Source organism: Phaseolus vulgaris, chromosome 7, assembly GCF_051622355.1.
Source record: "Phaseolus vulgaris cultivar YP4 chromosome 7, ASM5162235v1, whole genome shotgun sequence".
Lineage (NCBI taxonomy): Eukaryota > Viridiplantae > Streptophyta > Magnoliopsida > Fabales > Fabaceae > Phaseolus > Phaseolus vulgaris.
Window position 1 is genome coordinate 45,704,304 of NC_143504.1, and position 143,827 is coordinate 45,848,130.

A 143,827-nucleotide genomic window follows, 5' to 3' on the forward strand; every position below is an offset into this window, starting at 1 on the left:
ACCCCTATCATTTATGACGAAAAGACTATTTTACCCCTCTTAAAAATGACTTTCGAATTACTCTTTCTGGAATATTTCTAGGACATACTTTCCAAAACATATTTTATGAATTTTAGGTTTACCATTTTCAAGTACCTTGTATTTACTAGTAGACAGACAAAGAAAACAATAGAGAAAGGGTACATGGATTTCTACAACACTACAAGAAACACACGTCTTATCCTTAAAAAAAACACCACCGGAAAGGGTGTGGCAGCTACTGCCCTTCTACTCCCCCCAAATCAAATCCCTAGAAAAAAAATATACATGAAGCAACCTATATATAATGAGGGCAGGGTAGGGTTTTGAGGTGCTAAGGAAATGGACAACGCAACGTAATTTGTTGGGTATGAAGTCAAGACCAATTGGATTGGGCTGACAAGACACCATGTACACAGTTGAAGTGCAGGTAAACATTGTTCTGTGACTTCAAGTGGGAGATTGTTAGGTATGAAGTCAAGACCAATTGGGTTGGGCTGAGTAGACACCATGTTTTAGTGAGTGGGCTTAATCATTGTGTCCCTTTATTATCTCTATTTATCTTTATTTAAAGAGATCATTGTACTTGTAATTGGTGTGCAACAGGATATAATGTAAACCTAATAGTTGCCCGTGTGGATGTAGGTTGTAGTTGGCGACCGAACCACATTAAATTTTGTGTCGTTTATTTTTCTGCAGTTGATTTGTGATTGTGTGTGTTGTTTCCGCGTGCGTTTTTTCCATCAAGTGGTATCAAGAGCTTTGGTTCGTTTACATACTAGAGATTCGATCAGCAGAAATTAATCGACGAGACATGAAAATTGCGTTTGCAGTAGCGTCCCAAAGTTAGGGTTTCGCAGAGGCGGCAGCAGTGTTCCAAAGCTAGGGTTTCGTAGAGGCGACAACAGCATCCCAAAGCTAGGGTTTCGCAGGGGCTGCAGCAGAGTCCTGAGGCTTAGGGTTTCACAGCGGTGCAAGGAGAGGCTCACAGATCTGTTTCACAACAGCGGTGACCAGCGACGGTGGTGGTGCGGAGCGCCAGTGCAGTGGGGAATGTGACCAGGTCTGTTGGTGAGTGATTTTGGGTGGTGCAATTTTTTTATTCTTGATTTAAAAAAAAAAAAGATTGTCAAGATCTGAAATCAGTTGTACCGAGTATCTCGTCTAGTCATTTGAGATGACAGAAGAAGGGAGATTCCAAATTGAAAAATTCGATGGTATAGATTTCAGTTGGTGGAAAATGCAAATTGAGGATTTGCTAGTTTAGAAAGATTTGGACGTGGCTTTGGATGACAAGCCAGAAAAGATGTTTGATGCAGAATGGGCAGTTTTGGATCAGAAAGCTATGTCCGTTATCTAACTCTCTTTGAGAAAGAATTTTGCGTTCAACATTTTGAAGGAGAAGACAACGAAAGGTATCATGGAAGCATTGTCTAACATGTACGAGAAGCCATCTGCTGCAAACAAGGTATTTCTAATTAGAGAATTGGTAAACACAAGGATGAAGGAAGACAGTTCAGTTACTGAGCACATTAATAAAGCGAATTCGATCTTAGCCAGACTTATGTCAGTGGGCATTAAGTTCGATGATGAAGTTCAAGCTTTACTACTGTTATCGTCTTTGCCTGACAGTTTGTCCGGAACGGTTACAACAGTTACCAGTTCAACGGGATCCGATGGATTCACTTTTGAGAAGATTCGTGATCTCATTCTTGGTGAGGATGTCCGAAGAAGGAGTTCTGGGGAATCATCTAGTGAATCGCTATATGTCATCAAAGGTAAGAAAAATATCAGAGATAGTGGGAGCAAGAACAAAGGAAGGAGTCAGTCAAAGACTTGGGATTGCTCAAGTGTAACATGTTGGAACTGCAAGGAGGTGGGGCATTTCAGGAATCAATGCCCATATGATAAACAAGTCAGCATTGCAGAAGATTCCGCGGACGAGGACCTCTTAGTCTGTTGCGCGGAAAGCAGTGTGGATTCCTGGGTCATGGATTCTGGTGCTTCATTTCATGCTACCCACAACAGTGAAGCATTGCAGAATCTAGTTATTGGGGACTTTGGAAAGGTAAGACTAGCGGACAATAGAACTCTTAAGGTTACGAGCATGGGTGACATAGTGTTGAAGACACCAGTTGGTTTTTGGACTTTGAAGAATGTCAGAGTTGTTCCAAGCTTAACGAAAACTGTGATTTCTGTTAGGCAATTGGACGAACAGGGACATGAAGTGAAGTTCGAAAACCAACAATGGAAGGTTGTCAAGGAAAATCTTGTCATGGCCTGCGGAAGAAAGAGAGGTTCGTTGTATATAGTCAAATTACCGTGTTTGAGGGAGTGACCATCCCAATTCAGAAGATAAACAAAGTCCGGTTCATAGAATCTCGTGGGCAGAAGAGGGTTGTCTTTACAAGAGAGAAACCCAGAGCCACAGGTCAGATTCAGGATGAACGAGCATGGAAAGGCTCAGGTAGACCAGTCAGAGGTACTTGTGGCAGTGGGAGCACGGGTTGTGCTTCAGCTAAGATTCCTAGACGACAGTGGGTTAGGAGAACCAGTATTCCAGTGGTTGAAACTTCTCCAGAAAATTTCTTGTTGAATATAGAGAGTGTTTGTTCTCAGGTTGTTCCAGGATCTGGCAGTTCCTGTAAGTGGGAGTCGGTAGGAACAGAGAACGGGTATATGGAGAGTGTTTGTTCTCAGGTTGTTTCAGGATCCGGCAGTTCCTGTAAGTGGGAGTCGGTAGGAATAGAGAACGGGTCAGTGACTGACGTGTTGAAACTCAAGGGAGTTTTAACGAAGTCTTCAAAATGATTAAGAAGGCTGATGGCAACTAGTGGTGGAACATTGAGTTTCGTAGACAGATTACAGAAGTACATGTACACAGTTGAAGCGCAGGTGAACATTGTTCCGTGACTTCAAGTGGGAGATTGTTGGGTATGCAGTCAAGACCAATTGGGTTGGGTTGACAAGACACCATGTACACAGTTGAAGCGCAAGTAAACATTGTTCTGTGACTTCAAGTGGGAGATTGTTGGGTATGAAGTCAGGACCAATTGGGTTGGGCTGAGTAGACACCATGTTTTAGTGAGTGGGCTTAATCATTGTGTCCCTTTATTATCTCTATTTATCTTTATTTAAAGAGATCATTGTACTTGTAATTGGTGTGCAACAGGATATAATGTAAACCTAATAGTTGCCCGTGTGGATGTAGGTTGCAGTTGGCAACAGAACCACGTTAAATTTTGTGTCGTTTATTTTTCTGCAGTTGATTTGTGATTGTGTGTGTTGTTTCCGAGTGCGTTTTTCCCATCAAGTGGTATCAATAGCTTTGGTTCGTTTACATACTAGAGATCCGATCAGCAGAAATTAATCGACGAGACGTGAAAATTGCGTTTGTAGTAGCGTCCCAAAGTTAGGGTTTCGCAGAGGCGGCAACAGTGTTCCAAAGCTAGGGTTTCGTAGAGGCGACAACAACATCCCAAAGCTAGGGTTTCGCAGGGGCTGCAGCGGCGTCCCAAAGCTAGGGTTTTTCCCATCATGATTATGGTGCTAGGTGCAACCCATTTTGTATGTGCCAGCTGGAGATCTTATGATATCCCGAGTTGGTGGAACTACATGTTTTCTCTGCGATGTGGTATCATTTTTAGGTGTGGTAGCTGCAGTTTTTTGTATGAGAGTAGATTGAGTGTGTGGAAAAGAGAGAGGTGAATAGGATGAGAGTTCTGTAGAGAGTGAATGTGAGAGAGTGAGAGTGTCAAATGAGTAAAGTTTGGTGGTGTAAATGTGTAGATGAGTGCTCTTTGTACCATTTACTCAAAAAATATTTTTTTTTTGTTTCTTTCACTCATTGCAACTATCTTTTTTCTCTTTGCCCCATAACATAACAAATGTTTCTTCCTCCCTCCAAAACAATTTTGACAATTTCTCCCTTCACCATATCATTTAAGACATACACCCAACATAAATTTAAAAATTCAACATTGCCCTTCGCTTCATGTTTTCTTATGGATTTAGAAATTCAGAAGTGGTTGTTATATACTTTGGATTTAGATATCTGGAAAGTCATTTCCGTGCTTCATTTAAGCTTCCGGATGGCCATATCCAGAAGTGAGTTACAAGTTCTAGATTTCCATGTCTAAAATGATGTTAAGGATTGAGATCCAAAACTCATTTATGTTTGCTTACGGATCTTGACATCTGAAAGGTCATTTATGCTGTCCAGGTAAGCTTTCAGATGACCAAATCCATAAGTGACATATTAGTTCCGGTCTTGTATATTCAAAACTTTGTGATTTGACTTACGGATATGAATATCCAGAAGGCAAAATCTTTTAAATGATTAAGAGAAAACGAACATTTCACGTTAGTGTGTTGGGTGCATATTTGATTTGATCTGATGCAGGGAGAATCAGGCAACAATGTTGTCCTTGTACCCCATCATTTATGAAGAAAAGACTATTTTACCCCTTTTAAAAATGACTTTTTGAAGTACTATTTCTAAAATATTTCTAGAACATACTTTTCATAACACATTTTATGAATTTTAGATTTAGCATTTTCAGGTACCTTGTATTTACTAGTAGAGAGAAAAAGAAAACAATAGAGAAAAGGCACATGAATTTCTACAACACTACAAGAAAGACACATCTTATCCTTAAAAAAAAAAAAACACCGAAAAAGGGTGTGACTGCCCTTCTACTCCTCCCAAATCAAATGCCTAAAAAAGAAAAATATACATGAAGCAACCTAGAAAAAGATGAGTCTTTTTTTTTCATTACGAAAATAGTAATCCGATTTTATTTATTAATATTTTAATTACAAAATTTAATCAGATGGTGAATTTTCTTTTTAAATTAAACGAAATCTCATCATTTTAGTTTTATTTTTATAAATATAAATTTAGTCTTAATCGTATTTACAATTGGTCTGACATTTGTCTTAGCATAATGTAGTGGTAGATTATGCCATAACTCCAAAAATGAATAAGGGGTGAAATATAATGGTAGATGAATTATGATAACACTTATAGATTAATGATAAAACTTAATAGAGTTGGTACATTATTTATCTGATATAAAAATCCTAATAATAGCATATGTTAAAAATGTAATTAAGCCAAACAAAAATTAACAACATTTTTAACACATAAAAGTTCCTTAATACCCTTAATATATTAATATATCTGAGCAAATATTCTAATAACATATGAATAATGATACATTAATCACCCATATTTTTTTATACAATCCATTACAACTTTTAAATTATTATTTTAATATTTTTTTATATTATTTAATTTTAAAAATTATTCTTTATTATATATATTTATTTTTAAACCAACTCATAATAAGTCACCAGAATTGTTAGATACAACTTTTTAAGGTTTTTCAAACTATATTTTCCTCTAACAATACAGGCAAACTCGTCCACACTGTAGAATTCGTCTTCAACAGAGAAATTGCAGAAAGAGTGGAACTTTAAGCTTTGTGTGTGAGTGGTGAGAGGCAGTAACCGAAGAAAGTGAAGATGGCGCTGTGGATGGAAAAGGGTTCGGAGCCCTTAACAGAAAGCGAGAAGGCTGACCTTGAAGCCATTGCTGCACTCAAAGAGTCTGCTGCTTTTGAATTCAAGGTATATTAATGTTTTGGGAATACTAAAAAAAAAATCTTTTTCACTTTTTGGCTTTTGATTTCACTTCACCCTTCAAATTCAGGAAAAGGGTAACCAATATGTGAAGATGGGTAAGAAGCATTACACTGATGCCATTGATTGCTACACAAGGGCAATTGATCAGAAGGCCTTGAGTGACTCTGAGACCTCTATTCTTTTTTCAAATCGAGCCCATGTGAATTTGCTGCTAGGAAATCTTAGACGTGCTCTCATAGATTCTCAAGATGCCCTCAAGTTGTGCCCTTCAAATATAAAGGTATTTGTGTTGAATGTTTGTGGTTGGTTGGTTGTTTCTTTGTAATTGTAATTGCTTGGTTTGATGTCTCTAAGTGCTGCTAACTGTGATTAGGCAATTTATAGAGCTGCCAAAGCTTCCCTTTCACTAAATATGTTGGCTGAAGCAAGAGAGTACTGCCTGAAGGGTCTTCAGTTTGACCCCAATAATGAGGATTTGAAGAAGCTTGACAGACAGATTGGTCTGAAGATATCAGAGAAGGAAAAGCATGAGGCTCAAGTCTCGAAGGCTGCTGCAGAGACAAAGGTATCGAATTTGAACTTTGAACTGTTTTCTTATGTGTTTGATATCTGTTTTGGATGTATGGAGGTCACTGTCTTTGTTTATTAAACAAAAAACATGCAGGAACTTGTGTCTGCAATAGAATATAGAGGCTTGAAGATCGGAAAGGCAATGTATCGAGAACTTACTGGATTAAGGAAACCTGTGTTGGATAAAAGCAATATCCTTCATTGGCCTGTTGTTCTTCTGTATGCAGAGGTTATGTCTAGTGACTTCATTGAGGATTTCTGCGAGACTGACATGTTTTCTGTTCACCTTGATATGATATCCTTTTCTGAGAATTATTTTATAACAAGCAATTTTTATGAATATGAATGTGTTGCATGCACCCTTAGCTATCAAACATATTTGCAGAAGATCAGCCTTTGTCATGGGATGTTGAAAACAACTACAAACGTGAATTTATTGAATTATACTATGAGGTAAGCTGTTGTTTAAATTATTTTGTTGTTTGACTTTTTCTGTTTTCGTGAATGTAAATCGTAATGTTGAATTTCACACGGGGCAAGGACATATCAGTATATAGTATACATCAACTGGAAACAGTTCATCTGTATCTTATCTTACTTGAGGATGGGGTATTGCAGGGCATGCAATGATTTATGGAGTCAGCAGTTGGGGACTTTGGGCATACAAAATTTGTGGTTATTTACATAAATACTCAAGTTTGTATTCTTGATCTAAACGGAACAAATGTGGCTTCAGTTTGCACATATAGATCTCAAAATTTATCAACTGGTTTGAACGGTGATAAAAATTGAATGGGAAATTGTAAATGAAAGTAAAACTTGGCTTTGGATACCACTTAAGTAGATAACTGTAGTTGTCATAATCATAAGCCCAATCTTCAAATCATTTTTCGTGTTACTAACTTGGACTACTAAGATTATATTTACAACTTATTGATGTATTTTGTATCAGATGTTTGACAATTTCAAAGCATCTTTTTTCTCACCTTTATCTTTGTTTCATCAGGCTGGTTCTGGACTTTGTCTATCAAAGGAAAAACTTCTCGGTTGTCTATTAGAAGGAACTGCAGCTTTTCACAGTGATGGTGTTGGTGATGAAGAGAAAGACGCAGATGAGGATTATAAGCAACAAAAGGGTATGTTACTTCTAAAGTACTTTTCCACCGTTGCTATTGATTTTTGGGTCTGACTCGTTTCTCCTTCTCAAGTGATTTATAATGTGTGAAGTATTGCAATCTAAATATGAAGAAAGCATGTATTGCTCTAATTTATGGTGAACCATTTTTCTGATGTATGATTCGAACTTGTCTAATCCTTATAATTAGCCTCAGAAGGTGTTTGGTTTGGATAATAAAGAAGTATCTCGGAACTTTCTCAGTTCAAACTGGTTTTGTAATATTTGATACTTGGCTTGTCTTAAATTTGGTTAATCCCTTTCTCTAAAATACACATAAATTATAGAAAAAAAGCAAAAATGAAGAAACTTTCATTTAAAATAAATTTAGTTTAATACCAATGTTATAATGGATATTTTTTAAATAGTCTCTGAAAAATTGATCAAATAAGAACAGATTTCAAATCTCAAGTGATTGCAATACAGCCGCATCACACATAGCAAGGCAAAATGTCTACATACGATACAAGCCCTTTAGGATTGAAGTGTGGATAATGCACGGACCTATCTACCTTGTGCTAAAATTCAACCTTTTGTTAGAAGAATGAGGAATGAGGACAACAAAAATCATCAGAGTGATTGGTCATGAAGGCTTATATGTTTTCTAAAATGGATATCTCAAACCATATTAATGTTAAGTAATTATTAATAGCATTTTTCTGAAAAATGAAGCTGTGCTTGTACAAGTATAAGAAAGTTTTAACCATTTGATTACATGGTTTTTGTTTGTTTTTTTCAAAATGTAACATGCGAGACAAACATCAGGAACAATTGAAATTTTGATGTGATCTTGTATGTTCACAGGTTCCCCAAAATGGATCAAAGTGAATGAAAGGAGGACACTCCACGATGTTCTCAAAGAGCCTAATTTCATCATTCCTGGGATCCCAGGTAAAATGCAGTGCACCAAAATGTAGTGGCTTATTTATCATTGGTTTTGTTTACACTTTCCTGACTGTGATGTATTTGCAGTCTTCTATGTTCTTTCGAAGCGATCCAGCTTTTACAGCAAGTTTAAAGCTGGAAAGTGGGCTCCTCCAAGTGCATGAAGGAAGAGGAAAGAAGCATGGTTTAAAGTTAAATGCCTCAAATTGCAAGTCTTGAAGATTGCTTGTAGTTCTTCCAACTGTTTTGACTTCCTTTTAAACTAGAGTTACCTTCTAATTATTGCAGTTTTTTTGGTGAGTGAAAGATGTTAGCAAGGTCTAGTGTAGTGACCAATGATATATAGTACTAGAATACGAGGAACCTCCCTTGAATGAGTCCAATTCTTTTCTCTTGTAACCTAGTCAACAAAGTATAATGTTATGTAGGTTGTATTTTTTTGGTACACATGTATAATTTGATAAGTTTTGTTATAGACTTTGATCAAGTTCTTGGTGCATAATAGTTTTCAATATGCAGAATTGACTTTTTTCACTTTTTCACACCATGACTGGCTATAATTGGCTTGTTCTTGGTTTCCACTTGATTTCTTAATATACCTCATTGGTACAATCATTTGCACTTTAGATCTTCCTTATGATTCTTCTTTGTGCAGTGAATAAATTTATAGCAAGGGAAAATGAGTATACTAGGGACTAATTTAGCAGCAAAGAGATGATGGATTATATGTAGTAGTTATTCAGGTCAGAATAATTTATTATTGTAAAATATAAACTATTAGATTTTATTCGCATAACTAAAAATTGAAAAATAAGAGTACATAAATAATGTGATCACTGAGTTTTTATTTTAACCATTATATATATTATATATGTAATTAATCAAATTTGTTTATAGGCTAGGTTTCAGAAAAGATTTAATGCACTTCTTGTGCGCATGATTGGGAAAGAAGCAAAAAAGTATAACAGGAGTAGACTTTCTTTGTTAATTTATCTTTTGGAATTTAAAAATTTCGAAACTTTGTAAATATTTGGCTTTCGGAAGTAAACTTTTAAATTTTTATTTATAAATTTTGTACTTTAGGGCCTTCTAAACTAAGAAGGCTTAGACAATGACACTGTAAAGGATGTTTCTTCCTGCACCCCCAACAAATTTTACCATGCACTTCATTAATTTTGGAAAAAACTGTTTTATCCATTTTAAAAATGATTTATGGGTCATTTTTTTTTGGAATGTTTCTGAAAAATATATTTTCTGGAATTTATAAAATATGTTTCCTAAATACGTTTCCCATAGTAAACTTTTCATGACATATTATATACATTTCAGAATGTGTTGTCCAAAATAAATTTTCTTTTAAAAAAAACCATTCCTGAATGAGACGAATTAAATGAACTTTTTGATTATTTTACCTTATTGATAGGATACATTTGTTGTCCAGAATAAATTTTCTTTAGCAAAAAGATTTCCAAAATAAGACGAATTAAATAAGACATTTGGTCATTTCACCTAATTGATAGGATACATTGGAAAAAGAAAGAAACATCCCATTATAAATCGAGATGTATATATCTTGACACAATCATATAGATTTATGGAATAAATCAAAAAATAATAAATATTTAAAACTAATAATTGTACCTAAACAACAACTAAACTAAAATTAAGAATGGGATGAATTATTCCCAACAATGTATTAAGAATAATGTATAAATAGACGATTAGCCCAAAAGTATTTATTACTAATATTATTGTTCATTTTTAGTGTATTAGTTGTGATCTTTAAGACTTTCAGACACACTTTATTTGAGACTGAGCTGGTGAAGAAAACCAAAGACTTTCAGGGTTTTTTTACCACCATGGATTTTATTTTTCTTTTCATCAAAATGGGGGGTTTTTTTTAAAAATTTATAAATTTGGGTAAGTTCATATGAAGAAGTCGTGTCAACTTGACACTATTTTGACCACGTCAACCTGAAGTCGTGTTAAGTTGATACGATTTCTGTCACGTCATAAATTTTTTTCTTTTTAAAAAAAAAATATTATTTTTAAATAAATAAATAAATAAATTATTAATTATTTAATTATAGTTGAAATTAATTAAAATTGAATAATATTTAAAATTAATTTGATAAATATTTTTTTAAGGGTGTTAGTTTTAAGCGACAAAATATTGGTAATCGTGTATGGATCATGTTTGACGGTAATGTAATATATTAATTTGGTTATTTGATTAATAAAAAATATGAAGAAAATTGTTATTGCATTTGGAAATAAATAGAGAAATGAGAATTGTTATTGTATTTGGAAAATAAATAGAGAATTGTTGTTGTGGATTTGGAAAATAAATACCTTAATAAGTAATGGTTTTATAAAACACATAATGATGAGAAGAGATTAATTATAACTAGACAAATTAGTAAAATTCATTACAAGATATTAAAAATAAAAAGTTGAACTATTGGAAGTAAATTATTTATGGGAAGACGTGCCACAATGTGGTCTTCGTATTTGTCGCCGAGGTTTTCATGGAAGGTGATGATCAGACGGAGGTAGAGGTGGAAGAGGATCATCAGCGGTATGTTGTCATCATCCTTATTGGCTTCATTATGAGATCCTGGTGAAAGCATTATGGGTCGATACTGCATGAATGGTGTTTTATTTCCCTTCACTGCACATGAATGAAGACTGAAGGAAGAATCTGCCAACACGTGACCCTTTGCATGTGAAAGGAATGAATTAGTGCATTGATTAAAGTTGGTGAGACTCCATACATTTTCTTTCAATACATGTATTAATTGGTGCGGTTGATGCAGAGAAATTGTGAAATTTTACAAAATTATAGTAATAAAATATGTTGTTTTCAATTCCATTCATGCACAAATATTTAGGTACATAAATCATGTTATTTTTCAATTAATTTTTTATTTTCCAAAGATATTAAAAGTTTAAAAAAAAAAAATAAAGTTTTTGGAACATCATGTTGGCTTGTGCACGTCAACTATTTATTTTCTTTCAATACATGTCAATAATTGGTCCAGAGAAATTTGTTACAAATTTTACAAAATTATAGTAAGAAAATATTTTGTTTTCGGTTTCATCCATGCTCTTCCCAATTAATTTTTTATTTTCTAAAGATATTAAAAGTTAAAAAATAGTTTTTGGCACATCATGATAGGTTGTGCAATTCAACTCTTGATTTTGAAATGACATAAATGTATATTCAATTCAACATTGCACACCTATTCTAGAAAATCATATAGGAAAAATGAATTCCAAACTAAGCATAGTTTGAAATATATACATTGCACTACTAGGTAACATTCTATACATTCTTCCATACACTGCTACTAGAGTGTCTCCAGATGTATTACATATGTCATATAGCATCCAATTTCAACAAATAGAGGAACAACAATATTATCAACATTACAATCTCCAGATGTTGCTTCGGAAAAAGATGGTTTAACCTCAGTGTATTACATACGCCATATAGCATCCAATTTCAACAAGAGGTTTAAAAATGTTGAGTTAAAGCGAAAACTAATCAACATGGGTAAACATTTTTTAACTTCAATCACACACTTCAAACAAATTCACAACCTTTTCCATTAATACGTTTTTTAAATTGTCACAGGTTATGAAATGAAGCAACCAACTCTACAAGCAAAGTTATCGGTTATGCGAGCAAAATTTCCACAAACATTCTCTTAGAATGATCAAATACCATAGGAAAAATGGACACATGCCTATGATGGGGCAAGAGGTACGGGCACATGACAACAAATCTTGTTGAAAATATCAACTCCATTTTGAGAGGGGTTCGATCCTTACCGATTTAATTCCTAGAAAATATAGTCGCTCTGCAACAAAAGAATGAAGCGTAATCTGTTGTGTCATGTGCAAAGATATGGCTGAAAAAGACGTGGAAGACATGCTGACAACCAAACTTCAACGCTACCCAATGACATAGTTAAATTAAATGAATGATGGTGTGATTGTGGGGAGTTTCAAGCTATACGTGTGCCTTGTCCACACTTAATTGTTGTTTGTTCATTTGGTCATATTTACAGCTAACGACATTTGTGGCCCCAGTGTATAGTCTCCACAATATTTTCAAAGCTTATGAGGTCCAATTTAATCCAATTCGAAATCAGGATTATTGGTTTACTTATACGAGACAAAATTTGTTACTTGACTCAATGATGCATCAACATCAATCAGGAAAACCTAGCACTCAACGTATCCGTAACGAAATGGATGATTCAATTCCAAATAAGCCAAAAAATGTTCATATTGTAGAATCGAAGGTCACAATATAAGCAATTGTTTGCACAAACAAGATTAATAATAAAATTCAATCTCAACTTTGATTATTAATTTCCTCATTTTCTTTACCTATGTATTTATGTCTCATTTATTTTATTCAACTAACAACCTAAATTAACAACAACAAATATTCCTCCATAAAAAAATTATTTATCAAATTAATTTCAAGTATTACATAACTTACTACTCAATTTTAATTATAATTAAATAATTAATAATATATATTTATTTAAAAATAAGAAATTTTGAAGTAAAAAAAAAAATTATGATGTAGACAAAGTCGTGTTAACTTGTCTCGACTTCAGGTTAAGATGACAAAGTTTGGCACAACTTACCCAAATTTATAATTTTTTAAAAAACAACTCCACTTTGATAAAAAAAAAAAAAAAACTCAGTAAAAAACCCGACTTTCAGACACTCTAAGATTAATCAAGAAGAAATAACAAACATGATAACATACATTTGAATGTTATTCCGTATCAACATTTGGCATAGTTAAAACTCAAAGCGACGGCAAAAAGAATTCTGATGATAGCTTGTTTTCATGCCATCTGACATGGGAAGATAACGTTCATGTTATTATAAAAGGCATGCACACATGCATGTACATCTTTATGAAGTCTACACAGTCACAATTGATTTTACTTCATCTCATGATCACTCATGCATTGCAAGCACACAACGAAGACATCCTCCTTCATGCATGAGGTCAAATGCCTTATTGATCTCAGCAAGAGGCAAGCTGTGGGTGACGTACTCATCAACCTTGATTTCCTGCAAAATGATCACGTGAAGCTTATATGTTTTGTCCATAAAACTAATCATGCATTTTCACTTTCATACACATTCAAGCTTAATGCAAACACTAGTTCAAAAGCTTTACCTTCTTCATGTACTTCTCCACAAGCCAAGGCACTTGTGATCGGCTCTTGAAGCCACCAAATGCTGTTCCTTTCCATACTCGCCCAGTCACCAACTGGAAAGGTCGAGTACATATTTCCTGACCTGAAGCTGCAACCCCCACAATAACTGACATCCCCCAACCCTGCAATTTTTCAACAAATATATATATATATATAAGTATGCATGCATGCATGTTTTGGTGTTCATGTGAGCAAATTGGTTAAAAGTCATGATGTAATGAAAATTCAACAGAGTGAGTTGTAATGTTGTTTCATATTTCAACTGTTAAAAGTAGAAAGAGAAACAATCTTTTTTAATTTTTGTTCCTTAAACTTAACAATTCCATGTTTTAGTAACCATATACAAACAACTTTTGTTATGTATTAGTTTCTGTTATCTATGTTTATGTAACTTTGTTAGATGTTTTAAGAGTGTCCCTAATTTGAATTTGATAATGTAAAACTGTCAGAAATTTTCTGATAGTTGTTAAATTAAAATGGTTTCACAGTGCTGACAATGCGTGTCAGAAACATCTTCACTTTTAGATTTCTGATAACAACTCTAAAACAAACTTTGATGGTTAAACAACTATCAGAAGAATCTATGAAGGTTTTACAATATCAATTTTAATTTTATACATGTTTTAATACTTTTAGTTTACTTCGTTAACTCTAGATGTTCTAACATCATATGAACTAAATACAGTTCTGACAAACGGTAAGAGCCAAAAGATAAAAAAAATGCTTGAATAAGGACTAACTGTAAATTTCTGTGATTAAAGACTATTTATTTTTACATCCATAATGGTATAATGCATGAGGAATTGAGCCAAAAAAAATGAGGTAGCACTAGCAGGCAAGCAGAAGACTGACCTTATGGCAGCATTCCAAAGCAGCTCTCATCACAGAGACATTTCCAATACACTCAAAACTATAATCAACTCCACCATCTGTGAGATCAGCTATGACCTGCTGAATTGGTTTCTCGTGTTCTTTTGGATTAAGAAATTCGGTGACTCCAAAGTTCTTTGCTGCAAGCGAAGCAAGACAAGTATGTAGAAGAAATAATGAAGGTCTTTTTGTAGAAAACTTAAAACCAACGTGAAAGCAAACAATAACTTAAAGTATCCAATTAGTATCCCACTTGTGAGTGAAATTATTCAAAAATGAAGATAATATAAACGGCTGATAATTCGAAAAGTATTAGTGAATAAATATAATAGAGATACTTGACAGCATTAAAGACACAGTCATGTCAAAATTATGTAGATAAGCTTAAGGTGTACCTCTTTCAAACTTATTGCTATCAATATCTATGCCAATGATCCGTGATGCACCAACAGCTTTTGCACCCTCTGCTACCTGCAAGTGCAAATTTTGAGTCACATTTCATAATGGTGGCCCCTAAGTCCAAGCAAAAGTTGACTACTGTTATTTTAGAAACTCACAGCAAGCCCGACAGTTCCTAGGCCAAAAATGGCAACAATTGACCCATTTTCCACCTTTGCAGTGTTCCAGACAGCTCCAAGACCTAAAATGTCATATAAAACGGACATGGTTAATTTTCAGTTCAACCAACCAAAAGCTAGGAGAGTAACATCACAATACGTATAAAGTGATATTCAAGTTTACTACAAGTATACCTAACTACATAATACAAATAGGAGAAAGTATACCTAACTTAATTAACAGTAAAGAACATAACCATCATTATGAACTTGATCTTTAGTCAAACAAATTGCATTCAAATTATCATTAATAACTTTCTTTTGTAGAAGTATCATATCAATAGTGGGACCCTTAAACTAGATTCCCTCGTTTGTTGCATAATTACTTTTCAACTTACCAACGAGCTCCAATGGTGAAAGCATAACTAGTTATATACCATTTTGCATCCAAATTACTAGCATAGTCTGAAACTAAACATCTGACAAGAGTACATTAATTATCACCCTTGTAGATGAGACCCACATCCCCTTTAAGATACCTAAGTATACATTTTACCACTAGTCAATCTAGTCAATGCTAATTTTCGGAATTAACCATGTACCTACTCTTCATACATGTTGTTTGGATAAGGTTTGATCTAGTCTACATCATTAATGATCTCCACAAAATTGCATATATCAGTCTCCACAAAATACTTAAGTATAGGCTTCACCACTCATTTCCGAAATTAACCATGTACCTACTCATCAGATTGGTTGTTTGGATAAGGTCAGATCTAGTCTACATCATTGCATATATCAGTCTCCTCAATATGCTAGCATGAAGAACACAAACCATGTTGTCAGAATATCCTCCTCTATGTTCTCATGGAGGAAGGCAGTTTCACGTCAAAATACTCCAACTCCATATCTATGGACATCGCAAACAAAAGCAGAACTCTGATGGATGTGTGTTTGACTATGTGTGAAAAGATCTCATTCATTATATTCCACACCTTCTTTATAACTATACTTTTTGGCTGCCACACAATCCTTATACTTGATGGATTCCACATTATATGTTTTAGATCGTTTGACTTCAATATTAGGCTTTTCATGTCATCTAACTTTAGCATTAGATGCTTTGGGCTCAAGTGTCCAACTTTCTTCTTGTAGACTCACTTCCATCCTATCCTTCTTACCTTTAGGTAGCTATACCAAATCCCAAATTTCATTCTTCCAAAAGGGATTGGTATTCATCATGCGTTGTCATAATCCACTTATCATTCTCTACACAAGTGATTACATTACAAAACGAGCATGGTTCAGACGTGGACGAGAGACTAGCAACATGGAGGCACTCATGGTGGAACCTTTTAGGATATACAAGTTTCCTACCTTGTTTCCTTTCATGAGCCCAATACTCATCTTCCCTATCACTCATATTACCCCATCTTCAACATTACATGTGAAACCTTTTAAATCCAATGCAAGTTACCTACCACAACACTCCTATTCCCTAGAACTCACATGAACCACCTTCAACATGTGAAACTTTTGTATCCAATGCACCTAGTGAAATATGAAGTTAGAGCAAAAGTCTCATACCCTGTGATATTGATTAAATACTTAAATCAACCAGCATGAATCAATGCATTTGCGTTTAACAGAAGCTAAAGAAAAGAACAGATCATACAAGTGTAAGTGTTGCATCTGACAAACAATAAGATCACCTTGCAGACTACCCACTTCGTCTTATAGATTATAGATGATAAAATCATAAGTAGAATCAAAGATTATAAGTTCACATGAACTCAAAGAATATTCATAAAGTCTTATAGATTATAGATGATATATAAAATCATAAGAAATCAAAGATTATAAGTTCACATGAACTCAAAGAATATTCATAAAGTTTAAGTATGTGATATAAAGAATGTTTTCACCATCCATCATAAAAAAATCCGCTGAACAAAAACAAAAACAAAAACTTTATTAGTATCTTGTGAGATTTGAGGTAAAGTTACAATAACCGCCAACTCTCCTAACACAATATATATTCAACTCTAGATCAATTGTATGGTGTTCACTTTTATCATTTTTTAGTGTAAAATGTTCTATTACCAAGGAAGATAACTATTGTCAATTATCAAAGAGATTGCATAAAGAAAAGAAGACAAAGTAATGTTACATGAAACATATTTAATGTTCTCAACGTTCAAGCTCGCTAGAAAATAAAAAAGAAAACAATAAAGTAAGTTCAAAGTTGTATAAGGATAAGAAAATATAATGCAAAGTCTACTTTCTCCAAGCCTATATAAAGACATACTTTGAAGAGGAAAAAGAAAAAAAGAATAGTCATTATTTGCAAGTGCTAAAATTTTGCTGAATTTTCTCTATGCCCTAAAAGCTTTGTAAGAATATAGTTTGTGTTCATTCCAACAAATTAGTAGAAAAAGTATAAACTTTGTATACGTCGAAAGACGCTATCCTCTCTAGTGAATATAAAACGTTATCTTTTGATCACAAATACATTATATTTGTCTTAAGTAAGAAGTGACTTGCACAAGAATGCGTGTGAGTCAGAAGTGACTTAGTAAAAGAATAGTTAGATTAGGTTAAGAGTGACATGTACAAGAATATTTAGGTTGAGCCCGAAATGACTTAGTGAAAGAATAATTGGTTGATTTCGAAGTGGCAATGTGAAATGAATACTTGAACATGATAAGCTCGAAGTGGCTAGGAGCCGAAAAAAACTACTAAATTGTACTTTGTAGTTATAGTTTGCTTAATATAACTACATTAAGAATTGGATGTAGTATGTACTATGAGATGGACCAATATAAAAATACTATGTACAACTCTTTATTTCATCTATTTGTAACTTGCATGTTATTTATGTAACTAAATTAGGATGATGTTTTTAAAACTATATATATGAAAATCTAAATTGGTTCGTCTAATCACACTAAACCTATCGTTTGACCAAGAAGTATTATACTATATTTACGAACACAATGAATTTTTTCAAACATAATTCAATCCTCTTTTCTTATCTTATAATTCAATCCTCTTTTCTTATCTAATGTTTTTTCTTGTTTTTCACATAAGGTTCTTATTTAGTTATGGAATGACAAACATTTGACAATGTCCTCATTAGTCCATAGTGATTCTAAATCCTAATAGACCTAATACCCACAAATTTACAAGAATTATCATTGTCCATCAGAACCTCATCACTAGACCCAGATAATCTTCAACAGACGTTGAATCAATCTGATTAGTATGATTAATGGTGGCCAAAAAAATCTTTGCTCCTTCTCTTGAAATAATCTTTCTTTCAATGACTTGATTCTTTGTAGTAATTACATATGTCCCTCGAATTGATTTTGCCTTTCTCTTTCTTCTTGTTCTTCTGCACCTTGGTTCATCACCATTTTCAAGAACTTTGTGTCAAGTTATCTTTCATAGACACATTATTTCACCTCCTCTAGAGTGGTGCAATCTTTACCTTTGCTAAAAGAATTATCATAATTCTCAAACGAAAGGGGGAAACTTACTAGAAGAATCACTACAAGATCATCTTCTTCCATCATTATGTCCCTATCCCTAAGTTTCACATAATTGAGTTCATCTCATTTATGTTTCTTCAATAACAAACCCTCCTTCATACTAAGTTCAAACAGAAGAGCTTCTTTAGCTTTAAAGCAAAAAGAATGGACAATGAGCCTTTTCCTCTTGAATTTTCATAACAGCCTTTTCATATTGTTTTGCCATAGAGGAGTGCCCAAGTGTCCCGTTCTTTCAATAAAGCACGCATATTCATGCACCACAAACTAAAGCTTTTTTTTTTAAACTTCTGAATCTTGATTGTGTTGTTCATCTTCTTGACTTCTCAATATTTTCGTTACTAAGAAAGTAACAAATAAAGACGATTAATTCTGATTAGGAATCAACCATCTATATCTTAAGAACGGATCAAGACCGATGGTCTGATACCAATTTATTGATCAAGAAACTCATGATACCTGTTTATTGATCAAGAAACTCACTAACAAAAACATGTTACTTACTAGATAATCTAGTGAGTATAGAAAACACTAAAAAAAAATACAAAGAGATAAGAGAATACAATAATTCTCTATATTAACGTTTTTGATGAGCACATACCAGATCGAACACAACGATTACAGAATTTTACAGACACACACTCAACCAGAAAAAAAAGAAGCAAATGATAGAAATGATTAACACGAATTAGAGCCACGAGTTAACCCGCTGAGTTTATATGGCAAGAAAGAAGCTCCTCATCATGATCATTGTCCATGGGAAAATAGAACAGCATTATTTACTCGCATTTCATGACTTCTTTACGGTCTATGAACAATGACAAATGATGCAAAGAAGGGATGAACCAACTTCTACGTAGCAAGAAAAAATTCAATACAATTTTCATATTACAAAAGGACATAACATACCAGTTGGAACACCACATCCAAGAAGACAAACTTTCTCCAAAGGAGCTTTGGGATCAATCTTAGCTACACTAACATCATGAACAACAGTGTATTGACTAAATGTGGAGGTTCCCATGAAATGATAGAGGGGTTTTCCATTAACCGAGAAACGACTCTTGCAATCGCTCAGCATGACCCCGACTCCAGTGGCAGATCGAACTTTCCCACACAGATTGGTTTTCCCTGATTTGCAAAACTTGCACTCTCCACACTCAGCCTGGTAACAAGGGATCACATGATCACCAGGCTGAACTTCAGTGACACCTTCTCCAACACTTTCCACAATACTGCACCAAAACATAGTAAACAAAACAGTAAACATCTGTATTTGGAGCAAATTTGCTCTGAAGAAGATACATGAGAAGAAAAAAAGAGACAATTTTTAGTGCTATTTTATCAATATATATTATACCCTGCAGCCTCATGACCGAGTATACATGGAAAAAGACCTTCTGGATCCTGCAAAATCAATATAAGACAAATTCATGAGAGAAAAAAAAAAAACTCCATGCAGCAATCAAACATATCATTGAATTAACCCTAGCAGCGCAAAAACTCACATACATACCGAAAAAAACCATTTCTTTTTCTACATTGCCAACCAAGTTCATACCCAGAAGCAGAAAACACCAATCAAACCAAAAGAGAAAAAAAGTGAGACAAAATGAAAAGAAGGGTACCTTGCCGCTCCACGTGTAAGCATCGGTGTGACAGAGAGCAGTGTAGAGAATTTGGATTCGGACCTCTCCATTCTGCGGCGGAGCCACCTGAACGTCCTCGATGGTCAATGGCTTGTTGGGTTCCCAGGCCACCGCGGCTTCACGATGAAATTAACGGTTTGAATCAATGATTCACGTATGAATAAACAAAATGTAGTGATATCAATAATAACGAGAGAGAGAGAAAGAGAGTGAACAATTAGGAGATGAAAGAATGGAACCTTTGCAGGTAATGACTTGTCCTTGAGTAGCCATGGAGGAGAAGAAGAGGAGTTGAGATTAATTGGATGAAAGAAACAGGCTGAGCTATCGTCACTGACGCCGCCTATGATACGAGGTATCAGATTGTTTGTACGAGGTTGATATAGTCAGATACTGACAGTGGGGCCACTCTGGAATTATTTTTTTACTATTCTTCTATTTTATATATATATATATATATATATGCTGTATTAACCAATATTAAAAAATTCAAATATTTTCAAAAGTAAATTTTAATAACTTTATTAAAAATGAGGTTAAATATTTTTTTTATCAGGTAGTATAAAGCAAAAATGATTTTTTTTTCTTAGACATTCTGGATATTGTTAAGAAAACTACAAATATCTTATAAATATCCAGAATATTTAAAATTTGTATTAGGACGAAAAGTAATTTTATGTAAAAATAAAAGATATATTTAATTTGGTATGTAAGTTCATTTATATGATTTAAAAAATATCAGTTCCGTTAATTGGTTAAATTTATCTAAATTTTAAAATTAAAGAATATAAATATTTTTACTGCTTTATATACTTTATAAAATATAATATATAAAATTTAAGAATTATGTACACTCACCAGACATTACCGAGGCTTGGTTTTATTGACGAGCTAACCGAGTTCTCCACGGTTGTGCAGGTCGACTAACACATTTAATCTCAAATCAAGGTTAGTAAAGCTAAACTGTCATTAAGAATTAGGTAATACGCTCCTAAGTGTAATCCACTTTACTAATTCGACCCAATAAGGTAAGTTTATTAAAATAATATAAATAGCGCACATTCCAATAACAATGTACGTCACTATCACTGTACATCCCCGAGTGCCGAATACTCTCTTTTTTGACCTGAGTGTCGGAGTGTCTTCTGCAAGTACCCCCCTCGTTTGGCATTCACCTGAAACGGAGAGATCGAGACCCAAAGAGTAGCATCGAGACCAGAAAGATCACAACGAAGCTCTGGCAACCTGCCCGAAGGAAAGAAGAAGATGAAGACATTCAATAGTTCTCTAGGTCCCATCTCCCTAGCAGGAACAATTGGCGCCCAACATGGGACCGAGAGAAACTAAGTGAAAAGAGAAAGTAGATGGTCTCAACCAGAAGCATGGAAAGGATGACTGAAGCCGATCAGGCAATGTTGCTGCTGTCTCTATAGAGAGAAATGACCGAGATGAGGAGGAAGACCGAAGAAGCCACCCAAGAAGAACGAATAAGAGATGTAGGCTCTCCGAAGGAAGAATGAAGAGATGAAGAAGAAACTGATGGAGGGAGGACCATCTGCTGGACCGACTAATGTTGTCGGCAGGTCCTACATCTCCCCTCCCAACCTGAGATTGGTGGAGGAGACGAGGGACAAGGTCCCCACCCATGAGATGGATAGTGAATCTTGACTCAACAAGTCGGCCAGGACGACTGTCACAGTGGACTCGGCTCGCCGACACCCCTTTACCAATGTTATCATTGAAGTTCCACTACCGGACAAGTGGAAAGGTTTCAATAGAGATCGGTACGACGAATCTACTAACTCGGGTGAGCATATGAATGTCTACACTACCCACATGAGTCTCTACACCTCAGATGACACAGTCCTATGCCGAGTGTTCCCTACATCTCTGAAGGGAGCAACCCTTAACTGGTTTACCAAGCTCCCACCCAATTCCATTGACAGCTTCGCCACACTTGTGGTGAAGTTTGAGACTCAGTTTGCTACCAGTAGGCCGCATCACCTAACCTCTATCGCCCTGATAGGCATCCTCCAGGAGAAGGAAGAGTCGCTCAAAACCTTCGTCGACAGATTCAGCAAGGTGGACATGAGCATCCAAAACCTTAGCCCGGATATGGCTATGCACCATATGTTGACAGCCCTGCGACCTGGACCATTTGCTGATAATTTGTGTATGCAGCTAGCCACCAACCTGGACGAACTCAGGAAGAGAGTTGTTAAGTTCATGCAGCTGTAGGAACTTAGGGAGTTCCGCAATCAGGCCCGTGCCGAGGCCAGCGGAGAGAAGAGCAAAGATAAAAAGATCGCCAAGGCCGATCTGACAAATGTGGTGACAGACGTAGAGATAACCGAGGAGAGCGGCGAAGCCGGTTCTTGAGATATACCCCCTGACTATAGAGAAGGGAAGAATCCTGGATGAGGCACTCAGTGCCGAGCTAATTCCTCCACCCAGGAAGGTGGCCAGTTCGAACAACGTTGGTCGAAGGAAACAACGTCGGTATCATCAGAACAACAGGCATTCCACTGAGGAATGCCAAACTTTGAAGGACAAGATTGAGGAACTCATTCAAGTTAGACATCTACATCGGTTCGTCAGAGGCGGCCGAGATACAAGGAACTCCCCTTACAGAGATGAGCCCTCTAAGAGAAGACGATCACCTCCGCGAACCAAAGACGACCGAGATCGCAGGGAAGATTGCCGGTCCCGAAGAGATGATCCTCCACGAAGAGATGATCCTCCTCGCGACGCCAATAGAAGGGGCAACCAAAAGTTCATTAATACCATAGCCAGCGGAGGAAGCACATGTGAATGTGGTGTCATTCCGACTAAGGATGACACCCATCACCTTTACAGATAATGATTTCAAGAGGGTGGACTACCAGTAGGACGACCCAATGGTGATATCAATTGATATAGACCGATTCACTATCAAAAAGACGCTCATGGATCAAGGTAACTCAGTAGATATCCTCTACTGGAAGATGTTCAAGGCCATGAGAATACCCAAGGCCGAGATGGTGCCTTACGATGACCATATAGTCGGCTTCTTAGGAGAGAGGGTGGGTACTAAGGGCTACATTGAGCTCTACACCACCTTCGATAAGGAGTAAAGCTGCAAGACTATAAAGATCCAGTATTTGGTAATCGCACCAATACCTTTTATAACATCTTCCTCGGACGACTGTTCATCAACCGGTTGATGACGACCGTATCAACACCTCACTTGGCAATAAAGTTTCCCTCACCTACGAGGGATATTCTCACGGTCCACGTTGACCAGAAGAAGGCAAGGGAATGTTATGCTGAAAGCCTCAGAGTGGAGCCTCTGAGGAACCATTGCTCTCCCAAAAAAAAGTCCTCTCGAATGGACCGCTCGCCCCGAGAGGCTCAACCGATGTCGGTTGGACCAACTGTCGCATTGGTGGATCTTGACCCTCGAGCGACCGAGGATAGGCTGGAAGCTAGGGAAGAGCTGCGAAGAGTGCCCCTTCTGGATGAGGAGCGAAATATCGCTATTGGAATGGCCATGGAGGCAGCCGAGGCCGAGATATTGCATGTCACGCTTAAGAAGAATGTAGACTTGTTTGTGTGGACACCATCTGATATGCTAGGCGTAAGCCCACATATAATTACACATAGGCTATCAGTGTTCAAAGAAGTACGACCGATCGCCCAAAAGAACAAAGATTACAGTGATGAGAAGCGCCTAGTAGCAAAAGCAGAAGCCGAGAAGCTTTTATCGGCCGGATTTATACACGAAGCCCGGTACACGACTTGGTTGGCCAATGTCTTCTTGGTTACCAAGCCGAACGATAACTAGAGGATGTGCGTCGACTACAGAAACCTCAACAGCGTCTGCCCGAAAGACTCCTACCCCCTATCTAACATCAACAGGCTAGTGGATGGGGCGACCGACCATAAGATCCTTACCTTCCTAAACGCTTACTCTAGGTATAACTAGATAAGTATGCACCCCAAGAATAAAGAGAAGACAACCTTTATGATGGTCGATGCCAACTACTATTATGAGGTCATGCCTTTCAGCCTCAAGAACGCAGAGCAACCTACCAACGCCTGATGGACAAGATCTTCCGAGGGTTGATCGGTCGGTGTGTAGAGGTGTACGTGGACGATATCGTCGTGAAGTCCGACTCCTTTGACCAATATGTGGAGGACCTCGAGGAGGTATTCAAAGCCTTAAGGGGGATTAATATGAAGCTCAACCCCGAGAAGTGAACATTCGAAGTTGAGGGAGGGAAGTTGTTAGGTTTTATGTTGACCCATAGAGGGATAGAGGCTAATCTCGACAAATGTCGAGCCATCGTCGATATGAGAAGTCCGAAGAACATCAAGGAGGTACAACAACTCCTAAGGTGCCTGACAATTCTCTCCAAGTTCGTCTCCTAGCTGGCTGAACGAACAAAGCCGATGGTGCAACTACTTCGGAAGGCAGCCAAATTCATCTTGGATGACATATGCGAGGAAATCTTTAACCAACTGAAGGATTTTCTAACATCTTCGTCGGTCAGCCAAAAGGCAAGGGCCAATGAACCCATCCTGGTATATTTGACGGTCTTGGAGGAGGCGATCAGTGTCGTGTTGGTATAGGAAGTCGAAGGCGAAGAACGACCGATATACTTCGTTAGTTGGACGCTCCATGCGGCCGAAACGAAGTACCAGATGATTGAAAAGGTGGCTCTCGCCCTAGTCCTGACAGCAAGACGAATGCGCCATTACTTCCAAAACCATTCCATCACGGTAAGGACCGACTACCCCATCTTTAAAATTTTATCTAAACCGATATTGCAGGACGAATGATAGGATGGTCGGTCGAGCTTTCCAAATTCGACATCTGGTATCAACCGAGAGGGGCCATCAAATCCAGTGCCTGGTCGACTTCTCGGCAGAGCTCACTTCGCTGCCACACTTGTCGACCGGATGGACACTCTATGTGGATGGCTCCTCCAACAAGACAACATGTGGAGCAAGAATCGTCCTAGAAGGACCGGGCGACCTCCTCCTGGAGCAAGTGCTCCAGTTCGGATTCAAGGTAACCAACAACCAGGTCGAGTACGAGGCCTTGCTCACTGGGTTAAACTTAGCCTACGACATGGAAGCACATGAGGTTATGTACAAAAGCGACTCTCGGGTTATGGTTGGTCAGATCAAGGGAGAGTTCAAGGTGAAAGAACCTCTCCTACAACGATACTATCACGCTGCCCGAAACAACATCGCCCGTTTCCACAAGGCACTTGTGGAACACATACCGAGGCAAGAAAATAAAATGGTCGACGCCTTATTTCGGCTATCGGTTACGAAGAAGAAGAGCCACCAATGATCAGTCATACAAATATGACTAAGACACCCCAGCGTGCCAGAAGCAGAATGCCTAGCAACAACCGAAACCAAAACCGATAGCTAGATGACCCCAATCACCAGTACCTCGAGCACGACATATGCAAGCCAGAAGAAGAAAATACAATGAAACAACAGTGTGCTCTGTACACCATGATAAATGAAAATCTATACTGAAGAGGCTACTCAGCCCCCTCTGCTGAAGTGCATTACCAACGACCAAGTCGAGTATGTCCTTACCGAGATACACGAGGGAGTGTGCGGTAAGCATTCGGGGGCACGAACCTTGGCTGCTAAGGTCCTCAGAGCGGGCTACTATTGGTCGACCGTCCAAGGAGACTGTGCTGAGTACGTGAAGAAATGCGCCAAATGCGAAGAGTTCGACCCCCTCCATCATGTTAAACCATAAATGTTACACAGCCTCATCTCCCCATGGTCGTTCGCTATCTGGGGAATGGACATCATCGACCCCTTCGCACCAGGAAAGGGGTAAACCAAGTTCCTCCTTCTTAGAGTCGACTACTTTACGAAATGGATCGAGGCCGAACCATTCGCATCCATCTCGGCCAAGAATGTTTAAAACTTTGTGTGGCGAAGCATCGTGTGTCGAGTATGTCCTTACCGAGATACACGAGGGAGTGTGCGGTAACCATTCGGGGGCACGAACCTTGGCTGCTAAGGTCCTCAGAGCGGGCTACTATTGGTCGACCGTCCAAGGAGACTGTGCTGAGTACGTGAAGAAATGCGCCAAATGCGAAGAGTTCGACCCCCTCCATCATGTTAAACCATAAATGTTACACAGCCTCATCTCCCCATGGTCGTTCGCTATCTGGGGAATGGACATCATCGACCCCTTCGCACCAGGAAAGGGGTAAACCAAGTTCCTCCTTCTTAGAGTCGACTACTTTACGAAATGGATCGAGGCCGAACCATTCGCATCCATCTCGGCCAAGAATGTTTAAAACTTTGTGTGGCGAAGCATCGTGTGTCGGATCGGCATACCGAACGCGATGATAACTGATAATGGTCGACAATTCATTTACCAAGGATTGCAGTCCTTCTACGCCGACCTTGGCACAAATCAATCACAGCTTCGATTGAGCATCCACAAACCAACGGACAAGTCGAGGCAGCAAACAAAGTCATTCTGAACAAGCTGAAGAAACGCCTCGGCAAGGCGAATGGTCGATGGATAAAAGAAGTGATAGAAGTCCTATGGGCATACAGATGCATCCCCCAGACAACCACACAAGAAACACCATACAACCTAACATATGGCACCGAGGCAATGATCCCGGTCGGGGTGGGCGAACCCACCATCCGAAGGCAAATGTTCAACCTCACCCTAAATGAGGAGAGCCTAGCGGTCAACCTCGATTTGGTAAGCGAGCTTCGTGACAAGAGCAAGATCCGAGAGATCGCATGCAAACTTCGAGCGTCAAGACGCTACAACACCAAAGTCCGACCAAGAAGTTTCCAGAAGGGAGACCTCGTGTAGAGGATGTGAAGCGACGCAAGAAGAAACGAAGGGAAGTTCTCATCCAACTAGGAGGGACCTTTCCAAGTCCGAGAAGTCGCAAAGAGGAGAGCTTATCATTTAGAATGACTTTCGGAAAAAATTGTACCAAGGACGTGGAATGTCACACACCTTAAATTTTATTATAGCTGAAAGAAATAAAATTACGCACTCTTTCCTCACCCAACCGGGAAGGTTTTAACGAGGCATTTCTCAAATTACTATTGCTCACTCCTTGAAGACTCAGTTCAGTCTGGATAAAGCCCTAACCGACATACCCTGCCGATACCACTCAACTTGGTTTGGTCTGGACGTACCCTTAACTGACATACCCTCCCAATACCTCACACTCGGTTTGGTTTGGATGAAGCCCTAACCGACACACCCTGTCGATGCCGCTCAACTTGGTTTGGTCTGGACGTAGCCTTAACCGGCATACCCTGTACATACCTCACACTCGGTTCGGTCTGGGTGGAGCTCTAACCGGCATACCCTATCAACGCCGCCTGAGGTCATGTCACCCCTCAGGAAGTCCAACAGTCACTCGCCAAATGAGGACTGACCGACGATCAACACTTCAAAGACTCATCGGATACATCCATCCTCGAGCCTGGGGGGCAAGTGTACTGGTATGGACCGATCGGACATTACCAAGGCTCGGTCTCCTTGACCGAGCTGACCGAGCCCTGCACGGTCGTGCAGGTCGACCGACACATTTAATCCATTAACGCTCAAACCAATGTCAGTAAAACTAAATTGTCACTAAAAACTAGGTAATATGCTCCTAAGTGTGATCCACTCCATTGATCCGGTGCAATAAGGTAAGTCCATTAAAATAACATAAATAGCGTACATTCCAAGAACAAGGTACGTAATTATCACTGTAACCCCCGAGTACCGAATACTCCTTTTTCTGACTTGAGCGTCAGAGTGTCTTCTGCAGGTACCTCCCATTTGGCATTCACCTGAAACGGAGAGACCGAGACCCGAAGGAGTAGCATTAAGACCAGAAGGATCACAATGAAGCTCTGACAACCTACCCAAAAGAAGAGAGAAGACGAAGATATTCAATAGTATTTAGGTGCATCTTTCTAACACTAACAAATTAAAATTTTCATATAATAGATAATAAAATAGAGAGTTAAAATTGTCAAATCAGGTTTTTTTAATTAGATTTCAAATTTTTAGATTTTAATATATTGTTTTCATTAGTTTTATAATTTCCAACTTTTCATATAATACACAATTAATAAAAAAATTTAATTTAATATTATATTTATAATTAAGTCGTTTTTTTTTCTCTTTTATGGTTTGTTGGTTTAATTAGCCACCACGAATTTGGTGGCTCAGGTTATATGTCGATTAAATTTAATTTTAACCCATTATAAAAAAAATAAAAATTCAATCTTAGAAAATTCTAATCTATAATAGAATAAATTGGCTCACATATTTAAATATGTTTTGATGGTTCTAATAATATGTCAATATCACCAATCAAGAGTATAATAATGTTTTTAATCTTACATAATGATTATTAACTCTAGCATTTAGATCATCAAATAGTTATAAATAAGTTAATGTTGACTATTCAGTTACGGATTAATATATAATAAATATATAAAAGTATATCATACTCTCATAACATCATCATATTTAATTATAAATTAATATATATATATATAATATTTTAAAAAAATTTAAATAATCTATCCTAAAAATCATATTTTTCGTATTTGTATTTGTAATTGTTATTTTTTTTTGCAATTTTATGGCGTATTTGTTTGATTTCTTTCAAGAAAAAATTGATAAAAAAAGAGAATGAATATTTCACAAATTGTTAAAAAAATTGTATATTATTTTTCATTCATATAATAAATTTTAATATAAAATGGGAGTTTTAAAAAATCAATAATGAAATTATAACATTTCATTGAATACTCGGAGATAAAACAGATATTTTAATATTATTTTTATCTAAGCGAAAAAAAGATAAGCATTTTCTACTTTTCTACATTTATTATAAATAAAACAATAAAATAAAAGCAAGAGAGAGAAAAATAATTAGAAAATAGGAGCATTTTTAGGAGTAAAACTTGACTACAATGCGAGAAATAAAATCAATTATAAAAGAAAGTTGCGGGATAAAAATGTCTAAAAAAACATGTTTTGGTGTGTTTATTTCTGATTTCATATTTTTTGCTTTTGATGTATTTTATGGTTTAGTGTTTTTAGTTTCTCCTAATTTGGAACCTAAATTATCATATACTTGTAGTATTTTTGAGATTGTTTTTTTTATGTGAAATCTTGCATTTGTGATTGTATGTGACCTTTTTTTAGTGAAACTAGGAGAAACAATTGCTTTTCTTTTTCTTTAAAATTGTTTGTTTTAGTATCAATGATAAGAAAATTAAGAAGACTTTTATGTTAATGGTATATTATTAATTTAATTCTTTCTCTTTAGTGTGTCTTTTTTGATAGATATAGTTTTTTTTAGTTAAATATATTTTCATATTGTATTATAATACAAAATTGATTTTCCTCTAATCCAAACATGTATAATGATGTAATATGAAATTATTGGAATGAATTATTAATAGTAAATAAACAACGTTAATTTTTGTTGGCGTGACAAACCAAATTATAACATGTATTATATTATAATATTTATGTCGGTCATGAGTTATTATTCACACCAACGCGAAGATTCACGGATTAAATCCAATTTTAACTTAATTTTTTATTTAAAATAATTTTTTTATATAATTTTAAATATTAAGTTATATTAATTATAATTGTAAATATTAGTTATAATATTTAATAGTAATTATAATATTAGTTATAGTATTAATATTATATTTAATTATATTATACCATTGTAACTCTGAGTCCAATTATAATATTTATTATAAATACTAATTGTAATTATAAAATCCCGTTTTAATATAAACAAAAAAAATATTATAATATCCATAAAGTTTGTAACAACAAGAGGCATCATGCTTATGACTTCCATGGCGAGTGCTTGTAAGTGGCTTAGTGGGATCATTAGATGCATTAGTGATGCTATAATCAAAATTATCATTATGAGTCATAAAAGAACCAATAGCCTTATGATTCACAATAGAACGAATCATAGTTTTATGAGTTCCTTTTGACTAACCATAGATAAGAGTTTTTTAATGTTAGGAAGTGGATTGTTGTTTATGATTTAGGTGATAAGACTCTCATGATAAATAACATGATCGACACTTGTAAGAAATTCAAACTACAGTCGTCACCAATAGATGATAACTAAGTGTCCATTTGAAGATTCCATTAAGGCCAACTTAACACTAATTCATCATTCATATTTAAATTGATTTAATTGAAGTATTTTAATATGAATCAAATCGACGTGAAATTTAAAATTTATTTAATTTAGTGTCGATTAATTTGATGTTAAATAAAATATATTCTTAATATTAATTTATTTTGTTTTGATTTGATCGACACTAATAACATTAACTTAAAAAAAAAGAGTTTATCGTAAAACGTCTTCATCTTTAAGAAAATAAAATAGAAAAAAAAACTTGTAGTGGATGAAGGAGATGATTGTGAGAAGATTTATTTAGAAAGTGAGAGAGAAAAATTGTAATTGAGGAGATTTGTCATATTTAAATATGAGTTTTTGGATTGGAAATAATATACGATTCTTATTCGTTGTAAAGAAGGCACACAAATTAATGAAATATAAAATAACGTTGACTATTAAAGACATTATATTAGGGTCAACTTATTCGGCTCTAACTTAAATAAATAATAAGATAAAAAAAAATTGTTGGTTTAACTTATGCTATCTTAAATAAAATCAGCATCAACTTGGTCAATATTAACTTCATTTGTTTGTAATATTTATTGATGGTGGCCTAATACTAACATAAATATTTCTACTTATTAAAAAGATTAAAATTAGTTAGTATTGTCTTAGAGTTGGTTAGGTTGAATTTATAAGAATCCAACATTAAGCGGACTCAATTACAGCTAAGTCAACATTAATACTAATATTTATTTATAAAAAGAAGTTAAAAATAATTAGCGTCGGCTTAGAGTTGGATAAGTCAACTCTATTAGCCTCCAATATTAAGTTAACTCTATTAGTGTCAATGTCAATCCAACACTAATTAATAAGTGTCTAATTTCAGTAATATTTCATATTAAAATATAGGCACTTATGAGGATTTATTGCTAATTTACATATAAAATAATCCCTAATTTATGAATTTATACCTTTTTACATTTTTTATGATCTTTATTTGAATAAGAGTATTTTATTCCCAAATTTGGTGTTAATTGCAGATTTCTAAGGAAGATTGGAGATTTGGATTAAAGATAAATGATTTGAGCTAAAAAGATAAAGATAGAAGGTCCCAGAATGGATAAGTCAACTCTATTAGCCTCCAATATTAAGTTAACTCTATTAGTGTCAATGTTAATCCAACACTAATACCAATATTTATCTATTGAAAAAATTTAAAAGTAGTTAGCATCGATTTAGAGTCGACTAAGTTGACTCTATTAACATTCAACATTAAGTTAACTCTATGTCGACACTAAAACAAATATTTGTTTATATAAAAAAGTTAAAATTAATTTTTTTATCGGTAATAAACAATAAATGAATATGAATCACTTTAGGGGTGATTCAACCCTTATACAAGAACTCATCCATAATCTTCATCACAAGACTTACTCCAAAGTCTGCCAAAACAGAACTCTCCTAGCTAACCAGAGGAAGACATCTAGGGGAAACAATCAAACAGCTTGAATGAATACGTCATGAGATCATCCTCATACAAACCAACGGATCTATGCACCAATCAGAAAAGGAAAAATTCGCAAACTGTGACTTGGAGGTAACCCATGACCAAGCCTTTAATTGAACCAAAGCAAAAGCTTCCAAAACATCCACTACTCCCCCGTTAAAAATAACCATGTTTCTATGCTTCCAAACCTCGTTAACTATTGCGATCCAAACAACACCCAAACCTCATTCACCGAATCAGGCGCATTGCTCATCCTAAACTGGGAAAAATTTAACAATGGAACGTTGTAAAACACGCTCAACACACCCAACCATGCACAACAATGGTTCCACAATAACCAAGCAAATCTGCACTCAAAGAACAAATGGGTGCTAGTCTCCTCCTCGACCCCACAAAGACTACACGTGGAGCTTGTAGCAATGATCTCGCACCTTTCCAGGCTAGCCTTAGTGGCTAACTTGTTTTCCAACACCCTCCAAGTCGTAACCAAAGCAGTAGGTACAACTTTACTCTTCCAAAACTTTTTAAACACCGTCCCATTCTCCCCTACTCCATCCTCCCTTAGACGGAGGTATGCTGAGTTAACTGTGTACCCAAACTCCTCTCCTTCCTTCCAGACCCACATGTCCTCGTTATCCAAGTCGAAATTCACACCTTGGACTTCCTGAAAAAGTCGTTCTGCTAATTGCTTCTCCCATTCAAATAGATTCCTTCTCTAGACAAAATTCCAGACCCACTTTTCGTTGTTCAATCCCCCAAATGCAGCCATCGCAGAAGCTATTGTCACAATCAGGGAATACAACCTCGGGAAAACCATCTTCAAGGCCCCTCTCCCCACCCAATTATCTTCCCAAAACAAAACTTCATTCCCAGTTCCCACCTTTTAGATTAAGGCTTCTTAGAAATTTCATTCCCAAACCTCCAAGCTTCAGACCTCATTTAAATCTTTCCACCAAAGAGAGTCTTTACTATCTTTCCCTCCCTCTCTCAGACTTCTCCACCCTTCATACTTGGAAACAATAATCTCCTTCCACAAACCACCCTTATCTAACCCCAACCGCCATACCCATTTTCCAAGTAATGCCAAATTGAAAGTCCTTAAGTCAATAATCCCAAGACCCTCGTCCTCGCGAGCTGCACACACCTTTCCTAGGAGGCCCAAGCGACCTTTCTTCCATCAGATCCGCAACCCCATAGGAAATCCCTTTGGATTTTCACGAGCTCGTTTGCCACTGATAGTTGTCGTTTTGCTGTCAAATTAATACGATTCTAGCGTAGACTTGTCTAACACTAGAGAGATGATAGTATAATTGTGGACAAATATTCCCAAGTCGTCTCCCAACGAATCCAATAGTAAAATCAGTTGATCAAGGTTTAAAATCTATCTGCAAACAATAAAAGTTAGCAATAACAATAAAGATAAAAAAAATGGGGTTTGAGATAGTTGTGCAGAAAATATAAATTAGATTAAAATAACAAATAAAAAGTTGTTGATCCCAAGTTCTTCCACCATTGAATTCTTCACAGGTTCTCTAAAGATTAAACTTTTCTCAATCCTCCAACTGAGTTAAACCAAATTGAACATGCGACAATCTAATTCAACTGAAACTCACCAGTAAAACATGCGTCTACTGGTTTAATCAATACCCACTTTGTTCCATGCGTATACTCCATGGGAATGCTTACCTCCTCTCCCTTGAATCATGCGCCCAAGAAATTAATTAGAACAATGCGAACTAACTAAGAAACCAAAGTTTAAGATAAGGAAGACACTCAATCATGCGTTCAAGTACAACCTCTCACAAAAACCAGTTTTCCAGGAGATTAGACAATAAAAACAACTGCTATAGAGAATTAAAAATCGAAACTTTTATTGAACAAAACCTCATAACTCAATGGGAAATTACAAAGGAATCAACAAAAAAGGTTTAGCCTTCCATGCAGAGGCAAAACAAAAGAATTACAAAGAAGAAAATAAACTAAGAAAACCCAATGAAGCTCTCCCTTTTCTCCTTCATGCTTGTGTCCTTTTATAGGCTTTTCTGCTCCAAGGATCTTGGGAAAATATTGCAGTTTAGATTTTGTAAACAGTTTCCACTTTCCATAATTCTTTTTATTTTGCAGAAGATTTGCTTCCAATTCTGTTTCTAGAATCTTGTAGCTTTTATTTTCTCTTTCTTCTCCTCAAAATATTTTTTTTGTTTTGGTTCAATAAGCAACTTGGACTTTTGCATATTTGGCCCATTCGCAAAGATAGATGCTTCCTCTGGATAATTTACTCTAAAAACACAAAATTAACAATAATAATAGTTAAGACCCAAATAAACCCAATTATAAGAATATTAATTAAAACAATGGATTTATTTATTATTATAGTCCAATAATCTATGATTAAGGCTATTGTATGTGAATAAATATATGCTCATCAGCCACCACCACTGGCATTTTAAATAAAGATAGGTAGAACAATGGAATGGTAGACAATACTGACTCTATCAAACAAATTCTACCTGTCAAAGACAAGAATCTGCCTTTCCACCTGCTTAATTTTTTCTTCATTCTAACAATCACTCCATCCCAAAACGCCCTTCTCTGATGGCACCCTCCTACCGACAAACCCAAGTATAGAAAAGGGGTTACCATCACTTCACAATTAAGAATCGTTGCGAAGCGCTGCATCATTATCTGCTCGACCCCCAAACCACCTATCTTGCTCTTCATAAAGTTCACCTTGAGTCCGGAAGAGACTTCAAAGCAATTCAGGGTCGCCTTTATATTGAAGACACTTTTGACATTTGCTTCACAAAAATATAAAGTATCATCAGCATACTGCAACATGTTTACCTTCACTTTCTCCCTTCCAATCTCCAAACTATCAATCAGATTCTTCTCGACCGCCATCCTAGACACTCCCGCCAAACCTTATGCCGCTATAAGAAACAAAAACAGAGCTAGTAGGTCACCCTGTCGAAGTCTTTTCTTTGGTAAGAACTCCTTAGTTGGGATATCGTTCATAAGAACAGACACAAAAGCTGACTCTAAACATCCTTTTATCCAACGAATCCATTTACCGCATAAGCCAACCTCTTCTAACATATAATAAATGAACTCCCATCTTATAGAATCATATGCCTTCTCAAAATCCACTTTGAAGAAAACACACATTTTCTTCCTTCTTTTCATCTCATCCAAAACTTCGTTAGCAACAAACACACTATCCAACAAACCTCTCCCCTCGAGAAAAGTAGACTATCTGACGTCGATCACCTTACTAATCACCTTTTTCATACATAATGACAATGTCTTTGAGATAATTTTGTACATGCATCCGACCAACGAAATAGGTATAAACTCCCCAACTCTATCAACAACTAAATAATTTGAAAGTTATTTTACGCTTTTTTAAAGTTTTTTTAAAGAAAATTAATCTTTTGTTTCGCGATAGAGTCAATTAAGTTAACTTTAGTAGGTTGCATTTTGAGTGATATTAATATTTGAAAATTAATTTGATATTTTCTTGTGGTGAACAACCCTTCCTAAGATCATCCAAGAGACCTTTTGCATTCTTAAAACACTTGATGAATGACTGCAAACGAAGATATTGAGTCCAACTACAACTACTAATCATGGAGTTGCATAAGGACCAAACATATGTTTCATCATAAGCATCATCAATGGATCTTATGATGTTGCCCAAAATAAAACCAAGTTTATTCTTAGCTTTCAATATATTACTCATTAATATGGTTCAATTTTCATAATTAGATTATCTTTATAAGAGGATTGTCATGAGAATGACAATAGGGAAATCAAAATAATAAAGAAAAAAAAGTGTTTTGAGATCGATAATTTTGAAAACCATATTTACGAAAGAAGATTGACATGGGATAGACAAACTATTGATAGTATAAAGGAAGTTGCTATTGAATGAACAACTTGCTCATATTAACTTTGCTTATATTATTCCATAATGGTCATTATACAAGCCTTTTAAATAACAAAAGAAAGAGTAATAGATTACATGAAATAATATATAGGAATAACATATAATATGCAATAGAAATATAATAAAAACAATAACTATTCTTATATTACGTATAACCAATACCAAATTATTCCTATCATGTATAAATAATAAATCTTATCCTAATAGCCTTGATATATATCAAGGGGAGAGCAAAAATCAATTTAATAAATCGATTTTGTGAGGTTAGTTAGATTTAAATTCCATTGATGACATCAAAGTTATTAAAACTTTATTCTAATTGAGTTTCTTAAATATATGTGTCATCCTCTATCAAATTTTCTTAATCTCACAATATGTTCAATTCTCGTTGTGAAAGCCTCACTGAGATGAGTTGGATATCTCATATTACAAATAACTAAATTATATTAAAGAAAAAAAATCATTCTTTAATTTGGATGCACTTTGAAAGATGAAACAAAATTCTGTCTTATGATATTTATTTAAAGAGGGGTTTATAACAAAGTGATTCTTCTTCATTGTTTAGTAATTTCCTTGTTATTTATTTTTTTACCCAATCTAAAGTGACTTAATATTGTTAGATTAATTTTCTGTTTTTACTTGTTTTAGGCTAAGCAAGAAGGTGAAGCAAACTTTGGGTGAAAATATTAATGTGCTTAATTCTTTTAGTTTTTCTTGCCCGGTTAAATAAGTCTATTTTTATAATTAAAGGGGTTAGTGTTATTTTTCTTTTTGTTATGTTCAATTGTTTTAGGTTTTTGCATTGTGTTAATTTTCTTTTTTGTTGGGTTTGGATGTTTTGTTAGTTTTTTAATATAGAAGGAGTTGCTGGTAAATCAATGGTGATCAACAACTAGATTGAAGCAATCTTTAGCTATATATTTTATTTTTTGTCGTCCATGTGTTGTTTACCAAATGATTCTTTTTTTTTTATTGATTTTGATTTATACATTATTGAACTTTTGTATTTGATAGTACCTTTGTTTTGCTTAAGTTATGTAGTTTATTAGAATTACAAATAATTTCTTACAACGTTATTACGAATATGAAATTAATAATCTATGTTGAAAATGTTGAAGTCAGCATTTAAAGAAAATGGTAAGTTATTTTTTAGTCTATTAATTTTTTTTAGAAGTTTATGAAAATGAAATAAATGAATTTATTATATATACGTTAAAATCAATATATTAAAAGAAACAGTAAGTCAGTTTTGGGTCTATTAATTTTGTGTTGAAGTTTATGAATATGAAATAAATGATTTTAGGATAAAAACATTGAATTAGTCTATTGTTTTTTTTAAAAAAAATCAAAATTTATTGCGTTAAAAATATTGACATAGTTAAAACAATTCAAACTTAACGTATATTGTTATCTTTACAATTAATTTTAAAAGAACATTAGCGTAATTTAACATTTTAGTTTCTGAAAGTAAGAATTATATTATAGAAACAATACCAAGGATTAGGGGAGTGAGACGCCTGGTCCCCAATCAACATATTGATCAGCTGTTGAAACGAGCAAAAGATTAAGATTATTTTGCTTACATAAGTGGTTATAAAATTGTCACTAAATATCATACGGAGTACCGATATTTTGACACTCCAAAAGTGATTGCTTCAAATTATACCTAGGTGACGTGGATTAAGTGATTATGTGGTATGAGCACTTTGGTAATTCTGAAAAGGGTAACGTGACAAGTGATTTGGGTGAAATGAGAAAAGTTTTCAATTTGAAATTTCTCAAACCGCAAGCATACCAACATTTGTAGAGAGAGACCAACGGCAAAGGTTTGCGAAACATTGACGGCGGAGACGTAGTTGGACGGTGATGACAAAAATGTAGTTCACAGTGACGGCGACGAGATAGTGCGAACCGCGATAGTGCGAATGGGCGGTGGTTAAGGGGACCGATGCGAAACACACTTACAAGGAAGGAGGAGAAAGTAAGTGTGTTTATTTTGATTTTTCTGACATTTTAAGGTTTAGGGTTTGATGTTTGTGGTTTAGGGTTTAGGGTTTTTCTGGCATTCAAGTTTTTCGCAGGTGTGGACGGTTGAAAAACTTGAATGCCACAAAAAAATCCTAAACCACACACATCAAACCCTAAACCTTAAAATGTCAGAAAAACCAAAATAAACACACTTACTTCCTCCTCCTTCCTTATAATTGCGTTTTGCACACCTTTCGCACACACACCCCGCAACTGGTCCCCTTAACCATCGCCCCTTCGCACTACAAACGCTGTCGTCATTCGCACTACTTCGCCGTCGTCACCGTCCAACTACGTCAAACCTTTGTTGTTGGTCTCTCTCTCTCTCTCTCTACTTTGCCCTTTTCACAATTACCAAAGTGCCCATGCCACATAATCACTTAATCCATGTCACCCAGGTGTAATTTGGAGCAACCACTTTTGGGGGTCAAAAAATCATTTTTCTATCATACGTATGATCTTCATGGTTCAACAATTAAGTCAGAGACGGATGGAGAGCGCACGGGGCTCTTCCATGGTGATAAAACCTCACTGAAATTCTTTAAAGTGTTCCTCAGCAGCAAAACTTCTACTTAGTAGAAACCGAAAGTCTGAATGGTCGTTTACCCAAACGGCCAAGTGGCCTCTCGATAAAAAGTAATGTCCATGTCACATCACAAGTTTAGAGTATTAATCCTGATTAGAGGGTTATAAAGCGTGATTGGGCTTGTATTAATCATTCTAATAGGATAAGACCCAATATAATAATATAAATAAGAAGGGACCCTCATGGTGAAATAGACTATTATTTTGAGCTATGAACTAAACCACTTAAGTTAACCTTATCTGACTTGAGTAGACAAGAACAATCGAAGTTGAAGAGAAGAGAAGAACTAGTTGATAGGGAACATCCAATCTTGAAAAAGTTGTAAAAACAAATAGTAGTTTCACAAGAATAAGTCTTGATACAAAATAATTATATTCTCAAATTAGATATTTTAGAATAATTATATTTCATAATTATGTAATTCAAAATAATCTTATTTTGATATAACTAAATTTATGAATTATATAATAAAAATTATATTTTTAGAATAATTAATTTGAAATAACCTTATAATAAAATTAATCATATCCTCATAATTCAAAATAGTAATGTACTTTGAATATATAGTAAAAAATTAATTTTAAATTACTTAATCCAAAATAATTATATTCACAGTAAATATATTTTGAAACTATTTAGTTTAAAATAATCTGAAATAGTCATAATATAAGATAAGATGCATCGAGAATAGTTATTTGAAACATTCTACAAAATCTAATATTGAATAGTTACTAAGACAGATAAAAATTTGTAAGTTATCCTTTCCATCACAGATTTAGATAGGACTTAGATTTAAAAAAATAAACTAATTATAATCAAAACATGCGGTAATTTAATAATTGTAATACGTATGGTTTTTATTTTTTAATACTTTTATTCTTTAAAAAATTATTTTGCGATCATTCTAAAGTTCACAAAATAGTAAAAATTATAATTAATTTCATTTCACATTTTTATTTTATTATTTATATATAGTTATATTTTATTATTTATATATAGTTATGTTTAATATTAAAAATTGAATAAAATAGGTTATATGTGTCTATTGTATATTTAATAAAATTTATTAAAATTAAATCCATCAATTAATATACAAATGAGAAATAATACTTTAATAACTTTAGTGTAACTAATAGTGTTACATTTTAACAAATACAAATATATATGATTGCATATTTTTTAGTTATCAACTCTTTCCTTCACATAAAAGAGTTAATGAAAATAAATAAATATATAAATAAACACTTTTCCATCTTCATCTTTGTGTTTTATCCTTTGAACTTTTTTACCCTCTCAATTAATACTTCTACACTTTCGCATGCAAGAAGCTTGACGATAAAACAGAAACATAAGCTTAATAAAACATTTTTTTTTAGTTTTAAAGGCTTAAATTTTTTTATCTTTGAAGACAAGTAGTGAATGATTAATGTTTATAAAACAATCATTTTAGTGTTCTTGACAAGAAAAAAAAAGAACATTTGAGTTTTAATAAAAAGAAAAAAAGGATTTAGGGGGAAATAGTGAAGAAATAAGCAACATATGCCATGTGGATATCTGAAACGCAACAACCCAAAATGTGGTTAGGTTTATAGCTGTTGTGTCTTATGAAAAAAGAAATTAAGATTGGAGAAGAGAGTGAGTTGGACGAAAAGTCACTTGTCTTAATTCAACAAAATAACAAAACTTCATGTGTTTGATGACAATAACTGTAAACCAATACAAAATTTTATATACAAAAACACAATGCATGTAAAGAAGATAGAACAATTGGAACAAAATAAAAAAAAATAGAAAAAAGAATGAGGATGAGTGTGTCTAAGAGTGATAAGTCACTTTAAGGACAATAAAGAGAGAGAAGTGGATTCAACCAAATGACAAAACTTCATGTGTTTGATGAGGACAAATATAAACCAATACAAAAAATTATATACAAAAATGCAATGCATGTAAAGAAGATGAAACAATTGGAACAAAACCAAAAAAAATACAAAAAAAAATATAAAAAAAAAATGAGAATGAGTGTGTCTCCAAGAGTGATAAGTCATTTCAGGACAATTAAGAGAGAGAAGTCGAAAGTTTTTTATAAAAGAAATTTTATAAAGAGAGAAGTAGAAAATTCTTAAGAAGTTATTTTTGATTTTCAGTTTATAGAATTAAAAAAATAAAATTAAATACAAAAAAATGACAATTTTTTTTTTATTATATGTTTTTAAAATAATAAAATAAAATGTTATTATAAGGATAAAATGAAAAATAAATGTGTATACCAAAATAAGTTACTAGCAAAATCCTCACAAAAAAGAAAATAAATGTGTGAAGAAAAAAATAATTACCTCACTTTATATATTGGTATAGATAATTAATTTTTAAGAAAATTTTCTTTTCTAATTCAGAAAAATGATCCCATTTAATATATGTGTTTGTGTTAACATCTTCACCACATGGATACCTTGTTAAAAATTATATGTTAACATCTTCACCCATTTAACGCGATCAGCATTGTTGAATTAAAAAAAAAGTAAAAAATAAATATTCGAGAAAAAAAATTAAAAACTAAAAGTGTAGAATTTGAAAGGATCATGAAGAACAAAAATGGTTTGAAAAATTTAGGAGAAATAGCTGCAGTGAGTGAGAGAAGATGAGAGCTGATAGGTTACAGATATCGTGAATGTCTGTTGTTAGATTACCTGAAACAGTGGGTTCAGGGTTTAATTGGCTTGGTTTTATTTAGGTTCCTCACATCACAGCGCCATTGAAAGTGGTTGGTTTCTTCATCAGAGAGTGAGCACTGAGTAGTATTACAATGGCAACTATGCGCAGAACTGGCAGAAATTTTTTGATCTCCTTTTGCCGAACCATTTCCACTTCAACTTTTCCACCTCCTCCCGTTGTTTCTTCCCGAAGAGTAGTTGTTACCGGTAACTAACTACCTATCTGTTCCTTTATTTCATCTTGTTTGATTTTCACTCCTGCGCTCAGATTTCATTTCATTCGGCGATCGTTTAGGGTTAGGTATGGTGACACCTCTTGGTTGTGGAGTGGGCACAACGTGGAAGCGCCTCATTGATGGGGAGTGTGGGGTGAAGGCACTGTCTTTGGAAGACCTCAAGATGAATTCTTTTGATAAGGAAACTCAGTTGAGTACGTTCGATCAGTTGCCATCCAAAGTTGCTGCTATTGTTCCTACTGGAACCAATCCGGGTGAATTCAATGATCAAATCTGGCTTAATTCTAAGGTTGTCTTATTATTATCATCCTTATCATTATCTCCTACACTTTAAATTCTATTATTTATGCTTATTGATGTCATTGTAGTACTGTGACATTTCCCTTAGGACCATCGATCAATAGCGAGGTTTATAGCATATGCACTGTGTGCTGCTGATGAAGCTCTCAAGGATTCTAATTGGTTTCCCACTGAGCAGGAAGATAAGGAAAGAACGGTATGCATTTTTTTAATTTGGGTAATAACAAATCATTTTTTTTAAAACTTTTGTTACTTGTGTTATAACTTAAAAAACTATTAGGGAGTGTCTATTGGAGGGGGAATCGGAAGCATTAGTGACATCCTAGATTCTGCACAACTGATCTGTGAGAAGGTCAGTTAGTTGAACTCACTGGTCTTGAAGAATTTTGATGATCTTTTCCTCTCAAAGTTTTTCAACAAGTGCTTTTAGTTATGGCAGAAAAATTTAGTAATTCAAATAAATTGTACTGTATTTGATATTTACTTCTTCTACCCTGAATACAGCGTCTTCGTCGCCTTAGTCCATTTTTTATCCCACGGATACTGATCAATATGGCATCGGGTCATGTGAGCATGAAATATGGGTTCCAGGTGAAGAGACTGCTTTCTGCTGAGTTATATTCTATACTACAAAGTGCAAATATGAATGAGCTCCTGGCCTTTTTCAGTGGCTGGATGTACACGCACCCGCGTTTTCATCTGCTAACTTATATATGCGTGTGTTGTGGATTTTTAGATGAAAATTATTTGTATATTATAGAATTATTTGCCCTTCCATAGAATCGATGTAGGAAATATATATTCTTGCTTCCATGTTTCTTCATCTTATAATCATTTCTAAGATCATTATCCAATGAAAAGTAACAGCCTTCTGAGACAAAAAAATTCCTTCATGTTAATTTGGATGAGTAATTATATGTCCATAAGCTTTAGAGTTTAAATACTCAAACAAAAATGTTATATCCCCCTGTAGAACAATTATTAGTTTATGACATATGTCAACAAAATTATCCGAAAAAGAAGACAGTAAAGCTATTGTTGTTTCAGAGCTAGTTATGCTATGACCTTTACTATCATTAATAATCCTGAGCAATGGAAGAACTTGTTTCCTATTCCTGAATTCCTGAATATAGGGACCAAATCATGCTGCAGTAACTGCATGTGCCACTGGTTCACATTCTATCGGTGATGCAATGAGAATGATTCAATTTGGGGATGCAGATGTTATGTTGGCTGGAGGCACAGAGTCCAGCATTGATGCATTATCAATTGCAGGATTCTGCAGGTAAATTATGATCAATGCCCTGTGTCCTCGGTTATTGTTGACAACTTTAGTAATCATTTGTCCTTTTTCCCTGATATTTTAAATCTGATTATGGAGACTTGCAGGTCTCGGGCTTTGACAACAAAATATAATTCAAGCCCACTGGAAGCATCACGACCATTTGATTGTGGACGAGATGGGTTTGTGTAAGTATATTATTGACAACATTTGTTTCTGATTATAATCATGTTTGTTGTCTGACTATACAAAGGATTGGTTTGTATGGTTTGTTTGCCTTGCTGCTTATATCGAAGTTATACTTTTACTCAGGATAGGTGAAGGTTCTGGAGTCTTGGTCTTGGAGGTTGGTTAAGAAATATATTGTGTATCATATTTTATTTATGATATTTGACCTTTCTTAAGTATTTGTTGTCCTATCTTTAAGGAATTTGAGCATGCAAAAAATCGAGGAGCCAAAGTCTATGCAGAGGTTCGTGGCTATGGGATGTCAGGTAGTTTGTTGCAGGATATAGGATTTTCTTCTAGCCTTAATTTTATATTTGGTTGACTTATTTCATGTGGAATTTAACTAGGTGATGCATACCATATTACTCAACCTCCTAGTGATGGGAGAGGTGCCATTTTGGCCATGACTCGTGCTTTAAGACAGGTATCCTTTATCTTCCTGTATTGTTATTCATCATTAGAGGTTTTCTGTTGGCTGAGCTGCCAACTTGTCATGTATACCTGTCCTGATGTGTGTGACCTGCTATTCTTTGTCTGTTCTTTCCCTTGTTTTTTTACATTATATTGACATATAAATGGGAAGGTATACTCCCTGTTTCACTTCTTGACACTGGGTAGGGATGACAGTCAAATAGGTGTATCCATCAAAATTACCCACAATGGGTAGGAGTGATATTCAAGTACTAGGAGCCACCCATGAAACATAAGTGTGAGGATGATTATCATAGTACACTTACCCAAACCCAATCCTGACCTTCATATTGTCATTCTTAACTGTAAGATCAATCAAATTTATGTAAGTGAAGATTCTGTTATGTCACAATGATAAGTGTAGGTTATATACTTCGGTGCTTTTAGCATTTATTATTTGAGTGCGATCTGCATGCCCATTTAGCAGAACTTGAGTCTTAATGATTATGAATTATTCTTTTGACATATTGTATTTTGGTTTGCTTTGTGAGGCTTAGACATGTCTAGATATACTCATTTTAAACGATTTTCATGAATGCAGTCAGGTTTCCATCCTTCTGAAGTGGATTACATAAATGCACATGCTACATCTACACCTTTGGGCAAGTGAAGTGAACCTATACTGATTCCAGCAATTTAAGCTTGAATATTATTATTTTTTAATACTCCATCTTTGTGTGTTTGTGCTTTTGTCGTAAGTTTTCTCACCAGAATCTTTTTATATAGGTGATACAATAGAAGGTAATGCAATCAAAACCATGTTCTCTGACCGAACAAGCTCATCTGCTTTAGCCTTCTCCTCCACAAAGGTAAAGCAACAAATTATATACTTATATTGACTGTATAATCTAAGTGTTGGTTGCTTCTTATAGATGCGAGCTCTCACCTATGCCAGATGCAATTTAGTTTTTATTTTATTTTGATGGGGATATCAATGATTAGTTGAGGCAATTTTTTCAGGGGGCTATTGGTCATCTCCTAGGTGCCGCTGGAGCTGTGGAAGCGATTTTTGCAGTTTTAGCAATACGACATGTAAGCATCTGTTTTATGCACTTGTATCAAGAAGTTGCGGGGAAGGATTTTTGCACGTACTGTTGCTTTTGCGCATAATCTAGAGCCAGACCCTGTTAATCAATTAACTGTTTCTATGATGTTCTTATGACAGGGAATTGCTCCATTAACTCTTAATTTAACTAAGCCAGATCCTGTGTTCGATGATGGTTTCATGCCATTGTCTGCTTCAGAAGAAATGCCAATTAGAGTAGCCATGTCAAACTCTTTTGGTTTCGGAGGCACAAATGCGTCCCTACTTTTTGCTCATACTGGTTCGGACTGATTAGTTACATCTCATTCCATTGGCATTAGTTGACGAGCTGATTGTTCATGCTGAGGAGAGTTTAATGGCCTAAAGTTCTTGGAAGTGTGCATGTACTTGGAGTTCATGTTGTCATGTACATTTTGATGCTTCTAGTACCTTTGCAAAATAGTTTTTGAATGCTATTAGCTCGACTATTTGGAACGCAACGTTGTTGATTGAACATTCATAAAATGTAGGATCCAATTCCAAATTTTGTTAAAAACTTGAATAAAATTTATAATAAAAGAATGAAGTTTTAATCCTATGAAAGTTAAAAAATTTCCACTTATGTTTTATCAACGAGTTCCTTAGACACTTTATTTAAAAATATTATTTTAATTCTTACATTTGATCAAATCTGCAATATTAGTACCTAATTTTTTTCTGTAATTTTATTTTGATTATTCGTAATTTTGTTTGACTTAAGAATGCCGGAATCTTTTTTTTATTTGCTAAGAAATTTGAAATATTTGTACTCTACAAGTATTTTTATTTTATCGTGCTTTATTTTTGCTTGTTTGAACAAATCAAAACCTCCCTGGTTGGATAATCCATTCCGATTGAGGCAAAAGTGCATTAAATGATTTCGTTGAAAAAAACAATTTGGCATAATTTGATTGGTAGTTGTTAAATAAGGATACCCAACTTCCACTTATCATAATAATTCAACCTCTCTCTGATCCCAAATTTTCTATTTTTCTCTTCAAAATCCAAGTCATGTAACCAAACACCACCCAACACAAACCATGTTTTTCTCAGTGTTCTTGTGGTCAACTTTGTTCTTTATATAATATTTATTCTCTTCATCAACCCCTTCCAATTCTTCCATGGCTTCCGACTCCAGTTCAAATCTTAGAATCACCATTGAAAGCAATCCTCCCGAGTCACGTCTAGCTGAATTGAATATCAAGTGCTGGCCCAAGTATGCATGCATGCTCTTTTCTTTTTTGCATCTCTCTTTGTTATGATCTTCCTTTTCTTTATTTCTTCTGTCTCCACTTAGATCCATAACATCCATGTATACTTATTTATGGTCTTTCTTTTCTTTTCTTTTGATGGGGTTAAAAAAAATGAAAAATGAAAGATGGGGTTGCTCTCCTGGGAAGTACCAATTAAAGTTTGATGCAGAAGAGACATGCTATCTGTTGAAAGGGAAGGTGAAGGTATACCCAAAAGGGTCATCAGAGTTTGTAGAATTTGGTGTTGGAGACCTTGTGACCATCCCAAAGGGACTCCATTGCACCTGGGATGTCTCAGTTGCTGTGGACAAGTACTACAAATTTGAATCAACAGCATCATCTTCTTCTTAGTGCATGCTTTGGATCACTCATCAATCAACATTGTATATTGTGATTAGTTAGTTTGATTAGCCCTATTATTTGTTCTAATTCTTTTACAGTTTAATTGTTTAGTATTTTGTGGAAGACAAATGGGGTTGTTTGGTTGTGCTGGGAATCTGTGGTTTTAGTCAAAGGAAGAACCAATCAGTCAAAGGTATATCTTTAAAGAGTTAGATATTTGATGGATACAGCTTTTAATGTTTCTTTGACTCATCCATCTGTCCATGAGATTTTTTTCTCATCCCAATTTTTGTATCTTATATAAACCTCATATTTTTTATTTATTTTTTAACGAGTATTTGTATTTTGAAATGTAAAATTTATATGGCAAATTATCCCTCCACATCCCTACCTGCTCTTGCTTTTTAATTCTAAGTATTTAATTAAAGCACAAATTAAAACTAACAAAATGTTTAATTTATATTAACTTTCTTTTAATAAAAAAAATATAAAATGTCTCAAATGTCAGGTTCAAATTCATTTCTTTTTATTTTAAAAAAATTATTTGATGTTGTTTATTTTTAAATATTAAAAAAAATTAAAGAATAGTATTAAGTTATTTGAGCTGATTTCTGTTATGAAAATATAAGTTAACGGCGGTGATTAAATTATTTCTCTTAAAATAATGAAAATATTGAATCAAATAAAATATAAAGATGTTTAAAAAATTTGTTTACTTTTATTATTAGTTTGAATAAAAGCAACACCTTATTTTTTAAAATTTATAGTAATTTTTTGGAAGCAACAAAATCTAGAAAAATGTAGTACAAAAATTAAAAATAAAATTATCTTCACACTGGGGAACGTAAAGTACAATAAAATTTCTTGTCAACTCTCTCACACACGCTCAAATGATGAAAATGCTTTCTTAAATACTACGTCTGGAGAAGAATGAAAATGTTGTGATTAGAATGGAGGTATGCGACGGGAAGAAATGTATAGAGGTACAACTAAGGTTGTTTAAACATGTGAAGTTATGTTTTATTTAGAGTTATTAAAATTTTTAAAAAGGTTAAAACTGACTTTTTCATAATTAATATGAAGGCGTAGGAGGAAGAATTTTCCAATTTATATTTTACAATCTAAAATACACATTCTAAAGTAAAAAAAAAACTAGTGAAATTTTTTGTTGGTACAAAAATGTATTGATTTTTGGGTGTTTCTTCCTTCATTCCATAGTTTCTTCGGTCAATCTCATAGGTAATGTGAAAAAATCATTTAACCCTAAAAAAATATATTATGGATTGTTGAATTTGGAAGGTATTACTGGATCCAAAAAATATCTTCTAAATTCTTTTTTAGAAATAATTATTTGAAAGCTATTATTCTTACAAATATCCAGAAAATAATTTTTTATAAAGGATGAAAGGGGTGTAGGGTTACTTAAATTTTTTCATTAAGGGTATAATGGTTATTTCACATACTATATGGAGGTGCATGGAAAAGTATGGAGGTACAAAAAGAATTTGTCTTTTTTTTTCTTTCATAATCATAAGGCCCAAAATTGGGCCTTAGTTGAAAAGTGTTTTGGCTTCTTCTTCCTGCATCCTCACTTTTTTCTTCCTGCACCCCCCATAATTTTAAATATCCCAAAATTAGCTTTGACCTATAATTTGAAAAGGGGCACCGTGCTAGACTTCCTTTGTATTGAATATCAACTGCTGGTGGAGGGTCTTTGTAATTTTTTGGAGCAAGGTGGAGGAGTATGCAACGTTGTCGAAGTGTTGTTTGGGTTGTAGAGGTAAGAGTTAAGTTTTTTTTAGGAGCATGATGGTTATGGAGATTTCGGGGTGACCGGATATCGGGATCCAGTAATGTATTACAGATTCATGAATCTGGAATTTATTAAATTGTGTTTTCCAGACGAGGGGGTGTTCTGGAAGTTAACTTTACATAAATTGTTGTTTTCTGGATTGTTGAATCCAGAAGCTTAAATTGTATTACAGATTGGTGAATCTGGAATTATTTTTTTGTGTTATGGATTCCTGAATCCGGAATGCGTAACTTGCATTATGAATTTCTGGATCTGGATTTTTTTTTTTTTTGTTATGGATTCCTGAATCCGGAATGGTCTTTTTGAATTATGGATTGTTGGATCCGGAATGATTTTATTGACTTATGGATTTATGGATCTGGAATGCAATGATTTAGTTTCACTTTTTTTTTTATTTGTAGAAGCATGGACAGTAGTGAAGGATTTGAACAAGAATTATATGATGGGGTTGATGTGTGGGATGATGATGATATTGAGAAGTCATTATGTAAATCGAAGGGATATGAATGTACAAATGTGTTTACTACAAATGAGGTAAAGTTAAGTTTGTAAAGTATGTTTAAGTTGTTTGTTAATTAGTAAATGAAATAATTTGTTATGATAACTTTTGTAGGTATTTCGTACTCGGGATGAGCTCCTAAAGTGGGTTAGAAAAGTTGCGTTTCACTTTGGTTTTGTTATTGTGATATTGAGATCGGATACTTCAACTGGCCAACAAGGAAGGAAGACATTTGTATTATTAGGTTGTGAGAGAGGAGGTAAATATAGACGATATAAGAAGGATTTACAGGTTACTGAGAGTAAAACTAGGAAATGTGGTTGTCCTTTCAGATTACGAGGGTATCCAGTAAAGAGTGGTGAAGGATGGATACTGAAATTAATTTGTGGGTCTCATAATCATGAGTTAGCAAATACATTGGTTGGTCATCCATATGCTGGTAGGTTCACATGTAATGAGAAGTCAATGCTTATGGACATGACATACAGTTCGGTGAAGCCTAGAAATATTTTGCTAACAATGAAAAAGTATAATGAGAAAAATGGGACCACAATAAAGCAAGTCTATAATGCACGATATTTGTACAAAAGATTAGTACGAGGTGATAGAACTGAAATGCAACAATTGATGATGTTACTTGAGTGAATGTTGTGCAAGATTTATTTTGGACACACCTTAATTCATTGAAGTTATTGAATGCCTTTAACACTGTATTGATGATGGACAATATACGTACAAAACTAATAGGTATAAGATGCCCTTGTTTGAAGTTGTTGGTGTTACATCAACGGGATTGACCTTCAGTGTTGCATTTATGTTACTCGCATCAGAACATCATCATAACATTGTATGGGCCCTTGAGAAACTAAAAGGTTTGTTTTTTAGAGTTGATTCATACCCAAAGGTTGTGGTTGTTGATAGAGATATTGCTTTAATGAATGCAATAAATGTTGTGTTTCCCGAAGTTGCTAATTTGTTATGTCATTTTCACATTGATAAAAATGTTAAAGCAAAATGTAAAATGACTATTCATCCAAAAGAGGCATGAGATCAAGTGATGGAATCTTGGGGAGCTATTGTTGAGTGTGAAAATGTAGAGTCCTATGAACATCATGTGGAGGCATTTAATGTTTGTTCACCATGGCTTATATTTACTAAGTATGTGATTAGTTATTGGTTAAATCCACATAAAGAAAAGTTTGTTAAGGCTTGGACAGATAAGGTCATGCACTTAGGCAACACGACAAGTAACAAGGTTGAGGCTGTACATTGGAGTTTAAAGAGGATCCTTGAGACGTCAATGGGGGACTTATGCTTTTGTTGGGATTCCATGAATAAGATGATCATCTTGCAACACAATGCAATTAAATCTTCATTTGCATGTGGTGAGTTATGTCTTTAATGTAACAAGATATAAAAAGTTGGTTGGCTTTGTATTGAAATATGCCTTGCAATATATTGTAGAAGAGAGTGATCGAATTGAATATGTTGGTTTAGATAAATCTCGTTGTGGGTGCACCATTATATCTACTCATGGCCTTCCTTGTGCTTGTGAATTGACTTCCTTTAGTGTGGGTAGCATACCATTGCAGTCAGTGCATTTCATTTGGACACGATTAAGCTTTTTAGATATTTCAAGTGGTGATACTTCAACAGAGTTGTCTATCAAACAAGAGTGGGTTGCCATCATGAATCGGTTCAATGAGGTTGACATGGCTGGTAAGATTAATATCAAAGCGAAACTGCGTGAGATTGCCTATCCAGATAAGACATCTTTGTGTCCACCAAGGGAGAAAGTGAAAACAAAAGGTGCACAAAAAGTGCATCAGAGTAAATTTGGTAGATCAACAAAGTGAATTCCTTCTTACTTTGAGCATGTTGATGCCATTCTTTCACAACATGATAGTTCATCTACTTTGAAATGTAGCAAGGGATTTATTTCGGAGACTCCTCCGACCAAATCAATAGCAATCCTTACATTGTTGATAATATTGATGTTAAGGCTAGCGGTCATTGTGGCTATCGTGCGGTTGGTGCATTGTTGGGTATGGGAGAGGAGTCATGGGCTATTGTACGCATGAACTTACATAAATAATTTTGTCAATGGCGTCAAGAATATATTGATTTGTTTGGCAGGGATGAACGATATGAATATTTGAAAAATTCACTTCTAGTTGACCACATATGGTAATTGTATTCATTCTGAATGATGTTATTAATTGTAAAATGGTGTATGAGTTTGATTAACTTGTTAAATTTTCTTCTGTTGGCCGATAAGTACAGATAAGTGGATGACAATTCCGGATATGGGATACGTTATTGCGAATCAACATAATGTGATTGTTGTGTGTTTATCTCTTAAACAATCATTAACTATTTTTCCCATTAAGATCTCAACCTCCAACAGATTTTAATCATCACTGCATCATCTGTATTGGACATATTCATGGAAATCATTTTGTTCAGGTTTGTTGAACTTCATTCTTAATGAATTTTACGAATTATTGAAAAACATAATTAATGACATTGCTTACAATTTTTAATAGGTTCAGTTGCAAGAAGGTTGTCCGATTCCACCAACAAATATTTTATGGTCTACTCATTGTTATCCAATTGCCAAAACTTGGTCTTCATATTATACTAGCTGGATGCAAATTTTTACACAAATTATGTCCATTAGGCGATATTTATAGTTGTAATTGCATTGATAAATGAATATGTTAACATTCTGACTATTATAAATGTAGAAGAAGAATTCTCTAACTTCATAACCAAAGTGTTCCTTCATCAAATTCAAAAGTAATTGTAAACTAAGTGTTTCGTCACGAAATTACAAAACATAGCAATAACTAAAATGATGGTCAACTCACCTACAGACAGATGAAAGGAATTTGTCTCTGCGTGCCACCTTTCTACAAAGGGGCACAATAATCATTTGGCAAATTCTTCCTGCACCATATCAATTTTAACCTCCACCATATCAATTTTTAAAATTTTCAAAATTACCCTTATTTCAAATTTAAAAATCCAGAATAATAATTATAATTCAGAAATAAAAAAATACATGCTAAAAAAAAAATTGGAACACAAAACTAAAAATAAATTATGGATAAAAATTTCCAGAATTCAAAAATATGTTATGGAAATTGAAATCCAAAACATTTTCAAATAAAAAGTTTCAAAAATAATTTTTATTTAACCCATTTTTGTGTTAGGTTATTTTTGTCATTTAAGAGGGGTATTTTTGTTATTTTCAAGAACTGATTGGGTGCATGTTGGAATTGATATGGTGCAGGGAGAAATTGCCCAATCATTTTTCTATCGTGTCATAGCTTGCCCCAACAAGCCCAACTAAACCTGAAAACTCCACTGCAGGTAGTATCCCAAGATGAGGAGCACCCATCTTATTCATTTTTCGACCATGAGACACCAATTTTAACTCTCCTCGATCCTAATTTAACCAACCAAAATCATATAAAATATATAATTTAATCAACGAAAATCATATCAAATTAACAATGAACAAGTATCATATTACAACATATTTACTTACCACACCATTCCATAATTGCATGGCCACATGGTCTTTATAACCTGTCAATAGTGTCTCATCCAGTGGACCTCCGGGATAACCTTCACCTTCTACTTCAGGTGCGCCTTCATCCTCCACCTCCATTTGGGGTTCAACTTCTTCAAGTTCAACATGTTCTTCATCTTCATTAGCATGTCTTCTTCTTCTTCTAATAGAGGTTGTGGGACGTAGACGATAACCTTGTGAACCTCCTCCCCTAGTCTTCACCATTTTTGTTCAATTACACCATTCAAGTTAAACCAAATTACAAACTAATGAATGAGAGCATACTAACCCAACCCCACAACTCCTCTAGTTCAACTCAATATAATTCTACTTTACTAATTTGAGCCAACACAAACATAAAATAGCAAATTAGTATTCCAGAACCATAAATCCAAAACACTCCCAGATCCACAATTCCAGAACACTCTCAGAAGCATACATCCAAAATTTTACCAGATTTCAAAAGCCAAAATTCTACCAGATTCTATAATATGGAATGTGAAAAAGGATTTACGGAAACAAAAATCCATAAAGAAAACGGATGCACAAATCCAAAAATATGAAACTTTACTTACCTTTGTCAACAACACTCTAAATCACAATAGAGATGTTTGAGATTTAGAAGGAGAATGAGCTTTTGAATGAAAGTGACGCGCCTTGCTGCTAAGAACCAAACGAAGACGCTGCCTACACGCACGAACGACACTCATCTACACTTTTTAGGGTTTTATTAGGTTAAGGGTAATTTTGGGATTTTAAAAATTAATAAAGGTAATTTTGTCTTTGCATAAGAGTGTGGGGGTGTAGGAAGAAACTGCCTAGACTTTTATATAGGATTTTTTTTTTCACATTTTTTCTTTTACACTTCCATAAATATTAAAAATTTTACTTTTTTTTTTAAGTTTTTTTTAGTTGTACCGTCTAAAATTTAAAAAAAAATATTCTGAATTAATCAATATAGAATAATAATTTGGAATTCAATTTCAACTTTTAGAAAGTTAATATCGCATTATAAATTATAGAATCTATAAACTTTTTTTTTTAATGAAAAATCGACTTTCAAAATGCATAATTTAGAATAGACTTCCAAATTTAGAAGTGACTTCTGGATTATACTATCTATAAATCATCTTTTACACATACAAAAACTTCTTGATTGTGAAATCGGAAAGGTACTTCCAGATTACATAATTTGAAGCACGTTGTTAAAGTAAAATCCAAATATTTTTTGGATAAGTTTACAACACAATAAATGAACAAAGGATGACAACGACAACAAAATAGTGATCAAAGAAATAGTGACTATATGGAATGAAAATAAGGGAAGCAACTTTATCTTTAATACATTCATAAAGATGGATGAAAAAAACATAATTGCAAAACGAAATTCCTCATTTATAATGCACACACACAAAAATATTTAAGTTTGTTTTATTAACATTCGTTAATAATTAAATGAGAGGACTTATCATTACTTTTCATTTATTCTCACCTTTCCATTTTAATTTTCAATTTTTAAAGCTTTTTTATTTATCTATTTTAAAAAATTAAGAGACTAACAATTTTTTAAATTAATAATACCCTTACTTTTTAATTAATCTTTAATTTATTTATTTATGAACTTATTTTTATGTAAAAAAGAAAAATATGAAATCTCATAACTATTAGTTTTGATATTTAATAAAGGTAATGTTATGACATCGTTTCATTCTATGCTAACCTAGGATGAAAGTTTCATTTATTGTTATGTTTTTTAATTCATGTATTACTTCATGTGACTAAGTGTGATTCATATATATTATTCTATTATTAAGTGCTTTTCTACTAGTTAAGGAATAATATAAGTTTAGAAAGAAACATTGGAATATCACATACATGCAATAATGAAAAAAATATTTATTATCCATGAAAATATATTCTAAATAAGAAGTGAAAATATGTAAAATTGTTACTATAGTAAAAGCCATGTATTCTAAAACAAGAACTAAATCACCTCTTAATAAAATACATTAAATATTGAATGAAGACCTTTACATAAAACGTTTAGATAAAATTCTAAAACACATTGATTCTTAACATTATGGAAGGCTATAAACACATATGAAAAGTTTCTTTAAAGAAATAAGAAGAGACAATGAAAAAAAAAAACAATGATTTCTTTATAAGTTAAAATTAACTATTACACTTAACTTTCATACTACATTTAATACTTATTCAAATCTACCCACAACTTTTTAATTTGACATCTTTAAGTTCTTATTTTCTCCTTCAATCTAATTTTATTATCTATAAATTAAGTTTATTAATGTTTTAGATATCAAACATAAATTTGTTTCTCAATTTCTTTGGGAAATATTATTGGGCTATTGCAATATATAAATATAATTAATGTTAATTATAATAATTACCTTTTTTCACGTAAAGATTTCACCTTATAATATTACAACAGCTTAAACACAACACACATTCTTGTAAATTCAGTATTTCATCTACAAAACACATTATTTTGGTAATTCTTAAACCCCTCTCTCCTAAATATAAATTGGCTTAATCACAAATATGTATCATCAGCCCCATAAGAATTTATAGTATTTTTAAACTTATTAAGTTTTAATTATTTTATAAATTTTAATATTTTAATTTAATATTTATTTTTTCATCAAAATTTTCTATCATTTAATTTTGTTATCAATGAGATGTTACTTTTGTCTTTTTTTTAACCTGCTAAAGAACTTATGTATTATTATTTTTTCAATTTTATTTGGTTCATAAGTCAACTTATTATTATTATTATTATTATTTATCATTATTTAATTTTATGTAATTATTATGGTATAAGATTAATAAAAGAAGAAGAATAAAATCAAATGTTAATAATTGAATTACAAACTAGCTTCTTAAAATTGTCACAAGGAAATAATAGGTAAAACATAAAAAAATCACTTTTCCGATAATTAATAACACCCTTATAGTTTTATTTTATTAAACTCATGACAAATATGTTTTTTTTAGGGCGGTTTTAGAAAAAAATAAATAGAAAAAAGGGTGAGAATTTTTTGGTCAAATGACAACTTTTATATATTGTAACTTGTTTGTTAAGATTTTCTTACACTTATTAAGACAAAAAAATATACTAAAAATCAACAAACAGATTAATGAATAAAAAATTTGTACTAAAAAGTCTTTACACTCTTATTTATTTATTCTTAATTATTGCACATTTAAATAACCAGTTATTACATTCTTTCTGCAAACACATTTGATTATACATATTTTTATGAACACATAAAATAAAATAGTTGTTCTTTTACTTGGTTTAGTGACAATACTCAAATGATAATTGAATAATATTTTCCACGTAATGGATTTGTGATCCATAATCAAATAATTTATATTAATGTAACCATTTATTGCCTTGAAAAAATAGTTAAATACAAACAATTTGAAAAATTATTAAAAAATATAAAGGAAATAAAGTGGGAATGCAAAGAAAATTAACTTTTTTTTTAAAGTACTTAAAGATATTTTTTTTAAGTAATTACCCATTTTCTCTGATCTAATTTTAGAAGTGTAGTTAAAGCTCTAGAATTTAGGAGTGTAGTTAGTACCGCTGATAAATAATTTGTATTATAGCTTAATACAAGTAATAAACAATAATAATATTCATTATTTTTTTAAGTTTTATTTAAATTTAGTTTTAAATAAATATAATAATTTTTTCTTTTAATATTTTTTTAGTTTTTAATTATTATTATTATTATTATTTTAACATAATAATAAAGGCACACATAGAAATTAGTTCTTTGATCTGTATCTTGATAATAGTCGGTTTTATTAATAAACCGTTTTTTTTATTTATATTTTTTAACTGTGAAAATGATATAATTTTTTAAATGTAAGGAGAGAGAAAATAGTCATAATAGCAGAGAGAAAAAATAATTAAAATAAAAAAAACTGAAAAAAAAATGACAATAGAGAATTCCATTAATAATGCATTAAAAATTAAATGATTTTAGTGAGAAAAAACCTTAAACAATTATTATAAAACAAATATAAAAGATGGAAGAATAAAGACAACAGCTATAAAGAGTAATTAATGTTATCTGAAAATATATTTAAAACGAGAATAAAAAACGTAAGAAAAAAAAAAGGCTCACCTTCTTCCATGATGCTGCGTCTCATTGGATCACTCCCCTCTAGGGAATTGTGTAAGAAAAGAACAAGTAGAAGTAGAACTGTTTCCGTTTTGAATGACGCCATGAATTGACTCTATTTGTCTTTTGGTGAACTCATTCTCCTCACGCGCCCCAACATAGTGTATCACTGCAACACTCACTCACTCACAAAACTCATGCTACTCCATCAACTCTCTTCAATTGCATAAATTCACTCACTCACTCACTCATTCACCATTTCAACAAAATTCTCTTCTCTTTCTCTGTAATTTCTCTCTATACATATCTTCCTCAACAATCTTCTTCTTCATGCATGCTGCGTGTTATCGATGTGGTTCGTCTTCTCTTTTCCTGCATTTCCGTGATCTAGAAGCTTCACATTAACCGTCGTCTTCTACGTTCTTCTCTCTCTTCCCTAGGTTTTCCAATTCACATGCTCATGCTCCACTCTTCATCCTCGCGCTACGCACTCCAATGCCGCTGCTGCATACACCGTAACTGCTGCACGTTAGCGACTTTTTAGGAGTTCCATTTCTGACGATGATCATGATGTCAACCTCGTGCCTCTTCATCCTTGCTCTCCTTCATTCGCTGCTTCTCTCTTTCCAAGGTATCGATCGCGTCGTTTCCTTCCTGTTCTGTTTAATCAATTCGAATTCTGCTACTGTTTTCCTCTCATGAATGATGAACAACGATTTCACTGGCCTTTTGTCTTTTTATGCCACGTGTGATTGCTCGGAGAAAGGTTCAATTGTGCAGGGTCTTTGAATGGTTATTCCAGGCAGATATATTAATTAATTAATTTGTGAAGCTAACATTTAGCACACAGGCTAAGATGTAGCAGACGATGAAATTGGTGAATTGTAACTGTACGTTACCCAGTGCATCTTCACTATAGGGCGATGGTCATTGAACTCTTGTTTGTGTGCTGATGTTGACAGTAGCTAAACTGTTGTAGAAAGTTATTCTGACTACCGATTATGTTGGGAGTTCATGATGTGTTTAACAATTAGCTGGTTTCTTCAATTTTAGTCTATTTTTTTCTGCTTGATTATTGCATCTTGAGCAGCTTTTTACTGTTTCTTACATATAGTTTTGTTAGACTGGATGTGCGGGTGTACAATTTAATTATTCCTTAGTTCTAGATAATACTTGTACTTGCTCCTCATATACGAAAACTAATTCTTTCGTGAGGCTTTGCTAGGTATATTGAATCTTCCCTATGTTTGTAAATGGAGTAGTTTGGTCTGTGTGGAACAGCTTGCATGTAGACATTATTGAGTATTTTAGTCCTATGACTGCTTCCACTACACTTGAATTTATCTATCTGGTCCTACTACTGCTCACTTTTCATCTCTCATCTACTAATCTGAGAATTTGTCACGAAGCATTTCTAGCATGGTTCTCAGAGACTATGTTAAAATGAAATCACTGTTTATGCCTACTCATTTGATTCTATTTGTTTATTAGTTATATATATTCAGTATCTGTTTTAGTAATAGTAGGACAGAGACTTGGAATTGATTTTTTCATGTTTTACTGCACAGTTATGGACTTGCAATGTTACATGGAATTGATTCTTGGGCAGTACAAATCCTACAATGTAGTAGCCATGAGATGTTAAGTTGGAAGAGTGGACATGAGATTGGATTATACATCTGTTGCTGAAAAATGGTAGCATCTCAGCTTAGGTGGTTTGGATCATTGGGTGCGTGTGCATAATACAAGTAAAGCCAAGTTAGGAGAGTATATTAGATGGAGAGTATCCCTAATTACTTATTGCTAGAGGTAGAAGAAGACCGAAAAAAATTGTAGGTTAAACCATTAAGAATGATTGGAAGGACAATGTTTTGTCCATAGGCGGGCATGATTAACAATGGAACATTATGGTTTGGGGGATAATGTAGCTGACTGCACCTAGTTGAAACCAGTTTGATGTTGCTGCATTATATATTTAGTCAAATAAATTTATTTCCAGATTCAATGCTTGCATTTGCAACTTTGGCATTCTCTCTAGAGAAAATTGATGTGAATGTATTTTTCATTACATTCTGGGGCAGGGATTCCATTTGAATTCAAATTTGGCCTAAAACATATTGAGATGGTATTTTATTATAATGAGCATGCGTTCACCTTTTTCTTTTTTTCGTTTGGGAATTTTAGGAGAAGACTTGTACATGTAAGATCTGTTGTGTACATTTGCCTTGTAAGTCTGTGTTGATGTGTCAGAATTTGCTGTACAGTTGAACATGAGATAGTGTCTGCTAGCTTTTAGTGAAGCCTAGGACACATTGTATTTCGGCTCATTTCTCTTTGTCAACATTCAGTTTCCTCCTTCTCCTGTTATGTATGTACCTATACCAACCTTTGTCAGTCAAAGAAGTATTAGTTGAACAATGCACTCGGGAACTAATGTAGGAAATCTATTGTTTTACTTAGCATTGGCATCCTTGAAATTTAAATGGGAATTAATGTAGGAAATCTATTGTTTTATATCTTGGTATTCAATAACACTACTCCTTGCAAATGTAGAGTCTTTTGTTAATCTTTTGACAATGTTTGTTTTAGTGCTTTATCTTTTGGAGTATTTAATGATTGAAGGCCCCACTACAAACAGATATTTTTCTCAGTGGCTGTTCAACATAATATATTTGAAATTATTAGATTTGCCTATGAACGAACTTTCTAATTTTCTTCTTGTATTCATATTCTTTCTCAAGTTTCTTAAAATTGGGTGGCAATTATTCTCATACTCTCATGTTTTATTCAATTTTCTTGGAGAAGACCACCTTGATCTTCCAGTTATTTATCCAATTTCCTTTCATAGGTATGTTTTGTGATCAGTTACCATCTTGTTGGGTTGTGTGACTGACAGTTGGAGATTTATACTTGATTATATTTCCATTAAAGCATTGAAAAGGATATTAGAGGATATGCCATAATGTATAGGCTCTTGATCATAAAACAATATTGGAAGCCAGATTAAATTAAATAAGATGGTTGTATAAAACCCTTCCAATATTGGATAGTTTTTCTAATTGAATCCTATGCACTACTTTTATGTTCTTGAGCTCCAGTTCATATATTTTGCCTACTAGGCAGAGTTGGCTACATGAAAAGGAGTGTGACTAATGCATATATTTTTAAATGATTTTAAGAGATTCCTTTTGAGGTTTTCTCTGCAAATTTAACTATGTTGCTAACTATAACACAGTGATAGGTTATTTTCCTGCAGTGATCTCAGTTTCTATGAATGTGCCAATTGCTTCATCTGAACGAGCTAAAACATTGTTACTTCAACCTTCTGGGCAATCTCCATCTCAAGGTATATTGTCATATTTTTCTACAAGTCATTATACTTCATGTTTACTATGAGACTAAGAATTAATGTTTTCTTATGTAGGTCCTATTGTGACTCCAAGACCAAAACTTCCTCATCATGACCGTCATCACCACAGTTGGAAACCTTATCCTGTGGCTCCTTATAAAGACCCAGGTATTTCCTGAATGTTATACACTCTTCTGCTGCTGCTACTTTTACCAGGGTCAGGACTCTTTATAAAATCTCAATGGCTTTTCTGCTCATGAAATACTGCAGTTATAGTCCTTTTTTCTTTGATACAATTCTCTACATCTGTATTTGGTAATGTATGTCGGTGAAGGGAATCAAAAATTGAGTCTTTTAATGTATGGTACTGTCAAACATGGTAAGATAGTGTAAATAGGCATGATGTCAAAACTTGGATTATTTGGAAGAATGTTTGGAATCTAATTTGTTTGATGCTTGGGTACTTTCTTTGAAAATTAATACATTCACTATATTTGACTATAAAGGTAAAAGTGTAATGTGGTAAAAGAAAAATTTGGGCTGTATTAGTTTCTCAATGTTATTTCAAGATGCCTTCGGGTTCTCATAGTCTGCTGTGTTAAGGTATGGTTGGCCTGAAAGGTTTTGTAAATATTTAATACACTGGAGTGAAACTAAATATTCTATAATGGAAAATTCGAAGTTTCAGTTGTCATTAGTGACGAGTTCTATCCTTTTCTTATTAAATTGCACAGAATTTTGTGAAATAGCATTACCCACCTCTTTGTTATCTAACATGACTATACCATAACGCCATACACCCACTTTACAAAATAATTTCTGGCAGCTTGTAGGCAAATCTGTAGTGATCCATTCACTGCAACTCCTTTTGGTTCACCTTGTGGTTGTATATTTCCCATGAAAGTCAGACTAGTACTGGGTATAGCTCCTTTGCTTGTTTTTCCAGTCATTACTGAGTTAGAGATCGAAGTTGCATCTGGAACATATTTGAAGCAGAGCCAAGTGAGGATAATAGGTGTCAGTGCTGACAATCGAAATCAGTGGAGAACCATAGTTGATATTGACTTGGTTCCACTTGGGGAAAAATTTGACAATACCACTGCACTTCTGCTGTATGAGAGGTTTTCGCACAACAAAGTTCCTCTAAATAGGAGCCTTTTTGGTCATTATGCAACTTTGTACATTGCTTATCCAGGTAGTAGTTTCATTTTTGTTAATGACATTTTACTTTATCATTATCAAGTTACTGCGTGAGACTAATGCAGTTGGTATCCAGGTATTCCATCATCACGGCCACCTGGATATATAATTGGGAGTAGTCCCCTGCCCGGTGATACCGTTGGTTTTCTCCCATTCTCTGCCTCCTTCATGAGTGAGCATGAGAAATTGACTCTTAGAACCATACTCATTATTGCTCTATGTTCTGCTGTACTCTTGTTGGTTTTGGTTGGAGCATTTTTCATTTTGCTGAAATGGTGGAAAATTAGGAGCTCATCAAGTGCTATCGGCCCTTCTCTCACATCATATCTAAACAAGAGATCTGGTATAACTTTTAACTTTACTGTGTATGTTTATATTTTTTCATAAACTGATTTTTAGATGCTTGTATAGAATCGGAAGAATTTACTGTTTGATTTCCTAGCGATTTATTGTAAATTATACTAAACTGATTTGTTGCCTAAATTATCCTTTGTTAGGTTGAGTACAGTTCCTTTTGCAACATTATTTTATCAGTTCACTAAGTTTTCCTTACTATGTGCCAAAGATTAGTCTAGTCATTTCTATTTCTTTGAAAAGTACATGTAAAATATACTTTTGTTTTACACTGGGTTTTGAAGGTTTGCCTTGCTCATTAAGTAATTAGTTTTTCACATTCAAGGCAATGAATTCCACTTTATGTTGTCGTGGACTCTTGAGTCCTCTTGATTCGTTATGTAAACTGTAACATAGTTGACGTGATAAATGGATGGATTATGCAGGCTTGGAATCTATGTTGTCAGGCAGAATTATGAGCTCAAGATCTATGTCCCTTGTGTCCACTATTGCTGCTTCTATTCTCTCTGTTAAAACATTTTCCTTTTCCGAGCTTGAGAAAGCAACAGATAGATTCAGTTCTCAGAGAGTATTAGGAGAAGGAGGATTTGGACGTGTTTATTCTGGGACATTGGATGATGGAAATGAAGTTGCAGTTAAGCTGCTAAAAAGGGATGATCAGAATGGAGACCGTGAATTTATTGCTGAAGTTGAGATGCTAAGCCGTTTGCATCATCGTAATCTTGTGAAACTCTTTGGTATATGCATAGAAGGGAGAAAGCGTTGCTTGGTGTATGAGCTTATTTACAATGGCAGTGTTGAGTCTCATTTGCATGGTAATTATTTACTTGTTTTCTTTAGTTCTGGGGGTGTGCCACTTGTTCAATTTATAATGCCTTGCTATATCAATAAAATTTAATTCTTGTTAATGATCATGCAGGTGATGACAAGAAAAGAAGCCCTCTAGATTGGGAAGCACGGAAAAAAATTGCCCTTGGATCGGCAAGAGGTTTGGCCTATCTACATGAGGATTCCAATCCTCGTGTAATTCACCGAGACTTTAAAGCTAGCAACGTGTTGTTAGAAGATGACTTTACCCCTAAGGTTTCTGATTTTGGGTTAGCAAGAGAAGCGGGTGAAGGAAATGATCATATTTCTACAAGGGTCATGGGTACTTTTGGGTAAGTTCTAAGACTTTGTCTGTGGGATTGGATATAGCATTTTTTTGTGAGTTCCACTTAAGGGCTTGGGTTTGAACCTAACTGGCATAGCATGTGCGGGTGGTCTTGCGTGTGTCTGGTACACTCATGCTGTATGGTTTTTCTATTTCTTTAACATTAGATAACATCATCAATCATCTTCATAAAGTTATGGAAAATGATAGTTTAACGAACCTTAGAATTGTATGTGATGAGTTTAGAAATAAATAGATAAATTTGGAATTAAATAATATGAAAAAATATTAAAATAATAGTATTGAGAGTTGTAATGGGATTGTATAAAAAATGTGATTTCTGATTTATTTTTTCTTGTATAATGTTTAACTCTAGATTGACGTTATATTTTTAAGACATTGTAAATTCCTAGCCTTCAACTTGCCATTTCTATCTATTCAATTTGGCAGGTATGTCGCTCCAGAATATGCTATGACAGGCCATTTACTGGTTAAAAGTGATGTCTATAGTTATGGTGTTTTCCTGCTTGAGCTCATAACAGGCAGAAAACCAGTGGACATGTCTCAACCTCATGGAGAGGAGAATCTTGTAACGTGGGCTCGACCACTGTTGAGATTCAAAGAAGGTTTAGAAAAGCTGGTGGATCCATTTTTGGCTGGAAAGTATGAGTTTGATGACATGGCAAAGGTGGCTGCTATTGCTTCCATGTGCGTACACCCGGAGGTCACTCAAAGGCCTTTTATGGGTGAAGTTGTGCAGGCTCTTAAGTTGATCTACAACGACACCAATGAGAGTGAGAAGGAGTCCTTTTGGCATGAATCGGATTTTGGAGGTGACCTTGCGTTTTCTGATAGCAGTTGGTTGGATGGTGAAGGGGTAACCCCGAGATTAACTTATGGACAAGAATCTTCCCTCATCACTATGGAGTACAGTTCTGGTCGACTTGAAATGGAAAAGGGATCATCAAGCTTGAATGCAGATGAGACATCTTTGCCCATCAGGCACGGGAACAGATCAGGCCCCTTAAGAACAGCCCGGGGTAAGCCATCCTTTAGTAAGCTCACTCGAAGTCGGAGTGATCATGTGGTATCCTTTCAAGCATGTTTGGGATGATGAATTGATGGTTACTGGCTTTAAGTTTTCATAATATTTATCAATGGTTAATGGGTTCAGCTTTGACAATTCTTGCGTTTCAGAAATGTACAGTTTCAAACAAGCGCCAAAAGGGGCTGATTTACAGTTACTGAATTCTGTAGGTTCAGCCCTCAAATTCCTACATTTTGTGTTGTTATAATCCTCAATTACAGTAGTACTGATTTATTATTATACAAGTCGGATTTTGTAAGGTGGCCTTTCAATTAGGAAACTTCAATTTCTACAGTTGAACTTTTTCCTTGGAAAAAAAACAAAAGGCACATTATTTAAACTTTATTTTAGTTTCAATTTCAACTCATAAAACAAGCATAGAATGTATATGTTTTACAACCATGTAACTATGATTGTTTTGCATATATATTTTATTTATATTTTTTAAATTATCCTTTATTATCATGTTACTTGTTACATTTCTCATTTTTTTAATCTCATTTTCTCACTTATTTTTATATTTCTTTTTTCATTCTTCACTGTACTTCATGTTGTGAAAATACTGTTATAGAAATCCATATAAACTACATAAGTGGTTATGGATGTGATATAAGGAGGGTATCTAGTCTTTTGAGGAAAAAAACCTTTCCGTCTTTTCTTTGGTTCCAAAATGGGCAAATCATTAACTCAGGTGGGACTTGCATGAATTTATTCATCCATTCCTTTGTCAGAATTGAATCTCGTGTTGTTTTTCCTTCACCCTCAACAATTTCCTTTCACTCAATCAAACCATTGCACGTATTAAGCAGCACACTCTCTAAAACAATTTACAGCTGTCTCTTTGTAAATTCTTATTGATAAAGGAAACTATGCTGGATTTTTTTTTTTTTTGAGTAATCAGTTTTTGCGTTTGTAAAGTAAATTCCTTATAGAACCTTAAAGTGGAGAAACGGGTTTGAGGTATGAGAAATTGATACTTCTCTAATCATTTAAAAATTCTTCCCATATTTATTTTAAATCATTAAATTTTCAGAATCAATCATTTAAAAAATTACTAAAAAGTTAAAATAAGATTATTTATTTTATCCCGAGACATAATCCATCTTAAATATAAGTTTTTATCCCGTAAAAAATGATTTTTTCTTTAAAAACTCATTGTAATACATTTGAGTCTAGAGACAGTGTACTACACTACTCAAACTGTAAAAATTTAAACTAAACACTAAATGAACCAATAAATTTAAAATATATTAGTCTTGTTGAGAAGTACTAGACAAGAACGAGAAGTACCAAGCAAGAACAAGAAATATCAATCTTGTTGAGAAGAATCAGGCCAGACTGAGAAATATAAGTTTTGCCGAGAGTACTTAGTATGACTTACAAGTATGTATCAGTCTTGTCGAGAAGCACCAATTAAGGGCTAAGAAATATCAATCTTGTCAAGAAGTACCAAGTAAGACGTAGAAGTATCTTCATGTACCGCATTGATCCTTTGCCTTTACACTAGTCTCCTATTTGAGTTATGCATATGTTTAATCCCGTAGTATTTAATTCCTTTGCCCTCCCAGCTGTAATACATATATGATGTTTTGTGTTGGTAAAGGCGTTTTTCCAGCAAACATGGATTCTGGTCCCTGCAGGCTGTTCTAAGGCATCTTTGATGCGAAACTCTTTGTTCTGGAGCTAAATGGTGTGGTGCTGTGGTGTTGTGGTGCTGTAAAGGGGAGTCCTGGAGACTACAGAGGGAGCTCAAGGAATGGAGTAACCACTATGGTAGACGGAGTGGTAAAGTCTCTTTAGTGATAAAAGCAACAAGTTGATTTACCTAGACCAGGGTGGTTCTTGTTATGCTGGAGTAGAGCGGATGCAGAACAAAGAAGTTCGGGTATGAAGCTGAAGCAGCCCTTGGAAGGGTGTTTGGACATCTAATCTCTTTAGTTTAGTTGGAGTCTTAGAAGGTGCTTAGGAGTTGCTGGTTTTTGGGGTTTATCTTTTTTTATGCTAGTAATAAACCATGTGCATGGCCATTTGCTCCTGGATGTGGACTCTTGTACTCCAGACTCTGTGCTGGTGATACATAGGGGAGTGTTGTTTGCTATAACTGGGATGTGGCTTGACTCCTCCTACGCCCCAGAATTATGCAAAACCGTGAAGAAGTTTGAGCCTGAAGTTGGAGCAGCTCTTAGTGGGTGGTCCGGGGTAGCAACAGTGATTTTGCAATCACGGGGTAGCATCCATTTGGTGTGCTATGCAGCTCATGCGGTACAGTTTGCTGGGATAAGTTCCCTGCTTTTAATTTCTTTTTCTGTAGCTCTCTTTGCAACTGTTTTTGGCAACCCATTCATGTAGGGGTTCTTTGTGCTGTCTTCCTTTTATCTGGTTTGGTTGGCTTAAACTACATGTGGTTTACAACATGTGTTGAATCACTCTTCTATAAGGGTTGGAACATCCCTGAAATGTCTTTCTTAATTTACTTTATTTTTTATTGATAAAAAAAAAGACTTAGAAGTACCAAGCAAGACCGAGAACTACTAGGAAAAACCGAAAACACCTCAACACAATCAAAATATTTATGTAAACAATCAAACGATAATAAGCATCTAAAATCAATTATCATGACTAAACAACGAATAAAATATTAAGAATGACATGGGTCCACCTTCAAGGTTCATTTAGATAAAAGCTCACTAAGAATAATATAAATAGACCGTTCCTCCGAAGGTATCAAACACAAATACTATTATTTATCCTATGATTGCATTAATTGTACTCGCACATACTAACTTGAGTGTCAAAGTATCTTTGCAAGTAACCCTCACCTCTGTTATCATTAAGAAGCAATTGTAAACTGAAAAACTTCTAGATATAAAGATTAATCAATAAGAAATATGTAGTCCTATAAAGATCGTATTGACTTTGTAAAAACAAGTTTAACATTGTTTTGAAAAACTTTTTTAATAAATACAACATTAATACACATATTTAATATTTTATAAGTTACATATAAAGATAACTTTAAAGAACTTATCATAAAAACTATTTTGATTTCTTAAATTACTTTTTGCAATAATTAGTCTCGTATAGCTAAAATGAGTAGTCTAATAGTTTGAAATTTCTTTTACCAAAATTAAATGTTTTCACATAACATTTATGAAAATTTAATAAGAACTTGCATGATAGAATTATTAATGTAACACTTTATGTTTTTATACTAGTACACCACAATCTAGGTTACATCTAGTTTTTCTTTATAAATTATAAAGGATTCTACTAATCAAATTGATTACAAGTATTTATATATTGTCACTTCTGACTCACTCGAAAATACAAGGTCACTTTTGGCTATTATCTTTTTATCTCCACCTGAGATAAAACATGAGTACATCACATCACTATTGGCTAAGTACACAAAGTCACTTCTAACAATACAATAAAAGTTGCTTAAAGATTACAAAGAAACTCCCACCTATGTATAAAAGACTAACATCAATGAAGGATTTACCAAAAAAGTTTTCTTTCTTAAATTCATCTAATAAACGATCTCATAATTTAATGCTTAGAAGTTTTTTTTTTTTCATGGAATGAATTTAATTCACAAAATCACACTTGGGGTATTAATATTTTATGCATTGAATAACTTCTACTTATAAATGTCTAATTAAATAGTGAAGCTTGTATGCTTATTTTTGTATCCTTTTGCTAGTGCTTTTTAGAGCATAGTTTAATTTACATTGACACATTTTATTTATAGTACTCAACATTTAAGACACAAAATAGCCTTCTCCTTGTAAGTCCCTTTGTAGTACTAACATCACCAAAAAAGAGCATGCAAACTCAAGGTTGGTATATTGTGTCAGTATCATCTTTGGGATGCGTGAGTCAACATTCATGAAGTAGCAATTCAAATTACATCTTGTGAAAATCATATGTTAACTTTGTCTACTTCACTCACTTGTTCTTGTCGTTTATGTTAAGCCATAAACAATTTTTTATGATAAGACTTAAGTCTTAACATGTATGCCATGCAAAACATATCCACGTTTTGATGATAACAAATAATAACATGTTTTAAAGTATTTAACAATTTACTTGAGTGTGGAATAGGAATTAGACAAAGTCTTACCTAGTGTAAGATGCGTGAATATATTATGAATATGATGACTTTGAAGATTGGACAAAAATAATAGAAGCATATCAAGAGTAGATGAAGTCTCCAAGCAAGACGAAGTGCATAACAAAGACTCAATTTGCTTAAACCGTTAGATGCTCATCTTTATAAAATGAAAACATATGAGATGCAAGACAAAGACAATAATAGGACGTTGTCTACATGAAGTCTTAGAAGAAGACATAAGACGCAATCAAGTTGAAGACTCAGAAGACGTAAGATGTTCTAAACCTTAGATGTATTATGCACATGTTCAACACAAGGCACATTGCAAATTGTGAGACATCTATTTTTTTCTTAAGAAGACATCCCGCAAATGTTTCAGAAATAGTGCACCTATCATTTGAGTTTGTATACTCAAATTGGTATTGTAAGAATATCAAGAAGTAACCAAAAAAATTATTGTCCTTTCTGTCATACTTTTAGTATGACAAAAAATGTCGGCTTAAAGTCAAATATATTCTAAGGAAATATTAACACAAATACAAATACTTGAATCAGGTTAAGAAAAAACGCACAAAAACTTCAACCATTGAATTTATGATGTCTATGAAGAAAAACATTTACATGTAAATACAACTCATGAAATGGGTAAATATTGCATATAAAGAGAAGTTCTACCCAGGTACTAATTGATTTAAATATTATATATTTTAAAAATTGTAAAATAAAATTTTAAAATAATTTAATGTAAACAATTTTTTTTAAAATATAAAAAAAATCATTATAAAATTTAAAAAATAAAAAATATATTTTATTTATTATTTTAATTATTTATTTAAAAATGAAATTATAATAAAACATTAAGTATTTAATTGATTTTGAGTTTACCCACAATCTAGTATATTTTAATATAAATCTATCCAACATTTGTAAGAAATATTAAAAAACAATATCACTTTTGGTCCTAATATTTTTTTTATAATTATTCAATGTAATTTTGTTAGAGTGATTCAATTTGATCTTTCTCATTAAATTGACTTAACGTAATTAAGAGATAAAAATTGACTTGGAAAATGGTGTCATTCAAATCAAAATTTTAAATAAACAATAAAAGTTGAATACCCAAAAAAGAAAGTAAGTCTATGATAAGGTGGAAAAGTAGTGTCCCCAAAGTCAGGTGTTGTGTGCTTTCTGTATTCTTTTGGGTCAGAATAAATAAACACATTCTCTTTGAAATTAAAATTAAAATTATTACTTATTTGTTGAGAATCTCTAATGAAATTAAGATGAAATATTAAAGAAGAAAGATGTAGAAATGGTGGATGGAACGTTGCAATCAATCACCACCTCATCCAAAAAATTACTGTCTCTACATGAACTCTTGTTTTATTAAATATTTCATCAAATCTTCATTTATTTTTATTTTATGTTACGTCAATTTTTAAATTTCATAACTTTTCTGTTAATACTAACTTATAATAATCATATTTTAATAATGTTATTTTATTTATTTTAATGATACAAGCTTTAATAAAAAAATTATAAAAGTCAGACTTTAAGCTTATAACATTTAAGTATGACCCTAATAAATATGTTATAATATGTGACTAATAAAAACCACAAACATCAAACAGTTTAATATATCCTAACATATAATCAATGGGAACCGTAAATATCAAATAATTTTATAATTAAATATTTTTTTAAAGTAATTTTCTTTACAGATACTTAAGTTTTTTTTTTATAGTTTAAAGTAAATTTATGTTTCGTATTTAAAAGAAAGTTTAATGAAAATACTTCCTATAAAGTCGAATGCATAAGTTTATGTGAATCATGTATAATACTTACTTTTTTTATTCTTATACAAGTATATATTTACGGTAATATATACTATATATAAGTAATAGTAAAATATATGCACTATTAATTATAAAGTTTATAATTTAATATTAAAACAATAAGACTGATACAAATATTTGGCACACTTTCAGTTAATTTTATTTCCCACTAAAAAAAGTCTCACATAACAAATTAAAAATACAAGACTTAATTATTTATTTCCTAAGTTTAGCATTTATTTAGTTTGAGCTGCATTAAGTAAGAAAAACTGAGTCAATAATATTATTAGTAGAGCCATGAATTGCAGGATTTGAAAAGAAAAATCAAAGGGATGAAATTCAGAAGATAGTAACCCATGAGAACAGCAACATTGATTTTTCAGAAGTCAAGCTTAGCAGGATCTATTACAAACCAAAACCTCTTAGTGGTGACTAAGATTTCCCACTCAAAACTTAAAACCCTTTTCCTCTTGTTTTCACTTATTGCTCTCCTAATCTTCACACACACCTTCTTCCACTTTTCTCACCACTTGCCACTTTTGTGCTACCATCATCAAAAGGTTAGTCTGATAAATTGACATACACTCATTTCTCATCTCACTTTCTTGTTCTTATAAATATAATATACAGGGTACTATGATATCTGATATGATTGCTAACTTTTCCCATGCTGAAGAACAGAAACTAAACTTTGGAACCCAAATAATGTCTTCTGATTCTGTTATTCCTCTCCTGGAAACTCCCATCATTGTGAGCATGATTACTGCCATTCTCATAATTATTCCTCTCAAGTCAGTTTATGAGTGTGTTATGTGTATTTGGCAGGTGGGTTTTGGTGGCGTTGGTGTGGATTTTCTGGCAGTAGTGCCATTTTTTCCTAGCCCTGATGCCAAGATCAGAACCACTGAATTCAAGGTTTTTCCTTCTCTAGCTTTCATTCACACTCTTTTCTTTCCTCTTTCTTCTATTATTGTTCTTATTACTATTATGGTTATTACTATTATTGATGCTATCACTGTTAGTCTGTTACTATTCTGCCTTTCCAACATCTCAGATTTGTGATAACTTTGAGCACATCAGACCGAGCATCACGATTTAAAATTGAAATGATGTGGTTTTAGTTTCTGGGTCCAGAAACTTTTTGATGTTGACTTTAACATTAAACTAAACTAATTAACCAACTCTAACCACTCACTTTCGGTAGAGTGGACCACTATTTTTTCCTTTTACAACTCAAATAGATTAAATAATTTGCCTTTGTTTATTCATAGTAATGTGATCCTGTTCTCACCTTTAATTATAAAGTGGGGCTAATTTTAATTTAATTGTTGCTGTTTACTTGAGTAGCACCCCTTCTATATATTTTTCAGAATTTTTCTGTTATAACTCAGGAAAAATCCCTGTGGATATCTTTTTTCTTTTATTTTTTAAACATGGGAAACTGTTATTTTTTATTTTTTTAAATTACTTCTCCAGAATGATCACTTCCTAACTGTAGTAATGTGATGACAAGGATGAGTAATGTTTGTTTGTGATTTTTGGTTTGGCAGGTCCAAGGTGGTGGAAACACTGGAAATACTATGACATGTGCTGCTCGTTTGGGCCTAAAGCCAAGAATAATTTCTAAGGTTTCTTGTTTGCTTGATGTTAGTTTATGACAGTGTACAGTACTTAACATCATGATTGTGGTTAATTTCTTGTGTTATGCCATTTGAAATCTCTAGATTTCAGATGATGCTCCGGGTAAGGCTATGCTGGAGGAACTAGAGGCTGAAGGGGTGGATACCTCTTTTTTGGTGGTATGTATATATGTCAATGTTTTTTTTGTTAGTCTGAAGAGCATAGAGTTACAAGCACTTGGATATTCTTCGTCCTACAAAAGGAAAAAGGAAAAAAAAGTAACAGCTTTTTTAGTAAAAACAATTAAACCTTGTATATTATATATATATAAAGCATGTCTTGTGAGAAGTAATTTTAGTTAAATCTAGTCTTTGTCCATCGATTTTGAATGTGCAATAAAGATTGACTCTTCTAATGCTTTATATATGTAGTTGTTGAGTTATAATAAAATACTCTTATTTTTGGTTGCATAACTTGCTACTTGGTCTATAATAGAAGTATGAATAAATTCATGAAAAAAGTTTTAAATGCCACTTTATCCTTTTGTCATTTGAACTTGGCTGTGGGAAGCAAAGCAGTGCTCAACCCAATCTCTATTTTGGGGTGATCTTTGATTTTTCCATTTGTTTCCAGGTCTCGAAGGAAGGGACTTCACCATTTAGCTACATCATTGTTGACAGCCAAACGTATGTGACATGCTTAAACAATTTTTAAACAAGATTTATGCTTATCTTGGCTAAGTCTATACAATTTCTCACTTGATGGGCTTTGAAAAATGAAAGTGTTGACAATGGCATTTATGTAAGCACAAAACTTCAATGCAATTTTTTAACTATTGTACATGTTGTTCTTTATCAGAATTAAAGTTTCACTTTAATCAGCATAATATTTTTTTCCCTCCAAAACATCATACATGGATCAGGTAAAATTCAAATTTTTGAGTTAATTTTGATTGGATAACAACACTAAGAGTATTTTAAAAAATTGCCTTAAAGTTTTGTTCTTTCAACTAAATATCTTTCGAAATAATGATAAAACTAGATTGAAGTTGAGAGGTTAACAGTGACTCAACATTCTTGTTTGTTTATATGTGCAAGTTAATCTCATACTTTACAGAGGACATTTGCAAGATCATGATGGAAATACTGTAGAATGAATGCTATTCATGTGATCTATCTTCATATGAAAGTTTCTTGCCTGATATATTGTCATGGATGCGTAACTTAAATGATTTAAATGACTCCTTGTACCTGAATTGTTCAGGTGTGCAAAATGATTAATCCTAGAAATTTGAACATTCAGGAAAACAAGGACATGTATATTCACTCCAGGATATCCTCCAATGGTCCCAGATGATCTTCACCAGGCAAATTTGTTGTCAGCACTGGATGGTGCAAGAGTGGTCTATTTTGATGCAAGGATGTCTGACAGTGCTCTTGTCATTGCTCAAGAGGTAATTACATCTTAGTTGCTACCTAGTTTGGGTAATGCGAACTTCCGTATAGAATTATTCTCATCAGATTCGTGCTTCGGTCAAAGTTGTGACTGCTATCAATACTTACTCTTAGAGAGGTTACTAATTCAAATGCCAGCAGTGATTGAAAATAACAGATCCTAAGCCTCGTAATTAGGATAGAAAACTTCAAATCCCTTTTTTATATAAAGTATTGTGAAAATACACCTATTTATCTGTCTGTAAATGAATCATTCCTAGACTCACAAATGTTGTCCTTTATGTGATTGCATTTGATATTTGAAGAGAAAGCATTGTGGTGAAACATAAGCTAAATTTAATTATATTTTTCCCTTTCAGGCATTTCGCCAGAATATATCTATCTTAATTGATGCTGAAAGGCCTAGAGAAGGGTTGAACGACCTCCTTGCATTGGCTGATTATGTTGTATGTTCGGAAAATTTTCCAAAGGCAAGTAACTCATAGTATACTATCATGAAGTAGAATCCTAGAATATCATAAATACTCGGGACCTGCGAGTCCTTTTTTGGCTTGCAGATATGTTGTATGATTCTTAGATTCCAACCATCTCATCATTAGATCATGGATTTTCTTTTGCAAATTCAAAATTGAGGCTCTGTCTTTTAGTCAGAAGAATGACCTAGGAAAAGAATTTACATCTTAAAATAAAATGGAAATATGAATTTGTTCCCATCTAACATGTGAATGGACATCCTTGTAGAGTGGAACTGGGGACTTGCTTTAGGACACATCATAATTCATTGCATCATAAAGCATAAAATAAGAGGATTATGTAACATGCATAGTGTATGCATCCCCCCACCCTCTTCCTAAAGGCATCCACCAGACTGTCCCATGGTGGATCTACAATTAGGAATGTGCCTTGACATCTTTCAGAACAGGTGCATAAATTTAGTGAAAATTCCTAAAGATCAGGTCCACCTAAGATGTTCAAAAGGAGCAGGTAAAGGAAAACTGGTAAATCAGTTCAAATAAGAAATAACTAATGAATCAGGGCATGTAACTTGACAATGGTTGACCAGCTGTGTGAGTGAACAACTTGTCACTAACCATTTCCTTCCAAGTCTAACATGTGAATGTGACCATTTTAGGGGCTTGTTTGCTTTGAGAGAATGCTTTATATTTCCATTTTTCTGTTTTTACTTTTAATTACAAAACTTTCACCTTTTGTTTCCTAAGTTCAAAGATTTATACAAGAAACCGTGAAATCGGCTTTCATTATTTTCAGGAATTTTTTCCTAATTCATTCTTTTCAATTTTAAGGTTGAATGTTTGAGCATTATTTTATTTCATATATGGTTCTCTCTTCTACTTGGTTGAACTGTTTGTGTGATATTTCTTTCAACATGAATTCCATTTATGATTTGTGAGTAACAATTTGACAGGCCTGGACAGAGGCATCATCTATTCCAAGAGCACTAGTTTCAATTATTTTAAGATTGCCAAGACTTAAATTTGCAATTGTAACTTTGGGAAAAGATGGCTGCATAATGCTTGAGAAATGTGTAGATGATGGTAAAAATACTTGTTTCCTTCTTGTTTGGGCCTTATCAAGTTGAATTCATATGCAAAAATAGGAAGAAAGTGTAGCATGTGGATAAATCATCTTTTTATTTTTTACATTTAATTTCTAACATAACATAAGTTGCAATTGCAATTACTTTCTGGCAGAGAGTTCTCATATAGAAGAAATGGATGCTGACAGCTGTTTGACATCATTAACAAAGAGAAAGGATGATAGCATAGCCATGCCAACCTGCATAGCCTCGGTGATAACCTGCTATTTATTGTTATAATTCTAGAGTGGGCTCTGATTGTGCAATGTCTTATCTTATTTCTTCTAAGATATGATCTTCCATATTTATTACCCACCATTGGACCCTTTAGGGACATGGACTGAACTGCTTCTAATAATCTGTCATATGAAACACTACTAGTACTAGTACAAAGTCATCACTTACACAAGATTAGTCCCTTTTATCAAATGGCCCAGGAGCTTGTCCAACTGGTAGATATGGCTTGTAATATATACATTTTTTAGGTAAAGATTGTCCAGACAAAAAAGAGTCACATTGTAAATGCCCGACATGGGAGAAATTTAATTTAAGTTAGTATTCCTGGGACAAGATAACATTGGTTAACAGAACACTGCAAAAAAAAACTGTGAGACTTTTGCCATGGATAGATGGTATTTTTTTAATGTGATTGCGCACAACTTATCTTGATTGTGGAAAGAGAGTTGATCCTTTGCCAATCAAGACAAGTATAGATCAAAACTTCTTTACATATTGATCAAATCATGGGCAACCTAAAAGTATGAGATGGGATACTTTTTTTGCAAAGACACTTTGATTCAAATGTCATGGAACTTCAAATATTTTAGCATTCTATTAATTGAGGTTAAAAATTTCTATACTTATAAGACCATTTTTCATAATTCTGATTTAGGGTAAATGTTGGCTAAACAATGTTTGGTTGCATTATATTCATGTAAAAATCCACCTGGATTGATCTTTTTGCTTAATCCTCCCAGTCAGTTACAAAATTAAGAGCCGAAGGGATAGGATCTGTTTGTGGGAGGTTGTATTATGGGACAGCTGAAAAGATTCCACCATCAGAGCTTATTGATACAACAGGTGCCGGGGATGCATTTACAGGAGCTGTTTTATATGGTACTTGCAACCTCTTCATATTATCTTTACACATGCTAGCTTGAATTTTCTGATTTTTCCTCTGTGCAGATCCTCAACCCAATTTCACAGATAGAATTACATTGTTCACCATAATTATATTGTATCCATCACTTCAACCTTCTCTAAATTTTGATCATGTTACTATTCAATGGCTTTTCAGTTTTGCTCCTTTGATGCTACAATTTCAGAATTTACGTAGTTGTTATTTTATCTGCAGCAATCTGTGCCAACTTACCTCCAGAGAAAATGTTGCCATTTGCTTCTTATGTGGTAAGCAAGAAACAGGATGGCTTAATTTTGGATTGCAATGCAATCGATGTTAGCACATACAAAAAGTTGTTACAGAAATACACAACATTAAAGAAACACACTTCTATTGTTTCTTTATACTTTTCTATAATCAACTGAATTGGAAATTTGGAGATAATCAAGGTTGCTTTTGATGCTAATTACAGGCAGCTGCCAAATGTAGAGCCCTTGGAGCTCGAGCTGGTCTTCCATACGGCACCAATCCATACCTGACATCCTTTACTGAGTATAGAGTGCTAGAAAATCCATCTAAATCCTAGATTAATCATGTTACAACAAGGCTTCAGGATAGAAATTTTTCTGCTGCATTCCAGTTTATAATTAATCTTTTAGCTCAAATGTGTGTTTTCGTGTCTTTGGTAGCTAATTGTAACAAATTGTATAGATGTTGGTAAAAATGTGTGTCAAATTCTAATTACTCAGTTTTGTTTTTTACAATAAAGTATTTTTCTTTATCATATTTATCTGGTTTGATATAATAATTGTTTTGATAAAATCATTTGTTATAATTTAATATTTGTTATCTTATTAGAGATTATGATAATGAGAATTAAGTCTTTTATAATTATAATCTAAATTGTTCTTAATCATAAGATTATTATGAAAAAAATAATAATAATAATCCAGATAGATCATTGGATGAATATTAATCAATTTTGTTAAAATCGTGAGTAAACATTGGATCGAGGGAGGTGTGAATTGTTATGGTTGTTTCTTTCTACACTTCCATAACTTTTTTAACATCCCATACTTTTTAAAATACTAAAAATAATTTGTATTGTATTGGTGTTTTTCATTTCAGAATAGGTGATTTAGAAAAACTTCGAATTATAGAATTCAGGAGATATTTCTAGATTGGAAATATTTTATGGATTCTATAATCCAGAAGGAGTTTCTTTAAAAAAAGTACATTCCTAATTATATATAGGATCTAAAAGGTGTTTTTAGATTACAAAATCTGAAAAGTATTTTCAAATTCGGAAATACCTTATGGATTTTGTAATCAAAAATGCACTTTTTTTAAGAAAAAATATTTTGGATCATATAATCAGAAGATATTTTCGAATTTCAAATTATACAATTCAGAAGATGTAAATAGAAAAAAAAATATTTTTACATTGTAGAATTCATAATGTATTTTTTAAAGACAAAATGGTCTTTTATGGAGGTGCAGGAAGAAACAACCATTGTTACAAGATCACTCTGAAACTCATTGAATCATGGGATTGTGTGTCACTTCAATCCTTATGATCTTGTGCAACTAGGGTTAGATGACCCATTATTGACTAAGGTTGTTTATCCCTGCACCATATCATTTAAAACATGTATCCAACATAAATTTTAAAACCCAAAATTGTCCTTATCTTTTTTGAAATGCTACAAATGAGTGTTGTGTTACTGTGGTGTGCGTTTTGAAGCTCTTATCTTTTTTTAAATGCTACAGAGGAGTGTTGTGTTACTGTGGTGTGCGTTTTGAAGCCTTTATCTTTTTTGAAATACTACAGAGGAGTGTTGTGTTACTGTGGTGTGTGTTTTGAATGGAAGTGGTGGTGGTGTAGTGAGTTGCAACAGTGATAATGGTGTAGTGATTTTTTTTTGCAACAGTGGCAATGGTGCTCACTGGAACTTTTCCTCCAGCTCAGTGGTTCATACAGTGTTCTTCAATGCGTATGGGTTGGGTGCAAATGCAGTGTTGTTGGGTGCCTCAATAAAAGTAGAGTTTTATATCATTAAGGGCAAATAAGTCTTTTCAAATAATATTATTGGGTGCAGTCTTAATTGATATGGTGCAGGGAGAATCTGCCATTGACTAAATGACCTGATCCAACCTAAAAACAAGACTCAACACTCATCACCCTTTTTCTCTAGGGTTCCCATTGCATTAAAAAACGAAGAAAATCCACGAGAGTTCTTACTTCTTTTTGTTGTTTAGGGTATAAGGGTTTTTTTTCTTGTTAGAGTTCTCAATTTTATTTTGATTTAAGAAAAATGACATCAAGTGGTTTAGGTAACGTTTAATTTTTTGATATAGAGCATAACCTAAGTTGATTGTCGATGACGCGTATTTATTGTATTCAATAATTAATATTCTTTCTAAACAGATTAATTTGAAGGTGGAGGTTTTTAGAATTGAAACACAAACAAAGGTTAACAATTGAATAAAATTGAAAACAAAAGTTTGTTCACATATTCAAGATTGATACAATTATTCTTATCATAAATCTCTAAATATTTATATCCATATTTAAACAATTAACCAATTCAATTAATTAATTCAATCCTCCAAACATTAAAAATTAAAATTTAATTGAAAACAAAAGGTAAATCATAGATTCAAGATTCAAACCATTCTTCTTATCATAGTTATCTGAATATTCATATTCATATTCGAACAATTAACTAGTTAAATTAATTAATTAAGTCAAAGAAATTTCATTGAAACAAATATACAAATCAAATCAAAATATCATTCAATATAATTTGTATTTAATCATCAAATAAAAATTCAATTGATTCTTAATTTCTAAAATCATAAATGTAATGTGTTCGACTTTATCAATTCAGTCACTCGTACAAAATTTAGAAGTAGTTGTTCTTTCAAGGTCGGATGTTTCTTACACGTCTTCTTCTCGACCTTCAACTTCTCGAGTTTGCAGGTCTTTGCCTTCCAATATCTTCTCAGTGTCGACAAATGTACCTTCAATTATAACATTCAAGTAAGTAGGGGTTCGAATTAAGAATGCAAGTATTAGGATCAGAGTTACATATTACCTTTAATCTTAGACAACGATATTGTTGGATCTTTAGTTGTACGGGTAGTTAAACTGGGACCAATAGAGTCCAATTGTTTCTTAATCATGATTTGTGTGTGTTTATTGTGTGGTAATTCCTAATGATGATGTTGTTAATCACTGTGTTACCAGTGAAAATAATTATAGAAAAATGTCGATATGTGAAGTACCGATACATTTATTAAAGACTCGTGACCTATTTGGCAACTCGATAGTGCATAAATGAATGACAACTCGATAGTGCATAAATGAATGAGTTAAATTTATTTCAAATGATATTTTTTGTAAATATCAATGACATGAAAATTTTGAAAGAAATAAGCAATATAATATGTCCTTTTGCAAGATAGAAGAAACTAACAGCCACTTACTTCTCTACTGCAAAATTACTTAAAGAATCTGGGAATAAGTGCTCTTCTGTCTAAATCTAAAAACTCAACAAGAACTCTATAAATCTTGTATGAACCCTACAAAAACTCAACAAGTAATTGGTTGGTTCCTTAAGAACGCAACATGGATGTTTGTAGAAACACCTCTCTTAAGAACTTAGGTTGTTCTAACCTAGATTGGCTTCTTATGAACCTTTTATCGAGGATATAGATTATTTTACTAACAAAATTTTGTCCATAAAACTTTTAATATGAGACACACAATTAAGGATGCACTTTGAATACTTTAATAATGTGAAACACCTCCTGATTTTTGAACAATTGAAAATTATTTATATAATTGATTGTCAAAAACTAAAAAATATAATTAAAGTTTATCTTTAAAGAGATTCTTCTTATAAAATGAAAAGTGAAACTAAAACGGATAACAAAATTATTAAATAGTAACTAAATTTAAAAATAAAATATAAATAATTATTATATTAAGAAAATTAGATATTATTTTAGAAATTAAAAAATTATATGAAATTAATTATGAAAATTTTAGATACTAATATTTTATATTTAAAATTATTTTTATTTAGATACTAATTTAGAATTTACTAAAATTAGTTTATTTAGATATTAATTTAAAAAAAATATTTTATAAATTTTTATTGTAAATAAAAATTATTTTAGATATTAATAATTTTTTAATCTTTAATTTAATTAAATAATAATTAATATTTTGGTCTCTATAATTAATTTTTATTTAATATAGTGTATGTTTTAGAAAAAAAAATACACCAGAATCGATGAACAACATACCTAAGTGATAAAAAATCATATTATAAAATGAAGAAATTATACAGATTTAATTTATTTTACAAAAAACTTGTTCCAAAGAGTTTTACTTTCAAAAGATAATTTTTGAAATAAATAAAATGGCATAATAGAAATATGAAACATAAATAAAGAAATGAAATATTTATTTAAGGCAAAATATGAAGCAAAGGAAAAAGAAAATGGTAGGTTGAAATAGAAGTAAAGTTGATGAAGTTCGTTGAATCTGGCGCCACCACCACTCACTCGCTCACTCACTCGCAAACCAGAAGATGTGGAACCTCTGCACTGTTGTTTCAAATGCTTCTTCAACCTTCACATTCAGCGATCAACCTCACCCACTTCTCAACTTCTTCAATGTAACTCACTCTCTCTCTCTTCTCTAATTCTCTAACTGTTTCTTCCTAATTTCCGCTTTTTGTTTCAATTACTTTGTTTGGGCCAAAGAGAAGGAGAAGGTCTCGCTGCAGGGTCACCATGTCCTCCCATCCTCAAAACGCCGTCGTTGTGAGCTCCCTCTCTCTCTCTCTCTCTCTCTCTCTCTCTCATTCCATTTGAAGCATTGCCGTCAAAATTAGAGAGTTTATTTCTTTAATCTCTACATATGTGTTTGTGTTTGTGTTTGTGTTGTGTGTGCAGGTGGGATGTGGAGGGGTGTCTATCGATTTCTTGGCCACCGTGGCCGCTTACCCTAAGCCAGATGACAAAATCAGAACCACCAATTTGAAGGTACCTTCTTCTTTCACTTATCATGAATACTTTTGTGTTGTGCTAACATTTGGTGGTGGTTTTTCTCAGGTTCAAGGAGGTGGCAATGCTGGAAATGCCTTGACCTGCCTTGCTCGCTTGGGCCTAAACCCAAGGCTTATTTCCAAGGTTGCTTTTATTTATCGTTTATTTATTTAAATAAACTAAAATTTTAATGTTTATGCACTATTAAAATAAAATAGAAAATACACCTTTAATCAATCAGAATCATTGTGGCTATGAATTTTAAGGTAGTTTTTGTATTAGTCAACAGATTTAATATACGTTTTAGTTTGTCATTTGATGAAAGTGTAAAAGCCTTTAAATGATCAATGGGATAATGCACTATTTACTCATGACCCTCTCAGTTTTTTTTTTTTTTGTAAAGAAAGGAATCAATAATATTTAGTGGTTTCAATTTGATACTGATACACACACGGTTGGACAATCATTAGGTTGCTGATGACAGTCAAGGCAGGGGTATAATAGACGAGCTACAAGCTGATGGTGTAGATACATCCTTTATAGTGGTAATTTTTAAGACTTCTGTTTGTAATTTGTAATCCTTGTCAATGTCATTGGATATGAGCAATATTATGATTCCATGGTGATGGTTATTATCTTCTTTTAACTCTTCACCAGGTTGTGTATGTATATGTATGCATACATTTATTTAATTTCAATGCTATTGATACTCTCACTGTTCTCTTTACACTCCTCACTAACTACTTATTGTAATTTCCTCCAGTGTATATTCTGGATTTTGAAATTAAAAGCAGTTAGTGAAGGGTGAGAATAGACAATTGAGAGGGCATCTGCCCTAACTATAGTTTTTTAATACTTTTTCAGTGGATGTATTCCCTGTTATTTGCAGGTGTCTAAGGAGGGAACATCACCATTTACATATATTATTGTCGACAACCAAACGTAATCGTCATTGGCTTATGCATGTGTTACATATCTTGACTTTACTGAGTATATTCATGATCTAAATTCGAAGAGGTTGGGGGATAGACTATGATTTGGGTAGATCTAGTCAAGATCTGGGTCACTGTCATCTGAATGTTTTTAACATAAAATAGTGGACATACTGTTGTACTTCTATTTGCATTGAAGAATAAAAATAGAAGGAAATGAACAGAAGCTGCAAACTTTTCAGTTCTACATGTCTATCGACTATAACTTGCATGTCTCCATTATCTTGTGTTTATCCATATTTGGACACTTGACAATACCCTACACTTGTTTTGACGAACCTTCACTACTTGAATGAGAAAGAAATTGTCCATTAGTTGTAAGAGTACAGAAAAAACTATTTGCTATCATTATTCAATATAAATTGAGATCTTTAATCATTTCTTCTAGTGAGATTTTGATAATTTTAATTGTAATTTGACTCATTTAAAGTGTGATTTTTCAGAAAGACCCGTACTTGTATACATACCCCAGGATATCCTCCAATGATACCAGACAACCTGTCAAAATCAAGTTTGTTATCTGCATTGGATGGAGCTAAAATTGCTTATTTTGACGGCAGGTTGCCGGACACTGCTCTAGTTGTTGCCCAAGAGGTTATCATCTGTACAATTTATTTGCAACTCTGATGCAAACTATAAGGCCTAGTCACATTTCATAGTTGAAGCAACAATAAGGAAAATAGAAGCTAAAGGCTTGAAGCATGCAAAATTTCAAAGAAGCATACACTTGTTGAATCCAAAAAGGGAGAATTTAAGGGGGAGGCGGGTGGAACCAACCAACCTTAGGGAGAGCTTTTTATGTGTATAGTTTTACTAGTTTTGTGAATACTGCTCTAGTTGTTGCCCAAGAGGTTATCATCTTTACAATTTATTTGCAACTCTGATGCAAACTATAAGGCCTAGTCATATTTCATAGTTGAAGCAACAATAAGGAAAATAGAAGTTAAAGGCTTTAAGCATGCAAAATTTCAAAGAAGCATGCACTTGTTGAATCCAAAAAGGGAGAATTTAAGGGGGAGGCGGGTGGAACCAACCAACCAACCTTAGGGAGAGCTTTTTATGTGTATAGTTTTACTAGTTTCGTGAATAGTTCTCTAGTTGTTGCCCAAGAGGTTATCATCTTTACAATTTATTTGCAACTCTGATGCAAACTATAAGGCCTAGTCATATTTCATAGTTGAAGCAACAAAGAGGAAAATAGAAGTTAAAGGCTTTAAGCATGCAAAATTTCAAAGAAGCATGCACTTGTTGAATCCAAAAAGGGAGAATTTAAGGGGGAGGTGGGTGGAACCAACCAACCTTAGGGGGAGCTTTTTATGTGTATAGTTTTACTAGTTTTGTGAATACTGCAAGTAATTTTTATGTAATTTCCCATGGTATTCTTTTACACATTTCTCTCTTTTTCATTTGTTTTCCCCTGCTTGTAAAGGAAGTTGGGGATGGACAAAGAGAGCTTCATCTGAAGAGAAGCAAACAAAATTTCATATTTTTTCAGTGCAGGCAGTTAGAAAGAATATACCCATCTTAATTGATGCAGAAAGGCCAAGGGAAGGGTTGGACGATCTCCTAAAACTAGCTGATTATGTTGTATGCTCAGCGAAGTTTCCAAAAGTAAGTGTGTTTTTTTACTGACAAATGTATAATACTAGATTTTCTCTCATCAATATGTTTTCATGTTCAGAAATGTTGAATTAATGTATTATTTATTTTGTAAAATATGTGATGTCTTATCTCATAAGAAAAGAAAAAACTATTCCCTTCTTTTGTGTGTGTGGCATGCTGATATTGTAATATCGGACATTAGCACGAATGTCATTTCAGTTATCTAATCTGTAAGCTATTCTTTTTGTGATGGTAAAGGGACATTGCTTTCCTGATACCAATGGTAAATATCATTTTCCTTTTCTGGTCGCTTTAACTCTTTTTTTTCATACACATATATTTCCTTTATTTTACTGAAACCTTATTTTTACTCTATTCTGTGGTTGAATTATTAAATAAACATGTACTCTTTTCTGCTGACAGGCATGGACAGAGGCATCTACTGTTCCACAAGCACTTGTTTCTATGCTTTTAATGTTGCCCAACATAAAATTTGTGATTGTCACTTTGGGAAAAGATGGCTGCATAATGCTGGATAGAAGGGTTGATGGTACGTATAGATGATAATGGGCATATTAGTCAGCATGTTTTATTCATTTTTCATGTAAACAGAGTTTTATTTACTGGGCCTTTTCTGGCAGCAGGACCTTCTACGGAAGAAGTGAATGTGGACAGCTTATTGGAATCATTGGAGTTAAAAAGGAATAAGAGTGTATCCACTCCAACCTGCATATCATCAGTAATGTCAACAAAACCCAGAATTCTTTTTCCTCTATTTTGGTTTTAATGAAATCTAACCCCAAGCTTTGTGCCACTGTATGGCGTAGGGTAGGCTACTTGGAACAAATGATGTTGTTGGGCTATATCAAACACCCAGCTTTTAGTAAGAGAAATGTTAGCAACACACTTGTTATTGGCTGAAGTTTATTGAAAATCACAAATTTGTAGGGTTCACTCCTTTTCAATTAATTTTAACTAATACTACTGAGAGTGTTGCTAGCACTTCTCTTTTTTGTAAAAACTATTTACAGTAATGTACTAATGTATTTTGTAAGGGCTTCAAATTTCTCTTAGATGCAAAGCTTGGACAATAACACAGACTTAGGGGCAGACTAAATTCTAAAATTTGTACCATAAGGACATGGAGAATCCTTTCTATTGACATTTTCTTAAGAATTTCCTAAATGAACTTGTCAATAGTTTAACTGGCTATGAACAAGTACAATTTTTTTGTTAAAAGATTTTAAATATTGTGTCTGAGCTGTGTGTCGATGTGTCTGAGTCCAACTTGCAGACACAGCACTAAATGGTGTGTTTATACTATATGAGGTCTTTCTCTAGCTCTTATTTGGATTATCTTCCATTGAGCCAATTTCAAATCACTGAAGTGAATTGTTGTGTGCACAATTAACACCAGTTTTATAATGCTTAAACCAAGCATTGGTGCATGTTCTTTAGACATTCATTAAGGTGAATATGTTGTCTGACATGAGCTAGACATTTTTTGCAAACCGTTCTGATGATAGCCTCTAAAACTCATTTTTTTATTTCTAGAAATATTAATAAAGCATAGGGGGGTGCCAGAAAACCTTCGCATAGATGACCAAATTTAATAACCCTACATTCATTTGCCAATCTTTGACATGCAAGACTCTGAAACAAGTTTGAGCAACTTGCGTTTAGCCCTGTCACTCTTTGTTTTAGTCTTGGAATTGCGGTGTTCTACTTAACCTCTTCTACATTCTTATTTCTTTATTTTCAGAGTTAATTGTAAATTGATAACTTGAGTGTTACAGATAAATAAAAGTATACTACAGTCATTCAAAGTAAAACCAAGTGACTTGGATCGTTGAGGTTCTAGGAACAGGGATTGTAACTTTAAAAACTCACGTGCTTATTGGGATTTTGTTCAACTTTTTAGTCATACTTTTTTCCCTTTAATTCACCCAGTCAGTGGCAAAATTGAAGGCAGAGGGGATAGGAACAGTTAGTGGGAAGTTATATGTTGGAACAGCCGAAAGTATTCCACCATCAGAGCTCGTTGATACCACTGGTGCTGGGGATGCTTTTATTGGGGCTGTAATCTATGGTAAGTTCTACAGCTTTGCTGAATCTTTTCCTTATAGTCTTTGGCAAGGCCATTATATCAGAATGTGCGACTTGCGTATAAACTTCCACGTCTTATATGTTTATACTTCCTCACAACCGTATTTAACTTCTCTGAATACACCATGAGATCTGTTCTGTGCTTATTATTTTCAGCTATCTGTGCCAAGTTTACACCAGAGACAATGCTATCCTTTGCTGCTAATGTGGTATGTGGTCTTATACAAATACAATGTGTTATATGCATGGCTTATTTTGTACTTTAATTAGGAAAATGCAAATGGATTGAATCTATTGAACTAAAGCATTTTTTTTATAACTCGATTGGATAATTTTTTGCTCACAAATCACTCGAAACTGAATCCTTAGCATTGAGGGAATGGGTTAGGTACAAGAGCTTATTCATTTTATTGCCACTTCAGGCAGGTGCCAAGTGCAGGGATCTAGGAGCACGGAGTGGTCTTCCTTACCGTGCAGATCCACGCTTGGAATCCTTTATATTGGAGAAATTGGGTAGTTCATCTTAACATGTTATAATAGAGACCTTATTCTGTTTCCAAAGCTAGGTTTTCCCTTAGTTATGCAATAGTTTCAAGTATAAATAGCTTGTAATCTTTCATTTCAGATGAGATGTCCTCGTTGGGATATTCGTTGCATAGCCCTAATTTTGTTATCTAAGGAATTTTCTAAGTGAAGATATTTTGTTTACTTCATTCAAATAAGAATTTTACTGAAAAAAAAACAATTGAAAATGTATTCCACTCTATCATATACATTAGAGTTAAAATGCCAAACAAAATGTATTCCACTTCAGGTCTAAGCGAACATAATAATCAACCGTTGGAACACTTGTTGTACCGTTGACAAATATACTAGTAAAAATATTGTTTGCAGGAATTGAAATGGTTAAATATTAGTTTGCCATAAACATTAAATTTGAGATATCCAAAAATTATAATAACAACGAGTAATTGATTTTGTATTATTTCTTATATGTTTTTATTCTTTTCGATTGATGGAAACATTGTAAGCATTTTGAGCTAATTAAGAGTTGTAGAGTTATTTATTCGTAATTTTTTAGGAGTATATTGAACCTAAATCCTCGATTCATTAAGTAATATAATTCGATAAAATTATTAAGAAAAATAATTATCTCAAATGAAAACTAATTAATTGCATTCAATTTTTTAATTATGATAATTTAATTTGTTCTATCTCTAATTGTAAACAGTCTCTAATTTCGGAGTATGAGATTGTTTATAGATAAATAAACAAGTATAAGAGAGATAAAACATCAGGATAATTATAATAAATTAACACACAAAAGATATAAAACTTATAATTCAGGAAACTACGTCAATTCTCTAACTAGAGAATGTTACGCATAATGTAAAACATAAAATTCAATATTAGTTAAACAATTGGATGTATAAAATTAACTTCCAGTCTTTCTATTATGTACAATTATTCACAACCAAAAATCTCTTCTCTCCCGTGTTATTTTGGTTTCTTATAACTCTAATGTTTGTACTTCATATTTCTTCCAAACCATAATTTCTGGTTCTAAACATGAAACAACAAAAATAACAAGGACTGCTTCTTCCTGCACCTACATAACTGCTTGTACCACAACATACTAAATATAAAAAACGTTTTAGATTTATAAAATTCATAAGTTTTTTTAAATTTGAAATAAGTCTATAATTATATAATTCGAATATATTCTGAATTTCATAATTCGAAAATTAATCTCATATCTAAAAAAGACTTATGAATTTCATAATTTGGAAGATCTTATATTAATAAAGACTTTAAATCGGAAGCTAATCCCGTATCTGAAAAAATGACTTTCAAATTACATAATTCTTAATTCAAAAGTTAATCTTATGTATAGAGAAGACTTCTTGATTATCTGATCAAAGCGCTAATCACAAAATACTTCCGGATTACATAATCCAAAAACTAATTACGAATATAGAAAAAAACTTTCAGAAATCCAAAATATTAAAAAAATGATATTTTGGAATATAAAAACTTATGAAGGGGGCAGAAAAAGGTATGGAGTTGCAGGAAAATGCATTAAAAAAACAAGAGTGTTCTATAAAATAAATACAATTTATGATGAAATAAACTAAATAATGCATATAGTAAATAACGGGCATAAAAATCAAAGAATTGGAACATTTGATTATTCGCATAAAATTTCCCCATTACAACGCAAAAAGGCTCATTCTTCTTTTGAAATGGTTCAGAACAAAATACACAACATAGTATATTTTTTTAATATGATATCAATATTGAGCATGAAAATGCCCATTTGAATAAGCAAATGTTCCACGCTTGTTCAGCCAAGAATGCAGTCATATACACATTGCGCACAATTAATTAGCCAGGAACATGTTCATCCTCAATCATGTATAAGGATAACCTTTATTTGAACCACCGAATATGCCCCCTAAAGATTTTGTTTCTCACCAAACGAAGTTCACAATGGAATTAGAAAGACTAATAATAGATCAAAATCCAACAACCAGCAATAAGTAGCATCAACTTTCTCTTACAATAATTTAATTAAAAACATTCTCAAACAACTAGCAAGGTAACATTCCATATAAGAAAACACAACTAAAAACCATCCTCGAAGTGTATAGAGAAAACCTAGTTTGTGATATGTTGGATGATCCCACAAGAGCATCATAATCATAAAGAAATACATTGAGTTTAAAAATAATAATCTCAACAAATCAAAGGTTTTGCATCAAAGGCCTCTCTTACTTCCAATAAATCGGGGCAAAATCTTTTTGTAAGAAGTTCAACCTGCTCAGCAAATGACTTCCCTCCATGCTCTCCAACATATCGCACAATTTCGCTCCACCGTTTTCTACATAGATCACCAGACCTATGCTCAAGAAGATTGTCCCAATCCACCTCCTCCATGCAGCACGCATCCAAATTAAATAAAGCATCGACCAGGCGATAGTCATCAGTATCACTCCATCCACCACTAGCAACCATAGGTGATGTTAAATTTTTATACCACTTTGTGCAGCAGCTAACGACGGTTCTAGAGGTCAACTTCCTAGAAATTGCCTCCCAACCAATATTCTCTCGCAACATACCATGTTTTGATTTTCTATAACCCTGTGAAGCCCTCACACGTAGGTCCAGGTTCACTAAATCGAATAAACTTTGATACTCTTCTTGGGTCCAGTGTCCTTTAGTTAATTTCCTTTGTCTCACTCTACGCCATGCATCCTTTACATGAATTCGGTTTTTGCCCAATGCGTCAGCTACTTGTCTCCAGTTAGCCCCATGTTGTTCCTGGACTTTCAATAAAAATTCAAACTCTTCAGGTTTCCACTTTCGCTGCTCAGCCCTTTCAAACAAAATATGAGCACGAGTATACACACTAGCAAGTGGCCTGTGAGGTAAGGCTGCTGCAATTTCCTTCCAACAACCTCTAACTTCCGGATGAATGCCACAATGGAGAACCATATCTAGGCCTTCATCTCCCAGATCATGAGACTCTATATAATTAAAAACAGACTGTTTAATCATCTCATCTTCTTCGAGTGTAAACCGTTTCCCACGGACTAAACCATCACAACAAACCTCCACTTCATCAGAAAAAGTTACCCGTTTGCGTTTGGATAATCCACTGGGTGAAGGATTAAGAGAGCCATCATTACCTGCCTTGGCTTTCTTCCTTGCCATCATCTTTTTGTCCTTGCTTTTGCTGTCGTCACTCTTTTTTTTCTTCTTACTCTTCTTACCTTCAACTTCATTCCTTTCAAAGACATTATACTTCTCACTTGTGCTTTCTTTACTCAATTTTTTCTTCTTACCTTGGGCATCATCTTCAACTTCATTCTTTTCAAATTCATTATACTCCTTGCTTTTGCCTTCTTCACCTGGTTTTTTTTTCTTCGTTTTCTTACCTTTGGCATCATCTTCACCTTCGTTGTTTTGAAACTCATTATACTCCATACTTTTGCCTTCTTCACTCGGTTTTTTCTTCTTCCTCTTCTTACCTTCGATATAATCTTCACCTCCATTCCTTTCAAAGACATTATACTCCTCACTTGTGCTTTCTTTACTCAATTTTTTCTTCTTACCTTGGGCATCATCTTCAACTTCATTGTTTTCAAATTCATTATACTCCTTACTTTTGCCTTCTTCACTTAGTTTTTTTTTCTTCGTCTTCTTACCTTTGACATCACCTTCCCCTTCGTTTCTTTCAAAGACATTATACTCCTCACTTTTGCTTTCTTTAAATTTTTTCTTCTTCCTCTTCCTACCCTGGGCATCATCTTCACCATCATTGTTTTCAAACTCGTTACACTCCTTACTTTTGCCTTCTTCACTCAGTTTTTCCAACTTCCTCTTCTTACCTTCTACATCACCTTCACCTTCACCTTCACCTTCATTCCTTTCAAGGACTTTAAACTCCTTACTTTTGCTTTCAGTACTCAGATTTTTCTTCTTCCTCTTCTTACCTAGGGCATCATCTTCACCTTCATTGCTTTCAAATTCATTATACTTCTTACTTTTGCCTTCTTCACTCAGTTTTTTCAACTTCCCCTTCTTACCTTCTACATCACCTTCACCTTCATTCCTTTCAAGGACTTTATACTCCTTACTTTTGCTTTCTGTACTCAGTTTTTTCTTCTTCCTCTTCTTACTTTGGGCATCATCTTCACCTTCATTGCTTTCAAATTCATTATACTCCTTACTTTTGCCTTCTTCACTCATTTTTTTCTTCCTCCTCTCCTTCTTCTCCTTTTTGTATTGAGTATCATCTTTATCTTCATCGCTCTTAAATTCATTGTAGTCGTCATGCTGGCTTTCCGCGTCTGATTTCTTCTTCTTCATCACCTTCATATCAAGCACCTGCCTGGACCATAAATTGGATATTAGAGTACCCAATGGTGGTATAAAAAACACTGCATAATACATATAAATAAAACAATTCACGAATCATGACAGAGAAGAACCACAATCTTCTTAATCCAGATTAAATGATTTAATGTTTATCACATCCAGTATACCACAAAACTTATGTAAATCAATGTTCAACGACTTCTGGAAAATAGTTGTCAACCACAGATTTGCAGAAGGTTGCAGATTATTCCAAGTAAAAAGATAAAGATAAGCAGAAACTAAAAAAATGCAAATTCCTTTCAAACTATCACCTCACTCACAAACTTCAATAAACCATAGTCTCAGATCCATTATAACATCACTCAATCAAAACAACTTACACATCCTCTCAAATCCCCGCACATCCACTCCCTCAAATCCCCTCCCCAATCCAAACACACCCTTAAAGTTTAAAAAGAGAGAGAACGAACAACGAAACCCCAAACATAAACTTATTTAGGAATTGAAAACCATAATTTTGTTAGGATTGGAGCGGAAACTGCAAACAAGTTAACACAAGAAAACCGTACCTGCGCCTGGAGGTTTCAGGCGGAGCGCGGCGGCAAGGAGGTGGTCGTCGGGGGAGTGGAGAGTGCGATGAGGGTTTGGAAGGGAAGAAGCAAGGGGCAGCTAGGGTATGCTTTGTGCATTAATCTACATTGCATTTACACATATAAAAGAAAGACACATCAATATTTTTAAATATTTTAATTATTTATAAATAAGCTTTTATTAATATTTTTTAAATATTTATATAACAATAAACAAGTTTTTGTTGTCCAGAAAAATTGCTTGCTTTTAATTTTTTTAATTTAATAATTACTATTTATAATATTTTGTCCATCACATCAAAGTGATGATTTTTAATAGTGTTGTAGAAATTAACAAATATACTAGGTACAATAATAATTAACTCTCTAACATTATCTTTTTAAATGTATGAATATGTTTTTGCGATCAAGAAAATAAATAATATTTTTAAATTACTCTTAAAAGTGTTTGGTTTTTAAATTTTCTAAATCCATAGTGATCATGTATTATTTATATTATTTTGTCAAGTGGTTAAATATCATATGAACATCAAGATATTTTATTCTAACTTTTAATTCGTAAAAATAATATATATTTTAATATATTACTTAATTAAAATTGAATATATTTAAAATTACAATTTTAATATGAATACTAAACAGTTCTACATTTAATATAAAATGTTTCAATTTTAAAAAATCTTATATCATAATATGTAAATTATTTGTTATAAAAAATAAATATAATTCATGTATACAAATATTTATTTATTGTGAATTTAAAAAATATATTATCATGAATTTTTTCTTATAAATTAACATTCAAAAAATATTTGCAGTTATTACTTTATTATTTTAATAGGTTGATTTTATTTTTTAAAATATTATTTTCATGTTTTTTCTATCTGTGTTGCAAAGGTTCGGCATATATTCTTTACTCCTTTATCATAAACAATAGATAATAAATACGTTTTTCCAATAGTTTAAAAATAAATAAGTTTTTCGTTTTCAAGAAATTAAAATCATTCTTCAAACCGTTGGTTTTTAAATTTTAATTTAATAATGATTCAATATTTATAATATTTGAAAGGTTTATTCTAATTTTTTATTTATAGAAACATATAAATATAGTTTTTAAAAAAATATTTTGCAAAGTTGTTTTTTGATAATTTAATAACACTATTAAGGAATATAAATCATTAAGAAGATTGTGCCATGGAAGGTTGGTACAAACATGAGTAAAAAATCATGTCTAAAAACATAATTGGAAACATTATCTATATTCTTAAAATGTCTATGTCTCCATCTTAATATCTATAACAATTTAAACTTAATTGAAGATAATTTTCTATGATTGTTTCATTTGTCATAACAATCAATAAATCATATGGTCAACTATTTACACCAATATATATAACCATGATCAAATATATGTAATAGTCTCACAAATCAAAAGAAAATGTGATTTGAAGATATTAATTCACTAAGAGACAATAAAAAAACTAAAAATAACTAGCCATAAAAAAAATTTAAGATCTATGATAACTAGGTCTCCTTATAATATATTATGAAATGCAGATTCATTTTAAAATTAATTCATAGTATTGTAGAAATCTCTTTAAAATATCTTGTATGTGGATTAAATATGGTAGAAATTAACATACATAGTTAAAGAATATATTATTTTTGTTTTCTTCTCATTGCACTTGTTTTATATTTATTCTTCTTAGATAACGTCGAGTAAAATCAAAGGTTTTGATATCACACTCTTTTAACATTATGTGTATGTGTTAGTTAATTAAAATATTTTTAATGAATTATAATGTACACAAATATGTGATTTAAAAAAAATCATACTTTACTTGAAATTTCATGCTTGAATTAAGTAATTTTAGGAATAATGATTCACTATTGTTTCACTATTTTCTTTTTTATTGATAATTTTTTTAACAATATAATGGGTGTTATCAAAATAAACGTTCAGGTCTCATTTTAAAAAAATAATTTTGGCAATCAAATCTTAAAATTAAATAAGTTAAAGAAATAGAATTAAAAAGTTACATATCTTATCTTGATTTATAATTTTTATTCGTAGGAGTAAAATACTACCAGAAATCTATTTATATACAAATATAGTGTATGAAAATTATAAAGTGAATTATTTTTAATTTAGTATCAGAGTTTGAATTTTCTTTTTCTTTTTCTCTAAATTATTGGAGAACTTAGTTGTCAATTTCAATGTTAGTTTAGTGTGAAGGTGTGTTTAAGGTATACATTGTCCTAAAATAATCTAACTATAATGTATAATGTATGATCACAACTAATGGAGATACATATCATATATCATAGAAAGGAACAAAAATGTCCTACATAGGTGGAAAGGTGAAGCTTCTAATAAAAGAAGACAAGGGATATAAAAAATAGTACGTTGAAAACCAAAAAGTGAAAAATTGTTGCTAATGTACATGAAGTCAAAAATTATTAAAATGTATACCTATTTAATAACTGTGCTTGATATTTGGAATGCTTTGTCAAAAATATGTTTACGATGGAAGTGATGAACTATGGGTTTCGGCGTGAATCAAAGGACATTCACCACAAAACAAAAGAATAGAAACTTAACTGAATGTTATGGAGTGTTGGTTGATATTTGTAGTGAATTGGATCATCATGATAAAGTAGCCAAAAAAAAATTTCATTGTAGATCTTATTCAAATACTTGTTCCACGAAGTTGATACTGAGTTCAAATTTGAGAAAGAAAGCAATAAATTTATATTAGGAGACAATGAGGGTGTGCAATAATCTAATTATCAACAACCACATAATGAGGAAGATTTGATCACGTCAAGATCGAAGATTTGCCCATTAATGCTAATGATGTATCACATCAGTTGTCTCCTCAAGAACATAATACAAAAAACAATCATCCCCTCAAGAACCTAATTTAGAAAAAAAATTTACATGATCGTGACCAGAGATATCCCTAAGTCTACCTATGATTATGACTTCACCAAAATTTGTCAAACTCAAATATATCATTATAAGTCAATTGTCTATTGTATCTATTTTTAACAGTGTGTAGGAAGATTAGATGACTCTAAGTGAAATGATGTCATGAATAGGGAGATAAGATTTTGAAAAGGAATGAATTAAAAGTGGGAATTGGTTGATTGTTCAATTATGAAGAAACCAATAGGATTTTGTTGGGTGTATATTGTGGAATTTAATGTATATGGTACAATTGAAAGATTCAAAGCTAGATTAGTGGAAAATGGATGCATGCAAGCATATGGAATAAATTATAGTGGAACATTTAATCATGTAGCCAAAGTTAGCATAGTTTGAGTATTGTTATCTCTAGTCGTAAATCTTGATTGGTCCTAACAAAAAATTTACATGAAAAATGTCTTCTTACACGTGGAATTGTCTAAAAAGTTTATATGGAGCTATCGAAAGAATGTGGAATCTTGGATACACATAACAAAAATGTATGCAAGTTAAAAAAATCATTGTATAAACTAAAGCGATTGTCAAAAGCATGGTTTGTAGATTCACCAAGTCAATGCTTGCTTTTGGATATCAACACAGCAACCAAGGTCATACTTTGTTTTTAAAGAAAAATAAATAAAATATTATAATTCTTATTATCTATGTTGATGACATGATACTTACGAGAGATGATTTAGATAGATGTAAGGAATTGAAAATAGTACTTGGCAAATGAATTTTAGAGGAAGGAACCTGGTCCTTTGAAGTACTTTCTTGGAAGTGAGGTTTCAATATCAAAATCAGGTATTTATCTTTTTCAACAAAAGTATGCATTCAATTTATTGAGAAAAAAAAATTGGGATGACAACATGCAAACCAACAAATTATCCAATTGAAGGGGGATTGAAGTTGTTTATTTAAGAACATCAAACTCCAACTAACAAGGAGAAATATCATAGACTTGTATGAAGATTGATGTATCTCTCTCACACATCAGACCAAATTAGCTTATGTTCTTAGTGTGATTATTTAGTTCATGCATAATCCACCTAAGAAACATATGGATGTGGTGGTTTATATTGATGCAGATTAGGCAGGTGATATCAACCTATGGATACTTCATATTTGTAGGAGATAATCTTGTCACATGAAAAAGCAAGAAGCAGAAACTTGTAACTAGATTCAGTGCAGAAGTTGAATGTAGAGGAATAGTTCTTGGACTTTTTGCATGTTTGTGACTCAAACTTTTTCTCTGGGATTTAGGGTATGCACATATACATCATATTCAATTGTATTGTAATAATAAAGTTACACATGACATTGTTTACAACCCGTTCAACATGATCGTATGAAGCAAGTTTGGGTTAATAGTTTTTTCATAAAGGAAAAGTTTGATAAAAATATTCTAGAATTGTCAAATATCAAGTGACAAATATTCTTACCAATTATTAGACAAATTGAAATATATCAAGATATTTGATTGACTAAATTACATGTTTGTATAAAATATTGTATGACCACAACTTTTTTAATTTAGTCATGATTTATAGACTTACTTATTAACATAATATTTGAAAATTATAGAGTGAATTATTTTTCAATTCCACACTATTTAAAAGCCCTTTTGTTTTTCATTTAATAAATAGTAAATTTATTCTTAAGTTTAAATAAGAAAATTGTTTTTGAAATTTATTTTTAAAAATAGTAAATTTGCTTTTAAAATTAAAAAATAACGATATTATATACTATCAATTAATTTAGCCTTTTAAATTTTTGATGGATCACTAATACAAAAGATACATTTAATGACGACTTATTATGACGGTTATATTTTACATGTCATAATAAGTGAAGCGGTGGCACAATGGTAATTATAAAAGAATTTATTATATCATTTATCAAAAAATATTATAATAAATATATTTTATATCTTTTAATAAGGAACCATCATAATAAATATATTTTATATCTTTTACTATGACACCTGTCATAGTAAATTTTTTAGAGTTTTACCTTTTTACTAGCTCATCTCTACATTCCTCCACTAACATTGTCTCCGTATTCAGCAAATATTCATGCTTATGCTTTTTTGCTCACATCTTCCTACTCTTTTTGCCTCTCTACGTAAGTTCAGGTTCTAGAATCTCTCTCTTTTCCTAATTTCAATTTCACCCTAATTTCTCATAATTTCTCATGTGTGCTTTGTTTGTGGATGTCTCAAATAGATTTCTAAAGTGTTAGAGACATTGAAGGTCTACACATCTCTCTGAAATTTGCGAGTTTGTGTCGTCAAAATTTTTCTGCTTGTGCTTCCATTGCGTTCAACAAGTATCTTTTCATTTCTTCACTGCAAATCTCGTTCCATTTCTTCTTTTTGTGTTTTCCATTGTGCTCAACATGTATTTTTAGTTGAAAAATATTATTCTATTAGAAACTTTTAGTATGTAATAAATTTGAAGTTGGGGAAAAGGATAATGGAATGGAAGATTTAGGAGAAGGAGTGAATGAGAGCAATGTGCAGTAGCATGAGTGCGCATAGATGAGAATAGGAGAGCGCGGAGGTTCAATAGGCATGGTTCGTAGAGATGATTTTTTTTTTCAAAGATGTATGGATTCACGCATTTACTTTTCTACTTATTCACTTTTTACAATTTTTCATTTTTTTCACTTTTTCTTTTGTCTATTCCAAACAACTTTGAGACAAAATAATTTTTTCACAATTTTTTTTTAATGTATCAATAGTAATAACTTAAACAACCTAAATGATGAGATTTTGAAAATTTGAAAATTTTCTAGAATTTAAAATGAGTTTATATAAATAAGAAATGCATATTTTTTATTTAATTATTTCATTGACCACACATAGGATTTTTTTAATAATAATATTACTACCTTTTATTTAATCAATTACAATATAATCTTTAAATATTATACTATATATATATGAATAACTTGAAAGTCTAATATCTAAATATTATATTATATTTAATTTGGGTATATTTTGTATTGGTTTTAATTTTTGAACAAACCAAGTTTAAAGGAAATTAGAATTTGTCCTATAAAGTGGTTTGAGATCATAAAATTATCATTGATATTTGGCATTAAGAAAAACAAAGGGTGGATGAGAGATCAAAGAAACGAAGGAAAGTGATAAAAAGAAACAAAAACGAAGGAGTTAGAACAATAAAATATGATATGCATTTGATATAGGTTACAAATTTTGTGAATAGTGTAGGTTGTTTAAGACAAGAACACATGGGAAGCTTGGAGTATTGAGACACTTATTTTGTAATAGCAAACATTGAAATAGTGATATGTAGGTTGGGAAATTGACAAGCAAGAAATAACTTTAAATACCACATTTGCTATAGTTTTATAGTTTGATCTTATCCCTTTTTGTTATCCTTTGAGCAATTAATATGAGTGTCTTCCCAAGAAAAGAACCATCACGGCAACCAACCACCTTGAGCATGACCTCTCAATATTCATCTTCATATTCAACCATGTTGCCATTCAAAGTGTTGGGAATAAAGCTAGTGAGGTGCAGATGTATTTCATAGAGACATTTCAAAATGGGAACAAAGAGGTGTACTTAGCACCTTACTTGCATCAATAAGTATACATTTATAAATTAATGCACATCTATGTAAAATTCAATTGTTACTTATATTATTTCATCTTGTAGGGGCCATTGGCAATTGTTAGTAATTATTCATCGACAATCTCTTGTTGTTCTCTTGTGTTCATTGCACAAGAAAATTAATAGTCTGACAATTATAAGTTTTCAATTATTTTGTTATGTTATATGATTTTATAAATAATATAAAATTTAATGTATGTAACTATTTGTAGAGCTATGAAAGCTCATTTAAGGTTGCAAGGACTTCCACATATTGCTAAAAAGAAGCTACAATACATTGCACCAAATGTAAGTCATTCATCTTACTAGTATGAAATTGCAATGTATAAATTATTATATTATTTTATTTGTATTAAACTTGTAGTGCTCATATCAATCAGGAAACTATGAGTGTGGGTATTATTTAATGAGACATATGATGGCTCTTTTAAATATGACATAAAAAATAAAGACTTTCTATGTTACCTGCATCTATAACAGGTCTAAAATCGTCATAAAAAAGTATGTTTTAACCGTCATAAAATGTCATTTTTCTATTAGTGGATAATCTAATCGATATGTGAAGTAAATAAAATGTAAAATTATAATTAAATTATAAACTATCAATTTAAAATTGCAATATGAGAAATTGGTTTATAATTATAAAGATTTAACTGCACTTAATCCATTTTAGTTCTTTAATAAAAATATAAATTTAGGGATAAAAAGAGTAAATAAACCTTTACCATTAGAATTTGTCTTTGTGTTGTAATTTAATTTGATAATTTACAACTTTAAAGGCTTTTTTTTCATTTCCTTTATTTTAATGATCAGTTTGATTCTCCAACATAATTTGAAAGAGTAAATTAATTTAGAATTTTTAATTTAAGAAATACTTTCCTATTTTACTGATTTCAAATACTATTTTATTATATTACTAAAATTTTAAGAATTGTACTGGGATGACCGACCGGTCTATGGACTCGGTCAACCCACGTATCAAGACCCTACTTTAAGGTACGAGGTCGACCGCGTGTCATATGTGGCCGACCGATATAAGGTGCTCAAGTCAAAGGTTGACCCGATTAGCAAAGGCTAACCCATGGTTAGGAAACGACCTAATCCAACCCTAATCGCTAAACAACCCCCTAATCCGGCCCAACAGCAAGGGCCCATCAAGGTAATATAAATATCACACATTCCAAGGAAGAAGGTACGTCATTATCTACAGTATTCTAACCAGTCGAATACGATACCCCACTGACTTGAGCGTTGGAGTGTCATCTACAGGTACCCCACCAGTCTGAGGAGCCGTTTGGCGAGGAAGATAGAAGGAGGAACGTGAGACACGACCGACCGAGTGAATAGTTCTCCCGATCCCCAAACTAGTTCGAGAACAAGAACTAAACGGGTGATTTACCTTATTATGGAGAAATGTAAGATGAAATCCGAGTGATAAAGCTGAATTTAATAAAACAGCTTCTTCATGCACCTCCATTATGGTTTTTTCTAGAACCCATACTAAATACACATTTACTATTATATCCTATAGTAAAAAAAAATTAAAAAAATATATATTTTAATCTGATTTAATTTAACCTACTTTCACTTTCTCTCCCTTTCTCCTTCACTCTCAACGTAACTCACCCCCATTCATCTCCCACCTCCTTCAACCTTTCTCCTTCTCTCAAAGCTTTCATTCCTTCTAAAGCTTTCCTTTTTCCATTGTCATCTTCATTTACAGCTTTTACAGATAAGTAATTTCATTGGTTTTAATTTTGAAGTGAAATGTGGCGGAAGATAAGTGTAGTCTGATAACCATTTGCACAAATAGGTATTGGATTACGTAATCTGGTAGGTTTTAAGTTAGGTTTTGGATTATATATTCCGGTTGGTTTTTAGTTAGGTTCCAGATTACGTAATCTGGTAAGTTTTTAGTTAGGTTGCAGATTACCTAATCCGGTAGGTATTAGGTTTTCAACCAGTTATGAATTACGTAATTCGGTAAAGTTTAGTGTTTAATAAGTTCTGGGTTACGTAATTTGGTATTACCATTATTTTAGTTAAGGTTCTGAATTACGTAATCCGGTAAGTTTATCCAATTAAGTTTTGCATTGCATAATCCAAAAGTTGCATTTATTGTGCTCTAGATTGAATAATTCGTAGTGTTAGTTTTGATTTTTATGTTTTTAATATTTTATATTATGTACGATAGTTACCACCATCACTACAACACACAGCTACCACCTCAAGCACCACAACCGTGACACTGCACCCGATCACCACAACAAGCACATTCTTTTTCACTTGTGGACAAAATGTAAAACAAAACTTTCATTTTTATCTTTTTTACCCAATGACAATTTTGGTATTTTAAAGTTTATGAAGGTGCCGAAGAAATTATGGAGATGCAGGAAGAAGCTGTCTATAGTCCCGAGTCATAGTGATTTGACCCATCTCATTCTGGATTTTTTCTTCCTTCACGTCCATTATTACTAACAGCACCCTAAACTAATAGAAAAAGATTAAAATATTTTCCTTCAACGCATCATGTTATTGTTGTGTCACTGTTCATTTCCGTTCTCCATTCCAATGAGAGAAAGAAGAAGAACAGAGAGAGCTCATTCTAAAAATAAGTTCCTAAAAAAAATTCATTTTAGAAGCTATTATTTATGTACTCAAAAATTCGTTTTGAAAATTTTGTTCTAAAAACACATTTTATGTGTTACGAAAAACATGTTTTAGAAAAATCATTTTAGAACGTATCATACTATAAAACTTAATTCAGAAATTCTGTTCTGAAAAACATTTTCCAAAAATATATATGAATTCTATAAATTATGTTGTGGAAACATTTCGAAAAAGATAATCCAGTCTTTTTCAAAAATTTATGGGGTGCAGAAAATAATTTGTTGGGGTGCAGGAAGAAACACCCTAAATCTAATCCTAAGCCCATCTTGTTTCTGCAGATTATGCATGAAAGAAAAAAAAAATGAAATTTGCAAATTGGTGACAAGAAATTGATATTACTTGCACGTCAATGTTGACTCAGAATCGAAGTGATGCAAATCTAAATGGACAATAAAAGTGAAGTTAAGTGTATTTTATGAGCAAGTAGAACTGAAATGAAGTAAAAGTCCAAAGACTGAGTCCAATGTGTCTCTAATATTGGTGTGAAATTTTTTCTTTGTGTTTATTGAACACTTCAAAAGCAATTCCTTTTGATTGATTTGTTATATTCACATTTGGTAGAGCATGTCAAATGATGTTAGGTGTTAAAAATAATAGTATTTTGTTCAAGTTCACACTTCACTTAAGAACTAGTTGCACTAATTTTCAATTTGTGTGTAAGATTTAACAAAATCACTAGTTGGAATGAGAATGAGTTTATTACTATCCTTCTTTTCACCTACTTTAATTTCAAGGATAAATTTAACACTCACTATCCTCATCATGGAATATAAAATTATATTTAACAAATTCTTATTTTTATATTTATTTATTTAACTTTTCATGATGGGTTAATAAAATAGTTATTTTTAAATTAACATCATTCGTTTTATTTTTATATTTTATTTGTTTCTTTTGGGAATTGACCCCGTCATATTTATAATATATTATCATGAAACAACATGTTTTAAAAATATATACAAAGTAAAAAGAAGTCTTGATCACACATTATCACATTAAAATTAAATAACAATCATAATTATAACCTTTTAGTAATAAATAACATTCTAAACTACTAAGTTTTTTCTCCACATATTCAAAATAAATATCCCACAGTGATCCTTTTCAAACATACCTACATCTTAGCCAATTAATAGCAAATTATTGGAACTTGTGTTTCTAACATTAATGAGTTATTAAATACATTTAACTATTCTACCTACACTTTCATCAATAGTACTATTGGAAACACATGTGTTCCCGTAATTATGTTTTCTTATTTTTTAATCAAAATAATATAATTTTAAAATATATAATATTAAAAATGTTTCAAGTTAATATATTATTTTCAGTAGTCAAATTAGACAATCATATTTATGCACAACTAAAGTAATTGAAAAAAATATGTTTTTACTAAAAGATAAAATAAAAATAACAGTAAAAATGGTTTAAAATATATAAAGTATAGATGAAAAAAATTACTAAGTTTACAACTAAATTTGGACATAAGTATTCTCACAGGTAGCATAGCACTGAGAAATCATAGTGTTTTAAAACCAGATAATTTAGCTTTTTCTCTGATACCATTAAATGCACACTTATTTAAAGACATTAGAATATTATACCCGACATATTCTAAGAAAAACATCTTATTGTTGGAATAAAATTTTGATAATGTTAGTAAAGTTAAAACCTTATTGATCATACCTATTTCCTACATTGTTTGTACTAAAATTATAAAACGGATAACTAATCAATTTGATTTTTAAATATATAAAGCGTTATTAATATTTTTTTTTAAATGAAAAACATGCCTACGATTTTGTCTTGCTATTTAGTTTTATGTGACCATTTTTATCATCTAAATTTAACTCTAATAAATAATTTTGTATTAAATTAAGAATTGCTTTAATATTTTTTCTTATAAAGAATTATTTTAGAGACGGAATGTTCATTTGCTATTGTTTTTACTCTTTAACTTTTCGTTTTCAATCTTCAATTTCATTGTCTTCACGATTTTTAAGGCAAGAATATTTGCAAGAAACTTTTATGCTTAAGTCAATTTTAAGAATAAAAGTTTCAAAGCTTTTATAATAAAAATTTTATTATTTTATTTTTTATGAGTGATTCTTTATTTATTGGTATAATTTTGAACGAGTCTATTGCCAATCATGAATGAGATTATCGTATAATTTATGTTTAATGATAATATTAATCTATGAGATATGAGATGTGAGATATTGCGATGCCGATTGATTATGTGCTTGTGTGCATGCAAATCTTAATTATAATATTAAAAAGTATTTTTTATATTTTTGTAAGAATTAAAAAAAAAATTGGATCTTTTAAAAAATAAATTATCCATTGAAAGACATTAGAAATCCAAAGGGAACATATAAGAACATTTGTTGCAAACTGCATATTCTCTGGTACCATAGTGATGCAAACTCTTGCATACCAAAAATGAAACATGTGTTATGTCTCTTTCCATAAGGCACCCCACATTGATGTGGGAAGGGACCTTTCAGCTTTTACGTTTTGTAGGGTAGGGTGAGGACCGTTATGGCCCCAAATTAGAATTACAAAATGACCTAATTAGGGTTCCGTCTATCAAGGCGGTGCACCTTCCGCCGTCGTTTTGGCAAACTCTCCCAAAAAGCCACACTTCAGTCCGATAATCACTCCCTTTGTAGGGCAAAAGTGCATTTCCATTATTTTTTCCATGCCCTACTATGCAACTTTCATTTTTTTTTATAATACACACTCATTTATGACTTTAATTTTTACATTTTTCTAATAATATTATTTACTTTTGTTTATTTCAATTTATTCTCTGACATTATATACTAAGTAATACAAGAATCTCACCAGAAGATACTTTCAAGTCCTGCATTAAGCAAAGTTGAAATTAAAACAATTTAAAAAAAAAAAAAAAAAAAAAAAATCTATTATGTGTTTCGTTTGGAGGCAGCTTGCGAAACCGTGTTTAAGGAGCTGTCCAGTGTTCTGTGGGTCCCAGATAATGAGTGTGGGTCCCATTAAAACACCAAAACAGTTTAGGATGATCTATGAAACATACTCTTTACACGTGGCGCATTTTGGTTGGGTTGTCTCTTTGTCTTTTCATTTCATGAGGTTTGATTATCGTTCTTTTTACAATAATCCTTACGTTAAGTAATTGATCAATTGCTTAAGTTAGTTACATGTGGTCTTCCTCCATGCCCTCCCAGTTCATACTAATTACAAATTATACCAAGCTCACATAACCCACGTGAAGTGAGCCTCCTAATGCGAAAAATTAAATAAATAAAAAAATATATTTTTTAAATTTTATTTATTTATTTATTTTTAGTTAGATAAATTTATTTTTCAACATTAAAGTAATTTTTATTTTAAAAAATAACTATTATATATATATATATATATTATTTTTTTTTATAATTATTTTTTCAAAATTATTGATTTTTCTGAAAAATTATTCTTTTAATATAATAGTGATTACGTAAAGTTATGAATATAAAGTTATAATTATAGTGATTACGTTCACGTATATTAAAATAATTACTCGTGGCAGACACGTTCAAAACAACTCTACCCTACATAGATACTTGGTTATAAAAAAGTATTTTTGGAGTGTAAGCTCAATCGACGTATCTGGTAAATTTTTATTGTTAAATTACAACAGATCGAATAAAAATATTTATTACTTATTTTGATTTATTAAAAATTCAGTAATAAAATATTATCTCGCAAAAAAAAATCTAATTTGTCTCGATATTTTTATGGCATAAATATCCATAAAAGTAATATTTAAAAAAATTTAAAAGCAAATTTATATTTGTTTAAAAAAATTTCGAAATAAATTAAAAATATTTTTGAACATTTACTATTTAAAATTGTTTAACTATGGGAATTTTGATTGAATTAATTTTGATATGTTGAATATTTATATTTTTGAATATATGCATTGTTTGTATGTTGAGAAATAATAAATATAGTTATTTGTATAATTAAATGGATTTGAGGGGACTCTTTTTAAGGTATATGTTTTGATTGTGTGTTGTGTATGAGTAACCTTGTTTTTCATATGTGGGAGAAAATTTACTTACCTAACTTTTTTCAATTCCAGTGTGTTCATTAGTCGTCCTTCCATTATGCAATAGCCTCAAATTATTTATAATATTATAGTTAAATATTAACATAATTAACTTAATTAATTGAGATATAGAAATAGTAAAATAATGTGTATTTAATTAAATTAAATATATTGAGATGTTTTCATGTTAATTTTTTTAATTTTGCATACTTGGTATACTCTTCAAAATGTTATAAACAGAGTAGATACTTATAAAAATAAAAGTAATTGGATAAGATATAATCATATAAGCTTAATGTAATAAACGTAAAAAAAAAATAAAAAATCCAACCAATGTACTATTTATTTTAAGTATGTGGGGGACTAATTATATTTTTTTTACAATGAACTAAGCAAGTAAGTAATGATGTGATCCCGTAAATACATAATAAATAGTTCTCAATGCATGAATTAAAAAAATATTATTTAAAAAAATTAAGTAATTAAATATAACTTGTTTATCATGCACTTATTCATGAATATATAAAGAAGAATAAATATTTGTCACATATCATAAAATAATTACTGATATAGGTTGTGTTTTTAACTTTCTTATTATTCAGTTAGTGAATGAGATGAAGATCCGAGAATCCATAGATCTCATTTTTTTTATAGGCATAATCGGTACACATATCTAAAAATATCACATAATAATTTAAAATATAATTAACCTTTTAAATGACTTACATCATCCATAATTACACAATGTTCAACTCTTAGTTAATTCGTGTAATTTTTAATAAATCAAACATATGTGTATACAATAAAACTTCATTATCCCTACCAAAAGCAATCCATCCCATGACACCTCCATAAGATTTGTACTATGATCAGAACAACATCCAACAATGCAACCATATGATATTTGATATATAAAAGTTTATTCCCTTGGGTTTGAATCCGTCTCTAACATTTTGTTGCACATAAGTTATAATTTTTATTTATTTATTTATTTTTATTTTTTACATAGTGAGTATAAATTATGTTACATTTAATTTAAATTCTCATTATAATACATTTGCTTATGCTTCTATTTGTGTTTTCATTGTACAATATACAACATAATTAACAAGATACAAAGTACATTTGCGTATCACCAAACCAATACACTATCATGGGTTTATGCTTTTCTTACCTGCAATTTTCAATAATAATTTGTGTTTTTGTATGCATATAAGTTATAATTTGATATTAACGAATATATAAATATGTATGTGTGTGTCAAATGTAATACCATAAATAAAAATATTCATATAGGTATGATATTTGCCCGACTAGATGCCTAAACCAAGTAACATAAATGTTAAAGGCATGTGTCAAAGTAACAACTAGAGTTATTAAATGTGTTCGCTCGACTTGACCCAAGATAATGATCACTTAGAAAAAATTGTATCGGTGTGATTCACTCTATTTTCTAAACAGGCTACAATTTTTTTGGTCTGATTCGATCCTATGTTAGCCATAAGACTATTTAAGCCCATTTTATATAAAAAAAATCCAAATTAAATAAAAAAATAGATGTATTTCAAAATATTGAAGTCATAGTAATGAAATTTTAATTTCAATTTTAGATATAATGGTTTTATATATAAATCAATATAAATTATGATAAATACATGCCTTTTTAAAAAAAAAATACTTTTTTTTAATGAAAGTATTATTTTATAAATTAGGTTGAGGCCACAGGCTAGAAGCCTTTTAACATGGTGATTTGACAGACAAAATATATAAAACAATTACCTAGGTTTGTTCCTATTGTGAGTTTTTTCAACTTGGTATATAGTTTTCACAAATCTTTGTATGATCTTAAACAATATCACAGGTCATGATTTGGTAGTTTCAATAGAGTGATTTGGTATGACTTAAATTGAACTTGATCATGATGTGTTTCATCATTATTCATTTAGAGGGTGTATCCATCTAATAATGTATGTTGACAACATTATTTTTACAAGTAGTGATCACAATTGCATGTTCAATGATTGATTACATATATGTAACATGTTTGATACATATGATTTACATGCTCAAACTCAAGAAAGAGTGTTAGATATATTTTGTAGTGTTAAATATACTATAAATATATTTTATATAAGAGCCTTGATCCATCTCATGAATGATTTGTATGATATATACTTCTTGTGCTAATATAAATAAGGATATATCGGAGCCTATATCATTTCTATTCACAACTAAAAAACTAAAATAACTTTTAAATTTTTAAAGTTATTATTAGTTTAAAATTAAATGAACTTTTTATGAATGTTGATTAGTGTAAAAAATATCAATTAACCATCAACAAAGCTTGCATATGCTTGTACAACCTATTACACCAACTAGTTAGTTTGTAATTTGTAATGAATGATGATCTATATTATGTATGCATATTTGATTTATGCTAATGAAAGAATTTAAATTAGTGTATTGAAAAAAAAAAGTAGACGATAATTAATTTTTAAAAATGATGTGAAAGCGTAAACGATATATAAAGTGAAATTGAAGGAGTAATTTTTATTTTATTTACAACTTTGGTTTTATGTAATTATAATTGTTTATAAAAATAGGCAAAAAAAGGTACTTTAATGATTTCAATAAACGGAGTTCATCACTTCTATTCACGTTGTTGTTTATATCCTCATCACTATTTTACATGTATTTAATTATTTATCACCTAAATTTTTAATTTTGTGCAAAAATATTTTTGAATTTTTCTTTTATTTTAAGATGAACTTAATGATTTTTTCTTAATTAATATGAACTAAGTTATTCATAATTAAATTCATAAACATTCACATACATGCAATATACAATAATATTTGTTTGATATCATTTTTGCGTTATATCTTTTAAATTTCTCGTAAAATGTTAAATCATCTGAGAAGAGTACAAAAGGAAAAAAAAGAAATATATATTTTATAGCTGCTGTAAAATAAATGTGATGAAAACTCATGTAAAAAGAAAAATCAACACATGCTATCAATTCTAGATGATCTCTTTTTTTTGTTGTTAAAATATATAAATTTTTTAATAATTTAATAATTTAATCAGTTTAATTTTCAATTTTTAATATACTATGTCAACAAAGATGTTGCATCCTGATTTTTTTTATTGTTTATATAATTTATTTTTATTTAACAGAATTGAGTATTTATTATCATTAATGAAAACATTTTTTTTTCATATCTAGAAACCACGTGGTAATCACAAATCTTGAAAATAATGATTTAGAATGACTAAAATCATAGTAATTGGTAAACAAATATTTTTGTGAAAATATTTTATAATTTTCATTGAAAATTTAAAAAAGTAATGTATTATTTGTAGTAGATTTTTTAATTATTTATTATATTAAATGATACAATATAAGTAATATTTTATGTCTTACAACTTTTCTTTCAATTAAGAAACGTTAGAAACATTTTGTGATGGTTTTTGCAAAATTATTATTTTCAGAAAAAGTTATTTAGAAAAAAAGCCAAACATAACAATTATATATTTTTAATTTTCAAAAAACAAATTCTTTTCTTATATTAAACGTTCTACGGTGTATTAAAAACGTTCTAAGATGTGTTATATAACCGACTAAATAATAAAAAAACGAAGATTTTGGTTTGCTACGAAACAGCACTAGACAAGTAATAGGAAAAAAAAAGAATTGTATTTTTCTTTAAAAAATGTTATGAAATTCGCATATTTTTTTTCTTAATTTTATATCTAATTAAATAATTTAATATATAATATTTTCAATTTTTTTAAAATTCGAAATTCTTTCTCAAAAAAATTCCCAGTCTCAACTACACTAAATACTTCGTGCTGCTGCAATATTTTGTTTACAATTTTCTTACATACTTCCCTTTGTCTTTTTTATTTTGTTTTTTTATAATTTCTTCAGCAATATATTTAATTATTTATAAGTATATTTATCATTAAAAATATCAAATAATGTGAAAAACTATAAATAAATAATAATAGATAATGATAGTGAAGGCTACCTAATTAATTTAGCCGACAAAGACTTCTAAACAAAGAATCTCATTCCTAACAGTGTCTTAAATCCAGTATTACAAAAACAAAACCCCAATGGCATACCAGTAATTACCGGCAATTCATAGAGGCAAAAGGGGATTTCATAGTGTAATAAAAATATACCTGTTATTCAGTATATTTGACAAATTTATTTTTACATAAGTTAAATAAGTTTATAATGGGATAAATTACCTTAATCTAACAGTAATAATCATATTAATAATTTATATTCACAACAATAATAATAATAAGGAAATAAACTTATAGCAGAAGAAAAAGATGGTGGAAGAAAGAGAGAGAAGAAAAGAAGAAGAAAAGAGAGGAAGAACACAGAGGGCTTAACCTCTTCTTCAAAAGTTTTGGTGTTGTTGAAGGGTTTAAGCTTTCAAATTCAATTCAATTCCATTCCATTCAATTCAATTTCATCAGTATATATTATGTATTATATATACTTATAATAATAAAACATCATCATAGTTTTTTCACTCGGTACATAGACCGTCTCAATTCCTACCTTCGTTTCATCGTTCTCAAATTCGAAGATCTTTCGAGTTTTATACTGGAGCAGTAGCGCAGCGAGCTAGATCCAGAACGGCCGCAAGATTATCGATCCGATCAATCTACAGCAAATGGTATCAATTTCTCGCTCTTCTGATTGTTTTTGGTCACCGTCGAGTCAATTCGAAGTCATGTGTTGTGTTCCATTATTGAAATATCTCTGTGTGGAGATAATTTACCTTTTTTTAGATTTTTTTTATTGTTTTGGGAGCTGATCTGTTATTACATGGAAGCAGAATTGAGATTTTTTTTTTTCTGTTTATGCGATTTTTTTTATATCTCTGTTTCTATAATGTACACCTGTTTTTTATTTTAATTTCCTAGCGACATTGTAGGGGTCCTATTATAGTGGATGGTGTTTTTTGCTATTAGACTAAGCTGTTAGAAAAAACAGGGGGTTCCAATTTTCGCCACATCGTTTCAGAAGATTACTACTATCAATTTACCTTTTTTTTTTTTGGATAATCTTTAAGGGTGCATGTGATTGAGCTAGATACAAATCTATAAGTCTGTTTTTTTGAAACGGGAGCCTTAGGCTCTGGACCGCTAATTTCCATTTCATAAATTTTTTGCGGCTGTGTTGTTGTATCACTGATTTTTTAGATGAATTTTCAAAGCAAAGAACATTTTATTTGGCATTTGAATTTGATTTCGAATTATAAAGGAACAATATGTGATCCCGGCCCCCGACCTCTAAAAGAAAAGCTCAATTAAAATGGTCAGACGACTTGTGTCACATTCTTGAAAATGCAAGTGATTAACTCCAACTAACTTAATGGGTGTGTGTGATTTTTTTATGGTTGAGGAGAACAGACGTAATCCTTCTTTCCTATGCTTGTGACTATATGGCACTTAATTGCTCAGTTATATCTTCATGGTCGGGTTTATCTAAGAGATCTATCTTTTTTAAAATAATAACTGATGATAGTAGTCTTTGCTTATTTCCATTGGTTATATGTTTAGGGTTTTTCTATGCTGTTGTCTTGTTCTATTTACTATAATGTAGAGTAAAAGTCTCTTCATTTATAAATACATCAAATTGGTCCTTAAAGGGGCATCAAATTGTTTTTGAAAGACACAACCAATGGCATTCAATACCAATTTGATGTTTTCGGTTGTCATCTATATCTTTGGAGACTCAAATAGAGTATTGGACAATTGCCCTCTCTCTCTCTCTATATATATATATATATATTTTTTTTATTTTTTTATTTTTTTTTATTTTCGATGTTGCCTCCATTATATTCTGTGAAGCTTAACTAGTCTATGAATTGTTAACTTGTGTGGATTCTATTTTACTTATTTCTTCTCTTACATTATAGTTACCAAAGTGGACTTAGGTACTAGATGTTCTCATATGTTGTCTTCTAATTCTTTTTGTCAACAGCTTTTCATTCCATACCTGTAAGCTAAGAAAAATTAAATTGGGGGACTTTGAGTTTATCCTTCATGGAATTGATTATTTTATGTGAAAAAGATTTGTAATTATTATTTTCAACAAATGCCATTTTTCAATAGGAAATGTATAACGTCCAAATGAGTGAAGATCTATGTTGCACTGACATGGATATGTCATCGGGTACAAACACAGGGGTATGGGATACAGGAAATTGAAAAATCTAGGAAATTGATACATTAATATGAATAAATTATAATCATATAAAGACAAATAGAATTTTATAAAAATCTAGGATACATATACATTAATGTAACATAAAAAGTATACAAAATAAAAAAATAGGATTTTATATAAGCAATGGTAAATTGAATAAATGATAAAAGAACACAAATAAGCATAACATATAGCATAAAAGGAGATTCAATTCTTGAACAAGAAGAGGAGGATGAAGCTGAATGGAGTTTCAATGCAATGGATTGAAGATTGGGAATTGCAGCACCATACATAACCCACCATTTCTTTGATTTTTAGTTCCATCTATCTATCTTGTAAGGAATCAAGTTGTCCAAACTCTTCTTAGGCACTTGACTTTAGTTGTCGCCATGAGTGCCTAATGCATATTCGGTATTGGTACGTACTCAATATATGTTGATTTTAGGAGTACTTGAACTTTGGAAGTTAAGGTAAAAGAACTAGAATTCCAATTGTCTTTTCGAGTTTTGACAGCAATGAACCATTTCCATAGCAATGCATACTCAGTATGAGTACGAAATATGTGTTGATTTTAGGAGTGCTTGAGCTATGGAAATTAAGATAGAAGAAAGAGAATTCAAACTGTCTTTTTAAATTTCCGTCAGAATGAACCATTTCCTGATTATGGGCTGGCTGTTGATGCTTCAAGCATGTGTAAATTGTGGGACTTGCTTTGCTATCTGAACAAATCTTGTTAGGTTATTTAAAGTAAAGTACTTTTCATCTGCCAAAAATAAGCATTTATAATTCATTGCTTTATAGTGTGCTTATGTGAGGAGGTAAACTTACTCTTAGCACTAAAATACCTTTTTCTGTACAACCAACTATAGGAGACATTTCAATTTCGTTTGTGGGACTCAGAACTTTATTTTACCATTTTCTTTTTGTTTATTATTTTCTCTTTTGTTGCTTGATTATGCATGCATTTTATTAGAGAGGGAATGAATTCTGTGGGCTCCACCACCAAGCCTGTTTATTTAAGTTGACACTCTTTGTTTTGTAGGCTGCCACCGCCAATCCTGTTGTAGGTTCCCATGTTTGGGTGGAGGATTCTGAAGTAGCCTGGATAGATGGTGAGGTCTTGGAGGTTAAAGGGGGAGAAATCAAAGTCCTTTGCACTTCAGGGAAGACGGTAAGAATGCTTTAATATTTATTAAATTCAATCCTATTCTTCACCATTTTCTTGTCCTGTAAATTTATTAGCATTGCTTTAAGTGCTTTAAACATAAATGACTAGTGGGAATATTTAAGAGAAGCAGAAAAAAGATAAGGTAGCTTAGTTCTTGCAGTATCCTGTAGGTCATTGGGTGTATACTAGGCATAAGTTTTTGAAGTCAGAAGTTAAAACTTGGAACATTCTGATGTTCTAACATTGTGAATCATGCCTCTGTCTTGAAATTGGCAGGTTGTTGTTAAACCTTCTAGTGTTTACCACAAAGATACTGAAGCCCCACCATGTGGAGTGGATGATATGACAAAACTTGCTTATCTACATGAACCTGGTGTCCTGGATAATCTGAGATCAAGATATGATATCAATGAAATTTATGTGTGTAATTCAGATTCCAACCCTCCAAATAGTCTCCCTTGTATCTTAATGTTTTTATATTTACTTGACATTAACGCATTTGAAATTTTGCTTCCAGACTTACACTGGGAATATATTGATTGCTGTGAATCCTTTCATAAGGCTTCCTCATTTATATGATAGCCATATGATGGCACAATATAAAGGAGCAGGTTTTGGTGAGCTAAGTCCACATCCTTTTGCGGTTGCAGATGCAGCTTATAGGTAATTTCACTCTTTTTGTGCCCACAGTTTATTAAATTGCAAGTCTGACCATATAAATTATTATGGATTTAGACTTATGATTAATGAGGGGATCAGCCAGTCAATATTGGTTAGTGGTGAAAGTGGGGCTGGGAAAACAGAAAGCACTAAGTTACTCATGCGCTATCTTGCTTACATGGGAGGGAGAACCAATAGTGCTGCCGAAGGTAGAACAGTTGAGCAGAAAGTTCTGGAGGTAAGGGATCAATCCCTTTGTAGATTTGTTTTCTGGCTATTTGGTTGGGTACCGTAAGTTTTTTATGTGGTTTCTTACCTTTGACAGTGTTTAAATTTGCTAAAACCTTATCTTTATATTCACTTAGCTGGCCTATTTACCCCCTTTTCTCTTGACAGTCCAATCCTGTTCTAGAAGCCTTTGGCAATGCAAAGACTGTTAGAAACAATAATTCAAGGTAGAATTACAGTAAATTTTCTTCCCTCCATTAGTTGTGTTGCAAAATTTTGCTCATGTCTTATTTGTGCTATTTTTTTACTTGTGACTTCTACAGTCGTTTTGGTAAGTTTGTGGAGATTCAATTTGATCAGAGGGGAAGAATTTCTGGGGCCGCAATCAGAACTTATCTGCTGGAAAGATCACGTGTTTGCCAGCTGTCAGATCCAGAGAGGAACTACCACTGTTTCTATATGCTCTGTGCTGCACCTCCGGAGGTAATTAGATGCCTGTTGTGTAGAGTCAAGATTAGATTGACTGAAAGATTTGAAAAATCAATTTATACTACATTTATAATATATAGACCTTATGCCTACAATAAATTTGTTTTCAGGATTTAATTATAAATGAGCAACCTTCCTTTTTGTCTTCTGTTGTATATTTTTTAAGCTCTTTTGTATGATGTGTCCTTTTTGGTTTAGTTATGAAATGATGTTGGTGTTGCCTGTTAATATTAAGTCTGTGCTTGGCTTCTTTGGGTTATATTTTCTTGACCTTCTTTATTTACTTCTGCAGGATATTGAGAAGTTCAAATTAGGAAATCCTAGAGAATTTCATTATCTGAATCAAACAAATTGCATAAAGTTGGAAGGGCTTGATGAGTTAAAAGAATATCGGGATACGAGAAGAGCAATGGACGTTGTTGGAATAAGTTCTGAGGAGCAGGTATTTCATTGGGAGTTTCTGCAAGTTTGTGAATAGATTCTTAAAATATAACGTGTTTCATTGCTTGATTTTTTTGTTTTCCTCTCCATTGCTGTGCAGGATGCAATATTTCAAGTGGTTGCTGCAATTTTGCATCTTGGCAACATTGAATTTACAAAAGGGAAAGAAATGGACTCAAGTGTGCCCAAAGATGAAAAATCTTGGTTCCATCTACATACTGCTGCTGAACTCTTCATGTGAGCCATCTTTGCAAGCTTGCATTTGTTAAAATATAATCTCTTAGTAGACTTTCATTTTGTATCCTTTCCATGTGACATCCTTGGCTTATAACTTTTTTCAGGTGTGATGCAAAGGCACTTGAAGATTCTCTTTGCAAGCGTGTAATTGTTACTCGTGATGAAACTATTACAAAATGGCTAGATCCAGAATCTGCTGCACTCAGCCGAGACGCTTTGGCTAAGATTGTGTACACGAGGCTGTTTGATTGGTAGGTCTGAGTGGATTGCTTGAAGATGATGTTTGAGCCCTAAGATAGGTCTGAGTGGTTAGTCAATTTGCTTGTACTTCCCACTTCAGTAAATTTCTGTCATCTTTTGCAGGCTGGTGGATAAAATTAATAGTTCAATTGGACAAGACCCTGATTCGACATCCTTAATTGGCGTGCTGGATATTTATGGTTTTGAGAGTTTCAAGACTAACAGGTGCATTACTGGTACTCCTTTTGCTCTGTAATTAACTTGGGTTGATCTTGAGTAAACATCAAAGAAAGGGTATACTAATCCATTTTATGCCATTATTTACCGTTGTGAATGGATAGGGCATTCTTTTATCATATTGCTTCACTCCATTTCAAAGCACTATATTATGAATTAGTCCAGTTTGTCACCTTAAGATATCCTAAGAATATTGCTAATTAAACTCAATTCTGATGAAATTTTGTTACCTGGTCAATAGTGGTGGTAGCTTACAGATATTTCAATAATTCCTGGTTGTTCTTTGTACATTGCAGTTTTGAGCAATTTTGCATCAATTTGACCAATGAAAAACTTCAGCAACATTTTAATCAGGTTTGTTTTGTAAATAAAGATTATGTTCTTGATGATTGCTCTGCATCTCTCGCTTGTATATTTGATGAGGATACTTGTTATTTTTACTCATTTTATACATGCTCTTGCAATGATCAAAATACTTGATCTGCAGCATGTTTTCAAAATGGAGCAAGAAGAATACAAAAAAGAGGAGATTGATTGGAGTTACATTGAATTTGTTGATAATCAAGATATTCTAGATCTCATTGAAAAGGTTTTTCCTTCTCACTCCACTATCATTCTGTTGATTGGCTTTATGTATTATACAAATCTTTTATGTAAGTTGTTCCTTTCTTTTAAAAATGTTACTGATCTCATATCGACTAGAGATATAACCAAATTAGGATATATAAGTGTGTGCAAAATCATTTTACAAGTCGATAAACCCTAAATCCTAAACCTTAAAATCTATGTTTTAAGATGGAATTAAAACTTATCCTATCAAGGTTTGTTGGACTTATTGTACTAGCTGCTATCGGACCACACACAAATATTTAGTCTTACGCTTTAGATGTTCAGTTCTCATTGTGAGGGGGTTGTGTTAGAGATCCCATATCGAGTAAAAAGATGGCCAAATTATAATATATAAGTGGGTGTAAATCTCATCTTACAATTCTATTTTGTGAGGTTGAATTAGGCGTAAAGTTCCCCTTTTAAGAAAAAAATATGGATTAAATGTGAAGGGTGAAGGTTATATTTGGTAGGTTCTAAAGCCCACTGTAATATGTGTGGCTGTACGTGAAAGTGACTAGCTTGCATGCTGGTTTATGCTAGAGAGATGTTGTAGCATGAAATACATTTTCCTTGATTGCTTGATGGTAACTATATTCTGGAGCTTCATTTTCACTATAAGCTATGTCTTGGCATGCACTAGTGTGCCAATATTTCTTTTCAATTATTAAAAATAGAGGGCTAATTAGATTTTTTTTAAGAAAATGGGGAAACATGAATATTAAAATTCCACATGCACATTGACAATAACAACTTAATTTTTGATGAAGTTATAAAATTTTAATTGCTACTCACTATAATTATAGTTTCCTTTCAGAATTCAACTGTTATTTTTAAGGCAGACATTTTGCCAGAAGATAGGGGATAAAAAGTATCTTGAGATTCATTTTACTGGAAAACTAAATGTAGATACTTTCCAGAAAGTATGCTTAATGTCAACTGTTAGGATGGGTGGGGATCAAGGGATTTGGAATAACGACAAAGTTACAGTAATTCAGTGTTTCCTCCATACCTTTTATGGGTGTTGCAAAAATTAGTTTCACAAGGAAACTTAAGCTAGATTTTGAATTTCTCTTCTTCTCATATGTCTTCAAAATGGAGGGAATAATTTGAATAGCTGTTGATATGATTTATGTGATCAATTCATACTCAAGCTGCTGATATCTACCTGAAGTCAAATGGTCAACATAAAAGGATCAGATTCATTTCTCTTTGATGGTTAAAAGTAAAAATATTGAAGTTGTCAGTTTACATCTATTAAGGTGTAGGTTTTAATAACAAGTTTGATGTAAAAGGGGAAAGGAAAATATGAATACCTTGGAAGTTGAAAATATATTTTCTATTTTTGGTGTAGGCAAATCGATATTAGTACTTTGTCAATGTAATATTAATGATTTTGACATATTATTTACTGGCTGATAACAAAATTGTGTTTGTGCCATATTTTGTCATTATTTGTTTTGTATAATTTCAGAAACCTGGAGGCATTATTGCTCTTCTTGATGAGGCTTGGTAAGTATACTTTGTACTGTACCTTTGAATTGGTATTGTCGGTCTTAATATCTCAATACTGCTGGTTGAATTTATTCTGCCATAATTCATAACTTTTATATATGTATTCGTTTTGCAGTATGTTTCCAAGATCAACACATGAAACTTTTGCCCAAAAGCTGTATCAGACTTTCAAAAATCATAAAAGGTTCAGCAAGCCCAAATTGTCACGTAGTGACTTCACAATTTGCCATTATGCGGGTGATGTAAGTTGGAATATTGTACTTCTGCTTCTGCAAATGTAGTAACCAGAATGCTTGATGTGATCTGTGTCAATTTTAGGTCACTTATCAAACTGAACTGTTCCTGGACAAGAACAAAGATTATGTTGTTGCAGAACACCAGGCACTTCTTTATGCTTCCAAATGCCCCTTTGTGTCTGGGTTGTTCCCCCCTTCACCTGAGGAATCATCCAAACAATCAAAGTTTTCTTCAATAGGTTCCCGGTTTAAGGTTGTTTTTTTATTCCCCATCGTTTAAAGATGCATTGTTAATCTCTTCCTTAACCTCTGTAGTTTTGAAATCTTTCGTATTTCATGCAGCAACAATTGCAAGCACTACTTGAAACTCTCAGTGCCACTGAGCCGCACTACATTCGTTGTGTTAAACCAAATAATCTTCTTAAGCCAGCAATTTTTGAGCATAAAAATGTTTTGCAGCAATTGCGATGTGGGGTAAGACTTGCTTGCTTGTTTTTGGACTGTGTAGTTGGTATTGTTATTGAAGTTATAATATGTCCCTATGTGAGTATATATTGATTACATAGTAAATCCATCTGTAGGGAGTTATGGAGGCAATTAGGATAAGTTGTGCCGGTTATCCGACTAGGAAAACATTTGATGAATTTGCAGATCGATTTGGACTTCTTGCACCTGAAGCTATGGATGGGAGGTATCTATGTTTTTAATCTTCATTGTTAGTCCCATTAGTTTTGATATTTCGAAAACCTGATTTATTTCATGTTATACTTGTTAGTTCTGATGAGGTCACTGTTTGCAAGAGGATTCTGGAGAAGGTTGGACTTAAGGGCTATCAGGTAACTATTTACATGTATTCAGACCTTTAATTCATTTAGAGACTTAGTCTCCAATTGGAGTTTAGTATATATTTGTTTTTGAAGTGGAAAATAACAATTTTTACTTGGATAAAAAAATTGCTATGTACTGAGAAATCATCATTGACCTGAGTATCGGCGAAACTGTCTAATCTATATCCTCCCAATCTCTAATATTTTTTTACACTTATTGGAAACTAATGATCTATATCCTCCCAATTTTTGTCTATTTTGTTACTGCTTTGGAGTTTTTGCTGGGAACCAGCAATATCCTTTCCTTTTCTTCCTTTTTCACCCTTTCACTGCCATTCTGTGGACAATATCCTTGGAAATGTGGTTTTGGTTTGGGAATTATAACTATTTTATATCTTTGACAAGTGTGTAATGAACTCAAATTGCTATTTATGTTCATCTGTGCTCGCTACAAAGAATTTTTATTGTTCAACAAGGTAACCGCAGATTATCTTTATGAGATTATATTAAGCTCTTGTGGTTTATTTTGCTGTTTCTTGCTGCAGATTGGTAAAACAAAAGTGTTTCTTCGAGCTGGTCAAATGGCAGATCTAGATACTCGTAGAAGTGAGGTCTTAGGAAAGGCAGCAAGCATTATTCAGAGGAAAGTGCGCACCTTTTTGGCCTGCCGAAGTTTTGTCTTGATACGATTGTCTGCAATAAAGATTCAAGCTGCATGCAGAGGTATCTACCTGTTTCCTAGAAACATTAGCTCACCAGTTGAATTCTGAGAAAAACCTATATTTGGAAAGTTTCATGAGTTTCTCGATGCTAATTACAGGACAACTTGCTCGGCAAGTTTATGAAGGATTGCGGCGGGAGGCTTCCAGTCTGATGATTCAGACATTTTTCCGCATGCATGTTGCCAGGAAGGCATATAAAGAATCGTATAGCTCGGCTGTTTCTCTTCAGACTGGTATGCGAGGGATGGCTGCTCGTAGTGAGCTGCGCTTCAGGAAGCAAACTAGGGCTGCTATTGTCATTCAGGTAGAGAATTTTTAAAATACATCGGTGTAGTATGTTTTAAATTAATCTTAGCGATGTTATTGTCCAATTCCAAAGCCCATGTATCCTCTACAAAAATCATTGTTGATGAGCTTGGTTTTTTATTGTGTAATATATTTTTGTTTCTTGGTGATTTATGCTTGCAACTGTGATTATTTTGTGTATTGCAGAGCCACTGCAGGAAATACCTGGCACTCCATCATTTTACAAACCTAAAGAAGGCAGCAATTACAACACAATGTTCATGGAGAGGAAAAGTTGCTCGACAAGAATTACGGAAGCTCAAGATGGTAACACTTCCCCTCCTCCCCACTTATGAAAGAACACTTGAATCAATCAATTAAATGTTTTAATCTTAATGTGGTAAGTTGATAGATAAGATTAAATATCAGAAGTAAAAACTACCCATATGCATTGTACCACTGCATGAATATCTGCACTTTAAACTTAATTAGCTGCATTAAATCTTGGCTGCCATTGGCAACATTTTGTCTGGGAACAAGTACTATGATTATACTTTTCTAGCTTTGCTGTGATATTTCTTTATCTCCATTATTTAAAATAGATACCTCAGAAAAGTTTTCCTACAACAAACAATAATGTGGGGAACAAAATGCTGTCAAATTTGTCACCTAATAGAGACAACTCAAAGCTCTATATATCCAAAAACCTTACGGGAATTTGTATTTTATGCATTTTTCTGTTTTGGGTTTCTAAAATATAAAACCATGACTTTATTAAATCATTTCCATGGAGATCCAAGAATGGTTTGTATAGATGAGGAAAAGAGCTTAAATGATCTTAAATTAGATCTCCCTACTGATTCAGACTCATTTATATATAAAGGATCAATGACCTACAACATAGATACATCACAACAACTTCTGCTTAGAAGATAATATAAACCATTCTAACACTCCCCCTCAAGTTGGAGAATACGGATTGTATATTCAAAGTTTGGAACACATAAATTGAATCCGAGCTCCTCTAAAAGATTTCGTCAAAATGTTTGCAAGTTGATTATTAGAGCCAACAAACTCAGTGCAAATTTCCTTAAACAACAACTTTTCTTTAACAAGATGACAGTAAATATCTGTGTTTTATCCTCTCATGGAACATAGGGTTGGAAGCAATATGGAAAATTGCTTGATTATCATACATCCTCATTTGTTGAATTTCACAAAGTCTTAGTTCTTAGAGTTGTTTTATCCACACAAATTCACAAGTGAATGATGTCGTTTCCTTATATTCTACTTCAACACTTGATCGAGCAACTACATTTTTTTTCTTGCTTTTCCAAGAAATAATATTCCCTCCAATGAAAACACAATGTCCAATAGTGGAATGTTTGTCTATAGGAGACGTTGCCCAATCAGCATTACAATATCCAGATACTTGGGTACTTTCTTTGTCTTCATATTGTAGATCTTGTCTTGGAGCCTTTTTGAGGTATCTGAGAATGTGAAGGAAAACTTTGCACTGATCAATGCGAAGAACCTGCATAAACTGACTAACCACACCAACTATAAAAGATAGGTTAGACATAATAATAGTGAGACAAAAATTTACCCACAATTCTTCTTTATCTTTCTAGATTTGAGAATGACTCACTTTGTTATATAGTTTGGTCAGAATCAAGGGATATGCTAGTATTTTGATCAGGAAGGGAGTTCTTATATAGTTCTTATTGTCTTACATGTTACCATTTCTAGCTATGTTTTTTTTGTAATGTTATTCATCAATTGAATTTTGTTTTATTAATTTCAGGCTGCTAGAGAAACTGGAGCTCTCCAAGCTGCCAAAAATAAGCTTGAAAAGCAAGTTGAAGACCTCACATTGAGGTTGCAGCTAGAAAAACGCTTGAGGGTAAATGATTATTATTTTGTCAGTTCTAACTTGCAATATGACAAGCACTCCAATTAATTTAGGATAAATATTGCGGTACAATCTATTAATTTTATAACAATTCTTATTTTAGATATTTTAAATGGTGGTATGAATCTAATTTGTATAATTGATGGAAGGATATTTTTGTATACACACGCACATACTATTTAGTATCTTTCCTTTCTATGCTTGTTAAATCTCTATTAACAAATGTAGGTTGACATTGAAGAATCAAAAGCACAAGAAAATGAAAAATTACAATCTGCTTTGCAAGAGATGCAACTCCAGTTTAAAGAAACCAAGTTATTACTTCAAAAGGAGCGAGAGGCTGCAAAAAGAGAAGCTGAGAGAGCACCTGTCATACAGGAGGTTCCTGTTGTTGACCATGCTCTGTTGGAGAAGCTAACTAGTGAAAATGAGAAACTCAAGGTGAGCTGATTATGGGCATAAATATCTCCTCTTCACTGAAATAAATTCTTTGTATCTGGGTCTACTGTGAATTTTGGAAAGATAGGTGGCCATTTCTTTCTATTAATTTTGAGCTTCATGGAATTCGTTACAGTCCCTGGTGAGTTCATTGGAAGAGAAAATTGATGAAACTGAAAAAAGATATGAAGAGGCAAACAAGATTAGTGAAGAAAGGTTGAAGCAGACTTTGGATGCTGAATCAAAAATAATCCAGTTGAAGACAGCTATGCAAAGGTATTCTTTGGGATCAAAGCTTCTTTGGTATCTTTATTTGAACTATTACTATTTCTAGTCTTTGAATAGCAGTCATCCATAGCCTGTATTTGCAATTACAAGATTCTGCATTAGCATAACCATTTTTTTGTTTTGATTGATATTGATAGGCTCGAAGAGAAATTCTCAGATATGGAATCCGAAAACCAAGTTTTACGGCAACAGTCTCTGCTAAACTCTTCGACAAAAACAATGTTAGAACACCTTTCTACCAACATATCTGAGGTAAATTTTACTTTCTAATGTATGTATGTCTTCATGCTTTGTATATAAGTCTAAATTTTTTGGAATTTGTATTTTTTTCTGCAGAAATTGGAAAATGGTCACCATGTGGGTGAAGATCATAAAACTTCTGTGAGTACATTGCTTTCTACCCTTTATGTACATTTCCACTACTAGGCATCTGTTGTGTTTAGTGAAATTTAAAGAGTCGTGTATGCAGGAAGCACAGAGTGTCACACCTGTAAAGAAGTTTGGTACAGAATCTGATGGCAAATTGAGGAGATCCTTCATTGAACGTCAACATGTGTGTGCTTAAAATTTTGACGTTTAATTTATCTTTCTTCATGTGAGTAAGTTCAATTTTTTTACACCTTTTTCACTGTAGGAGAATGTTGATGCACTTGTGAACTGTGTTACGAAAAATATTGGTTTCCATCACGGAAAGCCTGTTGCTGCATTTACCATTTATAAATGTCTCCTCCACTGGAAATCATTTGAGGCTGAAAGAACAAGTGTATTTGATCGCCTTATCCAGATGATTGGTTCTGCAATTGAGGTGACATTTTTCTCTTCAAAATAATTGGATTGAACTTTCACCTAATAGCTTAAGCTTTTGATATAGAACGTCTACCTATCCTTGCCATGTTCAATGCCATAATTACACTGGCCGTTCTAATTTTAGTCTAATGTATTGTAATGTTCACTATCTGTCTATAGCAGTGCATTTTAGTGGAAGTGAATTACACTGTTCATTACACTAGTTATTCTAGCTTTTGATATAATAGCTTAAGTTTTGATACTATTTTAGACTATTAGAGCCTCTACCTATCCTTGCCATGTTGCATGCCATAATTACGCTGGTTATTCTAATTTTCTACATTCTAAATTATTGAATAGTTAATCTAATGTTCACTATCTGTTTATAGCAGTGTATCATAGTTGGGAGTGAGTTACACTGTTCATTACACTAGTTTTTAGACTTGAGTAAAGTTTAGCTCAAATTCAAGACGAATCCAAAGCCTATCATAAATTTGATGTTGGGCCACCCTCAGCTGTCCCAAAATCTACAAGGATGTGCAGCTTTCCCTGTGCAATCTACTTGGCTTCCCAACTTTTCTAGTGCAATAAATAATAATAATAAATTCCTGCAATCATCAATTATAGGTATAGCACAAGTATAACTAAAGGCTTGGGTAATCCTCACCTCTTGAGATAACTTTTGGGGTTAAGCTAGACTTAGCTTGAATTCAAAAGCGTGAATATGTTTTCCATTTGAGATACGTTAGCAGTAATATGAATGCATTTTCAGTTTTTTTTTCTTTTGCCCTGGGCTAGTTCATGGTTTAATTGTTATAGTTATCCCTCCAGCCATTTTTCTTTGAGAGCTTATGAGCCAATTTGCATAAACATTTGTTGAACAATCAATTTTTTAACTTTCAGTGGTCTTAAATGATGTGATTCTAACTTTCATGTTTTATATATATATATATATATATATATCTTATTTTTTATGGTATTTCAAAGAAAAGTATGGGAGCATTTGTAACTTTTTTGTATTTCTTCTTCTTTACTCCTTGCAGAATCAAGATGACAATGATCTTATGGCCTATTGGCTGTCAAATATGTCTGCACTATTGTTTTTGCTCCAGCAAAGTCTGAAATCTGGTGGTTCAGCTGATGCAACTCCTGTAAAAAAACCACCAAATCCAACGTCCCTCTTTGGGAGAATGACTATGGTATTGAATATTCCATGCATATCTTTTATTCTGATCCCTTTTCCACAAAAAGTCACCGTAATTTGTTTGATTGCCTAATTGCAGGGTTTTCGGTCATCTCCTTCTTCTGCCAGCATTTCTTCCCCTCCATCAGAGGTTGTTCGCAAGGTAGAAGCTAAATATCCTGCTTTGCTTTTCAAGCAACAGCTCACAGCCTATGTGGAGAAAATATATGGTATCCTTAGGGATAACTTGAAGAAAGAATTGGCATCATTGATATCTTTATGTATCCAGGTTTGTTGTAATGCGGTTGGCTATTGTTGAATTGTTTTATCATTACTGAATGGATGAAGTTGGATACAATGTCTTAAATCCTGAATAGGTTCCCATAGCTAGTCCCTGATCTAGATAGTATGTACTATCTCCCTTCTGGAGATATTCTCTAGAAATTTCTAAAGGAATTCTGAGGTTCTATTCTCATTTTAGTCACTCGTGTTTTTGGTTCTGATCCTCATGCTAATCTTATTGCTTATATACAGGCCCCAAGAACATCTAAGGGAGTGTTACGATCTGGCCGATCCTTTGGTAAAGATTCTCCAATGGGTCACTGGCAGAGTATTATAGAATCGCTGAATACTCTCCTCTGTACCATGAAAGAAAACTTTGTAAGAAACAAAATTTCATATTAACTTGTTAGTGTTAGACAATTACTTCCCTGTTGGCCAAATTCATACTATTTTTTAAAATTTGGTAAGGCATGATGTAGGGTGCTTCAAGAAACCCTAAATAATCAATAGATCTAATGATCTAATGAAACATCGTATGATATGATGTTTTGGATTTCAGGTACCCCCAGTCCTTATCCAAAAGATCTTCACTCAAACATTCTCATATATTAATGTTCAACTCTTCAATAGGTAAGTGGTTTTTTGTACATGCTACAATAACATAATCGAATTTTTTTACATCATTGTATTTTTGAGAGGAACAAGAATAAGAGCTCATGTGATGTGAATGTATCCGTGTGTCTTGACTAAACACCACAGGCTCTTGTTTATAGTTAGAGCCACAAATACAATGGATAATAGTTACATAATTATGCAGCTCATAAAATGCCTAATTACAATATTTCCCTACACAATATGTTCATAATTGCATGATTCCTAACAATCTTAAAGGCTAACATTATTTTTTGAATAAATTATTTCTAGTCTTCTTCTGCGTCGTGATTGTTGCACGTTTACCAATGGGGAATATGTGAAAGCTGGTTTAGCAGAATTGGAGTTGTGGTGCTGTCAAGCAAAAGATGAGGTAATTTGTTATGTTGATGGTATTAGGGTGTTAGATTTTCAGTTAGTACATTTATTGCTTTGGCTGTAACAAAATACAGTGATGACTTATGCTTGATCTTTGGCTTTTTGAACGTGTGTACTGATCTCCAAAGTCTAACCTAATTCCTTGGGTTTGCAGTATGCAGGTTCATCTTGGGATGAGCTTAAGCACATTAGACAAGCTGTTGGGTTCTTGGTAAGCGTCTTATTTGATAATATAGCACTATTTATCCTTGCTTTTTTCTTAAGTTTTGTAATCCATGTTGGCTTTCTATGAACTATGTTAGTTATGGTAGCTACCTTTTGTGAATGTTGGAAGTACACCTTAATTGTGGCCATTTGCTGCCTTAATTGCAATCTTGTGAGGGTGTGGTTAGTTTCAAGTATATAACTAACTTGAGCAATCATCGGCTAATAATTGCACATCAATTAGATTTTAAGGCTTGCTTTTGTGAGGTTGCATGTACTCTACCTGATTTTAAGACTGAAAATTTTAATTTAGAATAATTATAATGGTGAATAAGTGAATAAAAATAATCTATTTTTCCTAATATTGGTTTAATTATTGTCTTCTTTTATATACAGGTTATTCATCAGAAGTATAGGATTTCTTATGATGAAATCATTAATGATTTATGCCCAGTAAGTATCTATCTATCTATCTATCCCGATCTTTCTGTGTGTATATGGGGTACGCAACTTATTGCCATTAATTTGTTAATATTTAAAATGTCATATCTTTGATAAGATAATTAATTGTTGTAGAGCAGATTTTTTATGATGAGTTCTTGAAATGATCACGTGTTCAGATTTGGTTTCTTTGTATTTGCGTCATGAAAATGTTTCTGCAAGTAGCAGTTGAGGAAATTGCCTCGTTTTATCACCTTAACTTAAACTTGGAAAGTGTTCGAGGCTACTTCTACGACTGGAATTCATATTAATTTAAGTTTGTATTCCATACTAAGGATGGATTGAAAAGAGATTAAGGAAATTTAGGGCCTGTTTGGTTTGAGAAAAGTAATTGTTTTCATTTCTCGATTTCAATCTCAATTAAGTGTTACCTTATTTTGTTTTGAAACATATCTATGAAATAATGAAAATAGTTAAAAATGCAAGCAAAACATTTTTTCAGATCCAATAGGCCCTTCTCTATGAATGATCACATCTGCATAATCTCTTACGTTTGCAGTCACTCTCTACCTAAGAATATTTTTCAGAATCTATTAGTCTCTCTCATACTTTTTCTCTTGTGTCCGCAACCCACTCCTGCATCAGATCATGAGTGTCCAGCAGCTTTACAGAATATGTACACTTTATTGGGATGCTAACTACAATACTCGAAGTGTATCTCCAGATGTAAGCCTTTTCCCCTTTCCCTTCCCTATTTTCTCTGATAGCGGGGAAAATGCTTGATAACATGCTCAAATCTTCCTTCAGGTTCTTTCAAGCATGAGAGTGCTTATGGCTGAGGACTCTAATAATGCTCAGAGTGATTCTTTCTTGTTGGATGACAGTTCCAGGTGAGTTTGCTTGTATAAGGAAAGCTTTCAAATGGTGCTTCGATAGCCTATTATCTGCCATCATAAGCGATAGAAGAAAGTTAATACATAATTTCTTTATTTAACATCGGGTGGAGGCAGTTTAATTTGTGATCTATCAATTCTTGGTCAACTTTCAGTACAATTCTACGTTGAAGATTTTTATTTCATATTTTGATCAATGACAACATGTTTACGGATCTTTACTTCGTTTTTACAGCATCCCCTTCTCAGTAGAGGACTTCTCTACATCACTGCAAGAGAAGGATTTCTCAGACATGAAAGCAGCTGATGAGCTGCTTGAGAATCCCGCCTTCCAATTTTTAAATGAGTAGGCAAGGGAAGCTTAGTAGGTGTTTATCAGCTGTTGGTCTAAGGTTGTAAATCCATTTTTTATTTTTATTCTTTTTCTTTCTATATTTTTTATTTGTTTTTAGTTTACCATCCTACAGCTTGTTTGTCATATCCCTGCATCGCCATGGCCATGATGTAAAATTATTTTTTCATTCTTTTGTTGGCATTCAATTGTAAAGTCGTCACATTAAAAAGGGGGTAGGGATATTTTTTAGAATTAGCCAGCTTGCCTTGTATGTCCATTTTTGTTGTCCTGGTCAGAAAAATCTTAGAAAGTGAAGCTGAGCTGCTATGATTTTGTTTTGGAGTTGAAGCTCACTTTCCACTCATTTTTTTAGAATGTAAATAGTGGAAAATTAACATTGATACATAATCAATAGATTTTTCACATTCTCGAGTCTGAACTCCAGTATTTCTTTTCGCCACTTGTATATGCAACATGAGTCATGACCAAACAATGTTCTTATCACCATAAAATTGTAGAGCTGCAAAAGGTTGCTAAGTTTCAGTAGTGGGTAATACAAGCTAAAGAGGTATTTGAAGAGTATTGTAATTTGACCCATACGAATCATTGTTGCATTTTGAATTACCCGGCTCAGATGGTGAAGGGGTTTGTTCCTCTTCATTTTGTTGTCTTGAGTTTGAATATGCTTAAAAGTCTAATGAAGTTTATGGTGAGTTTGGAGACTACTGTGCCTGTATCTTAAACCTCTAAACTCTACTCAAAACATTTATTAAGAGTAAAACTAAGATTAGGATTAGGTTACAACTACCAGTATTGGTTTACCAAGAATCAAGTTATAAGATGTTCATTTAAATTTTAAAAATAATAAAAGTATCATTTAAAATGAAGTTATTTTAGATTTAATTGATTTATGTGAAAAATAGGATTACTTGCCAGCACGAAACTTTTAACCTTTCCCCTTATAATTGATGCCATTATGAATCAATTGTTTTCTTATGGAAATTTGATTGTATCTAGGCAACTACTCAACGATGTGAAACCTGAGTTTTTAACTACTAAAAGAATAAATTAATATAAAGAATGAATATAAATCTAGATGATACTCTTTGTGACAAAGATGCTATCATATAAACTTAAAAAAAATAAAATAATATATATTTCTTGAAAGAGTTACGATTAATATTATTGAAAATAGATAAGAAAATAAAAGAAATTTGAGTTATATACATTTTCCAAGCTTGAAATATGAGTAAAATATATATGTAAGCTGGTGGATAAATTTTGTTAAGTTCAAACTTCCCTTATTTATTTTTTTCAAAGATGAATGAGTTTTGATGAGCTTTAAATTTTTTTCTAGATATAAATCGGTGGGAATATCGAACTTTTAGTTAAGTTTCATACACATTAGATATAACTTGACACAGCTCAAGTCTTTTAGTAACTGATATCAGGACTCTTACATTTAACTCAATGAAGAGCATAAACTTTTAATAATTGAGCTTAAGGATAATTATATATAATTTGGTGAAAAACTCAAGCTTTTGGTAACTGATATCAAGACTTGTCAGATATAACTCATTGGGGAGCTTAAACTTTTTGTTGCTGAGGTAAGTGATCATTAAATATAACTTGGTGGAGAGTTTGAGCTTTTAGTAAGTGAGTTTAAGGCTCATTAGATATAATTCCAGATATAGCTAATCACTTATGCTTCTTCGAAGTAAATTTTATATCGTGTTTATATAATTTGGTGCATAGCTAGTTAGTTGCTTATGCTATTTCTAGATGTAATTTTGACATACTTTTTTTACATAATTCATTTTCAAGTACATGAATCATATAATTCATTTTTGAGTTACAACTCATTTTCTAGAAGTCTCATCATGTGACTCATTTTTTATTAGTTGCATTATATAGTTCATTTTTTTAGTAGTTACCTCATAAAGTTTATTATTATGAGTAATTTTTTATATAATATTTTTGAGTTATGAGTAATTTTTTAGTGTAGTTGCGTTATATAACTCGTTATAATTCATTTTCAAATAGTTATATTATATAACATATTTAAATAACCGTATTATATAACTCATATTTGACTTATGACTTATTCTTGAGTAGTTTTATTATATATTATACAACTTATTTTGAGTTATGCTACAATTTTTTTAGTAGTTGTGCTATATAAGTCATTTTTTAGTTATATTAATTTTGAGTAATTGTATTATGTAGTTCATTGTCGAGTTATTATGATCCATTTTTGAGTTATGATTCATTTCAAGTTAGGACTCATTTTGGAGTAGTTACATGATATATCTCATTTTTTAGTTATGACTAATTTTCAAGTAATTGTTACTCGTTTTGAATGGTTACATCATATAATTTATTTTTGACTTATGTCTCATTTTTAGTGACAATGTTGGTTGTGTTTTTTATATAACCTTTTTAAGGCATGAGGGTGAACTAAAAATGTTTAAGGTGAGAGCTCAAACTAGTGACCTCTAAAGCTGAGTTAGAGGTGTTTTAGACCTAAAGTCGAGCTAACCATACTTTCATGCTTGCCAATAAAAAAGTACTCAATATGCGAGAACAAGTTAACAAGTTAGAGATGTTGAAGAGTATGACAAGTTGTTAAAGACAAGTCAATTCCATGTAATGCTTAATAATGAGGTGATTCATGACTCAACTTCTTTTAACTTTTATCTAGCTTTGGTTCCTCTTAAAATAATTTGGGTGTGGTTGTACTATGATACACTTGTATAGAAAATTACATCAAATATTTGATTAATAAGGTGTAGTTTAGTCAATGTGAGTGTGAGAGGCACTAATATAAAAAATTGCATAGATGTGGTTGTTATCATAGCAGTGTGGAAGTTTGTGTGAGAGATGTATTGATATAGAAAATTGAATTAAAGGTTATCTTACAAATGTATGATTGTTACAATATGGGTGTGAGAGACATGTTAGTATAGAAATTGCATGAGGTCCATCCACATAGATACAATTGTGTTCTCATGGCCGTGGGAGATGCATTTATAGAAAAAATACTCTTATAATTAATAAATTGTGGTGAAATATTTAATGAAATGAAATATTTAAACTTTATAGACTAAAGTTTAGATTTTATTGAAGGAAAAAACTTTCTCAATAATAAGATATAAGTAAAAAATATAAGAGATTCACTATTAATGTTAAAGAAAAAATATAAGTTAATATAATATACATATTTAAAGCAAACATTATATTATAAACTTTTACAAGTCTTTCTTTTTAGTATAAAAGATATAAACTACCATAAAATAATTATAACTCAAAAAAGTTATAATTGATATATTAGATAAATAAACAATAACCAATTACTTAAGTTTTATCTTTAGTCAAATAATAAAACTATTTATAAAACTCATTCTTTGACTCTAACTCAACTTTCTTTCATTTCTTTTGACTGGTGGAGAGTTGAACTTGTAATCTTCACCCTGCCCACAATGTTTGACCTTACCAACCTCATAAAAACAAATGTAGCTCACACTATTTTTCTTTCTGCACTTCAATGTCTACACTATGTTTTGTCCAATTGCCACAATTCTTCAGATTGAAACTTTTCTTGTCCCATGTTTCATGAAGCATGTGCCAATGAAAGCACATTCCAAGTCTACGCCAATTACAATGTATATTTAATTTTAATACGTTTTCAATGCCAAAGAAAATACACACGTTGAGTAAATAGTTAATGAGTTTGACCCTTATCAAATTCTTCAAACAATGTCGGAGTATATCATTGAATGTAGAGTAAGACTAGACAAAACTCTTACAATATTAATGTAGTCTTAGAAATTTCTTAAAGTGAAATGTTTCTTATATACCATTGAAAATAAAAGTCAAAGTAAATCATTTTCGAATGACACAATTTTCAACTACACAATGAGGATTTTCTCATAATATTATTTTGATAGAAACTTAGGTTGGAGATAAGAGATATGGACATTTTGTAGTATATAAGTGGTGTAAACCTTATCGCATGAGTTAATTTTATCAGATTAAAGTTTACTTCTTAATATTGTTTGAGTCGTTTAAAGTCTATCTTAATGAGAGTTTATTTATAAATATATCGATACCACATCCATTTTAATGAAAAACTAGTAAGTCAAATACTTAAAATTTGAAAAAAATATTATTTTTTAAGGTTTTTTAGTATTTTTTTATATTTTCAATATCTAATTCATATAGAATGAATTTTGATTTCATCTCTATTGTGATTTAATAAAATAATAATTTTAGAAAGATTATCATGTCCATACTCCATTCATATCTTATCATTTCATCGTTTTTGTTTTATAATTAATTTAAAAGAATTTTTGAATTATTTTAGTTGAGAAGAATATATATTTGGAAATGTCTCACTCTAGACATAGTTTAATTGGTGGTCCCTTCCCTAATGATGGAGGTACCATTCACAATTTCATATTCATCATATTTGCATTTATTGGACTGGGCCTCTTGGACTTTGACCCATTTTAATTGGAATCAACAGCAAATAAATAAGAGAAATGCTAGTTGTACTTCCTTTTTCACTTTTTGTACTAAAGGGGGAAAAGGACACACGCTTAGGTAAAAAAAGGAAGAAGTAGGGAACAAATAAATAAATAAATAAGAAGGTATATAGTAGAAAAGATTAAAAAAAATGAAAACAAGTGAATAAATTTCTCCTTATTTGTTTGAATAAGTAAAAGAGAGAGTGGAAATAAATAAATAGTTTATATATACATTTTTGTAAAGTTTATGTAACTTTTAAGACTCCACTTCTTCCAAATTAATGGTAAAAACTTAGTGTTTTATCTTATTTATCCCCTTTATTTCTTTCAATCAATACAACAATATTTTTCTTATATATATATAATAATAATAATGTGTTTAAAAAAATTAAAAGTTTAAAGTTGACTTGTTATTTGTGATAGACTTGGCCTATATCCTATTGAAGTTTTGACATGGACTTAATATATATTTAAATTTAAATAGGACACAAATGAGGATCTATATGCTAAAAAATTATAAGCGATAAAATTTAAAATAATTGTTAGCTAAAATGTATAAGCGATAAAATTAAAAATAATTGTTAGCTAAAGAAAATAGATCATTACAAGAAAATATTAAATAAAAATTAATTTTAAAAATAAAAAATAATTAGTTGCTATAATGATTAAATTAGAGACTATTTTAAAGACTAACAAAAAATATTGTAAATTAGTTTCTATTATTGATAAATAGTTTTTAAATTGGTATATAATTAACTATCAAGATTTTAACTACCAATTATTTAATAGTGACTAAATTAGAAACCATTTTAAAGACTAAAACAAATTATTGGTTTATAAGTTAGTTTCTATTATTGATAAATAATTTCTAAATTTGGTAGCAAAAAACTTGATAGCTAATAGTTAGTACCTAAAACCTTGGTAGCTAATAGTTAGATACCAATTTAGAAACTACTTTATAAATTTTTATTAATAATAAAAAATATTTTAGATACTAATAATTTTTTAGTTTATAAAATGACCTCTAATTTAGTTAAGATAGTAACTAATTATTTTGATCTCTAAATTTTGTTAGTTTCTATTTAATGATTTTCTTGTATAATTATGTTGATAAAATCATATTACGTAATTTACTAAAAATGAAGAAGTTTAAATCACCACTTTCTGACCATTTCATTTAATAGGCTTTCATCTAGCCCGTTGTTAGAATTTTTTATGAATAAGTATAGTCTATTTATGTATCATTTTTATTAGTATATGAGTTTTGGTTTAATCCTCCTATATTTTTGTATTTTCTTTATTTTTTCTTTTTTTAATAATATTTTTTTCATGTGATGTTAGATAATTTTTGTTATTTGAGGTGTCAGCCAGTCAAACTGAGATGTCAAGTTGAATAATGATACCTAACATGAAAACTTTTATAAAAAAAAATCATCAATCTCCTAAAAAAAACCTGAAGAGTTTAAACCTTTTTATAAATTTGGATATTATCCTAGAAAGTTTTATCCTTTAAAAAGTTGAAATTATAGAATTTTATGAAATAATTAGATTATTAAAATTAGAGTATTTTAAATTTCAACTAAATAAAAGTAAGAATTTATAATTTTTTATATGTTTAAATTTGTGTCTTTTTTTTAATTCTCTTTTCAATTCGATCTTAATTTGAGGATTATCTTTTTATTAAAAAAATATTAAAATGAATACTTTTCAGTAAATATAGTTAGAGTTTTATTATTATTTATTGATGTTGATATGAATTATATTTTATTAAAATTATTTTGTGGTGGTTGTAAATCACTTTTATCATCAATATGAATATCATTATTTGTTAATAGTTCAAATTATAGAATTTTATGAAATAATTAGATTACTAAAATTAGAGTATTTTAAATTTCAACTAAATAAAAGTAAGAATTTAGAATTTTTTTATATATTTAAATTCATGTTTTTTTAATTCTCCTTTTAATTTGATCTTAATCCGATGATCTTCTCTTTTACTAAGATTCGGAAATTATTAGAATTAATATTTTTCGATTAATATCAGTTAGGATTTTTTTATTGATGTTGATAAGAACTATTTTTATTTAAATTGTTAGAATTATTTTTGTTGTGATTGCAAATCACTTTTATTTTCTGCTTATATTAGATAAAGTTTAATGTTGATGAGACTATACTTTTTTAACATGTGAACTATATTTTTTTATTAATGTATTGATTATTTTTGTTGTTGTTTATGTTTGTAATGTTTTCTTTATCATCGACATGAATGTTATTTTTTTTAATAGTTTGTTACATAATTATTTTTTAATGTTAATAAAAAAACTTTCAACTAACTTTAAATATAATTTTTTAAGAAAAAATCAAAATTCTAGTAAAAATAATTTCAACCAATAAGGTCACAAAATAATTCTTATAGTCTAAATAATTATTTTCTGACATTAATTAATTGAAAACATTACCAGTCAACATTAATTGAGAAAAACTTTGTTAATATCAATTAAACAAAAAAATGAATTTTTTTTACTGAAAAATAACATCAACCAAGTTCCTAAAAAATATATAAAAATATTAATATTAATATTTTTTGAATTATTAAAAATTATTTAATATTTAAATATATTTTTCCTTTAGTAGTAATTCAAATACTTTATTAAATTAGAAAAATATAATTTAATAAATTTGAATTGCATTATCCAAATAAAAATATTTAAAAAAACAATTTAAAATAAAATAATTCAATTTTAATATATTTAAATGTCTAAAAAATTATAAATATTTTTATTATATTAAAGACTATTTACTATTTCATTATATTTCACTTACAATATATTTATAATCATTAAAATGTTTCTAACAATAACAATGTATCTTATCCGATAAGTCTGTCTCAGTTTAGGTGATCAACCGTCTGAGTCAAAGAATATTGACGTACAATAAATGACAATAATGACAATTACAATGATAATGAGCCATACCTTTTCCCAAAATATGTGTAAAATATCTTTGATAAATCAGCCAAATATTGATTAACTGATATTTTCTAATATGTTTATAGTTTCCTATAAGTCAGGGATTGTGCTACAAATAAGCTTGATAATCGTTACTTGATTGGTCAAATCCATTATGAGAAGGGTCCATGATAAACATTATAAATAAACTTCTCCATGGAGGTGTAAGGTACGTTTTTACCAATTACTAATATGCAATCTTTACGCAGAGTACTTACTTGAGCGTCAGAGTACCTTTTCTAGGTCACCCCCGACCGACCGAGCATCAACATTTGTGGAAAGAGACTTGAAGGAAGGAAGTAGAGGATCATCGACACGTCAACAATCGCACGCCCAGTCTCAGGTACTATCTAGGTCCTATTTGCCTATACAGGTACAATTGGCGCCCACCATGAGATTGCGATAGTAGTCAATTACAACAATGAGTATAGACCATCAATAATGGTGTCAACAAGGAACAACACCAATAAATGGAGGAAATACGACAAAAAGGCATTTAAGATCAACTGCGGAATGAAGAGGATTGATGTCGGAATGAGGAGGTAGTACTCCTTCTTAAGGAGCAAAATAAAGAACTAAAGCAACAACTTGATGGGTGCGAACGAGAAGAACACTCTCGAACACAGACTCATCAAAGTTCCAAACACACTCTTCTGCTTGACGACGATGAAGACCCGAGAGGATACCCTTTTACAGATGAGATAATCAAAACACAACTCCTCTCCAAGTGGAAGGGACTGACCATTAAACTCTATGACGACTCAAATGATCAAGACGAGCACCTAAATGTCTTCAAGACACATATGACCCTTTACACAACCAACAAAGTAGTATGGTGTAAGGTTTTCCCCACCTCTATTCCAGGGCCACCCCGGCTAGTTCACCATCTCCCTATTAACTTTGTGGAAAGCTTTAAAGTCTTAACAACTAAGTTCACCACTTAATATGCAACAAGCCGACCGCATCACACCTCATCCATGTCTCTCCTCAATGTAAAGCAAGAAAAACGAGAATCTTTGCAGGCGTTCAAGGATAGATTTAGTAAATTCTGCATAGGTATTAGAAACCTCTTGCCATAAATAACCATGCATCACTTAGTCTCAGCAATCCGACCAGGTCGGTTCACCGAAAGTTTGATCAAGAGACCGACTCAAATCTCGATGAATTGATGAACCGTGCAACCAAGTTCATGCAGATGGAAGAGCACACCGACTATAACAAAAACATTTGGTCTGAAAGTGGAGATAAAGGGAAGGAGAAAGACAAAGGGAATCGACCTACATCGGTTGGTTCGACCATTTCAGAGAAAATTAGGGACCTTGGTTTCTTAGTTACACCCTATTGAATGCTCCAAGGGGTGGGTTCTAGACAAAGCACTACAAGTCTAATTAATCTCAACCCTAAGGCAGTCACAAAGTCCAAAAAGTACTGATACGTCTAAACACTTTCAGTACCATTACAATTACGACCATATGACCGAGGGATGTCAAGCATTGAAGGACAGGATAAAAGAACTCATCCAAGTTGGCCACTTGCACAAAATTTTCAAGACCAACACTAGCTCGTACCGATCTTTACAAAGGGAGAAATACCCACCCAGGAGTCATAAAGAGCAATACGATAAGCGTGGGCGAGATGACACACGTCGTTTTGATGAAAACCAGTGTCTAACCAAGAGAACAAGGAGTGAGAGCTTAGTACGAAGAAATCGACTGCGAAGTGAGAGTCCTAGGAGGAACGATTGGACAAAACGCGGTGCCTGAGAGGTTATGAATACTATAGCCGGTCCAATCCCATTCGAAACACCGAACACAAAGTTGTTGAAGATGGTTGCTGCCCCTTCAAGACATGTGTTTGATGAAGTCATTTGAGTAAATTTCATGTGTATTTACTTTTGCTTTAAGAATGTCTTAGGTATAGGTTAGAGGTTGTTTAGAGTAGGCTTTTTGCTAGGTAACTCACCTCTTAATCCCTGACCATGTGATAAGAGCAAACACAAATTTTCTGAAACTGTTTTTCACATGTGTTGCAAAAAAACACCCTTACTGCATAAAAAATAAATATGTTCTTTTCTAAATGAATGGATTCTTTTTTAAACTGATGCATTGACTAAGTCTTTTGAAAATCAGGTTTTGTGTATCAAGTATTTTGACTAAGTCTTTACTCTTTCAAAAACGACTGTGTTTCAATAGTTAAGTCTTTTCTGTTATCGTTTTGAAAAATAAATTTGTTCATCTGTAAATGAATAAATTCTTTTTAGTCTGGTGCAATGTTTATCTTAAAAGTTTTTTCGTTTTATCCTTGCACCAGAGTGGTTGACTGAGTCTCCTTCACATAACAGATTCTCTAACTGCCTTTGAAAATAAATCTGTTTATTTTATTTTCAATCTGTTCTTTTTATAACAGCTTTAACTGTTTTTTGAAAATCTGTTATAAGTTGTTTGACTATAAAAAGAAAACTTGTTCCTACGTTTAAAGTTGAATCATACAATTGAGAAACAAGTTTTACAACAGACAATTAAGGATTTACAGAGAACTAGCATGTGTTCTTGAAAGATTTTAAAAATCAAAAGTGTGCTTGTTCTTGGTTGGTTCTAAGGCTTGGTGAGAGGTGTTGCTACTGTGTGAGCAATCTGTTCTACTGGTCTAAGGCAGATTTTTGCATCCTCTATCAGGTGTATTCGTTTCATATTTCTTTTCTTGTAAAAGTGTGATTGTAAACTGTTCTTGATAGGATTTCTTGAAGAGTGTGTGTTTTGAAATAGTGTTTTTCAACAAGTGTGCCAAGTTTCTTGTAGGGTTCAAGAACAGTGGTTGTGTAAGTGTGTTTGGTACATTTTGTTTAGTGGATTTCACCTTGGATTAGGTGAGACTGGATGTAGCTCATTTAAGTGAACCAGTATAACTGTTGTGTGTTCATTTCTCTTCATCCCTGCACTCGAATTCTTGCTTATCTGTTAATCTGCCAGAAATTGAATTTGTTCAATTAAAAATGAATCTGTTCTTTCTGGGCTTGTTCATACAGTTCTTATTTTCTGAAAAATCAGTTTGGTTCTGTTAAGAAGATATATGATCTATTAAATACAACTGGAACAGGTTGATTGTGATAGGTTACCCAATTGATTGTCAAGCTAATAATTGAACCTTAATCACTTGCTTGAAAATTAAAGGTCACTGTTTTAGCTGTTCATAGTTTTCTCTTTAAAATCAGTGTGTGTGGCTTGCAAATTAATCTGCATAACCTTAAGAATTACCTGGCTGATATAAACGGTTTTTAAACATACACAGTGTCAAAATAAATATGTTCATTGCCAAATAAATCGATTTATTCTCTTTGTACTATGATAAAACTTGAATCTGCGCGAAAGTTTTAAAAGGTCAATTCACCCCCCCTCTTGAACTTTGACACTATTGAACCCAACAGAAGCAAATACAATCATTGGAGGCTTCGCTGGAGGCGAATGCTCTAATTCTACCAGAAATAAGCACATTCGGGTCGTCCAGCTGGGCCATTCTGTAGCCACCAGGAGCTGACTGAGGATGTCCCTGATTACATTCACAAACAACAATTTCACCACCACCGACTCGGCCCAGGAAGACCCTATGGTAATATGTAGAAATAGATAAGTTCGCCATCACCAAGGTTTTGGCGGACCAAGGCAGCTCAATCGATATTCTGTATTGCAAGATCTTTAAGAACATGAGGATTCCCAAGTTGGAAATTCAACCCTACGATGAGCAGATTGTCGAATTTTCAGGGGAGCGGGTGGACACAAGGGGATTCATCGACCTGTATACCACGTTCGGGGAAGAAGGATACATTAGTAAAACGATAAAAATCAGGTATTTATTGGTACATGCAAATACCTCTTATAATATACTACTCAGACGATCGTCCATAAATCGTCTGCAAGCAATATTGTCTACTCTCTAGCTAGCGATGAAGTTTCCATTGGAGTTGGTGACATTGTAACAGTCCATGTGGATCAAAAGACAACTCGTGAATGTTACGTTGCCAATTTGAAGGTTGAGCCGACCAATCAGTTGTACAAAGCCTCACTGCGCGGACGGTCTCGAGAAAGGAGAGGACAATCGTATGCGTATAGGGAGACAACCAAGGATCGGTACCGAGAAGGAAGAACGAAAGAACACATGGTCACTCTTGTCAATCTTGATCCTTGGCTCGATGAAGACCACATTGAGCCGGGTGAGGACCTTCGTTGTTTACCCCTTCAAGACGATGAACACAAGACGTACATTGGACGTCCTTAAAACCGGACGACAACAAATTGATAAGCCAAACCTTGGTTAATAACACTGATTTGTTTGCTTGGACAGTTACTGACAAGCCCAGGATGAGTTCAGATATTATTACACATCACCTCTCCATTTACAAAGAAGGCAAGCTATTAGCCCATAAAAAATGAAAAATGGGCTAAGTAAAGTGTGTGGCCGCACGACAAGAGGCCGAGAAGTTGGTAAAAATTGGCTTCATAAAAAAACGCACTACACTACGTGGTTGGCCAACGTGGTCATAGTAAAAAAATCAAATCGTAAGTGGAAGATGTGTACTAATTTACTGACCTCAATAAAGCATGTCCGAAGGATTCTTTTCCTTTATCGAGCATTGACCGACTTGTCGATGAAGCAGCAGGCCACACCATCTTAAGTTTTTTAGATGCATATTCTGGATACAACCAAATTCGGATGCATATGAGAGACAAAGAAAAGACAACATTCATGACCGACTACAACAACTATTACGAAGTCATGTCGCTTGGTCTCAAAAATGCAGGTGCCACCTATTAATAACTGATGGACTACATTTTCAAGGGAATGCTCATCGAGAGTGTTGAAATTGATGTGGATGACATTATCGTCAAGTCCGATTCGTGCCAACAACATGTCAAGGATGCCATCAATGCAACATTGGTTCAAGAGATTGAAAAGGAAGAATAACCAGTTTACTGCATCAGTCGAGTGCTACACGACGCCGACGTTCGATATCAGATGATTGAGAAGGTCGTCTTGGCCTTGGTGATAACTACACGACAAATGCGCATGTACTTCCAGAATCATTGCATCATCGTCAAAACTGATTATCCTATAATGAATATACTAGCAAAACCAAACTTGGTTGTAGTCCATCAGTTATGGAGTTGTGGAGTTGTGGAGTTATCGAAATTTCAGATTTAGTACCAACCTAGGGGGGCAATTAAATTGCAAGCTTTAGATGATTTTGCAGCTGAGCTCAGTCCTCCTCTAACCGAGTAGGATGGTTGTCAATGGACTCTACTTGTAGATGGTTCCTTTAACAGTAGATCGTCCTATGTAGGGGTAGTGCTTGAAGGACCCAGTGATGTTCTTTTTGAGCAAGCATTAAAATTTGAGTTTAAAACTTCAACCTAGCCCTCAATTTGGAGGTAGAAAAACTTGTTTGCATAAGTGACTCTCAACTTTTCGTCAGACAGCTAAAAGGAGAATTCAAGGTCAAAGAATCATTGCTACGATGGTACTACCACTTCGTTCAGAATCTGATGGCCATATTTACTGAGGTAACAATCCAGCACATTCGCCGAGTGCCCTAGTTGATATGATCTCACGCCTCACCACAATAAAAAAGAAAGAGCTCCATTAGTCGGTCATCTACATTACCCTTAGCTATCCCAGTATCAGCTCAGACGAGTGCATGACGACAGACTTGGAGCCAAATTGGATGACACCGATCAAACAGTTTTTAACAGATGGGAACTACAGGGCACATTCTGAAAGAATAATGCGTCAGCAGGCCGCCCGGTTTCTTCTTATCGACGAAGATCTCTACCATCGGGGATATACTTGACCTCTCTTAAAATGTATCACCCCTGATCAACCTGACTATGTCATGCGGGAAATACACGACGTGGTATGCGGTATGCACTCGGGAGCAAGAACAGTGGCAACTAAGGTATTACAGACAAGTTATTATTGGCCGACCCTACACAACGATTGTACAAAATTTGTGCGGAAATGCTTTAAATGTCAGGAGTAAGGTAGCTTATCTCACCAAAGGCCTGCGAACCTTCATTAGACCCTTCACTCCAGGGAAGGGGTAGTGCAATTGGGAATAAACTATTTTACTAAGTGGATAGAGGTTGAACCCTTGGAGGCTATCACAACACGGAGTGTCCAAAATTTTGTTTGGAAAAATATTGTGTATCATTTTGGAATACTACATGTCATTATTGTTGGGTTTAATAGTGCCAAAGTTCAAGACGGGGGGTGAATTGACCTTTTAAAACGTTCTCGCAGAAACAGTGTTTAACCCAGTTTTACAGAAAATAAATCGATTTATGTGAAAATGAACAGATTTATTTCAGCACTGTTTTTCTGTTTGTAACGCTTTTAATACAGCAAGGTTAATCACAAGACTGTGCAGTGAGAATTTCCAGCAGCACACACACAGATATCAGATTTGAAAAACAGTGAAACACAAAAACAGCAAGCTTCAATTTCAAGCAAGTGATTAAGGTTCAATTGATAGCATGCTAGTTAATTGAGTGACCTTTGCAAACAAGCTGTTCCAGTGGCTTTTAACAGACTATGAGTGTTCTTCTTGATGTCAAGAAATTTTCTAGAAATTAAGAACAATGAATCACAGAACAGCAAGCTTCAACTTTAAGCAGTTTGTTTAAGGTTCAATTAATAACATTTACAGTTTCTTGAGCATCCTATCACAGTCAATCTGTTCCAATGGCTTTTAGCAGATTTTATATGTTCTTATCAGATTAAAACAACTTTTTCAGAAATCAAGAACAGTATGCACAGTGCCCAAAAAGAACAGATTTATTTTTAATTGAACCGATTTATTTCTTTGCTGTTTTATCAATTATGCAGAAACGAAATTGCAGAGAGAGAGAGAGAATGAACACAAGCAATTATACTGGTTCACTCAACCTGAGCTACATCCAGTCTTCACCAACAACAGGTGGAATTCACTAACACACAGTACAACCAAGTACAATTCCCACTGTTCTTGAAACCTACAAGAACTTAGGTACTCTTGCTAAAAAAACCTATTTCAGCATACACACACCCACTCTTCAAGAACACCTATCAAGAAGAGTGTTCAACCAAACTATTACAAGATAGAGATGTGAAACGACTACACCTGATTGAGGATACCCAGATCTGCCTTAAACCAGTAGGCAAGATTGCTAGAACAGTAGCTGCACCTCACACCAAGCTTTTGGAACCAAACTAAGAACAAGCACTTTGTGATTTTGAAATCTTTGAAGAACAAATGCTAATCCTTTGAAAACACTTAACTCTCTGCTGTCAAAACTTGTTTTTGCACATGTATGAACTGTTTGAATCGTTGTTAAACTCAGAAAACAAGTTTGCATTTTATAGAAAGCCAGCTTATAACAGAATTTTGAAAAACAGTTAAAGCTGTTATAAAATGAACAGATTGAAAATAAAATAAACTGATTTATTTTCAAAAGCAGTTAGAGAATCTGTTAAGTGAGGAGACTTAGTCAACTATTCTGGTGCTGAGATAAAACTGAAAAAACGTTTAAGCTTGACATGGCACCAGAGGCAAAAAGAATCTATTCATTTACAGATGAACAAATTTATTTTTCAAAACGAAAACAGAGAAAGTTTAACAATTTAAAACTCAGTCGTTTTGAAAAGAAAAAAACTTAGTCAAAATACCTGATGCACAAAATCTAATTTTTACAAGACTTTAGCCAAGGCATCAGAGAAAAAATGAATCTGTTTATTTAGAAAAGAACAGATTTATTTTTATGCAGTAAACGTGTTTTTGTGTAAAACATGTGAAAAACAGTTTAAGAAAACTTATGCTTGTTCTTATCACAAGGCCAGTGGTTATGAGGTGAGTTACCCAGCAAAAAGCTACTCTTAGACAACCTCTAAGCACTAACTAAGACACACTTAAAGCAAAGCAAAATTACATGAAAAGTACATACAAGTCTTCATCAAACACTACATATAAGTCTTCATCAAACACAATCTTGAAGGGGCAACAACCATCTTCAACAATTATCATCGACAACGATAGACAATTTACCGACCGAAGATTGATTGAATTTTATGAGAAGCTTGATATTAAACATATCACGAGTTCAGTGGAACCCCCGCAAACCAACGACCAAGCCGAGACTGACAATAAACTCATTCTTAATGAAATAAAAAAGAGACTCGACCCAGTTAAAGGTAAGTGGACCGAAGAGCTTCTCAAAGTCTTGTGGGCTTATCGATGTACACCACAGTCTACTACACAGGAAATCCCATACAACCTGACTTTTGGGACGAAAGCTATGGTCCTAGTTGAAGTCGGAGAGCCCTCTCTACGACAACAAATTTTTTATTTCAATTTTAATAAGGAAATTTTGTTGATAAGCCCCAACCTGATCAACAAATTCATGGACAAAAGCAAAATAAGGAAATAAACATGCAAGGCTCAGGCGACAAGAAAATATAATTCGAAGGTAAAACGAAGAAGCTTTCAAAAGGAAGATTTAGTCTGGCGAATGCATAGTGATGCTCAAAAGAATGAGGGCAAGTTCTCGAGCAATTGGGAAGGACCTTTTCGCATTTCTGACACGACGGTCAGTGAAGCCTATTAATTAAAATTTTTATCATGCAAAACTGTACTGAGAACATGGAATGCCACGATCTCAAATTCTATTATAGTTCAAACAATTCAATAACAATAGTGTATTCTTTCCTCACTTGGTTAACTGAGACACTTTAAAATTATATTCTTGCCTATTTAAGCTATTGAATCGGGATTACTTGGTATCGACCCTTGTAACTGACCAAATCATTATCACATAATCGCCTAAAGCGATAAGAATAAAAGGAGTTGTTACTCCAATTGAATTCATTGAGGACAACCCCTCAACCGGCTTAAATAACTATCGCCTCGAGTGATCAGAATAATATGAGTTGTTACTCCAACTAAACTCATTGAGGATAACCCCTCAACTGGCTTAAATAACTATTGCCTTGAGCAATCTGAGTAATTAGAGTCTTTACTCCAGTTGAATTCATTGAGGATAACCCCTCAACTAGCTTGAATGTATCGAGAATAATGACTCGATCAGACCACCTTATCCTACCTCATCTTTGGTTACTACAAGTAACTCGACAAATACAAACTACGATCGCCGAGCGCAATAAGATTAAAATAACTATTACCGAACGCGATTCGAATAAGGTAAACAAATTTCAACTAAATTCATTGAGCGCACCTTGATAGTTGTCGTTTTGCTGTCAAATTAATATAGTTCTAGCATAGACTTGTCTAACACTAGAGAGATGATAGTATAATTGTGGTCAGATGACCTCAAGTCGTCTCCTAACGATTTCAATAGTTAAAATCAATAAATCAGTGTTTAGAATATATCTGCAAAGCAATAAAAGATAGCAATAACAATAATAATAAAAAAGGGGTTTAGATAGATGTGCAAAAAATAAAAATAAAAGATTAAAACAACAAAGAAAAAGCGGTTGATCCCCAAGTTCCTCCACCATTGAATTCTTCATAGGTTCTCCAAAGATTAATAATTTATCAATCCTCTAACAGAGGTAAACTAGATTGAACATGCGTCAATCTAATTCAATTGAAACTCACCAGTAAAGCATGTGTCTACTGGTTTAATCAATACCCACTTTGTTCCATGCATATACTTCATGGGAATGCTTATCTCCTCTCTATTGAATCATGTGTCCGAGAAATTAATTAGAACAATTCGAACTAACTAAGAAACCAAATTTTAAGATAAGGAAGACTCTCAATCATGCATTCAAGTACAACCTCTCACAAAAACCAATTTCCAGTTTTCTCAGCTTCGACCTTCCGTACGACCGCCTCTTTCTTCGCCTCGTTGGCCTCCTTGGTGACTTAGCGCAACTTTTCATCTAGTGCTCCCATGGCATCTAAGGTAGTCTTTAGGGAGTTGGACGATTCATTTAAGTCTGCCTTCATCTTCGCCACCACGGTGGCTGAGTTCTTCTCCAGCTCTTCTCACAACATCCGACCAATAATCAGGGCATGACTATGAATGTCGACCAGCTCCACCACTAGGTCATTTTTAAGGACAGCTGCCAAAATGTTCTCTACTTTCGAAGTTAGAGCAACTTGGACACCTTGGGCCAATCGTAAATTTGGGCCGAGCAAGGTTGGCTGGCGAGAAGACGACCCCACCTCTACCTTTTATTGTGTGGTTTTCGTCGACCAACCCTGTTTTTTGGGATTCACTAGAGGTACAATTGTCTTCGGTGGCACCACGTCGACTGTGGGGTTAGGTTCGTTGTGCCAAGTAATTCAAAGCTACTCAGTTTTCTTGTGTCCGCCTGCCTTTGCAATTGCTTCAGATAATTCGTCAAATCTGGATCTGCACGCGACATGGTAATTGCAAAACACGAACGAATTAAACACCTCGTCAAAATAATGAATGCAATCATGCACATAAAGAGTCTACATACCAGTGAAATCTATCCACCTCTTGGACGACTCATACAAAGCTACCAATTCCCGAGTGGATAACTTATTCAGGAGCTAGTAAA

The 143,827-nt window shown here is 32.6% G+C and overlaps 12 protein-coding genes across 36 annotated transcripts; 10 read left to right on the forward strand and 2 right to left on the reverse strand.

The window, feature by feature from the left end:
• The first annotated feature begins 5,366 nt into the window (after positions 1-5,366).
• Positions 5,367-8,780, forward strand: TPR2 (Tetratricopeptide repeat (TPR)-like superfamily protein). 2 transcript variants are annotated; one of them, XM_068635739.2, is made up of 8 exons: positions 5,367-5,649; positions 5,732-5,944; positions 6,038-6,229; positions 6,329-6,529; positions 6,610-6,687; positions 7,241-7,370; positions 8,213-8,299; positions 8,381-8,780. In XM_068635739.2, exons 1-8 carry the CDS (start codon positions 5,545-5,547, stop codon positions 8,455-8,457), a joined length of 1,083 nt encoding a protein of 360 aa, XP_068491840.1. In that variant the 5' UTR covers positions 5,367-5,544; the 3' UTR covers positions 8,458-8,780. The 2 variants fall into 2 exon arrangements, 1 of the variants encoding a protein (XP_068491840.1); XR_016523486.1 differs by lacking the exons at positions 8,213-8,299; positions 8,381-8,780 and adding an exon at positions 6,853-6,930 and having other exon boundaries at positions 7,241-7,361.
• Positions 8,781-13,072: 4,292 nt separating this feature from the next.
• On the reverse strand, positions 13,073-20,539 carry LOC137828135 (alcohol dehydrogenase class-3). The gene is made up of 9 exons (XM_068634585.1): positions 20,409-20,539; positions 20,149-20,285; positions 19,881-19,927; positions 19,430-19,755; positions 14,973-15,055; positions 14,811-14,886; positions 14,398-14,555; positions 13,506-13,667; positions 13,073-13,396 (listed from the first exon to the last, which is right to left on the reverse strand). Exons 1-9 carry the CDS (start codon positions 20,440-20,442, stop codon positions 13,280-13,282), a joined length of 1,140 nt encoding a protein of 379 aa, XP_068490686.1. The 5' UTR covers positions 20,443-20,539; the 3' UTR covers positions 13,073-13,279.
• A 1,466-nt stretch (positions 20,540-22,005) lies between these two features.
• LOC137829318 (uncharacterized) lies at positions 22,006-22,407 on the forward strand. The gene has a single exon (XM_068636124.2). The coding sequence runs from the start codon at positions 22,006-22,008 to the stop codon at positions 22,405-22,407; it is 402 nt and encodes a 133-aa protein (XP_068492225.1).
• Positions 22,408-40,900: 18,493 nt separating this feature from the next.
• On the forward strand, positions 40,901-45,278 carry LOC137828959 (Beta-ketoacyl synthase). 5 transcript variants are annotated; one of them, XM_068635741.1, is made up of 14 exons: positions 40,901-41,323; positions 41,412-41,641; positions 41,741-41,848; positions 41,933-42,004; positions 42,157-42,243; positions 42,786-42,937; positions 43,042-43,122; positions 43,247-43,280; positions 43,362-43,428; positions 43,510-43,586; positions 44,175-44,235; positions 44,360-44,442; positions 44,594-44,665; positions 44,799-45,278. In XM_068635741.1, the coding sequence occupies exons 1-14, from the start codon at positions 41,209-41,211 to the stop codon at positions 44,967-44,969; spliced, it is 1,410 nt and encodes a 469-aa protein (XP_068491842.1). In that variant the 5' UTR covers positions 40,901-41,208; the 3' UTR covers positions 44,970-45,278. The 5 variants fall into 5 exon arrangements, 2 of the variants coding, with proteins under 2 accessions (XP_068491842.1, XP_090161456.1); XR_016523504.1 differs by having other exon boundaries at positions 40,987-41,323; positions 43,034-43,122; XR_016523503.1 differs by having other exon boundaries at positions 40,987-41,323; positions 43,362-43,406.
• Positions 45,279-45,667: 389 nt separating this feature from the next.
• LOC137828960 (uncharacterized) lies at positions 45,668-46,543 on the forward strand. Its single transcript, XM_068635742.2, has 2 exons — positions 45,668-45,912; positions 46,075-46,543. The coding sequence occupies exons 1-2, from the start codon at positions 45,818-45,820 to the stop codon at positions 46,298-46,300; spliced, it is 321 nt and encodes a 106-aa protein (XP_068491843.1). The 5' UTR covers positions 45,668-45,817; the 3' UTR covers positions 46,301-46,543.
• Positions 46,544-48,509: 1,966 nt separating this feature from the next.
• LOC137829319 (uncharacterized) lies at positions 48,510-49,651 on the forward strand. The gene is made up of 3 exons (XM_068636125.2): positions 48,510-48,638; positions 48,718-49,235; positions 49,351-49,651. The coding sequence occupies exons 1-3, from the start codon at positions 48,510-48,512 to the stop codon at positions 49,649-49,651; spliced, it is 948 nt and encodes a 315-aa protein (XP_068492226.1).
• A 9-nt stretch (positions 49,652-49,660) lies between these two features.
• LOC137829320 (uncharacterized) lies at positions 49,661-50,698 on the forward strand. The gene is made up of 3 exons (XM_068636128.2): positions 49,661-49,988; positions 50,068-50,423; positions 50,531-50,698. Exons 1-3 carry the CDS (start codon positions 49,661-49,663, stop codon positions 50,696-50,698), a joined length of 852 nt encoding a protein of 283 aa, XP_068492229.2.
• A 5,757-nt stretch (positions 50,699-56,455) lies between these two features.
• On the forward strand, positions 56,456-65,881 carry LOC137828991 (receptor-like serine/threonine-protein kinase ALE2). Its single transcript, XM_068635791.2, has 9 exons — positions 56,456-56,689; positions 56,775-56,965; positions 59,591-59,680; positions 59,759-59,851; positions 60,510-60,878; positions 60,960-61,226; positions 61,663-62,052; positions 62,157-62,397; positions 62,841-65,881. The coding sequence occupies exons 2-9, from the start codon at positions 56,896-56,898 to the stop codon at positions 63,502-63,504; spliced, it is 2,184 nt and encodes a 727-aa protein (XP_068491892.1). The 5' UTR covers positions 56,456-56,689; positions 56,775-56,895; the 3' UTR covers positions 63,505-65,881.
• Positions 65,882-69,673: 3,792 nt separating this feature from the next.
• LOC137828966 (uncharacterized) lies at positions 69,674-76,001 on the forward strand. Of its 6 annotated transcripts, none has more exons than XM_090304976.1 (13): positions 69,674-69,986; positions 70,108-70,176; positions 70,252-70,341; positions 70,977-71,054; positions 71,151-71,225; positions 71,680-71,847; positions 72,349-72,499; positions 72,860-72,970; positions 73,927-74,056; positions 74,213-74,310; positions 75,075-75,213; positions 75,452-75,504; positions 75,690-76,001. In XM_090304976.1, exons 6-13 carry the CDS (start codon positions 71,822-71,824, stop codon positions 75,801-75,803), a joined length of 822 nt encoding a protein of 273 aa, XP_090161102.1. In that variant the 5' UTR covers positions 69,674-69,986; positions 70,108-70,176; positions 70,252-70,341; positions 70,977-71,054; positions 71,151-71,225; positions 71,680-71,821; the 3' UTR covers positions 75,804-76,001. The 6 variants fall into 6 exon arrangements, 5 of the variants coding, with proteins under 5 accessions (XP_090161102.1, XP_068491852.1, XP_068491854.1 ...); XM_068635751.2 differs by having other exon boundaries at positions 69,698-69,986; positions 71,680-71,732; XM_068635753.1 differs by having other exon boundaries at positions 69,715-69,986; positions 70,103-70,176; positions 71,680-71,732.
• A 3,688-nt stretch (positions 76,002-79,689) lies between these two features.
• LOC137828964 (uncharacterized) lies at positions 79,690-85,673 on the forward strand. Of its 14 annotated transcripts, XR_011084002.2 has the most exons (14): positions 79,730-79,905; positions 79,994-80,053; positions 80,186-80,275; positions 80,345-80,422; positions 80,749-80,823; positions 81,168-81,220; positions 81,714-81,864; positions 82,771-82,881; positions 83,296-83,422; positions 83,514-83,611; positions 84,669-84,744; positions 84,823-84,961; positions 85,135-85,187; positions 85,401-85,673. XR_011084002.2 is itself a non-coding variant. In XM_068635746.2 (13 exons), exons 1-13 carry the CDS (start codon positions 79,819-79,821, stop codon positions 85,503-85,505), a joined length of 1,227 nt encoding a protein of 408 aa, XP_068491847.1. In that variant the 5' UTR covers positions 79,690-79,818; the 3' UTR covers positions 85,506-85,673. The 14 variants fall into 14 exon arrangements, 9 of the variants coding, with proteins under 9 accessions (XP_068491847.1, XP_090161105.1, XP_068491849.1 ...); XM_068635746.2 differs by lacking the exon at positions 84,669-84,744 and having other exon boundaries at positions 79,690-79,905; XM_090304979.1 differs by lacking the exon at positions 84,669-84,744 and having other exon boundaries at positions 79,726-79,905; positions 81,143-81,220.
• Positions 85,674-87,515: 1,842 nt separating this feature from the next.
• Positions 87,516-90,589, reverse strand: LOC137828963 (uncharacterized). Of its 2 annotated transcripts, none has more exons than XM_068635744.2 (2): positions 90,429-90,589; positions 87,516-89,872 (listed from the first exon to the last, which is right to left on the reverse strand). In XM_068635744.2, exon 2 carries the CDS (start codon positions 89,857-89,859, stop codon positions 87,715-87,717), a length of 2,145 nt encoding a protein of 714 aa, XP_068491845.2. In that variant the 5' UTR covers positions 89,860-89,872; positions 90,429-90,589; the 3' UTR covers positions 87,516-87,714. The 2 variants fall into 2 exon arrangements, with proteins under 2 accessions (XP_068491845.2, XP_068491846.2); XM_068635745.2 differs by having other exon boundaries at positions 87,516-89,868; positions 90,429-90,586.
• Positions 90,590-108,113: 17,524 nt separating this feature from the next.
• On the forward strand, positions 108,114-126,157 carry LOC137828969 (myosin-6). The gene is made up of 39 exons (XM_068635755.2): positions 108,114-108,499; positions 111,080-111,208; positions 111,482-111,625; positions 111,723-111,868; positions 111,941-112,103; positions 112,262-112,320; positions 112,417-112,576; positions 112,875-113,024; positions 113,124-113,260; positions 113,365-113,511; positions 113,624-113,725; positions 114,034-114,091; positions 114,225-114,326; positions 115,818-115,855; positions 115,974-116,100; positions 116,177-116,347; positions 116,437-116,568; positions 116,676-116,785; positions 116,870-116,930; positions 117,467-117,644; positions 117,742-117,947; positions 118,136-118,255; positions 119,733-119,831; positions 120,069-120,281; positions 120,415-120,554; positions 120,704-120,818; positions 120,903-120,947; positions 121,036-121,119; positions 121,201-121,371; positions 122,396-122,551; positions 122,636-122,824; positions 123,070-123,195; positions 123,377-123,447; positions 123,742-123,841; positions 124,001-124,057; positions 124,447-124,503; positions 125,137-125,217; positions 125,299-125,381; positions 125,620-126,157. Exons 1-39 carry the CDS (start codon positions 108,497-108,499, stop codon positions 125,732-125,734), a joined length of 4,545 nt encoding a protein of 1,514 aa, XP_068491856.2. The 5' UTR covers positions 108,114-108,496; the 3' UTR covers positions 125,735-126,157.
• Positions 126,158-143,827: the final 17,670 nt, after the last annotated feature.

Excerpts from the sequence above, each read along its gene's own strand:
- TPR2 (XM_068635739.2), top strand. The coding sequence starts at position 5,545 with ATGGCGCTGTGGATGGAAAAGGGTTCGGAGCCCTTAACAGAAAGCGAG. Across the intron at positions 6,688-7,240 it reads TTATTGAATTATACTATGAG|GCTGGTTCTGGACTTTGTCT; the intron begins GTAAGCTGTTGT and ends TTGTTTCATCAG. Across the intron at positions 8,300-8,380 it reads CATCATTCCTGGGATCCCAG|TCTTCTATGTTCTTTCGAAG; the intron begins GTAAAATGCAGT and ends ATGTATTTGCAG.
- LOC137828135 (XM_068634585.1), bottom strand. The coding sequence starts at position 20,442 with ATGGCTACTCAAGGACAAGTCATTACCTGCAAAG. Across the intron at positions 20,286-20,408 it reads ACAAGTCATTACCTGCAAAG|CCGCGGTGGCCTGGGAACCC; the intron begins GTTCCATTCTTT and ends TTCATCGTGAAG. Across the intron at positions 19,756-19,880 it reads CTCGGTCATGAGGCTGCAGG|TATTGTGGAAAGTGTTGGAG; the intron begins GTATAATATATA and ends GTTTTGGTGCAG.
- LOC137829318 (XM_068636124.2), top strand. The coding sequence starts at position 22,006 with ATGAGTCTCTACACCTCAGATGACACAGTCCTATGCCGAGTGTTCCCT.
- LOC137828959 (XM_068635741.1), top strand. The coding sequence starts at position 41,209 with ATGGCAACTATGCGCAGAACTGGCAGAAATTTTTTGATCTCCTTTTGC. Across the intron at positions 41,324-41,411 it reads CCGAAGAGTAGTTGTTACCG|GGTTAGGTATGGTGACACCT; the intron begins GTAACTAACTAC and ends GCGATCGTTTAG. Across the intron at positions 42,938-43,041 it reads TCAATTGCAGGATTCTGCAG|GTCTCGGGCTTTGACAACAA; the intron begins GTAAATTATGAT and ends GGAGACTTGCAG.
- LOC137828960 (XM_068635742.2), top strand. The coding sequence starts at position 45,818 with ATGGCTTCCGACTCCAGTTCAAATCTTAGAATCACCATTGAAAGCAAT. Across the intron at positions 45,913-46,074 it reads AATATCAAGTGCTGGCCCAA|ATGGGGTTGCTCTCCTGGGA; the intron begins GTATGCATGCAT and ends GAAAAATGAAAG.
- LOC137829319 (XM_068636125.2), top strand. The coding sequence starts at position 48,510 with ATGGACAGTAGTGAAGGATTTGAACAAGAATTATATGATGGGGTTGAT. Across the intron at positions 48,639-48,717 it reads ATGTGTTTACTACAAATGAG|GTATTTCGTACTCGGGATGA; the intron begins GTAAAGTTAAGT and ends TAACTTTTGTAG. Across the intron at positions 49,236-49,350 it reads GAAATGCAACAATTGATGAT|GTATAAGATGCCCTTGTTTG; the intron begins GTTACTTGAGTG and ends CAAAACTAATAG.
- LOC137829320 (XM_068636128.2), top strand. The coding sequence starts at position 49,661 with ATGGAATCTTGGGGAGCTATTGTTGAGTGTGAAAATGTAGAGTCCTAT. Across the intron at positions 49,989-50,067 it reads TAAATCTTCATTTGCATGTG|AAGAGAGTGATCGAATTGAA; the intron begins GTGAGTTATGTC and ends AATATATTGTAG. Across the intron at positions 50,424-50,530 it reads AAACAAAAGGTGCACAAAAA|CAAGGGATTTATTTCGGAGA; the intron begins GTGCATCAGAGT and ends TTTGAAATGTAG.
- LOC137828991 (XM_068635791.2), top strand. The coding sequence starts at position 56,896 with ATGATCATGATGTCAACCTCGTGCCTCTTCATCCTTGCTCTCCTTCAT. Across the intron at positions 60,879-60,959 it reads TTTGTACATTGCTTATCCAG|GTATTCCATCATCACGGCCA; the intron begins GTAGTAGTTTCA and ends GTTGGTATCCAG. Across the intron at positions 62,053-62,156 it reads TGTTGAGTCTCATTTGCATG|GTGATGACAAGAAAAGAAGC; the intron begins GTAATTATTTAC and ends ATGATCATGCAG.
- LOC137828966 (XM_068635751.2), top strand. The coding sequence starts at position 69,783 with ATGAGAACAGCAACATTGATTTTTCAGAAGTCAAGCTTAGCAGGATCT. Across the intron at positions 71,733-72,348 it reads ATCATTGTTGACAGCCAAAC|GAAAACAAGGACATGTATAT; the intron begins GTATGTGACATG and ends TTGAACATTCAG. Across the intron at positions 74,311-75,074 it reads TGCCAACCTGCATAGCCTCG|TCAGTTACAAAATTAAGAGC; the intron begins GTGATAACCTGC and ends TAATCCTCCCAG.
- LOC137828964 (XM_068635746.2), top strand. The coding sequence starts at position 79,819 with ATGTGGAACCTCTGCACTGTTGTTTCAAATGCTTCTTCAACCTTCACA. Across the intron at positions 79,906-79,993 it reads CACTTCTCAACTTCTTCAAT|AGAAGGAGAAGGTCTCGCTG; the intron begins GTAACTCACTCT and ends TTTGGGCCAAAG. Across the intron at positions 80,824-81,167 it reads TAGATACATCCTTTATAGTG|GTGTCTAAGGAGGGAACATC; the intron begins GTAATTTTTAAG and ends TGTTATTTGCAG.
- LOC137828963 (XM_068635744.2), bottom strand. The coding sequence starts at position 89,859 with ATGAAGGTGATGAAGAAGAAGAAATCAGACGCGGAAAGCCAGCATGAC.
- LOC137828969 (XM_068635755.2), top strand. Across the intron at positions 113,726-114,033 it reads GAGAGTTTCAAGACTAACAG|TTTTGAGCAATTTTGCATCA; the intron begins GTGCATTACTGG and ends TGTACATTGCAG. Across the intron at positions 116,569-116,675 it reads TGCAGCAATTGCGATGTGGG|GGAGTTATGGAGGCAATTAG; the intron begins GTAAGACTTGCT and ends ATCCATCTGTAG.